This window comes from Cnephaeus nilssonii (genome assembly GCF_951640355.1).
Source record: "Cnephaeus nilssonii genome assembly, chromosome: 10".
Classification (NCBI taxonomy): domain Eukaryota; kingdom Metazoa; phylum Chordata; class Mammalia; order Chiroptera; family Vespertilionidae; genus Cnephaeus; species Cnephaeus nilssonii.
The window spans coordinates 69,653,834-69,794,819 of NC_137081.1; the positions used below are offsets into that span (position 1 = coordinate 69,653,834).

General features: G+C 37.6%; 1 pseudogene across 1 annotated transcript; it reads left to right on the forward strand.

Moving 5' to 3' along the window:
• The first annotated feature begins 30,725 nt into the window (after positions 1–30,725).
• On the forward strand, positions 30,726–120,629 carry LOC307106065 (nascent polypeptide-associated complex subunit alpha-like; annotated as a pseudogene). Its single transcript has 2 exons — positions 30,726–30,761; positions 119,878–120,629. The product of its transcript is annotated as a nascent polypeptide-associated complex subunit alpha-like (transcript).
• Positions 120,630–140,986: the final 20,357 nt, after the last annotated feature.

A 140,986-nucleotide genomic window follows, 5' to 3' on the forward strand; every position in this document is an offset into this window, starting at 1 on the left:
AATGGTTGACATAATGATTCAAAATATTCTGGGTCTAGAGTCAACTAGTAGTAATAAAAAGCTTTTCAGATAGATAAGAACAGAATGTAGAATAGCTAAACCTTCAGACAGTTTGACCAGCTCACGTTTTCTCAGGTTGGGGGAGTGCTGGTACACCTAAAAACAGCTGGTGTACCTTAATAGTTACCTAAAATTCCCGTTCTGCTAAAGTGTTTGAATCCCATGTAGAATACAAACAGATAGGCTGATTTTATATGAAAAGGGAAAAATAAACAATCTCTATGGAGACTTCCAATTCTGCCTTTCTATCAAATAGAATTTTTATAGCTTATACATAAACCCTTGAAAAGCTGGGATTTTAATAGAAATGCCGATGTAGTTTTAAATATAGCACCCCTGGGCTATACTTGTATTACAGAGAAATTCAATGTCCCTCATAGCAACCAGATATTGTAAATATCGATGGCAGTGTTCCATTCAATGTTCAGCTATTTGACAATCTTTCTTTTGATAAAAAATGTGTTTGTCCCAGTTTACTTTTGTCAAGTACCAAATAATTCTTAACATCATTATAATCCTTTTAGGCCTGTGTACTTACAACTACTACTTATGCAAATGTAGTTTTAAAGTGCATTAATATGGTGCAATAGTATATTTATTACCCATGAACTGTATTTATGCATATGATGTAGTACAAAAAGCACAGCACTCTGAAAAAGAAAACATGATTGTTAGAACTAAGTTCAACACTCACTATCTGTGCAATATTGATAAATCACTTTATCAGCTTAGGTCTCAGTATTCTTTTAGAAATGTGGGAACAATAAGGACATTCTTAGATGATTATTGTTAAAATGAGACATAAGTGAGAAGTGATTTTTAAGCATAGACAATGGCTTTACAATGTAAAGTATATATTTGACATATATATTTTATCTTAAAATATATACTAATCCTACATAATAAAATGGTAATATGTAAATTACCATCACTCCGCTACGCCCACGATTGGGCCAGCAGGAGGCGCAGGGGGCGGGACTCAGGGTGGCCGGGGTAGCTGGCGCCGCGAGCTCAGCGTCTGTGCCATGGCTGCGCTGGAGGCTTTCGAAAGGCCTGGTGCATCAGCGGATAGACAGCCAGCTCCCCCGCGATCAAAAGCCAAAGCCGGGGAGCTGTCTGTCTGCTCCGGCACAAGGCCTTTCGAAAGCCTTGCAGCGCCGGAGGCTTTCGGAAGGCCTGGTGCACCAGCGGACAGCCAGCCAGCTGGTGCACCAGGTGCATGATTAAATCATGCACTGGGCCTCTAGTTGTATATAAATATTACAATATATTGTAAAACATAGGACATATAAAATTATAGAAATCATTAATTATACATATAAACTTTATAAATATTGCTATTTTATTTTTTATATAACCACTCATTTTTTTATATATTTTAGTAACATCTGGATTTTTATTAGCATGAACAACCTGTAACAAGTATATATGTACTAGTATATATTTGTGTATATGTGTGTGTATGCATATATATGTGTGTGTATACACACACATACAATTATTTTTTTAAATCATCTTATAGTCAATTGTCCCATATAACTTCGTATCAACTTTTCATCCCATAAGTAGTGAGTCACCAGTGCTGGGTATTTCTTACTTTTTTAAAAAAATCTTTGAGCCCTGGGCAGGTGTCTCAGGTGGTTGAAGTGTCATCCAGTCCACCAAAAGGTTGCAGGTTTGATCCTTTAAAATCAATAAAAATATACCCTAAGGTGAGGATTAAAAAAAGTCTTTGATAAATTAATAGTTAAAATAATATTGAACTTTAAACAATATTGGTAAATAAGTTTGCTTACAAGGATAGTTTAATATTTAAAAAATTATTAGGCATTCCATTAATTTTCTTTCTTCATTTTTCTGTCTTGCATTAGTCTCTTTTTTATAAATTTGAACGAGTTCATTATTTGCTTATCCTCAGTTTTCTTATCAGAAACATGGGAAACGATACTTCATGGATTTTTTTAATTGTGATAATTAAAGAGATAATATAACCTAGAGTGTAGAGAAAATTATTGGTAGCATGTCAAAGGTATCCTATCTAATAAAAGAGTAATATGCAAATTGACTGTCACTCCAGCATACAAGATGGCTGCCCCATGTGGTCAAAGATGATTGCCCCCATGTGGACACAAGATGGCCGCCACAAGATGGCCTACAGGGAAGGGCAGTTATGGGCAACCAGGCCAGCAGGGAGGGCAGTTGGGAGGGACTAGGCCTGCAAGGGAGGGAATTTTTTGGGGGGACCAAACCTGCAGGGGAGGGCAGTTGGGGGGAACCAGGCCTACAGGGGAGGGCAGTTAGGGGCAAAGAGGCCAACAGGGGAGGGCAGTTGGGGATGAACAGGCCAGCAGGGGAGGACAGTTAGGGGTATCCAGGCTGGCAGGGGAAGGCATTTAGGGGTGATCAGGCCGGCAGGGGAGGGCAGTTAGGGGCAATTGGGCTGGCAGGGGAGCAGTTAGGTGTCGATCAGGCTGGCAGGGGAGTGGTTAGGGGGTGATCAGGCTGGCAGGCAGAAGCACTTAGGGGCAATCAGGCAGGCAGGCAGGCGAGCAGTTGGGAGCCAGCAGTCCTGGATTGTGAAAGGGATGTTTAATGGGCAGTTGGACATCCCTCAATGGGTTCCAGATTGGAGACTGTGCAGACTGGGCTGAGGGACACCCCCTGTGCATGAATTTCATGCACCATGCCTCTAGTTATCTATCTCTCTCTCTCTCTCTCTCTCTCTCTCTATCTATCTATCTATATCTATCTATCTATCTATCTATCTATCTATCTATCTATCTATCTATATATATCTATATCTATATCTATATCTATCTATCTATCTATCTATATATATATAGATAGATAGATAGATATAGATATAGATATAGATATATATATATATAAAGCCAGCGACAAGAACGCCATAACGACCAGAATGACCAGTTGCTCTGATGCCCACTGCGGCCAGCAAACCGGCCTGATCTGGAAGTGGGGCCAGCTTGCCAGCCTCCTGTGGCCCCTCTCCCTGGCCAGCCCCACCCCTGACCACCCCCCACCCCAATAGGAGGCAGGGATAGCTGGCCAACCTCCTGCAGCCTCTCCTCCTGGATGGTCCCACCCCAGATTGGCACCCACTACCCCTATTGGCCCACGGCCCCTCCCTCAGGCCACTGGCCCCTGATCAGCCTCCTCATTTGAGGGTGGGGCTAGATGGCCCACCACGCACAGCTTCCGCCCCAAGGCCGGCCCCACCCCCAATCAGCTCCCCTACCCCAATCAGGGGTGGGGGCTCACTGGCCAATTGCCCGAGGCCCCTCCCACCAGCTGGCCTGGCCCTGATCAGGCCCTGATAGGGGCAAGCTGGCCGGCCAACGTCCCGCTGTCTCTTCCTCCCAACAGGCCCAGCCCCAATCCACCTATTGCAAGAATTTGTGCACTGGGTCTCTAGTAGCAAATAAGAGGTAGAGTTGAAAGCTTAATATTTAGGTTTTACATTCCATGGCCTTTTCAAAACAGAGCTCTATAAAAATGAAATTATAACATCAGTCACTATATATTGCTTCACAAAATGAATTAATCTACTTTTCTCATTTTCTTTTTCTGGAAGTCAATTAAACTAATAAATACTTATTAACCTAGTAATCTTGCTAGGTGTTGAAGATTTAAGGAAACACATGTACTCTTATAATTTTAAAATAAATACACATATCTTACTTTAATATTATTAAATGTCAGTTATTATGTATTCTATAGATAAATGTGTGAACAAACTCTGATATATCTATAAAGAGAATGGTATTCAGCAATAAAAAAGAACAAACTATTGGGACATGTAACAATTTGGATGGATCTCAAGGGTATTGCACTGAATGAAAAAAAAAAATCCAGTTTGAAAAGATTACTTACTGTATGATTCCACTTCTATAGCATTCTAAAAATCATAAAATGATGAGGAACATATCAGTGATAGTCAAAGGTTAGGGTTTGGGGAAAACGTGACAATAAGAATGTAACAAGAGGAATTTTGTGTGGAATGAGGAAATATTAATGTGTACTGGTTGTGGTGGTGGTTACAAATCTATACATGTGACAAAATTGTATGTAACTATACACACACAAAGAATGACTATAAAACCTAGAGAAATCTAAGTAAGATCTGTAGTTTAGTTAATAGTATCATGTTAATGTCATTTTTCTGTTTTTAATTGAATTATTTTTATTTTTATTTTTTTTATTTATTTATTTTTTTTATATATTTTATTAATTTTTTACAGAGAGGAAGAGAGAGGGATAGAGAGTTAGAAACATCGATGAGAGAGAAACATCGATCAGCTGCCTCTTGCACACCCCCTACTGGGGGTGTGCCCGCAACCAAGGTACATGCCCTTGACCGGAATCGAACCTGGGACCCTTGAGTCCGCAGGCCGACGCTCTATCCACTGAGCCAAACCGGTTTCGGCTATTTTTATTTTGTTGATGATTTCCTTTACTTTAGAGAAACTATTTAAATTGTCATAGTCCCACTTAATGTTTGATTTTGTTACCTTTGCTCTTGGTGTCATATTCAAAAATCATCACCAGCACCAATGTCAAGGAGCTTTCCACCGTGGGAAGCTCCTTGACATAGTGTATTCTTTCCCCGTTTTGTATTCTTGGCTGCTTTATTATAAATTATTTTACCATATATGTGTGAGTTTATTTCTGGTTCTCTATTCTGTTCTATTGATCTGACTTTATATCAATACAATATTGTTTTGATTATTATAGCTTTGTAATATAAGTTTGAAATCATGGGCTGTATGTCTCCAGCTTTGTTCTTTTTTTTTTTTTTTTTCCACAATTGCTTTGGCTATTTGGATTTTTTTGTGTATGGTTTTATACAAATCTTAGAATTGTTTGTTTGAATTATGTGAAAAAAATACCATTGGAATTTTGATATGAATTCTATTGGATCTGTAGATTTTTTGGGTAGTATAAACACCTTATTGATGTTAATTCTGCTAATTCATGAACATTATTTGTATATTTTATTTGCATCTTCATGTTTTTCATTAATGTTTTACAGTTTCCAGTGCAAAAGTCTTTCACTTTCTTCATTTAATATATTCCTAGGTATTACATTCAATTTCCTGGCTTTGACAGTTGGAATTTGGTTATTTAAAATGTTCATCAGGTGAAAGATGCATGAGAATGCTCTGTATTATATTCGTAACTTACATGCAAATATTTTTAAACTCAATATTGAATAAATTATAACAATTGTTCCATGTATTTGTACAGCCTTCAAGATTATCATAATTGATGGTGAATGATATATAGTTACTTCCAACAAAACAGGAACCATGAATAATATTATACCACTTTACCTCCAACACTTAAGACATTTCCTGAAATAGTGAGGACAATAAGCTCTTGCTAAATAAATAAATCAATGTGAAAAATTTCATTAAGTAGCTGCATCTGAGATTAGTAAGCTAATTGCATATTGTTGGAATTTTTTTATTGTTTGTAACATCTGTCAATATAAATGTCACAACAAAGAGCATTTTCATTTTATACGGTTGATCTCCTATCACTTATAGTCTTTATATATTTTACTAGAGGCCCGGTGCATAAAAATTCATGCACTGGAGTGGGGGGTCCCTCAGCCAGGCCTGCCCCCTCTCACAGTCTGGAAACCCTCAGGGGCGGGAGGTGACCCAGCGATCAGGGGAAGGTGACGCCCCATCACACCTCTGCTGCTGCCACTGCTGACAGTGCAAGCCTCTGGTGGCCCTGGTTACCTGAGCCTCAGATGGCCCTGGGTGGCTGGACAGCCACCATCTGAGTCTTGCCTGTGCCTCGGGCCAGCTCTGGGTGGCTGGGGGGCTGAAGGGACTGGGCGCCACCATCTTGTGGCTATGGGCACCACCATATATGAGGGTGGAGCAGTCAATTAGCATATCCCCTCCTTATTGGCTGTGGGTGCTGCCATATTTGAGGGCAGGACAGTCAGTTAGCATATTTCCTCCTTATTGGCTGTAGGTGCCAACATCTTTGAGGGTGTGGCAGTCAATTAGCATATTCCCTCTGTATTAGATAGGATTAAGAATCATCAAAAACAAAATTACTGAGTTAAAATTATTTAGAACTTAAAGTTAGTGAATTGCTTTCTAAAATACTTGTATAAATGTTCTTTCCTTAAATATTATAATTTACTATAACCATTTTATTGAAACTGTCTCTTTCCCCTCTTCATCCTTGAAATCACAATCTATACCTGAGCCTTACCTTACAGACTCTACTCAACTACACTCTCAATTCCTACCCAAACCTGAATCTCATTTCAGCACTATACATCATGATTGAAGAGGTGATGAGGAACTCTATCATGAAGATTACATTACTGTGTGTGTGTGTGTGTGTGTGTGTGTGTGCATGCTCATGAATATCACATATGGAAAAGTAATTAGACAAATAAAGTTGATATTCCTTAATGAAACTAACTCTAGGAATGTTTCAATTGAACTATATTTAATGCTATTAACTGACAAGTTCAAATTTAAAATCCTGAGTAAGATTGGAGGATGGATGCTATTAATTGAAATGTATAGGCATTTAATTTGTAGATAATGTACTAGCTAAGTGTGTCCTCAAGATTAGGATAACACTGTTATTTTTCATAGTTGATTATTTTTCTAGATTGTCTAACTATTTTTATACCATTAATTGCATTGCCTTTGCAGAAAAAGCTGGCTTATTTCATTGCCTTAATATGTCTTAGCAATTTTAGAAAGGAGCTGGTGTATATTTGAAAAATTTAATTTTAAAACCAGGTTGTAAGGAGGCAAGACCATACATTGGAGTCAAGGGAGTCTCTTCAATAAATGGTTTTGGGAAAATTTGACAGATACATGCAAAAAAATGAAACTTGATCACCAACTTACACCATACACAAAAATAAACTCAAAATGGATAAAGGAATTAAACATAAGATGGGAAACCATACAAATCTTAGAGGAAGCCACAGGCAGCAAAATCTCAGACATATGCTGAAGAAATATCTTCACCGATATAGCTCCTAAGGCAATGGAAACTAAAGAGAAAATAAACAAATGAGATTACATCAAAATAAAAAGCTTCTGCACAGCAAAAGAAACCATCAACAAAACAACAAGAAGGCCCACTGTATGGGAGAACATATTTGCCAATGTTATCTCCAATAAAGGTTTAATCTCCAACATTCACAGGGAACTCATACGACTTAACAAAAGGAAGATAAAAAATCCAATAAAAAAAATGGGCAACAGACCTAAATAGATACTTTTTGAAAGAGGACATACAGAAGGCCAAGAGACATATGAAAACATGCTCAAAGTCACTAATCATCCCAGAGATGCAAATCAAAACAACAACAAGGTACCATCTCACACTTGTCAGAAAGGCTATCATCAACAAATCAACAAATACAAGTGCTGGTGAGAATGCGGAGAAAAAGGAACCCTTCTTTACTGCTGGTGGGAATGCAGACTGGTGCAGCCACTGTGGAGAACAGTGTGGAGTTTCCTCAAAAAACTAAAAATGGAACTCCCATTTGACCCAGTAATCCCACTTCTAGGAATATATCCCAAGTAACCAGAAACACTAATCAGAAAGGATATATGCACCCCTATGTTCATAGCAGCACAATTCACCATAGCTAAGATTTGGAAACAGCCTAAGTGCTCACCAGCAGATGAGTAGATTAGAAAATTGTGGTACATCTACACAATGGAATACTACACTGCTATAAAAAGGAAGGAACTCCTACCATTTGCAACAGCATGGGTGTATCTGGAAACACTATGCTAAGCAAAATAAGTCAGTCAGAGAAAGATGAATATCACATGATCTCACTCATTTATGGAATATAATGAACAACTTAAACTAATGAACAAAAACAGATCCATAGACAGAGGAGTATTGATCAAACCGACAAACCTCAGAGGGAAGGCAGGGCAGGGTGGGGTAAGGGGGAGAGATCAAACAAAGGACTTGTGTGCATGCATATAAACATAACCAATAGACACAGACACTAGGGGGATGAGGGCATGAGTGGGGAGTAGGGGGGAAATGGGGGAGATAAGGAAACATATGTAATACCTTAATCAATAAAGAAAATTAATTGGAAAAAAACAGATTGTAATATTTAAAAATCAAATATATCAATTTTTACTTTCTATGAAAACTATTTATAATTCAGTACTATTTTTTTCCTGAATCACAGAAACCACTGAGACTTTAATTTGGGGAGGCAATTTTACTGGAAATAGTATTTAACTTTTCTGAGTCATGACCTTGCAGTATCTAAGGTGCCTTTATGTGGCCAGGACATTTCAATTAGCAGCTTCAATTGATAGATGTGCACACCAAAATGAATTTCCTAGTAACTATATTCATCTACAAAGCATTTAGGAGTTAAAGTTGATTCATTTTTCAGAAACATTGTGTAAGAGTCTATCTTTATAAAAATTCATCATTTCTTCATTTTAATGGGATTTTATAAAAAGTAAATTAAAAGTGTGTTTGAATAGTCAATGGAAGATACACCATTTATCATTTGTATGACAAAGATATGTAAAGAACACTTGACATAAGACATTGAATAGTTAAAAGTTAAGGTCATTAACTTATAGCACTAGATATTGTGACAGTCTGTGAAGGCAGGATACACTCATTTAATAATGATAATTCTCCTAGCCTGAGTTTACTAATTATAAGTCCAATGCATGTGCAATGTTTAGTGTTGAGACTAAAATGAGACTAAAACTCACAGAAGATAACTGTGGAAAGTCATATTCATTATCTGCTCATTCTAGCAAAATAATGATTGTCAGTTTGTTAATGAATTGTCTCAACTGGATAAAGAAGATTTTTTCCCCCCCACAGACTGTGTTTCTAACTCTGACAATTGGTCTCTGAAAATGTGTATTATTAGTGAGAAGAAATACCGATGCTGAGATGGGTGGATAAGCTCAATCAATATTAATTTATCATTCACCATTATTAATATCAATATTAAAATAGTATCTCAAAAATTGCTTCTATTTGATGACTTTATACTAGTTGTTATTTTTCTACATATAAAATAACAATAATTAAGTCTTAACAGGATGACAAAATTGCATTTCAATAATTACAAATTGAGCATTGGATACTTACTTTCCTACCAGCTTTTTCCATTCAAAAACTATTTTAAAATGCTTAAAGACTTAATACACTTAGTTGCCTCAGGAATTGAACTGTAAAGAAACTCAGGACCAACATGTCTCACTGCCACATTTTATTTAGTCTGTTGTGGCGAGTAGTTCCATCTTTTAGATAAATGGGATTATGAGAATTTTAAATTGCTCCTGCCTTATGTAAAATATGAGCAAGACTACTTATAACCTCAGTACTTTAGAGAGGGTGATTGATAAGATGCTTTTAAGACATTCCAAGTTTCTTGAAACAATAACTTCATAAGTATACTTTTTTGGTAATATAAAAACAGGTAGGCATCAATGGTGGTGTTAAAGATGTGATATTATTAAAGTTCTATAATATTAAGCTCTGTATACTTCTGATCTGATTTGAGATTTTGTCTATCCTCTTTTCTCATAAGAATTCCAACATCACTTAACAAATATTTTCAGCCACTGCATTCTGATGAACCATAAACTTGCCTTCATTTTATAAGCACATTTATGGTGCTTTTTGTGTGTGGTTGTTGTTGGAAGTAACAATCAATAAACTTGGCAAAAATTGACTTAAATAGTAAGAGAAATTTTCTGATTTATATAAATAGAAAATCTGATGCAGCTTTGTCCTCAGATGGCATTTAATTTTGAGATTCAAGGATGTTCCCAAGGACAAGGCTTTTTTTTCTGACTTTCCACTTTGTGTTAGACTTTCTCCACTCATGATATAAAGAAGATTTCTAGCAGCACACAGCACTGCATGCTTCCTTCTTCAGTTTTCAGCCTCAGAAATCCTGAAACACTCCAGACATTCAATTAGATTGGATAATCTTGGGGCTGGCTCTTATCCCTACACCCATCACTGGAAGAATAGAATGTACTGATTGCTTTAGCATTGGTCACAAGTGATCCTGGAACCATGGGGATTGTCAGCTTGCTTGGATAACATAGAACCCCAAATAGATTTCAGGGCCTGTTTGAAGATTGAGTCCCCTTGTGACATGAAAAAAGGATATTATCAGCTTGAAAAGTTAATGTCTATTCAGAACAAGTTAGTTATTTTACTTTATTAAACGATGGAAGTGTAAATGCTATGACCTGGGCTTGCTTGCCTATGAGTATCAAATTAGTTAATCGTTTCCCTCAAAATTGCATTTCAATAATTACAAGTCTGATTTTTTTACTATTAAAAATATTCTTTTTCCAATGAATTCACCTTTTAGAGCAGTGATTTTCAACCTTTTTCATCTCATGGCATATATTAACTAATTACTAAAATGAATAATGTGGTACACCAAAAAATATATTATTTTTTACCAGTCTGACAAAAAATAGGTATTATTTTGATTCATTCACACTGGATAGCTATTGTTGTGTTGGCTGTTCTCATTTTTTAAATTTAACAATAAAAAGGAAAAGAGATCAGTGCCCCTGACTAAATAGTCAGGTATTGGATGTTTTAAACTTTCTTGGGGCACATTGGTTGAAAATCGCTATCCTGAAAATTTCCAGAGTGCACCTCCATATTCTAGAGAGCAATGTGTTTTTCATGTACTATTTTACCTCCATATCTGGTTCTGATCTGTTAATACTTGCTCTACCCACCGGTTCAACATTGCTGCTCTGCTTGTCCTCAAGGCCATGGAATCCTTTTATTCAGCTCCTCACAGGTCTCCTCCTCTTTTCAGGTCTCTGTTCAATAATCATTCCTAAGAGTGGCCATCCTTGACAAGCCTATCTAAATAATGTCTCCATCATGCAGTAACTTACTATATATTAACTAATTTTATTATTCTTTTTAAAAAAATTATTGGAGTGACATTGGTTAACAAAATCATACAGGTTTCAAGTGTACAATTCAACAAAACATCATTTGTACACCACATCATGAACCCATTGCCCAAAGTAAAGTCTCTTTCTGTCACCGTTTATCTTCCCTTTGACTTCCTCCACCTCCTCCATCGTTTCCCTGGGTCTATCACCATACTGTGGTCTGTGTCTATGTATTATATACTAGTCCTAATATATAAAAAGCCAGGGACCATCATGACCGAAACAACTGGATGGATGACCAAACACAGACTGCATGGGGCGACAAGGCTGGCAGGGGGGTTAGTAAGGGACAACCAACGACTGAACAGCAGGCTGCGTGGGGCAACCAGGCTGGCAGGTGGGGCAGTTGGGGTCAATCAGGCAGGCAGGCAGGTGAGCAGTTAGGAGCCAGAGGTCCCAGATTGTGAGAGGGATGTCCAACTGCCGGTTTAGGCCCAATCTCAGGGATTGGGCCTAAGCCTGCAGTCAGACATCCCCTGAGGGGTCTCAGATTGGAGAGGGTGCAGGCTGGGCTGAGGGGACCACCCCCATGCATGAATTTCATGTACCGGGCCTCTAGTATGTATATAATACCTTAACCTTTGTTTTCACCCAGCCCCTTAAATCCCTTTCCTTCTGACAGCTGTCAGTCTGTTGTATGTATTTATGCATATTTCTATTTTGTTTTTAAAATTATTTTGTTTATTAGATTTCGCATATAAGTGAGATGATATGGTTTTTGTCTACCTCTGACTAGCTTATTTCACTTAGCATATTCTCCAGGTCCATCCATGCTGCCGAAAAAGGTAAATTTCCTTCTTTTTTTACAGCCAAGTAGTATTCCATTGTGTAAATGTACCACAACTTTTTTGCCTACTCGTCTACTGATGGGCATTTGGGTTGTTTTCGGAATGGAGAAAATCTAACACAGATGACCAATAGACATATGAAAACATGTTCAAAGTCACTGATCACCAGAGAGATGCAAATTAAAACTACAATGAAATATCACAACTTACCTGTCTGAATGGCTATCATCAATAAATCAACAAACAACAAGTGCTGGTGAGGCTGTAGAGAAAAGGGAGCCCTTGTGCACTGTTGGTGAGAATGCAGATTGGTGCAGCCACTGTGGAAAACAATTTTTTCCCTCAAAAATTAAAAATGGAACCAAATTTTGACTCATTGATTTTACATCTGGGAATATATTTAAAAAACCAGAAACTAATTTGAAAGAATAGATGCACCCCCTATGTTAATTGCAATTTTATTATAACACTAACTAGAGGCCCAATGCATGAAATTTGTGCAAGGGGCTCAGCCCTCGCAGCCCTGACTTTGCCTGGAAGGCTATCTGGATGGTCTTTCTGCTGTTTGATCTAATTAGCATATTAGCTCTTTATTATATAGGATTGGTATCTGAAATTCTTTATATTATTTGTTTACTTTTAAATTTCTCATTCTCTGTTTTGTGGAACTTTTGGAATATTAGCTTTATGGGAGACATTGTCTCATTCATCAAGACTATTTTGTTCAGCAATCTGTCCATTTTATCTGTAATAGTGCCTGGTATATAGCAACTGTGACAAACATATACAGAATGAACAAATGAGTACGCTATCTCTGAATGTGTTTATTCCCTCTTGTTGTTTTATCACAAGCAAGGCCATAAACTTTCTCTTAACCTCCCATTGAGGTCATTGAAAATTAAGATATATTAGAAAAGAAGCAAAAATTGGGTGTAATGTATTTCTAATACTAGATGTCAGCTCAAAGTATCCTAAACTAGACTTACTGTTAGGACATTCCTAACAAGATGGCTCCTATTTAGCTTTAAGTCTGTATCTGTGTGCTAATGGCCAATGTTCCTCCCTCCTAATTCCTCTACTTCCCACACTCTTAAAGGAGTCTTTTTGAACATGACTATTCTTCTACCCTGTGTGGGACAGACAATGTCTTTCTTTTCTACTAATCTAATATTTACCAAGTTCATTGTGCCCAGTTTGACCTTTTCTTAAGATGGTTGTTATGAGTATTTCTAATTCCTTTAAAGAAGATTTTATCCCCAACTATAGAGATGCATTCTGGCCCAATGCCTTCAATAGAACAATTGTCTTAGAATATCATAGAGCTGCATCAGCCGCTTTTCTGACAAACAAATTATTTATCTTGAATAATAATAGTGTGGGACATCAGCAATTCAATGCAATAGTCCAATGTTTAGCCAAGCCCAATTTACTGCCAATGTACAGTTTATTTTCAAGCTCAAGTTAATTGGCTGTTCTCATCTTTCATAAGTCCTCTGAGGTCTCTTTTGCTGACATCTTGTGGCCATTATTTTTACAAAAATTTCCCCCAAGGGTTTGCTATAATTTTCAGAGACAGCACATTCTAAATCCACACTTGGAAAAAAATTCCTCAAAGGGAAGCACAATCTGCAGATATGCAACTCTACTTGCAACACAGCCAATCTCTTCGCATTATCTTACAGATAATCCCTTGAAGTCACCTCTTTGTTTTACATCTTCAAAATTAGCAAAAGCACATTCTGAGTGTATGGTCTTCCTGGAACAATAAAACCGACTCTAACAATTAGAAAGCAGAAAATATCCTGACTGCTCTAATGGAAAGGTTTATTTAGTTTTTATTTGTTTGTCCTACTCTTCTTTCAATTTTACTTATGCCAGCTTTAGATTTCAAAGATATTCTAGATAGCATGAAGTTTGCATCTAAAGCTGAATCAAAGTATCTGGTACAGCAGTCCTCCACAGACAAATAGCTGTAGTTCAGTCCTTAGTGTGCCTTCTCAGGGATCACACTGCATTTTCTATCTCCCTAACTATTCTTATATTGTAACTAGAGGCCTGATGCACGAATGGGCCTTCCTTCCCCTGGCTGCCGGCACTGCCTTTGCTCTGGCCTGAAGCTGCCTTTCTGACTTCCCACACTGCCCAGAGGCCCGGAGCTGTTGGGGTGGTGTGGAATGCCTGCGTCCCACCCCCGGCCACTCAGCACCTGAGTATGCAAATTAACCCCCAATCGTTGTTGGGCTAATTTGCATACTCACATGAAGTGGGCGTCATGAAGGTACAGTCAATTTGGATCTTTCTCTTTTATTAGTGTAGATCAGCTAATTATGCCACCTGTGGAGGGAGTATTCCTCGATAAATTTCAGTTTCTCCAGAAGAATTCAAATGTTTCTCCACAGGAAACTATGAGGACTGCTCTCCTCTGAGAATATAGAGTTGTTAATACTGAACCTGATATAATTCAGAAGTTAAACATGGAGGAAGTTTTAGAAATAGATTTTTCTTAGGCTTTTAATGATAAAGCCCAAATACTTGAACTTCAAGTTTGGTAGCCTTTAAGGCCAAAGGTCTTGAGAGAGAAGAGCCCATGTTAATGGCTTAATGGAGAATAGTAGAAATATTTGACAAAGAGAATTCATTTTAGTAGCACTTTAATGAAGTGAGAATTTGGCAAAAGAAACTGAAAGGCTGACGAGTTAAAGGTTGAGGTGATAATGGACTGGATGTCTCTTGAATTATTAGGACTTCAGTTTGTATGATTTAGTGAAAGATATACTTACGGCCATTATGGATAGAGTACTCAAAGATGTCATTATCTCAATCCTTTCAACTCTGCTATTTCGATATTTCTTGAAACTGTACTTCCTCTCACTTCTTACTGCCTTTGTCCTACTTGCATAGGCTATATTGTATTAGCTTCTGAATCAGCATCCTACATATCACTGTACCTTGTCATGTTCCAATTTCACACAGAAATATTTTTCTAAAACACAAATGCTTAAAATTATATATGGCTGACAGGAATATAAATTGCTTCTAGCTTAATGGACAGCTATGTTATAATATCAATCAAAATTAAAAATTCACATAACACTTAACCGAGCAAGTTCCCTTTTAAGAATTTATCTTATATCTATATTCATTCATGTAAAATGATGAATGCATGGAAATATACATTGTAGTGAGATAGAAAAGATTTAGGAAAATCTAAATAGCTATCAATAAAGAACTAGTTAAATCAATTATGGTACATTAATAGGATGGAATTCATGTAGTCATGAAAATGAATAAAACAGGCCTAAATGTATAAAAATGTACTATCTGTTCGATTTGGGGGGGAATTAATAAGGTATAGAGTAGTCTGTGGAGAAATGTGTATAGAAAGGGTGGAAGGATAAAAAAGTGTTCACAGCATTTACAGTCAAACCTTGATTCTTGAATGCCTCCCATTTCAAACAATTCAGTTCTCCACCAAGTTGTTCATGGAAGAAATGTCTGCATTGTTGAACAAAACTTTGGTTCTTGACCTGACAACCTGTTCATGCTAATACATCAACATGACAAAAATCACATCTCAGGCCTCAAACAAAGGAGAGAATGTGACTCAGTTTACCTCAAACCTTGTCAATATCTCAAAAAATTGTTCTGTGAATATTTTTTGTGTCTTTTTGGCTTTTGTTGCTGGTGAAATGGATAATTAGCACAATTTTAAAACATAAAGAGGCAGGCCATCATAGCAAAGTGCTACTGTTGCTAAGAGTGTGAAAGAAACAATTATCATAGGCAATTGAAGAGATAGAAAAACTGTTGTTGATTTGAATAAAGGAAAAGCAGTTAGCCAGTGACAGCATTCTGGAAGCAGTGGTATGTGAAAGGGTGAAGATGCTATATTTGACCCCCTGAAAAATACCCATGGAACAAATGTTGAAAGTTTCTTTAATGCTAGAAGGGAGTGGTTCAATAAATTTTTAAAAAGAAATGTTTATTTATAGATTAAACAGTACAGTAGACATGTTCTATCTAATAAAAGAGAAACATGCAAATTGACTGTACCTCCACTATGCCCACAAGCAATGCCCACCAGCCAATCAGGAGCAAGTATGCAAATCAACCCAACCAAGATGGCGGTTAATTTGCATATCCAGGCGCAGAGTGAAGACTGAAGACAGCGTTGAAGGAAGCCAAGTGATGCAGAAGGGAGCGAAGCTGTGGAGAAGCAAGCGGGGCAGCGGAGACTGGAGGGAAGCAGGTGGGGCGGTGGAGAAGAGAGGGAAGCAGGCAGGGTGGCAGAGACTGCCGCAGGAAGCCCTATCCTTGCAGGAATAGGCCCAAGGAAGCTCTATTATTGAAGGAATCTTCCTGCAAATGGGCCTCTAGAACTGTATATAAGAAAGATTAAAACAGGGAATCATTTGGAGGTCTGGAACAAATGAATTCAATTTACATTATTTTTAATGGAAAAAATGATTCGGTTTTGAACAAATCCCTTCTCAAACAGCCTTCTGGAATGAATTAAGTTCAAGAACCAAGGTTCCACTGTACATTCCAGGAGGGATAGAGAAGAGATTAACTTGTCACTTTTGTTTACTTAGAAATTGAGCTTTGTACTGTAATGCTCATTAAAACATAATTTATTTTAAAATCAGTGACTTTCAATAATCTCTTGGATAAACTTCAAAATATTAGTATTTATAATTATGTACTAGAGGCCTGGTACACGAAATTCATGCATGAGGGGGAGGGGTGGGAGGTGTCCCTCAGGCCAGCCTGCACCCTCTCCAATCTGGGACCCCTCGAGGGATATCCGACTGCCCGTTTAGGATTGGGCCTGAACCAGGATCGGGCCTAAACGGGCAGTTGGACATCCCTCTCACAATCCAGGACTGCTGGTTCCCAACTGCTCGCCTGCCTGCCTTCCTGATTGACCCTAACCGCTTCTGCCTGCCAGCCTGATCACCCCCTAACCACTCCCTGCCAGCCTGATTGATGCCTAACTGCTCCCCTGCCAGCATGTTTGCCCCTAACTGCCCTCCCCTTTAGGCCTGGTCACCCCTAACTGCCCTCCCCTGCAGGCCTGGTCCCCCCCAACTGCTCTCCCCTGCAGGCCTGGGTCCCAACCAACTGCCCTTCCCTGCAGGCCCGGTCACCCCCAACTTCCCTCTGCTGGCTTGGTCACCCCTAACTGCCCTCCCCTGCGTGCTTGATCGCCCCCAACTGCCCTCCCTTTCAGGCCTGGTCCCTCCCAACTGCCCTCACCTGATGGCCATCTTGTGGTGGCCATCTTGTGTCCACATGGGGGCAGGATCTTTGACCACATGGGGTAGCCATCTTGTGTGTTGGAGTGATGGTCAATCTGCATATTACTCTTTTATTAGATAGAATAGAGGCCTGGTGCACGGGTGGGGACCAGCTGTTTTGCCCTGAAGGGTGTCCTGGATCAGGGTGGGGGTTCCCTTTGGGTGTGGGGCGGCCTGGGTGAAGGGCCTGTGGTGGGTTGCAGGCGGGCCATGCCCTCTGGTTACCCAAGCAGAGGCCCTGGTATCTGGATTTTATTTACCTTCTACAATTGAAACTTTGTAGCCTGGATCAGAGCCAAGCCTCCTGCTCGCTCCATGGCCGGCAGCCATTTCTTTTGGGGTTTGGGTACCTTCTATAATTGAAACTTTGTAGCCTGGAGCAGAGGCCTAGGACAGCCAGGGCTGCCGAAGCTTTGCTGCCTCCATTGCCGGGGGAAACCCAAGCCTCCCGCTCTTTCCAGCTCAGTGGCTGCCGCCATTTCTGTTTGGATTTGTTTACCTTCTATAATTGAAACTTTGTAGCCTTGAGTGGAGGCTTAGGCCTGCAATAGCACGCGGAAAGCTTGGCTTCCTTTGTTACCGGGGAAACCCAAGCCTCCCTCCTGCTCTCTGTGGCTGTAGCCATCTTGGTTGGGTTTATTTGCATATTTGCTACTGATTGGCTGGTGGGCATGGCTTGTGGGCGTGGCTTGTGGGTGTAGCGGAGTTAGGGTCAATTTGCATATTGCTCTTTTTTTTCGGTAGGATATGTGCTATGCCTAATACAATAAAATAGTATTATTATATAAATGGCATATATCTACAATGTTACATATCACAGTGTCATCTATATGATATTATGTGGATATATATATTAACCATCTATCTAATCACAGTGGGATGTAGGAACATTTATATTTCCAGTTTTCATTGAAAATAATTAGAGGCCCAATGCACAAAGTTTCATGCAAGAATGGGCCTTCCATCCCCTGGCTGCCGGCACTGCCTTTGCTCCGGCCCAGAGCCACCTTTCTGCCTTCACACACTGCCCAGAGGCCCGGATCGGCTGGGGCTCTCGGCACCTGTGTATGAAAACTAACCCGCCATCTTTGTTGGGTTAATTTGCATACCCACTCCTGATTGGCTGGTGGGCATCACAAAGGTATGGTTCATTTGCATCTTTCTCTTTTATTTAGTGTCGATACTTCCAAATTTTCACCAACAGATCTTTCTGTTTCCTACAGGACATTTAGTTAAGGAGTTTGGTGGTCTTTGTTATAAATTAGTTCTGTGTGATTATGAAGATTTGATTCAAGCATAACTTCCTTACCAGAACATTTTCTACATGGATTAAGACCCAAATATAGCATATAACTTTAAAAACAAAGTGTTGTATTATAATATACTTACAGAAAATAGCCAAAGCCATAAATACTTAACTAAATCAATATCACAATGTTACCAATTTTATTTAACCACTCCAAAAAAACAAGTAAATAAGTAAATACACAAATAAAAATTAAACAGAAAAAAATGCCACCTTGTGCCACTTCCCAGTCATTATACTGTTGAAAGGTAACTAATTTCTCTGACCTCCAATGCCATACATTAATTTTCCATTTAAAAATTTATATAACTATAATTATACAGTATTTTTATTTGGCATATTCCATTCAACATATGTTGGTAATATTCATCCATTTAGTGATGTGTAACAGTGGTTCATTAATTTTCATTAATGCTTAAAATTCTATTATATGACTATAGTACAATTTATTAATTTTATTGCTAAGAGGCATTAAGGAGTTTCAGGTTTGAAGCTATTATGAATAGTGTTTCCATGTACATATCAGTATGTGTCCTTTGGTATACATATGCAAACATTTTTATTGGAGATTATATATATACTAGAGGTCTAGTGCACGAAATTCATGCACGGGAAGGGGGGGGGTGTCCCTCAGCCAAGCCTGCACCCTCTCACAATCCAGGACGGCTGGCTCCCAACTGCTCGCCAGCCTGCCTTCCTGATTGTCCTTAACCACTTCTGCATGCCAGCCTGATCACCCCCTAACCACTCCCCTGCCAGCCTGTTTGCCCCCAATTTCCTTCCTCTGCTGGCCTGGTCACCCCTAACTGCCTTCCCCTGAAGGCTTGATCACCCCCAACTGCCCTCCGTGCAGGCCTGGTCCCTCCCAACTGCCCTTCCCTGCTGGCCATCTTGCGGTGGCCATCTTGTGTCCACATGGGGACAGGATCTTTGACCACATGGGGGCAGCCATGTGTGTTGGAGTGATGGTCAATCTGCATATTACTCTTTTATTAGATAGGATAGAGGCCTGGTGCATGTGTGGGGGCTATTTGGTTTGCCCTGAAGGGTGTCCTGGATCAGGGTGGGGATTCCCTTGGGTCGTGGGGCAGCCTGGGCGAGGGACCTGTGGTGGTTTGCAGGCTGGCCATGCCCCCGGCAACTCAAGTGGAGGCCCTGGTATCTGGGATTTATTTATCTACTACAATTGAAACTTTGTAGCCTTAAGCGGGGGTCTGGGCCGGCCAGGGTGTGCTGAAAGCTTGGCTTCCTCCATCACCGGGGAAACCCAAGCCTCTCTCCTGCTCTCTCCATGGCTGCAGCCATCTTGGTTGGGTTAATTTCCATACTCGCTCCTGATGGGCTGGTGGGCGTGGCTGGTAGGCGTGGCTTATGGGTGTAGCGAGTGATGGTTAATTTGCATATTACTCTTTCATTAGATAGGACTAGAGGCCGGTTGCATGAAGATTCGTGCAAGAATAGGCCTCCCTTTGCCTGGCTTCTCTCCCGGCTGCCACCTGGGAGCCTTTGCAAGTCTTCGCTTCTGGCCAGAGTGCCGCTCCTGTACCTCCCTCCGGCCCCTGCTCTCCCCCTCATAGCAGGCATCCTGCTCCGCCAGGCTGCTACGTGCCTGTGTATGCAAATTAACCCGCCATCTTTGTTGGGTTAATTTGCATACTCACTCCTGATTGGCTGATGGGTGTCACAGAGGTACTGTCAATTTGCATATTTCTCTTTTATTAGTGTATGTGTATATATATATACACTGAGTGGCCAGATTATTATGATCTCTGAACGCATAATAATCTGGCCACTCAGTGTATATCCTATATAATAAATGGCTAATATGCAAATTGTCCCCTCAACCAGGAGTTCGACCAGCAGGAAGGCCGGCCAATCGTCCATGTCCCCTACCCCTGGCCAGGCTGGCCGGACCCCACCCATGCACAAATTCATGCATTGGGCCTCTAATATATATATATACACACACACACACACACACACACACACACACTGAGTGGTCAGATTATTATGCGTTCAGAGATCATAATAATTTGTCTACTCAGTGTATATATATATGCTGGTTTATAGAATTGACATATATTCTGCTTTATTAAACATAACCAGTTTTTGTAGTGGTTGGTGAATTCACCTTTTACTAATAGACTATAAGATATATAATTACTTTCAGTTGTAATTAACAATTGGTGTTGCCAATCTTTTGTAGTCATTCTAGTGTGTGTGTGTGTGTGTGTGTGTGTGTGTGTGTGTGAGAGAGAGAGAGAGAGAGAGACAGAGAGAGAGAGAGAGACAAAGAGAGGGAGAAGTATATCTAATTTTTAATTTTTCTGATGATTAATGATAGTGAATTTATTTTTATGTTGATTAGACATTTTCTGAAGTGTCCATTCAAGTTTCTTCTTTGTTTTTCTATTAGGTTGACTGTCTTTTTTCTTACTGGTTTATAACAATTCTTTGAAAACATGATCTTTAAGTAAATATATAATTGTCAGATACATATATTAACATATATTTTCATCTCTGGCTGGTGTGGCTCAGTGCTTTGAAAGGATCAGAACATCTAGAAAGGATTTCGTATATTGTGCCCTTACAAGGGCTCCTGGCTGAGTATTCAATGACAGTTAAAATCTAAGCCAATTCTTCTTCCCAGCCCTGTGCTTCCTTGGAGTCTATGTACAGTAAGAGGAAGACATGCCTGTCTTTCATTGTATAAGGTGTTATCAGCTGGCCAAGCCATGCGCCTGTCTATATCTTACTAGAAGTAGTGCCTTTTCCATAATTTATGAAAAAGACCAGGAGAGTGGTAGGATCGGCTGGTATCTCAGAGGATCCCCTGTCTTGTTCTGGATGGTCAAGGAAGCTTACCTCAAATAATGAGTAAGAATCTCATCTTTGTAGATAGTAAGACTTCTCTGGTCAAAGGATAGTTTTCCAGAATAGGATAAATATATACATGGAAAGTCAATTCAAAAAATTTGAATTCAGGAAACTGAGTGCAGTAAATAAAATGTTGAAAACGTTGCAAATATATATATGAAGAAATTTAGATCTTGAAGGCCTCATACCCCATGGTAGGAATGTTATGAGTGTATGCTTTATATTGAAAGTCTTTATCCATTAAAAGACAGACAAAAACACCGTAAGTAGGAGATTTACTCATAGCAGGATGACCTTATATATTTTAACTTATTGAATCAAAACATCACCTCAAGGACGAAGAAAACAACAGTGATGCAGAGAAGAAACACTCCTTGTTCTCAAGATGAAACTGGAATTTGTCATTTTGATGTTGTAAAATGAAATGGGCCATAGTTTGGGGAAAACTGCAGAACACAGAGAATCAATATTATTTTCAGATTTACAAGCATGGCACACATTCATCCATGGGTTAAATCTATTTAATGTGCAGTATAATCCTGTGGATTTTAAAGTAACAACATATAAAGTTTATTAATTTAATTTTAATTTTTACAATGCAATATGCCTTTAAGCAATGACCATTTGTTGGGTTTTGTATAGCATTCAAGAATATCCACAATTATCTGAAAAGGCTATTAAAATACTTTTATTTTTAATTATTCATCTGTGTGAGGCTGTATTTTCTTGTGATACATCAATCAACACAACATTTAGCAATAGGTTGAAGTGAAAGCATACGAAAATCCAATTTCCTTCTATTATCAGATGTAAAAGACACTTGCAAAAATGTAAAATAGTATCCCTATTTTACTAACACTTTTATGTTGAAAAATAACTGTTTTCATCAAAATGTTAGCACGTAATGAAATTATTGTCATTATTATTTTTTAAACCTCACCCAAGGATATTTATTTATTTATTTATTTATTTATTTATTTATTTAGTGAGTCAAGGGAGAGGGAGAGAAAAAGAAAAACATTGATGTGAGAGAGAAACATCAATCAGTTGCCTCATGCGCCAACTAAGGATAGAACCCGCAATCTGGGTATGTGCCCTGACTGGAAATTGAACCCATGACCCTTTGATGCATGAGATGATGTTCCAACCAACTGAGCAACACTGGCCAGTACTGACATTATTTTAAAACAAGTAACAAATGTTTTCAAACTTTCTCAGATTTAATTATCTCTTTAGTAATATTGATAGATGTTATTGACATGAATGAAGGTCTTTGGATTCCTCAATAATTTAATTTAACAGCTTTATGGGAATATTACTGGTTTACAATAATTTTCACATATTTATATGTGTACATATATAGGATACACAAGATAAATTGACATAAGAATGCACTTATGAATATATGGATATATTTATTATCTTGACTGTGGTGAAAAATTCATAAGTGCATTCTTATGTCAATTTATCATTTGTACCCTATATATGTACACATATAAATATGTGAAAATTATTGTAAACCAGTAATATTCCCATAAATCTGTTAAATTAAATTATTGAGGAATCCAAAGACCTTCATTTATGTCAATAACATCTATCAATATTACTAAAGAGGTAATATCTCTATAGCTCTTTGTAACCTTCATCCCTTCCCAGGTGTCATTTCTGTCCATCTAGATTAGTTCTTTTCTGAGTCTCAGGATGATGGCTATCATTTCAGCTGTCTGAACCAGAGATATTGTAAACACCAGATGATAACTGGTAACCAAATTCAGCTCACAAATTATAGTTATGAAATATCAAATACTGATTCATACATGAATGAAGTAGAGGATCAAGGAATCACCGAATATTTGTATAATGAAGATAAATTAACTCTGGAATATAGAGATTATCTTGTCCATTTTGTTTTATTTTAATTCTATAGATACAACTAAACAATTTCTAAGAACTAAGATTCGGTGATTTTAACATTTCAAGTCATTATCCATGAAAGAATCAAATCAATATTATGACATTTTAAAGAGACACAGACCTTTAACTCCTTTTACTAGTTAGGATAAAACAATCAATTGTGTAGATAAAGAAAGAAAAACTGATATAATAGCATCTTTGAATAGAAAATTATTGTGTTTGTTTTGGTTCTAACAAGTGTAGCAGGAGTCAACACTGAAAGTATTACAATGACACAGAATTAAATTGCTTAATCAAAGTTTCATGTCCAGATAAAGAAAGTTATTCATTTCACCTACAATGCAGTTTGCACTTGGAATGATTTATCTAATACTATACACCATAATGTAAAAGAGACTTGGACAAATTAGCATGTGTTTAGAACAGTGAAGTGTCTAAAAACTCTGACACATAAAGAAAAATAAAAGGAACTGGGGAATTTCAGTCTGGAGATAAAAAGACCTAGGAAAGACACAATAGATGCTTTCAAATATCTGAGTAGCTATTGCGATGGAGAAAGAACAGAGTCTACATATTCTATATATCTTTCAGCCATCTTTGGTGTGCTTTTTTGAAGTTTTAGTGAAACACTTGCTACTCTAAAAGAAGATCTTGGGAATAATGAATGATTTGCAATGGTAGAATAGGCAGCCAAATTACATTAATGAGATCCCTTTTCTTAGAAAAATTTGAGTAGCAGCTAATTCATTGTCCATAGTGAATGCTTGGTTAGCAGACAGGTTTAATAGTATTTACAATTTTGAGAGAAAATTTAGAAAAATATCACATTGAAATTGGTAAAATTAGTCATCTGCTAAAATTGCTTGAGCCACTGCCCATTAATATTATAGGAGAAATATGGGGATGTGCAGTCTTAAAGCAGGATTGGAATGCGATTCTTACTGAAGCTTCTATGCAAATCTGAGACTGCTGCTCAATATAGGCTCCCTATAGGATGCTGCCTAATTTACTTGATTACAACATTTTTAGGGAGCTTCTAATCTAAAGATGGATAAATAACTTTATACTGAGTTAGCAATGAATGAATCATCTGAGGAAAATGCACACATGGAAAGGAGGTAATAAGAAAAGCTGAGTCATAAGGATGGCTAAAGAAATAGAAGCGCAGGTCCGGATGCATGAGAATATAAAAAAGGCTAGGTCACCAGATGTCCTATCGGATCACCACAGTTGCTGCTGAACATCATGTCCTCCTAAAAACTACTTAAAATTTCATTTTACAGAAGTAGCTCTGCAGCTGTTAAAATAATTTTCTTTGTGCTTTGCTTTCCAGAGCAACTTGATACTAAATCCTGAGGCTGAGTAACTGTATCCCTATAGTTACACATGTTTACTATGACATTGGTGGAATGTGATCACATGGGGTCTTAAAAAAGGGGATGGACTGACTTATTTCAGAAGGTGGGGACAAGAAGAGATTAAACAAAGAACTTACATGCATATATGCAGAGCCCATGGGCAAACAATACTGGGAGGAAGACCTGGGCCAGGGGGCAGGAGCAGGATAGAGGGGTCAACAGGGGAGGAGGGAGGGGACCTTTGCAATACTTTGAACAATATAGTTTAAAAAAATAAAAAAGGGGCGGGGGGGGGGGCGCTGGTAGAGCCAGGCTTTAAACGGATGCATGAAGTTAATACATTCTGAACATTCTCTTATCTCATCACTCCCCACCAAACATGGGCTGATTTCTTTTTCAACATACAGTTTAGTTATAAATTGGCCTCCCATGGAAATTACTTCTTTTTTTTCCTTTTTAATTTTTTAAAATTTAAATTCTTTATTGTTTAAAGGCTTACATATGTCTCCTGCTTCCCCTATTGACCTCTCCCCAACCACTCCCATCCCCCAGGACATGCTCTCACCCTCCTAGTGTCTGTGTCCATTGGTTACGCTAATATGCATGCATACAAGTCCTTTGGTTGATCTCTTACCCCCCTCCCATCCCCTGCCTTCCCTCTGAGGTTTGACGGTCTGTTCGATGCTTCTTTGTCTCTGTATCTATTTTTGTTCATCAGTGTATGTTGTTCATTATATTCCACAAATGAGTGAGATCATGTGATACTTATCTTTCTCTGACAGGTTTATTTCACTTAGCATAAAGCTCTCCAGGTCCATCCAGGCTGTTGCAAATGGTAACAGTTCTTTCTTTTTTACAGCAGCATAGTATTCCATTGTGTAGATGTACCACAGCTTTTTTATCCACTCATCTGCTGATGGGCACTTAGGCTGTTTTCAAATCTTATCTATTGTAAATTGTGCTGCTATGAACATAGAGGTGCATATATCCTTTCTGATTGGTGTTTCTAGGGATATATTCCTAGAAGTGGGATCACTGGGTCAAATGGGAGTTCCATTTTTAATTTTTTGGGGGATACTCCATACTGTTTTCCACAGTGGCTGCACCAGTCTGCATTCCCACCAGCAGTGCATGAGGGTTCCTTTTTCCCCCACATCCTCGCCAGTACTTGTATTTGTTGATTTGTTGATTTGTTGATGATAGCCATTCTGACAGGTGTGAGATGCTACCTTCTTTGTCCTTTTGATTTGCATTTCTCAGGTGATTAGTGACTTCGGGCATATTTTCATATGTATTTTGGCCTTCTGTATATCCGCTTTTGAAAAGTGTCTATTTAGTTCTTTTGCCCATTTTTGATTGGATTGTTTATCTTCCTTTTGTTAAGCTGTAAATTTTGAAGTATAAATTTTGGAGATAAAACCTTTATCAGATATAACATTGGCAAATATGCAGTGAGCTTTCTTGTTTTGTTGATGGTTTCTTTTGCTGTGCAGAAGCTTTTTATTTTGATGTAATCCCATTTGTTTATTTTCTCCTTAGTTTCCATTGCCCTAGGAGCTGTATCTGTAAAGCTGTTGCTACAACATATGTCTGGTATTTTGCTGCCTATGGATTCTTCTAAGATTTTTATGGTTTCCTGTCTTACATTTAAGTCCTTTACCAATTTTGAGTTTATTTTTGTGTATGGTGTAAATTGGTGGTCTAGTTTCATTTTTTTGCATGTAACTGTCCCATTTTCCCAACAGCATTTATTGAAGAGACTGTCTTAACTTCATTGTATGCACTTGCCTCCTTTGTTAAATATTAATTGAGCATAATAGCTTGAGTTGATTTCTGGGTTCTCTGTACTGTTCCATTGGTCTATATGTCTGTTCTTGTGCCAGTACCAGGCAGTTTTGAGAATAGTGGTTTTGTAATATTGTTTGATATCTGGTATTGTGATTCCTCCAACTTTGCTCTTCTTTCTCAGGATTGCTGGAAATTACTTATTAACAGCATATATACAAATGCTGCTCATGAACCACTTATTTAATTTTATTTTTTAAAAGATAAATGGACCTTTATTTAATTTATTTATTTAGTGAGGAATGGATTTTTAAAAATTTATTTAATTTATTAGGGTGACATTGGTCAATAAAATTATATAGGTTTCAGGTGTACAATTCTATAAAAATCATTTATGTATTGCCTCATGTGTTCACTACTCCAAGATAAGTCTCCTTTCATCAATATTTATCCCCCGTTTACCTTCTTCCAACTCCCCTTAACCACCTTTCCCTCTGGTAATCACCATACTGTTGTCTGTGTCTATGAGTTGTTGTTGTTGTTTTTTTATTGTGTGTGTGTGTGTGTGTGTGTGCTGTTGTTTTACTTAATTCTTTCATCTTTTTCACCCAGCCCCTTAACCCCTCTTTCTGACAGCTTTCAGTCTGTTCTGTATATCTGAATCTATTTTTATTTTGTTTGTTAGTTTATTTTGATCATTAGATGCAGATATAAGTGAAATCATATGGTCATTGTCTCTCTGACTGGCTTATTTCACTTAGCATAATGCTCTGCAGGTCCATTCATGCAGTGACAAAGGGTAATATTTTCTTCTTTTTAACGGCCAAGTAATATTCCATTGTGTAAATGTATCACAGCATTTTTATCTACTCATTTACTGATAGACACTAGGGCTGCATCCAAATCTTGGCTATTGTAAATAATGCTGCAGTTAACATAGGAGTGTATATATTCTTACAAAGTAATATGTTTCTTTGGATAGATTCCAAGAAGTACAATTCCTGGGTTGTAAAGTAGTTCCATTTTTAATATTTTGAGGTAACCCCATATTGCTTTACACTGTGACTACACCAATCTGCATTCCCACCAACAGTGAACAAGGGTTCCCTTCCCTCCACATCCTCGCCAACACTTGTCATTTGTTGATTTATTGATCATAGCTATTTTGACAGGTGTAAGGTTATATCTCATTGTGATTTTAATTTGAATTTCTCTGATGATTAGTGACCTTGAGCATCTTTTCATGTCTATTAGCCATCTCTATGTCCTCTTTGGAGAAATATCAATTCAGGTCCTTGGCCAATGTCTTAATTGGATTGTTTTTGTTTGTTTTGTTTTGTTTTGTTTTTTTTTGTGTTGAGTTTCATAATTTCCTTATAAATTTTGGATATTAAGACCTTATCAGATGTATTGTTGCTGAATATGTTCTCCCATTCAGTGAATTGTCTTTTCATTTTATTGATGGTTTTCTTTGCTGTTCAAAAACATTTTAGTTTGATATAGCACCATTTGCTTATTTTTCCTTTTGTTTTTCTTGCCCAAGGAGATATATTAGAAAAAAATACTGCTACAAGAAACACCTGAGATTTTACTGCCTATATTCTTTTTTAGAACTTTTATGGTTTTGAGTCTAACATTTACATCTTTAATCTATTTTGAGTTTATTTTTGTGTATGGTATAAGAATGTGGTCTAGCTTCATTTTTTTGCACATATTTGTCTAATTTTTCCAACACCATTTATTGAATAAAGTGTATTTTCTCCATTGTATGTTCTAGTCTCTTTATCAAATATTAATTGACCATAAAGATATGAGTTTACTTCTGGGCTTTCTATTTTGTGCCATTGGTCTATATGTCTGTTTTTACATCAGTACCATGCTCTTTTTATTACTATGGCCTTGTAGCACAGAGAATATAAACCTTGTAAACATTTATGCACCAAACATAGGAGCACCTAACTATGTAAAGCAAATCTTAATGAGCATAAATTGAGAGATTGACACTAATGCAATCATGATAGGGGATTTTAACACCCCATTTACATCAATGAATAGATTTTCCAGGCAGAAAGTCAACAAAGAAAAAGCTACCTTATATGACATAGATAAGATAGATTTAGTTGATATCATCAGAGCATTTCACCGCAAAGCAGCAGAATATATATCCTTTTCAAGTGCATATGGAACATTTTCTAGAATAGACCACATGTTATGATATAAAACAAGTTTCACTAAGTTTAGGAAGATTAAAATCATATCAAGCATCTTCTCAGGCCATAATGGTATGAAACTAGAAATTAATAACAAGACAAAAAAAGAAAAACACACAAAGACATGGAGGCTAAATAACATGATACTAAAAAAATGAATGGGATAATAACAGAACAAGGAAGAAATCAAAAGATATATTTAAACAAGTGAAAATGAGAACACAACAACCTCAAATCTATGGGACACAGTGAAAGCAGTCCTTAGAGAAAAATTCATAGCATTACAGGCCTATGTTAAGAAATAAGAAAATGCTCAACTAAAATAACTTTGCACTTAAAGGAACTTGAAAAAGAATAACAACGAAGTCCAGAGTAAGTAGAAGGAAGGAAATAATAAATATCAGAGAAGAAGTAAATGAAATGGAGTCTAAACAAATATGAAAGATCAATGAAACCAAGAGCTGGTTCTATGAAAATGAAATGTGGGGTTTGGGGTGCAGACTTCTCATGAGTTCTTGCCCTATGAAGTTTGAAGAATAAACTGGCATATAAAAAGGTTTCTTTAATAAAAATGAAGTTTATTGGAATCAGATACAAACTCCATCTGGGCAGAGGGGTCCCCTTTGGGAAGGGGCCCCCAAATGGGAAAAGTCTGCTCTCTCTCGCTCTAATGGGAAAAAGTCTAAAAGAATGTGTGTGTCATGTCCCTTTGTCTCCAGGTTTATAAAGGCTGCAGTTCTTTGTCTGAGCCTGACCCTTCCTAATTGGATCCTTTCTTAATTTAGGACCCCCATGCTTTCCTCATTGGTCATTCTGCTACATGGCATTAGTTTCAAAGCTCAAAGCCCACGAGGTGCCCCCCTCATTTTCTCCCCTTATCTTGCAACATTTCTTTATCCTCTGTACAAGTAAGATAAGCATTTTGGCGTCTACAAGACCCCACCTATGCATTCCTCTCCCATGGACCCTCTCTCTTTACCTCTATGACTCCCTAAACCTGCCTGTTTTGTATCTAGAATTCCTTTAAAAAAAATAAACAAGATTGACAAACCTTTAACCAGAATTTATCAAGAAAAAAAGAGAGAGGAGTCAAATAAATAAAATCAGAAATAGAAGAGAAAAACTAACAACTGACACCAAAGAAATACAATGGATTGTAAGAAAATATTACAAACAACTGTATGCCAACAAATTGGACAATATGGGTGAAGTGGCTAAATTCCTAAACACATACAGTCTTCCAAAACTGAATCAGGTAGAATCAGATAATCTGAATAGATAGATTACAACAAATGAAATTGAGGCAGAAAAAAATAAAAAACCCAAAAACAAACTTCCAACAAACAAAAGTCCTAGACTGGATAGCTTCATAAGAGAATTTTACCAAACATTCAAAGAACTAATACCTATCCCTCTCAAACTATTCCAAAAAATTCAAGAGGAGGAAAGACTCCCAAGATCATTTTACACAGCCAGCATTATTCTAATTCAAAAACCAAATAAAGAAAATTATATGCCAATATACCTGATGAACACAGATGCTAAAATCCTAAACAAAATATTATCAAACCATATCCAGCAATACATTAAAGAGATCATGCACCATGATCAAGTAGGACTTATTCCAGGAATGCAAAATTGGTACATTATCTATAAATCAATAAATATGATATACCACATAATCAAAATGAAGGATCAAACCCACATGATCATATCAATAGATGCTGAAAAAGCATTTGATAAAATCCAACATATATATATATATATATGTGTGTGTGTGTGATTATATATATATATGTGTGTGTGTGTATATATATATATACACACACACACATATATATATAATCACACACACATTATATATATATATATATATATATATATATATATATATATATATATATATAATCCTAATATGCAAATAGACTGAATGGCAGAACAACCAAACAACTGAACAACCAGTCTCTATGATGTGTACTGACCACCAGGGGGCATGCATGGAACATGTCGGGCGTTGGCAGCAGGTAACAGAGCATGGAACATGGAGGGCGTTGGCAGCAGGTAACAGAGCATGGAACATGGCAGGCGTTGGGAGCAGGTAACAGAGCATGGACTATGGCGGGCATCGGCTGTGTCGGGATAGTGGAGCAGGTGAGCGGGGGCACCGACCAAGGTGGGGCACCGGTTGCTGTAATCGGGGCCAGCCAGTGGTTACTGGAAATTCTTTGCTCCCGTATTCTGCAGTCCCATTGGGCACTTGCACCTGCTGCCTGCGCTGGGCCCGCTTACACCCGCTGCCGGCGCTGGAGCCGCTGCTTGCACCCGCTGCCAGTGCCTGGCGCTGGTCCCAATTGCTTGGCGCCATCAATGGGTGTGAGGCACAGCTGCCGGCCCTGATTGCTCCTGAGGGGCGATCGGGGTTGACAGCTGCTGCTTGCACCCACTGCTGGCTCTGGCCCCAATCACTCTGAGCCATCAGCAGGTGTGAGCAGGGCCAGTGCCATCAGCGCATGGGGCTTCTGGCAGACAGGGGACCTGGGGCCACGGTGGGAGTGGCCAGATGGGGGCGCGGATGATGGGCCAAGACCCACCCCTGTGCCCACCACAGCCTCGCGGCCCACAGTTCCTTTCAAAGTGCACAAATTTATGCACTGGGACCCTAGTTTATAATAAAAACTCCTAAAAAATTAGACTACTTATTTTATTTTTTAAAAATTTACTGATTAATTTCAGATAGTAAGAAAAGGAGAGGGAGAGAGAGAAAGACATCGATTGTGTTGTTCCACTTATTTATGCATTCATTGGATGATTCTTCTTTGTGCCCTGACCAGGGATCAAACCCATAACCTTGGCCTATGGGGAACGACACTCTAACCAACTAAGCTACCTGGCCAGGGCCTCGACTTTAGAATTACCAAAGATATTTGTTTAAAAGACATAAATATATAATAGTAATCTTCTCCTTGGTTCAGCATCGGACCCTGTAACACAATTATGTAGGTTATCGTTAATGAAAATGGCTGTTTTTCCACTGAAAACAGAGAGAGGTACTTCACAAATTGAAGCATTTCAAAGTTGTGAATAACATTAAAGTAGAAGCTATCTTGACATTTTATAAATTCTACTGTATGTCAAAAAAACACTTAGTTTTCAACTTAGATATCTGAGTAGGTTGGGACAGTTACTTATTTACCATAAGTATTACCATGTTTAAAGACGTTACTGTTATTTCTTTTAACTCAGGAAGAAAAAATGTGATAAATTTATTATTGAATCAGTTTAGTTCATAGAGTTCAAGTGAACATCACAGAGAAATGTGAAACATTATTTCTTATAGGTCAGATTCCTGATTGTCTTGAAAAGGAGGAGTAGGAGCTATAGCAAAGGCTTCTGTAGGGCAATGGAATTGACCTTGTTGGCTGAGAGTACATTCATTCTTTAGGGGGAAAAAATAGTGTCTTTCATTTCCAGGCAATACATTCAATGGCAGAGTTACAAAAATGATCAAGACATATTTCCTTTTCTGGGCAACTGACTCATAATTGAGGTATTACTGGGGGTAGGAGGGGTAGAAGCAGGTGGAGGAGGGTATGAGGGGGTAAATGGTGATGGATGAAGATTTGACTTGGGGTGGTGTACACACAATGCAGTTACAGATGATGTGTTGTAGAATTGTGCACCTGAAACCTGTATAATTTTGTTAACCACTGTCACCACAATAAATTCCATAAGAGGGGAAAAAAGAAGACCAACAGTGATAATACAAATTAAAAAATAAAATGACCCTTTTGTTATGTTTTGTTTTTAGGTCTATGGAGAAAGCATGGAAAATGAACCAGAGGAGGGAGACAATTTTGAGTAAAAGGGAAATTTTGTTGAGTACTCAGACAGTTTAGATAACACTTTTTTTGTGTGTGTTTTAAGTTAATGTTGATATTATTGCAGATTTTCTCCATCCACCCCTGCCCTTTTGCCCACCTCTCCTTCCCTTGGCCTTCTCGCACTATTGTCCATCTCCATGGGATATGCATATACTAGTATGTTCTTTAGCTAATCCCTTCAACTTCTTTATCCAGTCACCCCCACCTCCTCCCCTCTGGCACCCATCCGTCTGTTCCATGTATCCATGCTTCTGGTTCCTTTTGGTAAGTTTATTTTGTTCGTTAGATTCCATATATTAGTGAGATCATATGGTATTTGTCTTTCTCTGACTGGCTTATTTTGTTTAGCATAACACTCTCCAGAATCATCCATTCTACTGCAAAGGATAAGAGTTCCTTCTTTTTACAGCCAAGTAGTATTCCATTGTGTAAATGTACCACAGTTTTTTTTTATCCACTCATCTGCTGATGAACACTTGGGCTGTTTGCAGATCTTGTTATTGTAAATAATTCTGCTATGAACATAGGGGTACATACAGTATATTCTTTCTGACTGGTGTTTGGGATTCTTAGGATAAATTTCCAGAATTGGAATTGCTGGATCATAAGGCAGTTCCATTTTTAATTTTTACTGTTTTCCACAATGGCTGCATCAGTCTGCATTCCCTTTTCTCCACATCCTCTCCAGCACTTGTGTTGATTTATTGATAGTAGCCATTCTGACAGGTGTGAGGTGATAGCTTATTGTAGTTTTAATTTGCATCTCTCTGATGATTAGTGATGTTGAGTATTTTGTCAGCTGTCTATTGGCCATCTGTACTTCCTCTTTGGAAAAGTGTCTATTCAGGTCCTTTGCCCAATTTTTAAATTGGATTGTTTGTCTTCCTGGTGTTGAATTCTATAAGTTCTTTATATATTTTCTTTTTTTTAATATATTTTATTGATTTTCTACAGAGAGGAAGAGAGAGGGATAGAGAGTTAGAAACATCGATGAGAGAGAAACATCGATCAGCTGCCTCCTGCACACCCCCTACTGGGGATGTGCCCGCAACCAAGGTACATGCCCTTGACCGGAATCGAACCTGGGACCCTTGAGTCCGCAGGCCGATGCTCTATCCACTGAGCCAAACTGGTATTGGCTTTATATATTTTCAAAATTTACCCTTTATCAGATGTATCATTGGCAAATGTGTTCTCCCATACAGAGGGTTCCCTTTTCATTTTGTTGATGATTTCTTTTGCTGTGCAGAAACTTTTTAGCTTGATGTAGTCTGATTTGTTTAACTTTTCCTGAGTTTCCCTTGTCCTTGGAGACATATAGGCAAAAATGTTGCTGCGAGAGAATCTGATATTCTACTGCCTTTGCTTTCTTATAGGATTTTCACATTTAAGTCTTTTATCAATTTTGAATTTATTCTTGTGTACAGTGTAAGTTTTTGGTCTAGTTTCATTTTTGTATATACCTGTCCAATTTTCCCAACATCATTTGTTGAAGAGACTGTCTTTACTCCATTGTATGCTCTTGCCTTCTTTATGAAATATTAATTGACCATAAAGGCATGAGTTGATTTCTGGGTTCTCTGTTCTGTTCCATTGGTCTATATGCCTGTTCTTATACCAGTACCAGGCCGTTTTAATTACAATGGACTTGTAGTATAGTTTGATATCCACCATGGTGATACCTTTAACTTTGTTCTTTCTCAAGATTGATTCAGGGCCTTTTTTGGTTCCATATACATTTTTGGATTTTTTTTTTTCTAGATCTTTGAAATATGCCATTGGTATTTTAAAAGGAATTGCATTGAATCTATAATTACTTTGGGTAGTATGGACATTTGTTGTTGTTTTTTAATCTTTATTGTTGAAAACATGACATATGTCCCCTTTTTTCTGGACATTTTAATTATGTTAATTTTTCAATCCATGAACATGGTATATGCTTCCACTTATTGGTATCTTTCTTAATTTCTTTCACTAGTTTTATCTTTCATTCCTCAGCAAATTTTAATATAGGTCATCATTATCATTACTTTACAGATGAGTGAATATGTTTGGAAAGATTAAGTTGCTTGCCAAAGTTAATTTTCAAGTTTCCATTGGAGGTTACATGTCATTTCTTTGATCTCTGAATACTGGAGTGTTCCAAGGTTGAGTCCTCACTCCTCTTTTTTCTCCATCTATACTTGTTATATTAGCTTTTCTTACTTCTCATGGCTTTAAATATCATGTCACCACTATGCCGACAACTCTCATTTAAATCTCCAGATCAGATGTCTTCTCTGCTCTCCATACTCACAGATCCAACAGCCAAATTGACATTTATTATTTGATATATAATGGGCATTTAAATTTAGTACATACAACATTGAATTTCTGTTATCTCTCATCTCTCAAACCACCTCTTCCTGTAGCAGTCTCTGTTTTATTTTTTAATCTTTACTATTGAAAATATTACATAGGTACTCCTTTTCCCTCCATTAATCTCTTCCAGCCTCATGCCCCTCCCTCAGGCCCTCACCACCCCATTGTCTGTGTCCATGGGTCATGCATATATGCATACAAGTTCATTGGTTGATCTCTTCCCACCCACCCTCCTCTGCCTTCCCTCTGAGGTTCAACAGTCTGTTCATGTTTCTATGTCTCTGGGTCTATTTTTGATTATCAGTTCATTTGGTTAATTATATTCTACATATGAGTTAGATCATATGATACCTTACTCTGACTGGCTTATTTCGCTCAACATAATACTCTCCAGGTCCATCCATTCTGTTGCAAATGGTAAGAGTTCTTTTTTTTAAAATTTATTTCTGTGTAGTATTTCATTGTGTAAACTTGCATGTCCCAATTGCAAAATATGGAGTGTGTAATTTCAGTGATTTCATGTATTTGGTAAGTGCTCTTATATTCATTGAAAACTGGCTTTGTGCAACACAGATATGAACAGTAATGGTATTCTTTTCTCTGCTTTTTGAACAAAAGGCCCCACATTTCCATTTTGCATAAACCCAATAAATTATGCAGTTGGCCATGATAAATGTATAGCATAGATATGTGTGTAAGTATTCATATATGTACATACATTATAATATATTAAGAATGTATTAGATTAAATTAATAATAAATTAAATTAATCATATTAATGTGACATTAATAATATATTTTATTAGATATATTTAATAGAAAATACATATCAACACACACATACATATATGTATATCTTTTTTGCCTCGTTCTAATACTGACCCTGCATTTTATGAATATACCACAATATGTTTATCCATTCCCTTGTTGATGGACACTAGAGTAAAGAACTCTAGTTTTTTATTTAATGCATAAGGCCTCTATAACATTTTTGTACAATTAGTTTTGGTAAGCAGATATATATATATATATATATATATATATATATATATATTCTTTAATAAAAATCTGGTAGTTGAATTGCTCAATCATAGGGTAGATATATTTTTAAATTTATAACAAACTGTCAAACAGGTCTTTAAAGTGGTTGTATTATTTTACACTCCCATGAGCAATGTATGGGACGTCTAGTTATTCTGTACAGTTACGACTATTTAGTAGTATCAGTCTTTTATATGCCAGCTATTTTAGTGGATAACAAATGTCATGTCATTGCGGCTGAATTTGCAATTACCTGATGTCTATTGAGCCTACTGGCATTTATTGATCTTTTTAAATACAGTATCTCTTTGTGACTTTTAGCATTTTTTATTGAATGTTTTCTTATTAATATAGATTTTTAAAATTTTTTCACATATTCTGCATTAAAGTTGTCATCCAGATATATGTACTCTGGATATTTTCTCCCAGTCTGCCTTATTTATTGAGGTGAAAGTCTTTAGGCATTGCAAGATGAATTTTGAAGTTTCTTCCCTCAAAAAGCATATAATCACTAATGCTAATGAGGAAGCCTGCTGCACATTTTTTAAGGATGTTAGCTAAGTTTCTCTAGTTATGTGTTGATACAACTCTTGTTATGTTTAATGTTTGCATTTCATGATCTTCTGACTTTCAATTTTTATATAGTTTCTATTTTGGGGTTCACACCAAAATTTCAAACATTTCCTTATTTTGTACCCATTACATATGATCTTTCTGCAGCGTTTGTTAATTTATTTACATAATCATAAACCTAAATAAATTGGCATCTTCTTGAGATCTACCCAAATCAAATGTATCCTGGTCTCTGTACTTATACGCTGTTAAACTACAATGAATGCAATTTTATATTAAAAGTTATTTACTTATTTCAGTGTGACATATTAGGTAAATATTGTAGTTACTGAAGTCTAGCCACTAAATGAAAAAATGCTTTGCAGTTTGCTGGGAATTTTATGATTTTAGCTGACAGTGTTAGGAAATGCTTCGTTTCCCAGAAACACTAATTCACACTCCACTATCAATGGAAGATGTGAGAATGAACAAGAGTGATGAATTAGCTTGACAAATATTGTGTAATGAAATGAAAGTTCTAATTTTGAAGTTTTAATTTTTTAAATGACATAGGCCCTTATAATAGAGTTGATATTTTGTAAATTATCTGAAATGGATAGAAGTTTTTCTACAATGAAAAATGTTTATATCATTTTAGAATATTTTATAAAAATAATATCATATTGTTGATAAATGACTACCAGAAACAAAGTGTTAGTTTTTGAATCAATGTGTTCCTTACAAAAATAAAATTACTACAATCACTCATAGTACCATCGATAACTTAAAGTTGTAAAGGATCTTTGTTTTTATATTTACATTTGATTAAAAAATAAAAATCCACTCCCAAGATGCCACTCATTTTTTTTAAAAAAAACAGAATGATATATTGATCCAAGTGCTAACTTTTTCAAACATTTTCTACTTGAAAAATTAGTCTTCTGTCAATTCCTCTCTCTACTGTACACTATTGGAATTCATAGCATTCTGCCTAAGGGGCTTAGCTGTCTTCTTTTACTCCATGTTTTTTAGCTGTGAGAGAAGCTGCAGCTTGTTTTTCTTTACAATCATTTTTCCACCAAAATATTATTTATCTTTCTAAAACTGAATAAGTATTATCTTTCTATAGTATTTTTTATTGTCTAAAGTTTTACATATATCTCCTTTTTCTCCTATTGACCCCCCCCCCAACTTTCTACAGTATTTTTAAAAATTATTTTATGTTTTGTTACATTTGTTTTCTTTAAAGGGCTTTTACCCATGTCCCAAATGACTACGAGTCTTTTACTGGTTATTTTTGTTCAGGGTTCAAGGTGTAGACAGAAGTGGAGGTAAATTTCTAATGGAAGATCATCACTATCTCTTTGTCAACATTATTCCCTATCAATGATTTTTAACAAAATTGTTTGCCTGGTATTCATTAAAAAGTAAATTGCTTTCCAAGAAATACTTTCCCAGGAAGACACTGAACTATTTGATATGTGTTATTGATTTAATCTCTAAGCACCCCAATAATTATCCCCAATTTACACATGAATATATTAAACCTTAGAGAGGTTCACATCACCCCACAGTTGCACAATTAAGAAGTATCAGATCTAGCCCTGGTGTGTGTGGCTCAGTTGGTTGAGCCTTATCCCATGCATCAAAAGGTTGCAGGTTTGATTCCCTGTCATGGTACATGCCCAGGTTGAGGGTGTTTCTCTGTCTCTCTCCCTCTACCTTCCTCTTTCTACAATCAATAACCACCACCCCCTTTTTTTTTAAAGAAAGAATAATCAGATCTAGATTTCTCCAGGTCACTTGCAGGTAACTTAGGGCTTATGTTTTTAAACACTGACTTCTAAGAAAAAGAAATATGAATTGTGGAAATACATCATGTTTTCTATAAAATTCATCATTTAATAAGTAATAAAGGCAAACAACACACCAATCTTTTAACAGAAAGTGATTTCAATTCCATTGCATAGTTCTTATTTTTTTTTTACCTTTGACGTTTACTTAATTTTCAAAAATCGTCTGTGATCTTAGTCAACCAAGGTCCTACTTTGTTTTCTTTTAAGAATTTGTCTGTTCTTATAATAAAAACACTAGTTAAGAAAATAGTTTTTAACCTTGAAGTGAATAAGTACACGGCTTATTATTGGAGAGAGGAGGTAGTTGAGAGATTGGTTACCAACCCAGATTCTTTGCTCAGTTCAACTGTAGAATATGCCTATAAGCAAAACATATAAAAGACAAGATGCATATCTTAATCTAGTCATATGTGGTTAAATTATTTTATCCATGTAATTAAATTTACTAAGTCTTTATTAAATCATTCATAAAATCGGGCTAGAATGCCTTGTCACTCAGGCTTAACAAGGCAACCTAAGAAAAGCTCCTCAATGGTATGAAACCCAATAATGGCTATTATGTGTTTCCTACACTGTACTTTCTGACTCTGCCACATCAAATGAGTCCAATGACTTTAGCTAATGCACCAAACAATTGTCAGCCCATAGCAGCAAATCATGAACCAGCCTTCCTTTCCCAACCTCTGTGCTTCCTCCAGCCCTCCTCTCAGATCTCATTGGGCTTGGCTTTGAACTTCTGCTGACCTTGGCATTTTAACTTTTTTTGACTGTGACTATTTTACACTTAGTGACTTTTTATAATTGATTTTACATTCACTCTGTATCACCCAGATGATCCCTGGCGGAGGCTCTCACTTCTTTCATTTTGAATTTGTCCCTGTGGATCCCAAATCTATCCCTAAGCCAATGTCAGCTGCCTAGTTAGGGCATTACAGCCCTGCATCCATTGCTTATGAGGGAAACACTCAAATATCTTTCCATTTATGCCACCTGAAACCATAATTAATAGCCTAGTAAATTAATAGCTTATAAATTTAAAACTAATCCAAGTTGACGTATTTTAATACTTAAAACATTTTTTAAAGGCTCATCTTGATTTATTTGTTTTCAGTATATAGCTGTGCATTACTTTCTTAGTGGTTGCTCAGATATTATAGTATTTTTATGTAACTTATTAAAGCCTACTGGTATTGGGATTTTATTATTTCAAGGGAATTGTGGAAATTTTACTTCCATTTATATTCTTTTACCCTCCCTACTTCTACCATATAATAGACTCTGGTATTTCTTCTACAAGCATTGAACACCACATCAGATGGTGTCATAATTTTTCTTCAATCATTAAGTGATTTAAGACTCTATTTGTATTGACTCCATTTTTATTCATTCCAAATTTCTTTTCTGAAGTTCCTAATCTTTTTCTATGATCATTTCCTTACTGTTTATAAAACTTCCTTTAGCCATTCTTTAATGATAGATTTGCTAGTGGCAAATTCTCTTTCTTATTCTTCATCTTAGAATGTCTTTATCTTGAAGGATAATTTCATCAGATGTTGAATTTGGGGTTATTTTTGTTCAGCACTTGAAAAATGTTGTGCCATTTTTTTTTTCTGGACTATATGGTTTCAGATGAGAAATCCTCTGTTATCCGAATTGGTGTTCTTAAGTAAGTAATGCATCATTTCTGCTGTTTTCAGTGTACTTTTCTCTTGACTTTCATTTTCAGAAGTTAGATTATGTGTCTTATCCTGGATTTCTTTGGGTTTATCCTATCTAGAGTTTGCTCAACACACCTATACACAGGGAAACAAAAACATACACATATGTATGTATACACACAGATGTCCTTTAAAAAGAAAGAACACAGATCAAGAATAGTGAATTTAAACACATTGTGAGTTTAACTTCCAATCTTTATTACTCATACAACTGAACAAAGCCTAGTAAATTAATAGCCTATAAATTTAAAACTAATCCAAGTAAATTAATAATTGCATCTTTACTACTCCTAAATTACAGATGACTCCTTAAACATATGATTAAACTCTACTATTGATTTTACAAATAAGTCTTAGAGAAGTTGAAAAAATTTAGATGTAAATGAGTATTTGATTTGAGACTAATGTTCAATTATGAGACTTTTAAAAATAATCTAGCGAATTCCTTTAAAAATGACGTCTTTTGGAAGGAGTCCAAATTTTTTTCTTGAAATTACTTTCAAAAGATAATTGAAAAGCAATGTCTTCATATGTAGTTGGTTGAATTTTAAAGGCCACAAATGCAAGTATACAAAATGAGAAGTTTCATGTCTCTAATAGAATTTTATTTACTTTTTATACAGCATGTTCTTTTTCAGTGAAAAATCATCTACTGGCTCAAAAACACACACAAAACAAAACATGGCTTCTAATGTTTTCTGAGTAAATATTTAATCAATTCAGTAATTTCTGTCTCCATCTTTTCCTTGGAGTTTTGCCAGAGGGTGGTCTTAATTAGAGATCAGGTAATAAATTTTACACTCAAAGAAGTAAAGGAGAGAGTTTGAAGATAGGATTATTTACAGAGGTATGGACAAAGTTAAGGTATATGAATAAGGGATGGCAAATCACTCAGGGATTCAAAAGAAGAGGAAGTTGATACTACCCAATACCTAAAGAGCCAACAGATGAGACAGTGTCTGGAACCCAGGGAAAATGAATAGTCATATATCATGGAGAAAAAGGCAGCCACTGCCAAAATTTGTCTTTGCAAGAAGAGATGGATTGGTGTGAGGTATGAAGTGGGTAAGTTGGATGTGTAAATAAGTACCCTGACCCATTTTTTTTCATCTGACTCATCTCTTGTTGTACTTCTTATTCTCCAAATCCAACCATAATCATAATTCAGATGGTAACAGGGCCTGCCCAAATGAGGCAGTTCATACAATCAACCTGTAGGTCCAAAGCAAGGCAGAAAAGAATAGATCTAGACTAGAGGAATACCAGTAAGTGGGGAAATCAGTCCAGGGCTCACATATTATTGTGACAGAGAGGAAAGATTTCTCATCCTTGCATTAATAAGCATCTTGTTAGTTTAGACCAGTAGTCGGCAAACTGCGGCTCGCGAGCCACATGCAGCTCGCAAGCCACGGTTTGCCACTCTGTTGACTAATGAGATTACCGACCACTGGGATAGGGGTTTAATCACAAGGAACAACAACAGCCTGTAATTATTGGAATCGAGAGTCTAGGTCAGTGGTTGGCAAACTCATTAGTCAACAGAGCCGCAGTTTGCCAACCACTGGAACTTTAGACGATGGTGTACAATTCCACTGATTTTTAAACATAACCTCTTATTTTCATTGTTCAAATTCTGAGTTCTGTGCCATCTATCACTGTGAAAATTAAGACGTTCTGCTCCCTCCTCAACTATATAGCCTTTAGTTATCTTTGTCTTCTTGGGGTAAAAATGAAGAAATATCAGAAGTCCTGTGATTCTCTGAATGGGTAGTAAGGATCTCTTCTGCCAATGCATATACCCTGACATTTACTCTTGGGACTTGCTCCTTACAGGCTCCAAATAAAAGAAAATAAATCACCAGACCTTCGCAATTAGGTTCCTCTTGAACTGTTGGTCTTTTGTCATCCACTCCCAACCTTGGGGAGTAAAGACCAGTGACACAGGATTCAGGTCATCCTTTGTGACCTTCAAGTTATTTAATTTTCTTTCAAAAAGCTTCTCTCATTGTATATTATATAGCTTTATCTTGTTTGGAACAAGGAGTTTCTCCTATATCATCAATTCTTTATTCACTTATATTTTATGGTATATATTATTTGTTTCGCAGAAAAAACAAAAAAAAAATAGAAAACTGATAAACCATCAAAACGCCTTTCAAATAGGTCAGATATTTAAATTCAAAAGTACCTTGGTTTAAAACTATAGTATGAGCTATTTGTTTTTAAAACAATCTCTTAAAAAACTTGGCTGATTACTTCACTTTCACTTATAATGCCCCTCCCCAACCACCAACAGCCCCAGCAATAGATACCACTAAAACAGGGCAGATCTTTAATATTCTCTTTCCTTGGGCCCCAAATCTAATCAGTTGCTATCATCTGTGGATTTTGCTTTATTGTTGGCTCTTCCACTTTGTAGTTTGTTTATTTTCAGTAATTTTATTTTCTACAATTCTGTGATTTCTGTTTACCTTATTTTTTTCCATGCATTCCAGTGTCCATATTTCCAATGTTCTTTGGGACTGACTGAGGGTTATTTGTATTTGCACTGTTTCCCCCAACACACGTATCTATACACTCATTTTGCTAGTCTGAAAACAGCACAATTTATATTTATTTCTAGTGGTTATCCTTAAAATGCAATATGAATATTTGGATTTAGGAAACTAAAACAATACGCAACCTAACAATGATTTATTTTCATTTGCCTATTTTCTCTTTGACATTATTGATGCATTGTTTTTGTTTGTTTGTTTATCATTTTACCTGATTTTTTATTATACTCCATATTTGTCAGCAAAGTATTAATATTGTTTTATACCGTAAACACTTATTTAGATTTGTTCATATTTGCAATTTTCCCGTTTACCATTTCTCTTATTTATTTATTTTTAAAATCTTTATTTTTGAAAATATTATAGATGTCCACCTTTTTACCCCTATTTCCCCCCCTCCATCCAGTTTCCACCCCACCCCAGGCCTTTATCACCCTATTGTTTGTGTCCATAGGTAATGCATATATGAATATAAGATCTTTGGTTAATCTTTTCCTTTCCTCCCTCCCCATTTCTGTCTGAGATTTGTTAGTCTGTTCCATGTTTCCATGCCTCTGGTTCTATTTTATTCATCAGTTTATTTTGTCCATTAGATTCCTTGTTCATTTATCTTGATTTTTAGATTTGATTGTTTATAGATATGTATTCATTACCATTTTATTGTTCAGTTTTTTTATTTTTTAAAAAATATTTTACTTATTAAATTGATCAGGGTGACATTTGTTAGCATGAGCATATAGGTTTCATGTGTGAGTTTCTATGTTACAAGATCTGTATATTGCACCATGTGTCCACCACCCAAAGTCACATCTTCTCCTGTCACCTTAACAGGCATGTCAAACTCGCGGCCCACAGGCCGCATACGGCCCACAATGAATATTTTTGCAGCCCAGCCAATATAACGGTATGTAAGAAACGTTTTAATAAAAATTTTGTAACTTAATTTTTAAAATACCCTGTTATACATAATCCTACATAATAAAGAGGTAATATGCAAATTGACCCTTATGCCCTTGCATAAGATGGCCTCCCCCATGTGGTCAAAGATGGCTGCCCCAGAACATGGCTGGTAGGGGAGGGCAGTTGGGGGCAATCAGGCCAACAGGGTATCAGTTAGACATTGATCAGGCTGGCAGGGAGTGGTTAGGGGGTGATCAGGCTGGCAGGTAGGCGAGCGGTTGGGAGCCAGCAGTCCCGGATTGTGAGAGGGATGTCCGACTGCTGCAGTCAGATATCCCCTGAGGGGTCCCAGATTGGAGAGGGTGCAGGCTGGGCTGAGGGACACCCCCCGCCAATGCATGAATTTAGTGCACCGGGCCTCTAGTTATTAATAACAAACTACAGTGTTCGCTAATGACTGATTACTATAATCGGGTTGCATTCATTTCCCTTACTCACCTTATGCACAGGCACACCAGTTCTCTCAAATATTTTAGCATCCAATTGCCACGTCATTAGTCTTGCACTGACTTGTTTGGTGTGCACACAGGAACTATTTCGCTTTCAGAGAGCAAAAAAAATAAGTTTATTTGCATTATGCTTATTAATTTGTGCAGTTATTCAGTGTCTGGTAAGTTAATGTTCAAGAAAAATTATTAATTTTTATTAAAATTTTATATTATTTTATGTTAATGATTACTCATTTATTTCAGCCCTTTTTATTCAGCATGTCTCTATTGAAATAAACCTACATTTCTATGAAAATTGAAGCTTTTGCTTTTTTGCAGCCTACATAAACTTAAACCTTATTTATTTGGCCCGTGTTAGCCTTTGAGTTTGACATGCTCGGTATATTAGGACCCCCTTTCCCCCCCACACTCTTCCATCTAGTAACCACCACACTGCTGTTTGTGTTCATAAGTTTCAGTTTTATATCCCACATATGAGTGAAATCATATAGTTCTTAGTTTTTTGTGTCTGACTTATTTCACTTAGCATAATGTTCTCAAGGTCCATCCATCTTGTTGCAAATAGGGCTATTTCATCTTTTCCAATGGCTGAATAGTATTCCATTGTGTATATGTACCATATATTCTTTATCTAATCCTCTACTGCAGGATACTTTGGTTGTTTCCATGTCTTGGCCACCATGATTAATGCTGCAATGAAATTGGGATGCATATATCTTTGCAAATACATGATTTCAAGTTTTTCGGGTATATACCCAGGAGTGGGATTGCTGGGTCATATGGTAGTTCTATTCTTAATTTTTTGAGGGATCGCCAGAATGCTTTCCATAGTGGTTACTGGTATACCAGTGTACATTCCCACCAGCATTGAATGAGAGTTCCCTTTTTTCCACAACCTCTCTAACACTTCTTATTGCTTGTCTTGTTGATAATGGCCGCTCTAACAAGTGTAATGTGGTACCTCCTTGTCGCTTTGATTTGCATTTCCCTACTTGCCAGTGAGGTTGAACATCTTTGCATATCTTTGGCTGTTTGTATGTCTTCTTGGGACAGGTGTATTTTCAGGTCCTCTGCTCAGTTTTTCATTGGGTTGTTTGTTTGTTCATTTGTTTGGTATGGAGTTTCACGAGTTCTTTATATATTTTGGAAATATATTAAACCTTTGTCAGAGCTACTGTTTGCAAATATCATCTCCCATCTGGTCGGCTGCCTGTTTGTTTTGTTGTCCATTTCCTTTGCAGAAGCTCTTCAGTTTGATATAGTCCCATTCATTTATTTTTGCCTATATCTCCTTGCCTTTGGGTTCAAGTCCATAAAATGGTCTCTATGACCCAGGTCCATAAGTTTGGTACCTATATTTTCTCCTATGTAACTTATTGTTTCAGGTCTTACGTTTAGGTCTTTGATTCATTTTGAATTGATTTTTGTACATGGGGACAAACTGTAATTCAGTTTCATTCATTTACATGTGGTTTTCCAATTTTTCCCAGCACCATTTTTTGAAGAGACTGTCTTTACTCCAATGTGTGTTTCTGGCTTCTTTGTCAAAAATTATCTGTTCAGATACATGTGATTTTATAGCTGGGCTCTCTATTCTGTTCCATTCATTTGTGTATCTGTTTCTCTGCCAATACCATGCTGTTTTGATTATTGTAACTCTGTAGTATAATTTGTGGTCAGGTAGTGTGATACCTTTGGCTTCATTCTTCTTCTTTTCTTTTTTTTTCAGGATTTCTTTGGCTATTCGGGTTTTTTTGTGGTTCCATACAAATCTGATGATTTCTCATTCTATTTCTTTTAAAAATGACATTGGAATTTTGATGGGGATTGCATGAAATCTGTATATTGGTTTGAATAATATGGCCATTATAACTATGTTGATTCTTCCAACCTATGAACATGGGATTTTTTTTTTCCATTTTGTTATGTCTTTTTCAATCTCTTTTAATACTGCTTGGTAATTTTCAGTATATAGGTCTTTCATATTCTTTGTTAAGTTTATTCCTAGGTATTCTATTCATTTGGTTGCTATTGCAAAAGGAATTGTTTTTTCTATTTCTTTTTCTGAAGTTTTGTTGTTAATGTACAGGAAGGCAATGGATTTTTGCACATTGATTTTGTATCCTGCAACTTGACTGTATTTATTGTTTCTAATAGTTTTTTTGTGGAGTCTTTAGGGTTTTTCTATATACAGCATTATGTCATCTGCAAAAAAGTGACAGTTTGACTTCTTCCTTCCCTATTTGGATGACTTTTATTTCTTTTTCTTGCCTTATTGCTCTGGCTAGGACTTCCAGCACTATGTTGAATAAGAGTGGTGAGAGTGGACAGTCTTATTCCTGATCTTAGGGGAAAAACGTTCAGTTTTTCACCATTGAATATGGTATTAGCTGAGGGTTTATCATATATGGCCTTTATGATGTTGAGGAATATCTATATTCGCTCCATTTTTATCTGCATATTTCCTAAACATCTGTTCTATTCATCTCAACTATTTACTTCTTTCAGTTTTGTAAAGAAAAGTCTTCCTTATTTAGGAGCTTGATTAAGAAAGAAAGATACCCTGCTTAAAAGTTCCTGAGACTCATAGTGACATAATTACTAATATATATTGTTTTACCACATATCACTGATCCTCACAAAGTGCACAGATGCTTTGAGGGTGTGGCACACAGCTTGCCTTCATGGTGCATCTCAAACAATAGCTAATAGTTGTTAAACTCTTGCCCCTGCTGTTGGATGTGGTCCACCTGGATAAATTCATTATTCTCACAAAGATTTTTTTTCTATCAGGACCACAGTTCATTACTTCATAAAACAGGTTACTATATGACATTCTTATCTATCAGACATGACTACCTTATTAGGGACCATGTTCAAGGTTGTTTTGTGTGTGTGTGTGTTTTCTCATAAAAGTTCAAAGTCCCAGCAGCTTAAAGTATATTGCTTGACTACTGTTTGTGTGTTTAGATGTTACTTGCCCAATATTTATTTAATACCAGTAATGGAGGTTCTATCTTTTTGAACACGCAAGGAACCAAAAGATTTAAATAAGGTAGAAAAATATAAAATATGTGCTTTAGACATATCATTGTGGTATCTGTGTACATATTAGAATAAATATATTGACAGGCTAGAAAAAGAGGAATAGGTTACTGCCATAATCTAGGTGAGAAATAATAGCCTGATTTAAAGCTAGGACAGTAGGAGATGTAGCAGAGAGCTAACTTCAGAGAAAGTTTTACTATAAAATTAAATATGTGTCATGAAAAAGAATGAGGAAAATCTAGAATGCTCCCAATTTCAGTCTGATTATCTAAATTTGTTATTTCCCTCTTGTCACTAAAGAATTGTGCTTTATTAAGAGATGGCATGAGTGTAAGGTACCATTTGGAGATGAAGTTGACCTCATTAACCCAATGTACACTGTGTAAGACCAAAAGAAATTATAGCTACACTAAGGGGATCAGCTTGGCGCCCTAAATACAATGATGCAATGGAACTAAATAAGTGCAATGCATTCTGCCTGGCCTTTCTACTCTGTTTGCTTCTTCAAGGGAATATTTATTTGGAGGGAATGCTAACATATATTATGCTGCAAGCATTTATGGCCAGCACATACTCATGTCCTCTTGACCTGTAATGTAATGGGAGAAGAAAAACAAGGCTGTTTCAGAATTTGTATGCAAGTCTCATGTGAATTTTTTAAACCAGAAAGATTTCCCAGAGATCTGAAGGTCTTCCCAAAGTACTTCAGAGTGGGATTTTGTGGGATTTCACAAATAAGTAGGTATAAGTTTGCACAAGTAAAATAAAAAGTATCATTCCTTTCCTACAGCCATGCACTGAAGTTAGCAATTGCATCAGTTAGAAAATACAAGGGACTTAGGAGTTTCAGGCTTTTCAGCTGCTCATGAAATTGCTTGGTATTTGCGGGTTCACCTCCAGATGCTTGTCTCAGTGGTGGGATAGCTAAGGTTCAGTCTCATTTCTTAAAGAAAAAAATCTACTAATCTAAGTGTTAACGGTGCCCGCTGTTTATAATTCCTCTAGCATAAGGTGATCTTTAACAAACAAATCCTTATGCTTTCTCACATCAGAATATGAGAAATATTTTTCCAGTAAATGGAAGTTAACAGCTGGTTGGATTTTGATAATTACTCTTTCACTCTCAACGTTTGCTGATGGTAGACCCTATACTGCGTTCAAAAGATTTTTAGTTTCAAAGAAGGCCATTCCACAGGCTATTCTCTCGTCTACCACAGGTTTACCCGTGAGCTTGTTATTTTTCTACATTGGGGCATGAGACTTGGGTTTAATCATTCTGAAAATTTCTTTGTCATAAGGTGCAGCTGAAAGCGGTTTTGTAATATGCCCTGATTTTGACCCTTTGGGACTGAGAGATTGTTTTGCCATTCTTGTGTTCAGAAATGAATCAGACTCTTTGAAAGCAACAATGTGCTCACTAATGTGCTCATTGTATTTGTGAGATTCATTAAAACCTTGGCACCGAATGCCTTTGAATTGTGATATTTCTAAACACACGTAGTGGGTACTGCTTTATATTCACTAAGTTCTGTAATTTTTACTTCACGTAATGTTATTTATGTGCATTTTTCTTTTTCAGAAATGTGCTATTCTTTTCTTTTTAGAGGACAGTCAGGAATCCGCTTGGACTCACTCTGGCAACAAGAAGGATACTTTCCTAAAGGGAGAGCCGCAGCTGTATTCTCCTTTGAGTAAATCCCTGTGGAGTGAGGAGTGGAGATTGGCAGTAGCTGACCTTGCATCCTTTCAGTCCCTGTTTTCTGAACACACGAACTCCTGAGCTGAATGAAAAGCACCGAATATTTCCTAAATGCCAAAAGTGCCTATTGTGATTGGAATTGGCATTTGAGAAATAAGCTGACCCCTAGAGAGTGCAAAGAAAACATACTATGTGTCTACCACTTGTGAAATGCACCTTTTGAAGCCTGTGTTGCTAGGTTTGTGCCTCTAGACTTTTTCCTGCTAGCTGCCCTATTGCCCTTTGGTATCACAAGTGAGAGAGAAAAGAAACTTTAACTTTCTCTTCCTGGTTAGTTCATTAGATACGTGCGGTGTTTTGCTGCTGCATTTTAGAGTTCCGTTTTGGGCAGCAATGATAACAGCCTCCTCCAGTGGTTAAAGCTTTTGAAAATAACCCCAGGGTGGATATCGGTATCCCCTCTTTCCTCTGCTCCTCTAGGTGCTCTGGGAAGTAGCTGGCAAAAATCAGGATCCCACAGGAAGATCCTGCTTTGGAACTATCAGAAAGAGTACTGTCATTTTCATCACTATTCAAATCCCCATTCAGACGCCAAGGTTGGACCAATAACTCTATCTTCATTCACCTTTGGTGGCGGTTCATAACTCCTCTGCACATGAATAAGTGTTGTGCTCTTGGTTCAAAGAATAACCAAATCTTTAAGGTAAAGTATAAATTAAGATGTGTCATGAAGTATTGGATTTTTTTCTGAAATCTAAATGAGATCATAAATAACAGATGAAATGCAATGGCTTAGAACTTAAAGATAAATGACTGCACAGAGATCTGAATTTGCAATTAGATTCAGGTAAGCATGTCAAAATTTGCTCCTTCAGTGTATTCAAAACTGTGGTCATTCTGGCTCTGGGTCATTTTTTTTTAATCATTTCATTATCTCTTCATGGTGTGTGTGTGTGTGTGTGTGTGTGTGTGTGTGTGTGTGTGTGTGTGTTTTATAGCTAAATTATTGACAGGATAATACCATTTTATTGATCATTCTGACAGGCCATGATCTAAAATACAACTCCCTCTATTAAGCTGATGGTACATGGGACAATTGTGGGTTTTCCCTCACGTACGTTCAATTAAAATATGGAAATAGAGACATAAGTGTCTCCTCTATGAGTTAACTGAAAAGCATTGTGTAAATAATAAAAAAAAACTGGTATGCAGAGCCCCCTCAAAATCAGAATAATGTCCACAACATAAAAAACTAATCAAAGAAACAGTTTAATTACAAAATGACCAATCAAAATATTTCATAGTAGCCTTGCCTGTTGGCGAAGACCTCCACTATAGAGCTACATTTGGTAATTAGAATAGTGACCTTCCCCCAAAAAGGTATCCAGGCCCTAATCCCTGGAACCTGTGAACATGTTGTTTTACATGGAAAACATGACTGTAAGATGTGATCATGAATACAGACCTTTGAGGTTATCCTGAGATAGTTTATTTTGCATTATCCAGTTGGCCTAATCTTCTCACATGAATCCATAAAAGTGGAAAACCTATTCTAGATGGATGAGAATGATGACGAGGAAAGATGGAAGATAGATTCAAGCATAAAAGGGACTGGACCATTGTGATGGCTCTGAAGGTGGAGAAAGGGGATGATGGGCCAAGAAATCCAGGTGGATTCTAAAAGCTGGAAATGGCTCTCAGCAGACAGCCAGCAAGAAAATTGGGATCTTAGTCCTACAACTGAAATAAATGGAATTGTACCAAGAACTGAAATGATCAATAAAAGGGATTAGAAAGCCCAGAGCCTCCAGAAAAAAATGGAGTCCTGCTGCCACCTTGATTTTAGCCCAGTAAATTCTGTGTTGGACTTCGAGCTTACAGAACTATAAAATAATAAATTTGTATTGTTTACATCACTGTTTGTTGCTATTTGTTATGGCAGCAAAAGGAAACCAATACAAATATATATATATTTACAAGAATGTATACAAATATAAATATATGTTTAAAATAAACAGGTGAGATAGCTTGCTCTATATCTATCTATCTATCTATCTATCTATCTATCTATCTATCTATCATCTGTCTGTCTATAATCTACTTATCTAATAACATATTAAAATGGTTGCCTTTTTTGGTGGGTAGAAAAATGGGAGTAGGGAATTGGGACAAAAGAGAATTAAAATAAAACAAAAGAGCAGTCTTGTCCAGATCGATGTGAGTCATAAACTGATTTGTATGGTTAATACAGCCTTCTGTATGTGAAGTCCAAAAAATAGAAAAATAGTAAGAAATGAAAGAAAATAAGTTTCTAATTTTAAAAAGGTAACCTTTAACACAGTTCATTTTGGTGTGTTATATAGCACAATTAATGAAAGGTAGTGACAACTAAAACAGAGAAATACACCTCAGCCCTTTTTATATTTTCCCCATATATACAATTGTGCTCAATATTTTGAGGAGTTAGAAGATCCAAATTTATCAAAAATGCCCTAGAATAGATAAAAGAATTCTTTTAAAAAAAAGATCCTCACCTGATGATATGTTTTTAGAGAGAGGAAGAGAGAAAGAATGAGAGAGAAAGAGAGAGAGAGAGAAACATTGATGTGAGAGAGAACCATCAATCTGTTGCCTTTTGTACGCGCCCTGACTGGGGATGGAACCCACAACTTAGGCATGTGCCCTGACCAGGAATTGAACCCATAACCTTTTGGTGCATGAGGCCATGATCCAAACAACCAAGCCACGCAGACAGGGCGATCAAGGAGGTCTTCGAACACATCCCACATTAAATTCTTTCAATTCTTCCTTTAAAGTCTGTCTATCTGTGAGTTCTGTCCTGCCTCCAGAAGACTGCCATTGACACGCAGTCCAGATTTATTGCTTGACTTCCACACCATGGTTCCAAACAGTTCAGCCTCCAGGAATGAGGCATTCAGCCTCCAGGCATGAGGCAGTGTGGCATGGTAGCCACACTGCCTCCATTCAAACCCCAGGTCTGCTACTTATTAGCTGTTTGTAAAAAGAAGGCAGTAATTTTATTTATCTTAAATGGTTATTTTGAGATTTGAATACTTTTTGTACAGAAAACAGTTAGTGTCTGACATAGTAAGCCTTCAAAATATGTTAGTTATCATAATTCATATTTTAAGTATAAACCTATGTATCACTTAACAAGTCAAAAGCTTTGCAGTTAATAAGACTGAATCTCTTTAAGAGACAATATAATGTAGATCAATTGTAGTGTTACTCAAGTTGTGTTCCATAATTTGTCAGTCTTCAAATATGTTGTTATCAGTCTGTGATTAGTTCAGAAAATGAAAGTGTTTAGAAACTTGTATAATAATATGAAATAATAATATTTTTTCTATTGAATAAAAAATCAACACTTAACATTTAGTATGCCATTTTATTTCATTTTTCTATTGATTCATTTTATCATAGTTTTTTTTGTAATAATTGGTCTACACTAAGTTGGGATTAAAAAGAGAAACAACAATAACACATGTAGTTTAAGAAGCACTGGTGTATAATTTTCTTTTTTTTTAAAGTGGTTTATCAAATACTTCCAAACACTTAACAAATTCTCTCAGATTGTACAAAACATACATATTTCTCTATGTTATTGCACATGAACATACTGGTACATGTCTATAAAAATGAATTCTGGGACTTTTATGAATTGTAATGAATAAATAGTATTTCATTATGTGAAAACCTGACTACCTAGTAATTATTTTCATTGAATATTAATTTTTTTCAATTCATTTTCTATTATAAATTACTAGAGGCCCAGTGCATGATTAAATCATGCACGTGTAGGGTCCCGTACACGCTTTCGCTTTCAATCGCAGGGGAGCTGGGTGCCTGTCCGCTGGTGCACCAGGCCTGGTGCCAGAGTGGACAGGCACCCAGCTCCCCCGCTTTGATGGTCCGCAGCGAGATGTGAGCTCACTGCCCAGAGGCCCCTTCTGTGCCGCAACACAGCCATGGTGCAGACGCTGAGCTCGAGCCGCCGCTGGCAATGCGAGCTCAGCGTCCTGCTGGCCCAATCGGCCACCCCGGCCACCCCGAGTCCCGCCCCCCCGCGCCTCCTGGCCAATCGTGGGCATAGTGAAGGTAGGTCAATTTGCATATTTGTCTATTATTAGGTAGGATATACAAATAAGCATTCCTGATTATAAACCTTTTCACAGGTCCATAATTATTTCTTGAAGATATATTTGTAAAAGTGAAATTAGGTCATTAGACATCCAGATTTTTGACAAATTTTGTAAAACACTTGTGCTAATTTTTATTTCCTCAAGAAGTGCCCATAAGTGGGTCATTTTTTTCTTGTCTGCTTTTCCTGATTCCTCATATTTTATTAGTAATAATAGATAAAATATTTTAAAATTTGATATCTCATTTATTTTACAGACTAAGTTTTCTATTGCAATTTTAAGTATCTTCATATGTTCATTAGTTGTTGTGTTATTAATCCTTACCCGAGGATATTTTTCCCATTGCTTTTCAGAGAGAGTGAAAGGGAGGGGGACAAAGAGAAAGAAACATTGATGTGAGACACATCGATTAGTTGCCTCCCATATGCACCCTGACTGGGGCTGGAGATTGAACCTGTAACCAATGTACATGCCCTTGATGGGGAATCAAACCTGGAACACTTCAGTCCATGGGCCAACACTCTATCCACTGAGCCAAACCTGCTAGGGCTCATTAGTCTTTTTAATTTCTTCTTTTGTTAATTGCGTGAATCACACATCAGTGAATGTATCTGCCCTGCTAAGATATCCTGAAAATAGCAACCAAGAAATTGCAAAATTATCTCCTGATATGGAACATGTCCTGAGATCAGCCAAATAATAGGTAATTGACTGGATTTTTTATTGAGTATTTGGACATATGTATCTCAGAAGACAGTCAAACGTAGTAGCCCCTTAACCAAAAAAGTGATGAGATTTTAGTTGATGTAGCATTTTATGTCCAAGCAGAAGATGCATAAACAGAGCTAAATTGTCTTGAAAGCAGACAGACAGTGAGAGAATCCATGAGAAGGAAAAAAAAAAAAAAGACTTCATTCCTGAATTTCTATCTCTAAAGTCCAATCTCCATAAAGACTAATTGAAATTCTTTATTTTTACTTATTTCCTTTTAATTTATGCAAGCCTCGGTGCATTTTAGTTCCTTGCAATCAAAATCTTTTTTTTCCTCCTAGAGCTTATTTTCTTCAATGATATCCCATTTTACCTTTGGAATATTTGTCAGTTTTTTGTTTATTTGAATCATTTATCTTAATCATTAAGCCTTCTATAGCATACATGTTATAAATACATTAGTTTGTTGCATTTTAATTTTAATTCTCACTTTTAAAGAAGCTATTAATATTGTTAAAATGAATACATTTCTGCCTTCATTATAATTCAAAAAGCTTTTTCATACATAACATTTACTTGTGTTTTACCAATAGTGTATCCTATCTGTCTGACTTACTTATTTGCATACTTACAATTTTTAATTCAAGTAGTCCTTTCTTTGCAAACTGGTGTGGGGCTATCCAAATGATCATGAATGAGGTAACCATATTAAACAATTTTGATAATCATTAGGAAATTTAGGATTTTTCTGTGACCCTTAAAATTTGTTGCCAGGCCAGTCAATTGTTAACTTGAAAGTTTTTATTTAATTTCCAGAATGTAACTTTTTTTTCTGTTTGTTTTTTAATCCTCACTTGAGGATATTTTTTCAGACAGAGTGGAAGAGCGGAAGGAGGCAGGGGGTGGGGACAAGAGAGAGAGAAACATTGATATGAAAGAGACACATCAATTGGATGCCTCCTGCACTCACCCTGACTGGGGACCGGGGTTGGGAATCTTACCTGCAACCAAGGTATGTGTCCTTGACCAGGAATTGAACCTGGAACCATTCAGTGGGTGCACACTGTAACCACTGAGCTAACAAGCCAGGGCCAGAAGGTAGCTTTTAACTTTAAAGAATGTAATGACCATAATGCTTATGAACATGTTTGTTAAAGGAAAACAAAAAGCAAAAATGCTTTTCTTTCTCAAAAAGTTTGTCAAAACATTAAAAACAATTTAATCTGAATAAATGCATAGACAAATGAAAATTTAGCAAAATTAACGTTTACTTAGTACACTATAATATAAAACATTGGAGACATTGAAAGTTAGTGTGTTATTATTATTACTTTTTTAGAGAAACTTACCAAGAGTAATTTGCATAGCACTTTTCTTTTCTTTTCCTTGTGTGACTTACAGCACGAAGTGAGCATCTTTGGTATGCTCTGGAGGGTTACCTTACTCCTTTTAAAGTCTGGATCAGGTTCCAACATTTTATCCTTTGTGCTTTGAATGTTATGAAATACCTCTGAGAGTTTCTTTAATGTGGAGTTTTTGTTGGCAACACTTCCTCTGAGACATCTTCATCCTTTCATCACAAGCACTTTACTCAAATACATCAAGTTCACCTTCACTAATTTACTATGCCTACATGCTTAGAATCTCTTGAATGGTGCGTCAACATACCCCCACGCAGCTCTTTCTTCTGTAACTCCATATACATCTGATTCGAATTTCATTTCCAGTGTTATCCAGTGTTCTTCCCCCCGCCCCCGCTTTTCCTCTCCTCCTTGTCCTCCTCTTTCTCATCCTCCTTTTCTTTTTCCCTGCATTTTCATCTTTTTTTGACTATTTCTCTTCTTCATTTGCCCATTTTTTTGTAAAATGTCACATGGATTTTCTACTGAGAGACAAGAAGGAAACACAATTACATACCTTGCTGTCTGTGTGGATTTGTTGACATTTGCTCAGAAATCAATTACCAACAGACTCTGAAACAAGTAACCCAGTTGGTCATGGATCATAACTTACATCTATTATTTGCTTAGTGATTTGTGACTTGAAGAGGTAGTAGTGGAGTTTATACTTTTATGTTATTACTTACAACTCATATATCATGATAATTGAAACTTAAACTGTGTTGTTGGGGGCCTGGTGTTATTTAATTAAGTAAATCATTGTTAATAGAATGTGTACATTTTTCTAATACCAAAGTAAGGACTGCTTTTACTCAATTCATTAATACATCTTAACCTGATCAATGCTAATTTCTAGAGACCCTTTATGTGCATTAAACAGAGTTGTCCCCAAACCTCCATGGATGCAATCCTTTAGGCAACATACTAGCAAGAAGAGCATTACACAGCACCACCTGCATAGCTACAAGTTGCAGCGCCTGTTGGGACTATATCCACAAGTCATCTCAGGAGACACTGTAGCTCGTGTATTCCTTCATTTCTGGGCACAGGTGAGAGTGCCTTTCTCCTTAAGCAGATCCTTGCTAGTGTGCTATGTCTCCAGAAGTGCGTGTCACACATAATACTTTCTCAACTGATATTGTCTGTAGCTTTTTGCTTAATTTGAAACATAAAATTACTACTGGCCAAGGATTAAAATCTTGGAATCACTACTATTTAATATGAATACTGCTTAATATGAGAACCTTTAATTATAGAAAAGAATCTTGAAGGAATATTGAATTAAACTAGACCAGAAGAGAACTATATACTTGGCCTCATCCCAAGTCCCCTAATTGTTTTTCTGAATTGAATGACAGTCTATTTCCATTCATCCAGAATTAATGTGTTACATAGAAAACAGCACTACTGACCAAGTTGTTTTGTTTTCTATAAAAAATATTATTTAGATAATTAAGCACCCTTTTGTAAGAATTCACAGAAGTAATTTTTCTCTGGTCTTACTATCAGGCCGAATGATAATTCTTTTAAACAATCTTTTTTCTTACTAAATTATGTTGCTTATTATGTTTATTATGTCATATTAATTGTTAGAATTATCTTTATATTGTTAATTAATTTAGGGTCAAATTTGTATTCTGTAGCCAACAGATATATAGAACCCCCTTGGTGAGCTTTTCATGTATTGATGTCATGTTTGTTTTACTTTACCTTTCTTTTTGTCATTTTCCTTATGTCTTATTTTTTTTTAATTTTTATTTTATTGTTTAAAGTATTACAAATAGTAGCACATATGTCTCCTTTTTTCCCCATTGACCCTCCCCTAGCCTCCCCTATCCCCTGGCACGTGCCCTAACTTCACACCCCCACCCCAGTGTCTTGTGTCCATTGGTTGTGCTTATATGCATGCATACAAATCCTTCAGTTGATCTCTTACCACCCCCCTCCCTAACACTCCCCAGCCTTCCCGCTGTAATTTGACAGTCTGTTCGATGCTTCTCTGCCTCTGTAGCTATCTTTTTGTTCATCAGGTTATAATGTTCTTTATTATCCATAAATGAGTGAGATCATGTGGCTGAAACTTGCTCTCCAACATCCCGAGGGGTCCCGGATTGAGAGAGAGTGCAGGCAAGGCTGAGGGACCCCACCAGTGCATGATCGGGTGGGGAGGGATCGCAGGAAGTCTCCAGGGCATGTCTGGCCCATCTCATTCAGTCCTGATCAGCTGGACCCCAGCAGCAAGCTAAGCTACTGATCAGAGCATCTGCCCCCTGGTGGTCAGTGCACATCATAATGAGCAGTTGAGCAGCCTTAGCATATCATTAGCCTATTATGCTTTGATTGGTTGTTCGGTTATTCTGCTGTTCTGTCTATTTGCATATTACCCTTTTATTATATAGGACTAGAGGCCCAGTGCATGATATTCGTACATGGGGAGGGGGTCCCCTCAGCCCAGCCTGCACCTGCTCCAATCTGGGACCTCTCAGGGGATGTCTGACTGCCAGTTTAGGCCAGATCACAGGGATCAGGCCTAAACTGGCAGTTGGACATCCCTCACACAATCCGGGACCGCTGGCTCCTAACTGCTCACCTGCCTGCTTGCCTTATTGCCCCTAACCACCTCTGCCTGCCAGCCAGATCACCCCTAACTGGCCCCCCTTGGTGGCCTGGTTGCCACCAACTGCCCCCCTCTGCCAGCCTGGTGCCCCTAACTGCCACCCTCCCCCTGTTGGCCTGGCTGCTCCCAACTGCCTCCCTGCTGGCCTGACCATCCCCAACTGCCCCCTTGCTGGCCTGGTCACCTCCAACTGCCTCCCCTGCCGGCCTGGTCGCCCCACACAGCCTGCTGTTCAGTCTTTTGGCCATCCCTCACTAACCCCCACCTGCCAGCCTGGACACCCCATGCAGCCTGCTGTTGAGTCGTTTGGCTGTCTCCACTAAACCCCTTGCTGGTCTGGTTGACCCATGCAGCCTGTGTTCGGTCGTCGGTCAGGTTGTTTCGGTCGTGAGGGCCCCTGGCTTTTTATATATTAGGATAGTGTCCCAAAAATGTATGTATGTATACACATTTAACAGCTGATAGCTCAGTAAATGTTTCTTTCTTTTCAGATTTAACCCATTGGAATTAATAATTATTCAAAGTATGTATTCATTTTTGGGACTATATGAAAAGCTTTCTTGTCTGAAAAGCTTTCTTGGGTTGCAAATATGTGAATGGATTTAAATAAAGACTGATTTTATAAATTACCCTAAGTCATAAAAAGGTTTTTGTATTTAAAACTTCCATATTCAACTTTGGCGTTGAACCATCTGGTCAACCAATTTTGTAAGGAAAACAAGATTAAAAATCTTGACAAATTTAGAATATAAAAACATTTACAGATTTGTTTATCCAAATATAAGGAATGACCAAATATATGTTTGAAAGTCATTGATTTGTAAAAATTATATTTTAGAGGATTAATTTTCAAAGAGCAATGTTCTGTTTTCCATAAAAGTTAAACCACATTAATATCCTAATTATAAGCTCAATTAGCAATTCTTTCCTTACACTGTGGTCACAATTAGCCTACTGAACAGGCAAGGAATAAATTCAAGGGCATAATGCTTTTTTGTTTTATTTGTTTTATTTCAGAAATTAAAGACAATTTTAGTAACGAAAGACTATTAACAAAGTAATACCTATAAGTTCATAAATACAATGGAAGCAGCTTCTGCAGCATCAGAAACAGAATTGTTGCCAAGAGTGATTAAAAAACAACACCTGCCCTAGCCAGTTTGGCTCAGTATATAGAGTGTCAGCCTGTGGACTGAAGAGTCCCGGGCTTAATTCCGGTGAAGGGCACATGCCCAGGTTGCAGGCTCATCCCCAGTGTGGGATGTGCAGGAGGCAGCTGATCAATGATTCTCATCATTGATGTTTCTATCTTTCCCTCTCCTTTCCTCTCTGAAATCAATAAAAATATATTAAAAAGAAAAAAAACAACACATTAACACTAGTTAGCCCTATGTTCATTGAAGCAATATTTATGGTGACCAAGACATGGAGATAACCAAAGTGGCCTTCAATAGAAGATTGTATAAAGAAGATGTGGTACAAATATACTATGGGATACTACAGTTATAAGGAAAGATGAAATACTGCCATTTGCGACAACATGGATGGACCTTGAGAATATCATACTAAGCAAAATAAGTCAGTCGGTAAAAGCTAAGATCCATATTATTTCACTCATATGTGAAACTCACAGACATAGACAACAATATGGTGGTTACCAGAGGGAAGGGGGTAGGAGTAGTAAAGGGGAAAGGAAGCCAAATATATGGTGATGGAAGATGAATGACTTTGGGTGGTGGGCACACAATGCAATACACAAATCATGTATCAGAGAACGGTACACTTGAAACCTATATGATTTTATTAACCAATGTCATCCCAAAATATTTAATTAAAAAAAAGAGAGAAAACAAACACTCGAATGAATAGAAGGTGATTGATTAGGGTATTCGATTTAGGTACCAAAACAATAGTAGGCATAATCTTTTTTTTCTCCCTCACAATTTACAATGAGACAAAGTACTTAAGGATCCTTTTCAAGAAGCAGTTTAATTCTTGAAGAGAAAAGAACAAATTACATGGAACAGAAGACTGTATGTACTTCTAGGCAAGCAATTTATATTACTCTTCAAATGTATGGTATTTATTACACAAAAGGTTTGCTCTAAAAAGTTAACTATGTTTTTTATAGCAAATGGTATTTTACTTCTATATAAAGACTTTAAAGACTGCTTTCCCTTGTTTAGCTATATTTCTACTTTGAGAAAATTATTAAAACTAATGCCATAATAAATGCTCCTTTATATTTAGTCTTATTTAAACTGCTTATTTAAACAGTGTAAGTGAATTATTTTACAGTCAAATTTTTTAAAAAGAAAAAAAAAAAACTTGAAAAACTTTCTTCCAGTTTATGTTGATTGCTTTGTGAATTATTATTGCAAACACTAACACTAATGTTTCCCTATAATTAGGTAGCCTAATTATAGGGAAACATTTTTCATTGCTAAATACTCATTCATTGTATGGATAAACAACAGTTTACACATTTCCCCCTTTTCTTTAATACATGATTTGTTTCAAATTTTCTTACAGCTTAAAAATCATAATTAATATAGTTTTGTACAAAGCGTTCCCATAGTTGTTCGTTTGTCTCTTTCCTTAAAATAAACTGCCAGAGTATAATTGTTAGGGCAAAAGTTAACATTTTTAAGTTCTCAAATACATGTTTTTAAATTGTTAACTTCTTCCAGATATAATTTGTCTATTAAAAAGTCTATGTCATTCAGCATAATAATCTCCAGTCCCTCCATGCTGCCTCAAAAAGTAAGAAATCCTTTTTTTTTTACAGCTGCAGAGTATGTAAATATATCACCTTTTTTTTTTAGCCGCTGGTCTACTGATGGGCACTTGTGCGGTTTCCAGATCTTAGCTATTGTAAGTAGCACTGCTATGAACATAAGGGTGCATATATTCTTTCTGATTGGTGATTCTTAAGATATATTTTTAGAAATGGAATCACTGGGTCAAACAGTTCCATTTTTTACTTTTTGAGGAAACTTGACACTATTTTCCATTGTGGCTGCACCAGGCTGCATTCCCACCAGCAGTGTACAAGTGTTCCCTTTTCTCCACATCATCTCCAGCACTTGTTGTTTATTGATTTACTAGAGGCCTGGCGCACTAACTTGTGCACAGGTAGAGCTAGGCCAGCCAGGGGGAGATGACAGCGGGAAGTTGGCTGGCAGGCCCCAACCCCCACAGTTTGTGTCATAGCGACCAGTCATTCTGGTTGCTTAAGGTTTTATATATATATAGACTAGAGGCCCAGTGCATGAAATTTGTGCACAGGGGTGGGTGTGTCCCTGAGCCCAGCCTGCACACTCTCCAATCTGGGACCCCTTGAGGGATGTCTGACTGCCCGTTTAGGCCCGATCCCACTGGGACTGCTGGCTCCCAACTGCTCGCCTGCCTGCCTTCCTGATTGCCCCTAACTGCTTCTGCCTGCCAGCCTCATCACCTCATAACCACTCTCCTGCCAGCCTGATTGATGCCTAACTGCTCCCCTGCCAGCCTGTTTGCCCCTAACTTCCCTCCCCTGCAGGCCTGGTCCCCCACAACTTCCCTCCTCTGCTGACCTGGTCACCCCTAACTGCCCTCCCCTACAGACTTGATTGCCCCCAACTGCCCTTCCTTGCAGGCCTGGTCCCTCCCAACTGCCCTTCTCTGCAGGCCTGATCACCCACAACTGCCCTCCCTTGCAGGCCTGATCCCTCCCAACTGCCCTCCTCTGCTGGCCATCTCGTGGTGGCCATCTTGTGTCCACATGGGGGAAGCCATCTTGTGTGTTGGAGTGATGGTCAATTTGCATATTACTCTTTTATTAGATAGGATAGAGGCCAGGTGCACGGGTGGGGGCCGGCTGGTTTCCCCTGCAGGGTGTCCTGGATCAGGGTGGAGGTTCCCTTGGAGCATGGGGTGGCCTAGGCGAGGGAGCTGTGGTGGTTTGCAGGCCGGCCACGCCCCCGGTGACCCAAGCGGAGGCCCTGGTATCTGGGATTTATTTATCTTCTATAATTGAAACATTGTAGCCTTGAGCGGAGGCCAGGGCAGGCCAGGGCGGGCAGGAAGCTTGGCTTCCTGCATTGTTGGGGGCAACCCAAGCCTCCTGCTTGCTCCAGCTCCATGGCCGCTGCCATATTTGTTGGATTAATTTGCATACTCTCTCCTGATTGGCTGGTGGGCGTGGCTTGTGGGCCTAGTGGAGGTATTGCATGTTTCTCTTTTATTAGATAGGATTGATGGTAACCATTCTGGCAGGTATGAGAAGTGAAATAAGCCAGGCAGAGAAAGACAAGTATCACATGAATACACTTATATGTGGAATCTAATGAACAAAATAAACTGATGAACAAAATAGATTCAGAAGGGGGTGAGGGGAAGGAAAGAGATTAACCAAATAATTTATATGCATTGGCCAGGGACACAGACAATAGTGTGGTGATGGTCTGGGGTGAGGTGGAAGCCAGGTGGAGGGGGGCAATGAGGGAAAAAGGGGGGGCATCTGTAATATTCCCAACAACAAAGATAAAAAGTGACTTGGATCTGCAATTTTCTAAAAATTGTATGTATGAATACACATATATTGTGTATATGCATACATATATAGTTGTATTTTATTCTAAATCTATATACTTTATCAACTTATGTATTTGTACTAATTGATAGTATCATTTTGTAATATTTGCCTTAGAATATTAACATATTTATTCTATTGGTAACAAGAAATAAAAAACAGCAAGTATGATTAACACTGTGCTGAAACTGGTCATTAGAGCTTCCTCCTATACCATACAGATTATTTAACTATTATATAAATAACTGTCAATAGAAATAAATATGCAATTATTATTTCTCATTTTTAAGAGTCTATGAAAAACTAACACTTGGAGAAAATCCAATTCTAGCAACTGGTGACCTAGTAATTCACAACAGCTTTTGTGAAAGGCACCAAAATAGCTGAACCTAAACACATCCTAATACACTGATGAGTTTCTCACATAATAATGAGGGAGAGAACAAACCACTTCTTCCTTAGCGATATTTTCAATCATCCCAGGCAGCCAAGAGGCAGCAGACAGCAGGGTTCACAGTCCTGGACCGCCAGGATCAGGGACTTTTCCTAAGAGCCAGGACCTCACTGCCACCATTGTACTGGAAACTTCTGCGAATCCTCAGGACACATCTGAGAGAAAAATCTATCATCCAGTTTGGCTCACCCAATTGGAAACATGTGAGGTAATATTAGGTATATGCTAAAGGCAGAAGCACTGGTGTGACATTCCTGGCTCTAGGCAGGAACCTAGATAAACCCCCTTCTGAAAGTGAGGTGTGGACTAATTTCTCTCAGGCCATAAACAGTTTTCAAGTGTTGGTCTTTTTGACTAGAACGAGCTTCTGACTGGCAGAAGAAACCAAAAGTTGTGTTAAAAAAAAAAAGTATATATATATATATATATATATATATATATATATATATATATATCCTATCTAATAAAAAGGTAATATGCAAATTGACTGTACCATCGACACACCCACAGGCCACGCCCACAAACAATGCCCACCAGCCAATCAGAGCAAGTATGCAAATTAACCCAACCAAGATGGCTACAGCCACAGAGAGCAAGGTTTCCCAGGTAACAGAGCAAGCCAAGCTTTCCGCGAGCTGTTGCAGGCCTAAGCCTCCACTCAAGCTACAAAGTTTCAATTATAGAAGGTAAACAAATTCAAATAGAAATGGCGGCAGAACGGAGCTTGAGAGAGCAAGCCAGGGTTGCCTGCGGCAACAGGGGAAGCAAAGCTTTCCACACACCCTGTCCGGGCCCAGCCTCCACTTAAGGCTACAAAGTTTCAATTATAGAAGGTGAATTAACTGCCACAGAAATGGCTGCCAGCCTCGGAGGGACCCCCAGGCTTGGCTCCGCTCCAGGCTACAAAGTTTCAATTGTAGAAGGAAAATAAATTCCAGATACCAGGGCCTCCGCTTGGGTTGCCAGGGGGCGTGGCTGGCCTGCAAACCACCACAGGCCCCTCGCTCAGGCCGCCCCACGCTCCAAGGGAACCCCCACCCTGATCAGGGACACCCTTCAGGGCAAACCAGCTGGCCCCCACTCCTGCAGGCCTCTATCCTATCTAATAAAAAAGTAATATGCAGATTGACCATCACTCCAACACACAATATGTCTGCCCCCATGTAGTCAAAGATCCTGCCCCCATGTGGACACAAGATGGCCACTACAAGATGGCTAGCAGGGGAGGGCAGTTGGGAGGCACCCGGCCTGCAAGGGACGTTAGTTGAGAGGGACCAGGCCTGCAAGGGAGGGCAGTTGAGAGGGACCAGGCTTGCAAGGGAGGGCAGTTGGATGTGATTAACCCTGCAGGAGAGGGCAGTTAGGGGTGACCAGGCCGGCAGAGGAGGGAAGTTGGGGGAAAACAGGCTGGCAGGGGAGCAGTTAAGCATCAACCAGGCTGGCAGCAGAGTGGTTAGGGGGTGATCAGGCTGGCAGGCAGAAGTGGTTAGGGGCAACCAGGAAGGCAGGCAGGCAAGCAGTTGGAAGCCAGCAGTCCTGGATTGTGAGAGGGATGTCCGACTTCCCGTTTAGGCCCGACCCCACCAGGATTGGGCCTAAACGGGCAGTCGGACATCCTTCCAGGGGTCTCAGATTAGAGAGGGTACAGGCTGGGCTGAGGGATAACCCCCCTCCGTGCACGAATGCTCGAAATGCAGGAATTTTGTGCACCGGGTTTCTAATATATATATATATATATATAAACATCTCAGGATTCAAATTGTTCCCACAGGTAGCGGGCCTAAGCTGGCAGTCAGACATCTTAGAGCTGCCACAGAGGCAGGAGAGGCTCCAGCCACCACCGTTGCACTCGCCAGCCGTGAGCCTGGCTTCTGGCTGAGTGGCACTCCCCCTGTGGGAGTGCACTGACCACCAGGGGGCAGCTCCTGTGTTGAGCATCTGCCCCCTGGTGGCCAGTGTGCATCATAGTGGCCAGTCATTCTGCCGTTTGGTTGATTTGCATATTAGCCTTTTATTATATAGGATAGATATTAAAAAGCCTCACTTTTATTGTACCAGCATAAGGTAAAATACCAACTAGGTAGATTACAAAAAAAGAAATGAAATCACAATTTGCTCACATCTCCATCATGTTGTGTGGAATTGAGAATTGTAGAAAGGAGAAAAAATGAATCTGAAACCAACAGCCATTATCTCATAAGGTCTTCAGACAGACCTTTGACCTGATTAGCAATACATCAGGAAAACTGATGAAATTTGAGAACTTTACACTAGAGTCATATTGTCTTATGTCAGAAGACTGATATTCTGTAAATGGAGGAACTTAAACCCTCACACATTAAGTACATAAAAGGGCTCACACTTCTAAAACATATATAACAGTCTAAAGAAGGTCTGTGAGTAGTGAAATGGGATAAGAGCAATTTCAAATTAGTTTATTTTATGTATTTTTGTTATTAATTTGCAAGAAGAAAACTTACATTTACAGTAAGATAAGGTTGGAGATCACAACTCTAAAGTGCTATTTTATTTTTGTAAATGTGTAAAAACACTTAAAATATCAGAACCAAATGCTGCATGTTTTAACAAGTAAAAGGAAAGCTATCAATAATATGTGATGTCACACCACATAAAAAATATGTTTTCATGATATTTAAATACATTTTCATAAACATGAAATAGAGTGGTTCTTATATTTATGCTTATAAACTTTGAATTTATTGGAACATTTGAATTTTATTTTTAGTGAAGTAATATTAAACAAGATGATGAAAATACTTATAAGACTACTAGAGGCTCGGTGCATAAATTCATGCACCGGTGGGGTCCCTCGATGCTAGGGAGTACAAGAGACTTGGTTGGAAAGTTGTAAGGAGAACATTCTGGTAAAAGGGAAGTGTGTGGAAAGCTGCCTGCCCTGTTTATTGGAATTCTAACTAAAGGGAGTGTCAAAGGTGGTGCCCCTAATTATTCCTTGACCTTTCCAAACAAGTCTGTGTATGTGCAGACCCCCGGGTGTTTACTGGAATCCTTATGCTTAATCCCTGGATGCCCTTGCTTAGAGTACAATGTAAGCATGTGTCCTCCCAAGATTACTTACCCTACTGATTGTCTCTAAAGACAAAATTCCAATAAAGGCCTAACAAGGCAGGCAATCGAGGCTGCTCTGGCTACTAAAGCTGGGCAAGCCCCTCAGCCCTTTCTTTCACAGTCAAACTGTGTCTGAGTAATCTGTTCATTCATCGTTCAGGGGCTGCTGGTCAGCTCCGGCACCTTGGCCTGGCCTGTGGGGATCAGGCCATAACTGGCTCTCTGACATCCCCTGAGGGGTCCCAGATTATGAGAGGCCAGGTTGAGGGACCCCACTGGTGCATGATTGGGGCTAGGGAGGGACCGTGGGAGGGCTCCAGGGCATGCCTGGCCCATCTTTCCCAGTCCCAATTGGCCAGACCCCAGCAGCAAGCTAACCTACTGGTCAGAGCATCTGCTCCCTGGTGGTCAGTGTGAGTCATAACGACTGGTTGAATGGTTGGACGAACGGTCAGACACTTAGCATATTAAGCTTTCATTATATAGGACTAGAGGCCTGGTGCACAAAATTCGTGCACGGGGGGGGGTGTCCCTCATCCCAGCCTACACCCTCTCCAATGTGGGACCCCTTGAGGGATGTCTGACCACCCGTTTAGGCCCGATCCTACCGGGCCTAAACGGGCGATCAGACACCCCTCTCACAATCCAGGACTGTTGGCTCCCAACCACTTGCCTGCCTGCCTTCCTGATTGCCCCTAACTGCTTCTGCCTGCCAGCCTGATCACCCCCTAACCACTCCCCTGCCAGCCTGATTGATGCCTAACTGCTCCTCGGCCAGCCCAATTGCCCCTAAATTCCCTCCCCTGCTGGCCCGGTCACCCCTAACTGCCCTTCCCTGCAGGCCTGGCCCCCCAATTTCCATCCCCTGCAGGCCTGGTTCCCCCACAACTGCCCTCCCCTGCAGGCCTGCCCCCCCCCCCAACTGCCTGCCCCTGCAAGTCTGGTCCCCCCAACTGCCCTCCCCTGCAAACCTGGTCCCCCACAACTGCCTGCCCCTGCAGGTATGGTCCCCCCAACTGCCCTCCCCTGCTAGCCTGGTCCCCCCCAACTGCCCTCCCCTGCTGACCTGGTCTCCCCCAACTGCCCTCCCTTGCTGGCCTGGTCTCCACCAACTGCCCTCATCTGCCAGCCTGGTCACCCCCAACTGCCCTCCCCTGCAGGCCTGGTCCCCCCAATTGCCCTCCCTTGCTGGCCTGGTCTCCCCCAACTGCCATCATCTGCTGCTCTGGTCACCCCCAACTGTCCTCCTCAGCTGGCCTGGTCACCCCTAACTGCCCACAACTGCCCTCCCCTGCAGGCCATCTTGTAGTGGCCATCTTGTGTCCACATGGGGGCAGCCATCTTTGACCACATGAGGGTGGCCATCTTGTGTGTCGGAGTGATGGTCAATTTGCATGTTACTCTTTTATTAGATAGGATTATTATATAGGATTTGATCCAAAACTAGATACTTTTTTGCAGTTATGTTATTTTAACTAAAGGGACATGACTAGTTTGCATCTATTTGTTGTTTATCCCAAGGGCCTACCTGGAGCACATAGCATACACCCAGTATATACTCTAAGCATGTATGTGTTTGCTGAATAAATGAATAATTATTGAGTATGAATTTAAAAACCCCACATGATTTAAAAAATATATACCATTTACCAATAGTTCTTCACTTTAGTTTTTAAAATTTGATGCAACCTATGAAAAAAATATAGGCTAGGCCCGTGGTCAGCAAACTGCGGCTTGCAAGCCACATGCGGCTCTTTGGCCCCTTGAGTGTGGCTCTTCCACAAAATACCATGGCCTGGGCGAGTCTATTTTGAAGAAGTGGCGTTAGAAGAAGTTTAAGTTTAAAAAATTTGGCTCTCAAAAGAAATTTCAATCGTTGTACTGTTGATATTTGGCTCTGTTGAATAATGAGTTTGCCGACCACTGGGCTAGGCCATAGTGAGATACATCTGGGCTTCATGGAATGTATCTAATGCCAAAAAAATTTGTGAAATTTCAAAAAATACCTAAAATTCCAAAATACTGAGCTAGATTTTAATGTACTTTCAAAATTTAAATCACATGCTAATCTTTCTTTTGAGATATTTCTAATTTATTAGACTTTAGTACTTACTTGTTGATTTTTGTTTATACTTCACAGATATGCTGGCATGATTGTGTATATGCAGATGCCTATTATATGTTGTGCTATATTTACATTATGTGAGCAAAAGCACAAATTTTGTACATACACATTTGTCCAAATTATGGTGCCCCATCGTAAATTTTAAAGACAGGAATAAAATATACAACCACATATGATCAAACAAACCAACCTTGAATGTCTAGGACTTTGGCTCTTGGGAGTTCAAAGTCAAGCGATGAATTATTCAGCACAGGCTTATTCAACACTTACCTCATGCCAGATACTGTTGAAGATGCTGGAAATATAAAATGGCGAAAATCTCTTACATCACAAAGCTTAGGTTTTATTGAGTAAGACAGGCAATAAACATGATAAATACATTTTTTATGTTTTACACAATGATATGATAAAGAGGAAAAACAAATAACCTTTAAAATTATTATTTTTAATTTTATTAAATTTATTGGGGTGATAATAGTTTATAAAATCACATAGGTTTCAAGTGTAGAATTCTACAATACACCATCTGTATATTGCATTGTATGATCACCACTCAAATTCAAGTCTCCTCTGTCACCCTATATATTTGAGCCCCATTTACCCTTTTCTACCTCCCCTTCATCCCTCTTTCATTCTGATAACCACCATACTGTTATCTGTGTCTATGAGTTTTGGTTTGTTTGTTTGTCTTTTTTTTAAAAATAAATCTTTATTGTTCAGATTATTACAATTGTTTCTCCTTTTTTCCCCCCATATCTCTCCACCACCCGGTTCCCACCCCCACCTCTGCCCTTACCTCCCCCCCGTTGTCCTTATCCATAGGTGTATGATTTTTTTCCAGTCTCTTTCCGTACCCCCCACACAGACACCCCTTTATCCCTGAGAATTATCAATCCACTCCCATTCTATGCCTCTGATTCTATTATGTTCACCAGCTTATTCTGTTCCTCAGATTTTTAATTCACTTCATTTTTAGGATCACTTGTTGATAGATATGTATTTGTTGTTCATAATTTTTATCTATACCTTTTTATTCTTTTTCCTCTTTTTAAAGAATACCTTTCAGCATTTCATATAATACTGGTTTGGTGGTGATGAACTCCTTTAGCTTTTTCTTATCCGTGAAGCTCTTTATCTGCCCTTCAATTCTGAATGATAACTTTGCTGGGTAGAGTAGTCTTGGTTGTAGGTTCTTGCTATTCATCACTTTGAATATTTCTTGCCATTCCCATCTGGCCTGCATAGTTTCTGTTGAGAAATCAGCTGACAGTCGTATGGGTACTCCCTTGTAGGTAACTAACTGTTTTTCTCTTGCTGCTTGTAAGATTCTCTCTTTGTCTTTTGCCCTTGGCATTTTAATTATGATGTGTCTTGGTGTGGTCCTCTTTGGATTCCTCTTGTTTGGGGTTGTGTGCGCTTCCTGAACTTGTAAGTCTATTTCTTTCACCAGGTGGGGGAAGTTTTCTGTCATTATTTCTTCAAATAGGTTTTCAGTATCTTGCTCTCTCTCTTGTTCTGGCACCCCCAAAATTCAGATATTGGTACGCTTAAAGCCATCCCAGAGGCTCCTTACACTATCCTCACACTTTTGGATTCTTCTTTCTTTCTGCCTCTCTGGTTGGGTGTTTTTTTCTTCCTCATATTTCAGATCTTTGGTTTGACTCTTCGGGTGCGGTGGTCTACTCTTTATATTCTTTATTTCAGACAGTGTATGCATAATTTCTGACTGGTTCTTTTCCATTTTTTTGGTATTCTCATTAAGGTTCTTGAAGGTCTCTTCAACTTTCTCAGCGGTTTTTAGAAGATTCTTGAATAACCTTATAAATGTGGTTCTGAACACTGTGTCGTCCATTAGTTTGCTTTCCTCCATCTCTCCTATTCGTGACATACTTCGGTGTCTCCGCATTTTGGCTGCCTCCCTGTGTTGATGGAGTGGCTTTGTGTGGTCAGTGACCTATAGGGGCTGGTAGCTCAGGTTCCCCAATCACTCTAGGTGGTCGCTCTTAGTACACCCCTTTGTGGGCCGAGTGGAAAGTCTTGGTGTAGTTAAAAGCCTTGATTGCTATTGGTACACTGGGAAGAATTGACCTCCAGGCCAATTGGCTGTGAGGACCTGCTGTGTATAACGGAAGAATTGCTGTGCTGGAGACACAGTAGGGCTTTGGTGCTCACTGAGTCTGCCTCTTGAATGTGTCCCTTATGAGAGTGGTTGAAATCTGGTGTCGTCCACACCGACCACTAGATACCCTAGTGTCTGGATCTCCAATGGGGTGCAGGTCTGAGGCCTCCCAGTAGGAGCTACAGCAAGAGCTACAGTTTTCTCCTCTTTGCTTATGCGGTTTTGGAGCAGTCTGACTGGAGCTGCAGTTTATTTGGTTGAGCTGCCACAGAACAGGCCATTTATATGTAAAAGCCACTGTGTGGAGCCTGGGCGGATTTGTAGAATATGTAGGGTGGAGTCTCAGGGCGGGGTAGGGTCTCAGGGCATCACTAGGCTGGGGCATGGCCAACGGCCATGGCTGCCTTCAGCCGTCTCTGCCTTTCCGCGTTTCCAAGTCCCCGTGTCCCGCGCTCCAGCGCAGCAAACCCTGATTGCTGGGTGCACCTCTGCAGAAAAGTCACTCTCACTCTCCGACCGATGGCCAAGAGTCCAGCTTCTCCCCGTAGGCATCTGGGTCCCCCGTGTGTCCCCAGAAACTGGAGTTCAGAGTGATCGGGAGTCTGTCTCCCTTCGGTTTGAAGAAAAGCCACGTGCCCAGTCGCCCGCCGCCAGCCTGCTTTGCGCACGCCTCTGTACCTCAGCTCTCCAGCGTTTGCGCTCCCTTCTCTTCTTAGTTGTAAATCTACCACTCAGCCAGCTTTCCCGTGGTTCTGGGTGGTAGACGTTTTGTTTTTTAGTTGTATTTTTGAAATTGTTGTGCGAGGCGGTCGTTTAGTTGTTTAACTTTGCTGCCATCTTGGTTCCTCTCTCTCTGTTTGTTTGTCTTGTTTGATTGTTTGTTGCTTTCAATATATGAGTGAAATCATGGTTGTTGACTTTTTCTGTCTGACTTATTTTGCTTAGCATGATATTTTTGAGATCTATCCATGTTGTCACAAATGGCAGTATTTCATCTTTTCTGGTGGCTGAGTAATATTCCATTGTATATATGTATCACGTCTTCTTTGATTATTATTGCTTTGCAGCTTTTGCTATAACACAGGAAAAGGCAACTGGGTAAATAAAGGAAAATGTTTCTTTCCTTCCTCCTCTCTGCCTAGCTCCTATTGTTAAATCTAGGTTCTTTACAAATTCTAGAATTATATATTGTTAGATATAAAGACCTTATACATTCTATATTTTGGCAAAACTGAAACTACCCTGAAAACCCCTATTAAATGGATATATCCAATCTGCAAAAGGTTGTGAAGCACAGACTAAAATAAGCAATATATTTTGAAACTAGCATGAAGGAAAAGTCCCTTGGCTTAGTGAATCTTAGCTGATCATATATGCACATCTCCATGTAGATTTATTTTATTGTCTCTAATGATTTGTTTTTTGGATTTTATTCACTACTTCCTCTTGGTACCAATTCATAGAGGTCTTTTCATCTTCCACTTTAAAGATCTTCCATTCCTTGAGGTCCATACGACTGTAAGGTTCTTAATTCTGCATTATCAATTAATAATCTGATGTCTGATTTTTCATTTCTCTGAATAACAAAGCATCTTTTCCAAATGCTCCATATTCTTTCTGTTTTCCCTGTAACCTGTTTCCAGGCATTCTCATGACTTCAATCCCCACTTTGCTGCCAGTAAGAATTATATCTGAATCTTCAATGATCCTTTCTCTCAATTTTCAGCTCCATAATTTCACTATCTCCTGGTGAACTCCATGTTTATGTGTTATGTGTACTTTAAATCCAAAATATTAAATGATGAACATGGCAGTTTTATTCCCATAGTGGCCACTTTTCCTATGCCCCTGTATTCTATTAAAATTAAAAGTCTTTCAGAATTAAAGTTTTAAAACCATCCTTAATGTCTCCTTCTCTCTAGTTCTCTATACTTAATCATTAATTACTGTTGTTTGATATCTCTTTCTTTTTTTTAAATCAACATCAGCCATCAAGTGTGGTCACTTCTGTTGTACACTGTACAATCCCAGGGCTCCTATTCACATAATCTATGATGGAAATAGCACCTGTTAGAAGTGTAGAGTCATTTTCCTAGAGCATTTATCTGACTTGTTTTTAATCAAATAACAGCAATATGATAGTGTAAAAATTATATCTGATAATCCATGAAATCTATGGTAAGTTATTTAACACCTCTGGGACCACAATTTTATTTTCTGTAAGAATAATTGTAAATTAGGCAATTAAACACACACACACACACACACACACACACACACACACACACACACACAAATAACAACAACAACAAAAAGCAGAGCTTTACCTTGAGAGGAAATGCCACTTGGATGTCATGATGGGGAATTCTGGGTACCAGTAAATAGAATGAAAGTCTCAGGCACTTGATAAAAGAATGAACCATAGAAAATAAAGGTGGCATAAAAATGTGAAAGGGCATCAAGCCAATCTTTCCTACATCAAACTTGCCCAGTATTGGACTGCATAATCCACTAAAACTGCTAAATAAATGTAAATATGGAAGATTAAAAGTATACCATCATTATTCATCCTTGCTTACCTTGTAGTGAAAACTCAAATTGAAAAAAGACACTGGATAGAATAAATAATTAATCTAGACCTTCAGGTTGTTTTTAGCTCTATTCCCACCCCACATACTGAATGGAATTTCTGTTAAGATAAGTGGTATAGTAGAATTAATAGTAATGAGAAAATTTGGGGCTAAAAAAATGGTGCTTGCAAGCTATCCATTTATCTAATCCTGTCACTGAAAGTAGGTAGTTAATTTGCATGGCAAACAACTAATACCTTCTAAGTTTATAAATGTTACAATAAAAAGATTGTCTTAAGATTATGATCTTTTTTCAATTAACTGAGATAGCACTAAACATTTTCTTGTTATCATTAAAATGTTTGCTTTTATAGATAAACATGGCCTTTAAAATCTTCCAAATATTCTCCTTCAAACTTATAACCAGCTAAAATGGTTTTATAGGTAAGCAAATCAAGACAAGATATTTAACATCTCATTGAAAGAAAATGGAATAGAAGGTAAACATCTTATTTTAAAGATTGCATCAGCTTCATTAAAGATTTTGTTTTGATTATAATGAATTTTTATTTGGAAAAATAATGTCTTAAGTGATTCAAAAGACATCTAATTATTTTTTAAAGAATTAAACATAATGAATTATTCAAATATACATACTCTTGGAGAAAAATAAAAGGTTTAAAATATAGGTTTGCATTCAAAATAAAAGCCAAATTGAATTTAGCATTTAACTTAAAATTTAGCTTACTAGTCTACTTTCCCTGTCAATAATGAAATATATTTTAGCTAAATGTTGCTTTTGGTTTGGGGAGAACATTGAAGAATGCTTTAATTTCTCATTAACTACAACATTAATCAGTGGTTAATTGCAATTATTTAGCCTGTAGATAAAGTGAAAGCAGAATTAGAATCTGACTACAAGTCAAATAAACTTTGTCTTTCTTATTGATTTAAGCATTTTTAAGACAGATATTCAATAAGGTTTGCTTAGCAAAATTTTGGTAGTGTTTGGTCAATGTGCTGAATAATAATTGAAGTCAGTTGCTAAGTCAAACTCTATATCTCTGTGTTAACTTGTGAGCATTGATCTTTAATGATACAGAACAAGTTTAGTATTATATTTCCCATATCAGTGCCTAGTTGCAGTTAAGTTTTTTAGTAATTATAGGACATATTACCTTGCTTTGTGGATTTCAAATTTGATATTTAATTCAATTATTTCTCTATTTTTGAGTATATTCCCTTGTATTTTAATTACAAGCAATTTAAAATGTTATAAATTCTGCCGATTTCCCCAGTACTATTGATATCTCTAGCTAGTTAAGATGTTAAAGATACAAATTCTGCATCTTAACAGTTTCAACTTCTCTGTTGCATTTAAGAGCACGCTTTTGTTTGTAATACAGAGGAGAAAAATTGAAGACCTAACCTTGTCTCAACAGAATGTCAGGAAATAAATAAAAATCCCATTTCAAAATGTGAAAATGTTAATAACATGCCACATCTAGCTTCTCAGTTTGGAAAAATGTGGTGGTCCTTTCCGAATAACTATACTTAGAGCCTCCTTACACTATTGTCTTAACAGAAATGGCTCATTGAAGAAGCAACACCCAAGTATGGCTCTCTTTAGCTTCCCTTTCATCAGTGTCTAAATTACTCATACGTTTTCTGAATCCTATGCTAACAGACCTCTGCAGTCAAATGCTAAATGTTATTAACCTCCCACAAATTGGAGTCCTGATGAGCCCACGTTCTTTTTTGAAATGGCTTCTCTGGTGGCTCTGCGAAAGGGCCCAGGCTACGTGGTCTTCCGATGTGATGGTTTTGATGCCATCTTTTGGTGGATGACGACATTATTACCAACATTAAAATGCAATTTTGTTTCTATTCAATAAATATTTCTTTGGTATGTGTTATGAGTGGTGTGCTGGTGCCGTGCTTGGGCCTGTTGGTGTCCACAGTATTGCTTCATTTATTCAAGCACTTTTGGGTAGGAGTCATTTTACAGAAGCAAATTTCACATTTCTGTGAACTCCCTAAAACTGGGGGCACTGGACATAATTTATCTATTTTATAACTTGAGTTAATAGTGAGACATGGAATTGTAATATAATCTACTAGAGGCCTGGTGCACGAAATTCATGCACAGGGTGGGGGGTGTCCCTCAGCCCAGCCTGCACCCTCTCCAATCTGGGACCCCTTGAGGGATGTTCAACTGCCCGTTTACAGGGATCAGGCCATGGCGGTGTGGCCAACCTGGGTGAGGGACTGATGGCTGTTTGCAGGCTGGCCACACCCCCCAGTGACCCAAGCTCCCAGGCACTCCTTTTTTTTTTTTTTTTTTTTTCAGCGCCTCCTTGAGTAGAGAGCAGGGCTGGCTGGAAGCAGGTATCTGGGATTTATTTATCTTCTATAATTGAAACTTTGTAGCCTTGAATGGAAGCCAGGGCCCGCCAGGGCGGGTGGGAAGCTTGGCTTCCTCCATCACCAGAGGCAATCCAAGCCTCCTGCTTCCATGGCCGCCGCCATCTTTGTTGGGTTAATTTGCATACTCACTCCTGATTGGTTGGTGGGTGTAGCAGAGTGATGGTCAATTTGCATGTTTCTCTTTTATTATATAGGATTCATTTGTATTTTATTTTCAGATGATTTGCCTACCTTCATACATAAATGTATACAGGGTATCTCCCCAAAAATATATATATACACATTATAAAGGCAGTGCTTATTAAAATACATTTCATTTTCAACATGTAATAGAATGTACAGATATCAGTTGCTAAAGTGTGTGTACATTTTTGGGGACACCCTGCATATTTCTTCTAGAGGGCCAAAAATAGCTTTCAGGGTGCATGGTTAAAATGCTGACATTTCCAAGCACAGAGAAAAGAGCTCCATCCAGCCTACTCAGCCTTTTGCTTCCAAACCTTGGTGTATATTGGAAGTAAACTTCCTGAGAAAGGTGACAGCTCAAAGCTTTGGACTAATAATAAAAACTTACATCTGCTATTCCTTAAAAAGTGCCGAATGTAGCCTAAGCAGCCCCCAATGCTGGGTTCTCTTCTGTGACTTTGACCTCTCTTGATCTTCAGATCTCTAATTCTTCATTGCCTTATAGCTCTTTAATGATAGTCTGATGATCTTTATATTTTGTCCTGTCTTTTTAGTGTTTCTAAGCAGGAGGGTTGGTTTTGATTCACCATTAGCAGAGTTGAATCTGCTCCTGCCATTAGTGAGCCCTCCTCTAACTGCCTCCTCCCACTCATGGGCTCTCTCTTAATTTTAATATCTGAAGAGCAGCAAGACCCTCAGTACTTGTCATTTGTATTTGTCATAACAGTGTTGATAATAAAGAGGACAGTCCTCTTCAAAATTGTGATTTTTTTTTGGCAACGTTTTTATCAAAACTTCCAGTTTCCAGTCATTTCACCTTTTTCTTTCTCATTTATTATTCTTTGTTTCTTTCATTGCTGGTACTCCAGCCTTTTAAGTGTGGAACAGCAATATGTTGCTGGTTAAAGGTAATAGGATTGTTTTAACCACAAAGTCAGCTGCAGGAGGAAGGAAAGAGAATATGATACCTTGGAAAGAAGGATGAGTTTGAATAGTGGGCTCTCCCAGAGATGAATTTCAGAGCATGTCCATTTTTAAAAGACTTTCCAAATGGGAACACCTGGGGAATCTATGGTGAGACATATAAGGAATTTCTACACTAGTCATTGAGAATGGATAAAATTGTCCCTGACTGGTTTGGCTCAGTGGATAGAGCATCAGCCTGCAGATTGAAGGGTATCAGGTTCTTTCCTGTCAAGGGCACATGTCAGGGTTGCAGGCTCAATCCCGAGTAGGGGGCGTGCAGGAGGCAGCCGATCAATGATTCTCATCATTGATGTTTCTATCTCTCTTTCTTCCTCTCCTTTCTTCTCTGAAATCAATAAAAAGATACATTAAAAAAAAAAAGAATGAATGAGATTGGGCATTTGATTCAGTAACTGTAGCTGTTAGGGAGAAGTTCTGAAATGTCTGGCTTGTAAGGAATTTGTATGCCATATTTCAAATGAGTGTTGAGGAATAAACTGTACATATCCCCAAGAAAATAATTCCAAATGTCATTTATACAGGGCATGATCAAAATTGTGAAAAAAATATTAGTTTAATAATGAAAATCAATTCAGGTTCAACCTATTTAACATACTTATTAGATTTTATATTAGGTTTACTAGAAATGCCATACAAATTACAACAAACTATGTACCTTAAAAAATCAGAAATTCGTTCTCTTATACTTCTGGAGGCTGTGAGTCCAAAATCAAAGTGTGAGCAAGTACATGCTCACTCTGAAAGTCCTAGGGAAGAATCCTCAATTTCCTTTTCCTGGTCTCTCTGGTGGTCCCCCACAGTGCTCGGCACTAGGTGGCTTATTGCTGAAGTATTTCAGTCTCTGACCCTGCCAATGGCCTTCTTCCCTCTGTGTCTCTATGTCCCCTGTCCTATTATAAGGACAGTGAACATTGACTTTAGGGCCCATCCTAATCCAGTATGACCTCATTTTAATTAATTGCACCTGCAAATACCCCATTTCCAAATATTCTGAGGTTCCAAGTGGGCATAGTTTTTTTTGGGAGAGGTCCATTCAACCTAGTGCAGGTCTAATTATCACCATGTATAACAATAGCTAAGTGTTCGTATTATTCCATGTGCAATACTGCCCTTGTAATTATATTTTATTATAACCCTCTGTCCTAGATTCATATATCTGGTCTTAGTTTATTTCATTTTTTCAGTTATGGATTGTATTCAATTATCCATTCAACCAGCATTCATTTTGTCTAGTAGATATGTAGTTTGCTAGACACTTAGAATATAACAATGAATAATACATAATAGATGAAAAAGCAGAACATAATGGGAGTATTAAGCCTCTAAATATCCAACAATAGTAAGTTGAGATTTTGAATAGCTATATTAGAAGTGATACATTCCAAGTAGAAGAAACAGCATGATAGACAGTGACAGCTTTTAAATAGCACGGTGAGGTTTGAGAAGTGCAAGCAGCTCTATATGGCAAAAAGAATATAAGGAAAGCTTTGCTGAAAAGTGAAACTAGGGAATAATTCAACAGCCATATTATTCATATCTTTATAATTTCCTAGACAAGCTGGCCCATAATTCTCTTGCTATTGAATAGTCACTAAAGGGTTTTAAGCTGGATGATGAAGATATGATAAAATGATTCAACTGATGTTTCAAATTTTTTCACTTGCTTCAAATCTCTATAAATTAAAGTTATTGTTGTCTATTAACCTCTAGGTTTGCACATTCTAATAGTATGTGGTATTTCAGGTTGCTTATAAATGTTGGCAGACTATTTCTAAAAGAGATGATGAGTTTGCCCTCCACCACCTTCACCCCAAAACTATCCACCATAATAAATTTTAAAGATTTGATTATTATATGGGACTTTACAATTTGAATTATTTAATTAAAATTGTGTTTGTAGTATTTAGTGTTCTATGTATATTCTTAGACAATGGGAGACATCATGAGATTCTTTGAATTCTTTATTTAAAGGTATGGGAAATGTCACCATCCTGCTTCCCACCCCCATCATTATTACCGTTGGATAGATTTTAAAGTGGAAATAGAAGAAAATAGTTTTGTGTTTTCTTTTTTCTGATCCTCTAATATGATACCACTAGAGGCTCAGTTGCACAAAATTTGTGCACAGGGGAGGGGGGTTCCTCAGCCTGGCCTGCACCCTCTCACAATCCAGGACCCCTAGGGGAATGTCCAACTGCCGGTTTAGGGGGGGTCAGGCCTAAACCGGCAGTTGGACATCCCTCTCACAATCTGGGACCTTTGGCTCTTAACCACTCACCTGCCTGCCTGCCTGATCACCCTTAACCACTCACCTGCCTGCCTGATCATCCCTAACTGCTCACCTGCCTGATTGCCCCTAACTGCTCATCTGCCTTCCTGATTGCCCCTAACTGCTCGCCTGCCTTCCTGATTGCCTCTAACTGCTCACCTGCCTGCCTGATCACCCCTAACTGTTTCTGCCTCGGCCCCTGCCACTGGGGCTTTGTCTGGAAAGACATCCGGAAGGTTGTTTGGCTGTCTGGTCCAATTAGCACTTTATGCTTTTATTATTATAGATCTTGTTCATAGTATCAATTATACATAAGACATACAATCTATTCTTTGCTCACTGTCTTTTAACTGCCTTGCTCTGGTAAATCTCTTTAAAGGAGCTGGTTATAAGAAGCAGAAAGATCTTTTCTATTGGCTATAGATGATAAGAGCACTTAAGGTGAGTTGTCCAGGTGACATTGTCAATAGATATGAAAGCAAAGGAGTGAACATCAACCTGGAATTTACGTGAAGATACTCAGAGAGAGAAACATACAAAAGAGGAAAGGTACAGAATATGAATTTTGTAATGTGACAATAATCCCACAGATTATTAATGCAGGAAAACATGACCTTGAAGAGTCATGCAGTTAGAGTAGTATATACACAAAGCTTAGCAATCTTCTAAGACCATACAGATTTCTAGGAAAATAATCCCAGGAATTCAGAGGTACTCTTTCTCTTTCAACTGGTTTCAAAGTAATAAATAATGTTAAGACCTTTCTAAAACCAGTAGGAAATTATAAAAAACAACAATGATATATATGTATATATAATTTCAGAAAGAGAGAAGTTATCCATACATTCATTGGTTGATTTTTAAAAATATATATATTTATTGATTTTTAAAGAGAGATAGGAAGGGAGGGATGGAGAGAGAGAGACTTGGCATATCAGGGCCATGCTATAAACCAAATAGCTACCTGGCCAAGGCCAACAATAACAATTTTTACACAGAAGAAATACATTTGAATAGCACTAAGCTGAAAAGCATTTTGTTTGCAGATTATAGAAGTTTTCTAAGAAATAATAAATCGTCTTTGGCTAAGAGACTGTAAATATATGCTCCTGAGAGAAAGTGACTTTATATTGAGGAGTTGCAGGAAGGATAAATAGCCATATTAGAGTTTGAATCATTTGTAGGAATCATAACATCATTGGAAGAAGCAACTCAATGGTAGACTGGGTTCTAGAGAAAAATTAACACTACGTTGATATTCTTCATAGAAATAATCCTGCCACAGTAAGTTCCTCTTTTTCTGCCTAATACTTGCTCTGTTACACACTAGAATCCAGAACTGAAAGTAATTTATTATGATTGATGCAGTAAAATGGAAGGTTACTATTTAACTGTCATAACCCCAAATTTTGGGAATTGTTATGGAGTAAAGTATTTTCTAAAATGAACACATTGAATTATATAAAATTTAAAAATAAATAAGGAAGATATTTTTGTCTACTGGTTTAGATAATTGTGTTTCTATTTAACATTGTCTATGTGGATATGTGAACTTAAAAAAAATTCAATCAATGTGGACCTTAGCATTTGAGTTGGAATGTTACTTTCAATGATTATGTAAAAAAAATTATCCTTGGCTAGTTTTGCTCAGTGGATAGAGCGTCGGCCTGCAGACTGGAGGGTCCTGGGTTAGATTCCAGTCAAGGGCACATGCTTGGGTTGTGAGCTCGATCCCCAGTAGGGGACGTGCAGGAGGCAGCCAATCAATGATTCTCTCTCATCATTGATGTTTCTATCTCTCTCTCCCTCTCCCTTCCTCTCTGAAATAAAAAATATATATATATTTTAAGAAAATTATTAAGTAAACTGTTTTTGTGTAGCAGTCAATGGCATATATAAGTTCAAAATATCAGACTTTTCTGGTAGCAAAATTAAAACAAAACCTTAAACACCATAAAACATAATTTACGCTCAGTTCACAAGAAGTCTGTTGGTTTAATTTTACTACATATAAATGGTGTGACACATGTAGTTGGCCTCAGTTGTTTTTATTTATATGCATTCACCTTTCTTTGATCATTGCTCTGAGATTGTCCTTAAAAATCCACTTCTAGGGTATATTGTAGAGTCATAAAATATGACAGTACTCAAAAGAAAATCCCACAATTATGGAGTTATGTTAAAAGGACACAGGAGCCAACTGAAAGAACTTTCAATGGCCACCCCAGAACAACTTCAGCAAATAAATAAATAATGTACCTTTGGATTATAACCTAAAGTATAAACTAAATATTCATGACTTACACTGATATGAATAAGTGACAGAATAAATAAATAAGATAGAACAGACAAATATTCGAAGCTAAAGAATACCAGATAATTTATGTAGCTACTCTGCCCTCAAAAAGAGTATAACTCCTTAATTCTTAAATATAGACTGAACATAGTGACTTCAATTCTTCAATTCAAAGAGCACAGTATGGAAATGGTAGGGTAAGGGGGAGGAGAGTAACTTTACAATGGAGAAACCTGACAAACACTACCTCAGCCAGGTGATTAGGGTCAACATAGTGATATTATGTTGGTAGGATATATGCTTGTATAATGTATTGAAATGCAATTATCTTTGTGGTCTTCCTCCCAATAACTCATACCCCCATTCTAATCATGAGAAAAGGTCAGATCAATCACAATTGCCAAATATTATACAAAATAGCTTACCAGTACTCTGTCAGGGTGATTAAAAACAAGGGAAGTGTGAAAAAACTGCCTTGGTCAAGAGTAACCTAAGGAGACATGGTGACTAAATGTCATGCAGCATCTTGGATAAAATCCTGGAAAGGACTAAGGACATTAAATAAAACAGAAGAAGAATGAATAAAACCTAAACTCTAGTTATAACATTATATTAATATTGATTCATTAATTATATGTACCATACTAAAATAAGATGTTAATAATAGGGGAAACTAGAGTATATGGGAACTCCCTTGCTATCTTTGCAATTTTGCTGTAAATGTAAACCTGTTCTGGCCATGGAAATGTATATCCTAAGAAATTAAAATACGAATGTTTCTAAATTAGCCAGTTTCTCACAATTGAATATTAGTGTTATGCTTCCAAAATTTTGATTCTTTGAGGTTGACATCAAAAGTGCTAATATTTTTTAAACTCAAATGAATTGTGATATGTAGATTTTTTAAAAAGAAACTCCTCTGCAATATTAACCATACCCACACCCATAACAGCTGGGTAATTTTAATCTTTCTACATTTCTATATATTTTCATGAATTCCAGCTCAAATTCCTAATAATTGTACTTTGTCTTTTTTAATTTTTAATTTTAGCTACAAAGCTAATGACATTTTATTAGGTTGAAAAAAGAAGAATCCTTTATTGTGTCTAATGCACGAGGTCTCACTTCTGTCATTTGATTTCAAAGCTCCCTTCCTATTCCAGAGGAGGTTGAACAGCAAAAACAATGTTTTTGATATGATTAGCAGACAGATCTAGGCTGTCATATAAGGTGAGATTCAAGAGCAAGGAAATAGCTTTTAAGAAGCATGCTTCTACTTATACATTCAAATTAATGTTTTCTTCTAAGTGGTCACCTTTGGAGGGGTCATTTACTTATGCTATGACACTGCTATCATGCGAAGTATTTCAAAGCTTTTCATTTGTTTTGTTTTAATTTGGCTTCAGAACCCATTTATGAGACACCTAAGAAAAGTGTTTGTTTCTGTGCATGTTATTTATTTTAGAAACACTTATATATGCTAAATATGATGCAGACCTTGTCCTAATACAATATCCTTTCAAAATGTTTACTTACTTAATTCTTATAACAACCTCATGAGGCGGGTAATATGATAATCCCAATTTTATTGGTAAAGAAACAGAATCACTGTCCAATTTTACACACCTAAGAACTTAAGAAATTAGACTGAACTCAAAACATCTGGCCTACATAGTACCTGCTTAATGGCTACATCTTGTTACCGCTTACATCTAACTTTTATTTAAAAACTTCTATCCATATTTTTATGAGTGATAAGATACCTGTTAATATTATGTTTGTATTTGATATAAAGAGTCTTCTTCAACAGCTCTTCATAGTTAAATTTAAAAACTTGAAGCAAAACAAGAACTTGGATCACGAGTCAACTATCTATGTACTTACTAGAGAAGAAAAATGGAAACATTCCTGCTAGAAAAGTTATTTGCTTAGCCTTATGTTACTCAGAAAAAATGATATGGACATAGCCTTCTTTCCAGTAACTTCTGGTGAATTGAGGTTTTACTGAGACAAATGTAGCATCAATTCTCTTAGCCATCAATTCAAAGCTATCATCATTCTTGAGTTGAAGATGTGCTATGTCAGCACTATGTTGACTTGCACCAACTTGATCGAACCATTAGTGAGCTGATCTTGATGAATCTATACTACTTGAATGAGTTTGATGAGCTCTAAATCAGCCTATCAGCATCAATGTTTGTTTGTTTGTTTCCACTTAACTCTGTATTGGTAGACTATAGAAATAAGTAGCTAAAAAAATATAAAATTTGAATTGTAGATTCAAACAATGCAAAGAAAAAGAATTAATTGTTGATATATATTCTTTTGTGCATTGTGATTTATTCTATTTCTTTATTTTTCTACATACTAAGAATCAAAGGTTTAATACAAGGAAAAGAATTGAATGACGTCAAATTAAATGTTTTTATAAATTGTTCATAGGTCTAAATTTAAAAAGTAATTGCTTCTCATAGGAAAAATTATTTGTAAAATGGTTTGTTTCACCATAAAATGTAACCTTTATCAGGATAATGATTGTGTCTATTTCATTTACCATTGTACACAGCAAGTAATATAATGACTGGTACATAATTCTAGGTATTCAATAAATATTTATCAAATGAATAAAGATTGGATTCTTACTATTATAATTATTATCTTTTTATAAGCTGTCAGGGGCAATTCATATAATCAGAATGCTCTCATAATATTTTAGGAATAGACTCAAGTGACCTCAGTATTAGAGAAGCAAGTGAATTTGAATGCCAGGATTAATCTCAATACCTTGTATTTTTGTAAAATTTTAACCTACCCTAGCTGTATAATGCACACTCTAGTTATTTGCCGAAACAGCCATAAAAGTAGTAAAATGGGTTCTGCTGCTTCCGCTTGTGCGGATGATAAAACAGACTCAGGCAGTTTAAGACACTGGCTCAAGGGTCATTTACTGAAATCAAAAACCTAAGCAAGGAATTAAGCTTCTTCCCACAGAATTTAAAAGGGTGTAAATCTCCAATAGCATAAATTATTTAATGACCTAGATTCATCTTTTTGCATCTCAAATGAGGCTACTATATTTGCATCCTGTGACTGCAGAGGAGAGAGAAAACTCGTGGCAACAGGCAAGTAGGGCAAGCAAATTAATCAGCTTATAAAATGTTTATAAACTTGCAAACATTTCAGGAGCCCCCTGAAATTTCAGAAGTCCCCTGTCTTTGGTTCTGCTCTTACAAATTCTACATATAGTTTCTTGCAGATTTCAGATCTGATGGCCAGTTCAAATTTATTCAGTGTATTTATGTTTTAAGTAGTTTGAATTAAGAAACTAAAACACACACACACACACACACACACACACACACACACACACACACACACAAACCACTGGTTGTCAAAAGCAATGGTATTTGTGAAATGTGTTGTGAAAAGGCCAATTATAATTTATTATGAAGTTTCCCTACACCTATTGTGCATAAAATAATGTGCTCTTCACAGCAGGCCGTACTTTCATTAACCTTTTCATAGAAGCAGTGATCTCATTCAGAAATCTTATTTCTGAATTATGTGCTTAAAGCACACACTAATTCCTTCTTACCTAGAGGGAAAAGGACAGCATGCAGTTGGGGATGACTTTTCAGGTTTAAACTGTTAAAGGAGATAGGGAAAGATGAAGAATGACAAGAGGAGTAATTTCACCTATAAAGCTATTGATGCTCCTTTGCAAAGCATTAATTTCTACTTTCTGTTTCTTATTGTTTCCTCCATACCAAAGAAAATGTCATTTTTTAAAAATTAAATTTATTGGGATGACATTGTTTAATGATATGATATGTGATCTGTATATGATGTCATTTTTAAAAAATATATATTTTTATTGATTTCAGAGAGGAAGGAAGAAGGAGAGAGAGAAACATCAATGATGAGAGAGAATCATTGACTGGCTGCCTCCTGCATGCCCCACACTGGGGATGGAGCCCACAACCCAGGCATATGCCCTGACTGGGAATCTAACTGTGACCTCCTGGTTCAACCACCGAGCCACACCAGCCAGGCTATATGATGCCATTTTAAAAGAAAAAAAAAGTTGCAGTAAATGAAAAAGTGACACAGAGTGATGCAGTAATAATCAAGATAAATAATGAATGACATTTAATTGAAACATTTTTTTTTTTTGAGCGAGAGAGAGACATCAATTTGTTGTTCCACTTATTTGCGCATTCACTGCTTGATTCTTGTATGTGCCCTGACTGGGATTGAACCCGAAACCTTGGCTTATCATCAGGATGATGCTCTAACTAACTGAGCTACCCAGGCAGGAAATGACACGTATTTAAAGGGAAAGGAGACAAATCACCACGGTCTCTCTCTCTGTGTCTCTCCCTCTCTCCTTCAGTTCCTTTTTCAGGTAGTGAGTTAATTCCCTTAGTAACTTATAGATAGTGAAAATGCCAAATTATCCATCATTACTCTACCTCAGGTATAAATCTTTTCTCTATTCAATATTCTATCTTGTAGGAAAACACAGGAAATTCTTGATTCCTTTATATTTTTCCTAAAAACAACAACAACAAACACATTGGGAAACTAAAGGTATATTCCCTTTGCACACTTTTACACAAACTATTCCAACCCGTCATTTAAGGGTTATAATCTTTCCCTCTGTTTTAAATGCCCTTCGGTTTCTATAACCTTTGTGGAAACAGTAAGTAGATGAATTCAAAGTTTGCCAGGCTTTCAGTTCCTGCAGCCTTTTGACTCTTAAATGCTGCTGAAGCCACTTAAGTTTCTTATGTAAATTTATCTCTTCTGAAGAATCTGAAACCCTTGATTAGGTTAAAAAAATAAAAATCTCTGGGCTATTATTTATTTTCTTTAGGATCAAGTCAGCCAGGCTTCTGGTCTTACTTTGACCTTAGAAACCAGGCCTAGGAGCAGGGCTTTTCAGTGACTATGGCTAGCAGCTTGGCTTTATACTACATGTCTACTTATTGCAAACCTGTTGTATCAGCATATAATTGGGTTGTTCCTTAGTTACTTTAATAATATTTAAGTTCCACTGCATCAAAATGCTCCATTCTCCTGTCCTACATTCTTCCAGGGTTATATTTCCTTTCTTGTTCCTTTTCTCCATGGTAGAGTCTTCACTACTGACTTTCAGATCCTTCTGAGGCCAATTGCCTAGCAAACTTTTCAAAAGATTTTTTTTTTTTTGAGCATGAGTGCCTATCTTCTACAGTCATTCCCAAATATTTTAACCAACTTGGTTCCCATGTCTTGGTCTTATGGACAAGAATATTTTCTTTCCAACCAAATCCTAGTTAAAATAACACTCATTATATAAGCAATGTATTTGCATAAATGTCTTAAACATACTCTAATGTCAAATAATTCTATATTTGATGCAAGCATCAGCTATGAGCAGTTTTGCAATGGTTTGAAAACAAGTCATATTTGTTTGAATAAGTATACACTTAATTTAGGCAATATACATCTTCATATTCTTTCATAAAGCTTTTTACATACCATCATAAAATGTATTACAGTGAAAGCTGAATTCTGTTGCTTAATCACAAAAGTGCCCTAACTTAATAAATCATGAAGAGAATCAATGAGGCCTGAATTGAATGCCTGAAAGAAAGCTGCAATCATTCATAAGGAGTAACTTTGGATGATTACTAAATTCTCTAAAGTAGTTGAGACTACAGAAAACCATAAATGCTTTGTCCAACAATTATCACTATCCCATATACCAATGGAGCCATTTTGGAAGTATTTCCCATAAATCCACAAATGCCTTGACTGGAACTGGTGTGGACTATTTTTTCAGAACCCTATTCTAACTCTCAGTTACAAAGATTGCTCTCTGAATGGAATAATAATGTTCTTTTGTCAGCATGATAAATATTTGCTTGCAGATCTCTTGATCAAATGCTTTTACTCAAGAGGAGAAACAACAAAAGGAATGCTGCTACTGTGTACAATATAGGAATAGTCACACAGAAATATTACAGAATAACATAACTGATTTAGTATAGCCTATGGATGATTAAGGAGCAGAGACTTAATTGATTAATTTCTCCCCTTCATATTCAGGAAAATACATCTCTTAAATATTGTATTCTATGTAATAGGCACTGTGGTAAATAAAGATGAATACAATTGTTCTCTATCCTCAAAATACCTCAAATATGAAGAAAGCTCATGATAGAAGGAAGAACACAATAACATGAATATGGCTGAAAAGAAAGTATTTCCAGATACAGCCATTCATGTAGTCAATTTGCGCTTTTCACTGTCAGTGTACTAGTAGAGATTGTGCCTGAGTTTCTAAGCAAACTATTGAGACATTGAATAAACAATTACAATGATTGTTGAAGAGGGCTTTCCAGTTCATTTGAAGAGAAAACTATACAGACTCAAAATATACAATCTTCATATGAGGAGATTGAAATTGCTTCCAGAGCCAAAGGATTTTAGAGATCTTAATTAACTAGCTGGTGACTGAATGAACTTAAAATAATTATAAATATCATATGAGAAGTTATTACTCATGTCATATGGCCTGTGTTCATTACTTTGAATATATACAAATTAGTGACATGTTTATTGAAGAAAATGTTATAAAGAGTTAGCAGAAAGGAACTATTAGGTATAAATGAAGGAGAATGTGTTGGTTGTATTTAATTCATGGCTGTATAGGCCAATAATCATTTTAATGATTGATAGATTTTCAAGGCAAACTTAGTTTTAAGTGCTTACTGTCATATCAAATGAATGATATGTAAAAACATATTTACTGGAGTACATTATTGAGAGTCAGTTAATTCCAATCTGTTCCATAAAATGAATTATTTTGCAATGTGTTTTAATACGTGAGAATGCCTGGCCTTAGTTCACTGGAATCCGGAGTGTAGAAGAGTGAAAGCATCTGTATCTGCTCCCAATGGCAACACTACTTCATTTACATAGTTCTCTGAGTCCTCTTCACATCTTTCTTCACACACCCCGGGTAACAAAACAAGTGCTGAGTATTCTCTGAAGTCAATGAGAATCTGTTATTAGATTAGCTTGATATGGGTATTGCAGAAATTATGATATTTTTTGCTTATGACCAAGAAAAACAGATGGTTGGGTGAGGAATGTGGGGGTTGTCAGAGAGAGAGCTCTTGCCAAAAAGATTTGGTGCTAACAGAATATATTCAGTCAATTGTAACATCTTGATGACACCAAATATAGAAAAGAAAGATGCTTTGGGTTTTTATAACTTATGTGATGATTGAAAGAAAATTGACTTAACTTGAGCTGAGTGATATTTACCAATTCTGGAATAGAGGTCCACATTTTTAAATTTTAAAAAAAGTGTCTTTGCTCATGTATCTGACTTTTACAAATAACTAATGTGTTTCATGTTTAAACTAAAAGAAATTGTTAATAATTAAGAGTCTTTTGATTATGTGATCAAATTAAATTTACTTATTTTAGAGATAGACAGATACATAGCTCATATGCCAAAAACCCCACCAATTTGATTCATTATATGACAAAAATAATAAACAATTTTAAGTTCAGAAAAAAATTCTTATCAGATGAGAATATAATTCAACATCCAACAAAGCAATCCTTGTGTATAATCTTCACTGCATTACAGTACAGAGTGGGCAGTCCATGGTGCAGTGTGACACTAGAACAAATTTTAATGGCACTGGCCTGCTATATGCTCCTCTTTAGTTTCTCGCCTCCCTCTTTTTTTTTTCCCTTTTGGCCTATATTCCAAGATTATCATTCTCTTGACTTAGGCAAACTGTTTATATATATATTTTATATCCCTGTTCTTCTTATGATTGTGTTCTATGATTATTTTCCCTTTCTTTATTCTTAAATTTTGTTTTCTTTGACAAGACATACCACGGAGATTTTTAGTGAGTAATACCCTATCTGTGGTACTAAAGCCCTAGAAGAACAATTAGTCATTCTATTATACTTTGTGATGAGCAATTCAAAAAAAAAGTGGAAAACAAGCAACTTTGTCCAGGACCAAATATGATTGAGGATGTCTCCAGGAATAGGAAGACATGCACTATAAGGTAGCAGAGAAGCAAATCATATCTAGTCATGACAGAGGATCCATATAATGGATATGGAGACACCATAGCATCTTTTAAAAAACACAAAAAAAACTTGCAGTAGGATAAACCTAGATTTTAAAATAACACAGGCCTGAAATGAAGCTAATTTATTTTCCTTACCAACTATATTATCTTAGGCAAGTCCCAGCTACTGTGAACCTGTTTCCTCCTCTCCAAAGTAAACATAGTGATACCATTCTTTAAGGTTGTTGAGGAGCTGGAAATAATGCATACAAAGACTCACTATAGGATTGAAGATTTTCTTCTATTTCTTTTTATAATTTCCTATTCATAGTTGCTGATCAGAGTAGGTGAGATAAATGACAGCATCCCTGATGAAAGCCAGATGCTTATTTTATGCTTATGCTTATTTTTGCATTTTCTCAACATATAATTGATGCACTAAAATAACATTAGAAAAGTTAATGCTAGGTTTTGAATTTAACTTCGACAAGTATAACTTTTTTCATTTTAAACTAATCTTACATATTAACCCTCTGTTTTATTAGACTGCTTAGTTATGAATTTTTCTTGAAGCTATAGACCTATTCTTGTATAAATGTAATGTCTGAAAACTGACATGCATCGATATACATTTTTACTGTAGCAATTCTAGAAGCTATTTATATTTTCTTCGTGACCTAGGAATGCTTATACTTTGCATACATTGTGGAAAAAACCCACAATATTTGTTTGATTTTAGATATCATCTGTCAAGTTCTCAGTGGGGGGTCCTGGCAGCTGTGATTGTTCTCCACAACTTCACTTTCTTGGACGCAGGTTTTGCAATTGGTTTAGACACCTGGATAGAGCAGGAATTTTTAATTGAGAATTCAGAGACACTAGTCAATTTTGGTTGTTTTCTGAACTGAAACTTGCAAACTACAAAGCAGTTGGGCAAACATCTTCTGCATATAAAATAGGAACATAGAAAGATGTCAAGCAGGAAGAGTGGAATTTAACATACTCTGGTGAGTCAGATTTGAAAGGCTCAGTGGCCCAAAAATTAGAGAGGAGGGAAAAAGTCGAGGGGATAAAATAAATGAGAATGACCAGGGGAAGTGCCTTAATTCAGGATGCTATTTTAGTTCTGCACTTCCTCTCTCCCAAAGGCTGTCCTCACTACCTTCCCCGGAGGTCCATGAGCTATAGCTTTAATTTCATCCTATATTTCCTGTTTTTCAACACTAACCTGAATAGATTCCTGTTACTTTGTTAACCAAGGAACCTTAACTCAGACACATAGCTATGGATATAAAATGGGGGGAAAAGTAAATTGCAAAGTTAAAAGAGGATAATTTAATGTGTTACACATATTAATATGGTCAAAACTTCATTTTGATTTGGAAAAACTTTTAAGCCTGAATCACAAAGCAAGGGTCTATAGAAGTGTTTCTCCTCCGCAGGTAGAATGGAACATGGAAGTATTTCAGCACCTACCCACAGAGAAATGGTTGGAGGGATACACCCGAGGACAGCAGCAGTGCACAAGGAGACAATTCCTAAGTTGAAAAGGTGTTAACATTCTGTAGAATGAACAGAAATCAAGCAACTTTATTACATACTAGTAGCCCGTTTGCACGAAGATTCGTGCAATAGACCTTCATTCACCTGGCTGCCTGCACCAGTTTTCTGCTGGCACCAGGGACCCAGGCATTGGCTGTGGCCACTGCCTTCTGCCTTTTTCAGGGTCGGGGCTTGGCCCCGGGCGGTGGCCTTGGGCTCCGCGGCACCCAACATCCTTGCTAAGGATCGCAGGAGCCGACCCCCAGTGGTTTCCTGCAATCCGTGCAGGCTGCCCACTGGTGCCCAAGGCCGGGAAAGCCTCCGCCCCAGGCTTTCCTGGCCTTGGGCTCGCCGCACCCAGCGTCCCTGCTACCGATCACAGGAGCCGACCCCCAGTGGTTTCCTGCGATCAGTGCAGGCTCCCCGCTGGTGCCCAAGGCCCGGAAAGCCTGTCCCCTGGGACCCCCGGGAGCGGCGGGAGGGGCGGGATGGGCACGGCCACGCCCCCCCAGGTGGCCGATCGCCCCCCCCGGGACCCCTGGGAGGGGCGGGAGGGGCCGGCCACGCCCCCCCGGGGTGCCGATCGCCCCAGGCACCCCTGGGGAGTGGCGGCATGAGCCCGGCCACGCCCCCCCGGGGTGCCGATGGCCCCAGGCACCCCGGGGAGCGGCGGCATGGGCCCGGCCATGCCCCCCCGGGGTGCCGCCATCTTGATCTTCTCAACGGTGGATATGCCACCCGGAGTCCCGCCCCCAGCCTCCTGCCGGCCCAATCGTGGGCATAGCGGAGGTGCGGTCAATTTGCATGTTTCTCTATTATAAGGTAAGATTACTGGAGTTGTAATAGCTTGTAGAATCTGAATTCTGAGCAACTGCAAACCAAAAACTTAGAAGCTATTTTAGTTAGTATAATGTATTGATATAATGCACACCTACAATTCCAACAGAAAATTCGCGACCCACAGGTTGAGAACCACTAGCAGGGTCGCCTAAGACCATCGGAAAACACAGATATTTACATTATGATTCATAATAGTAGCAAAATTACAGTTATGAAGTAGCAACGAAAATAATTTTATGGTTGGGGGTCACCACAACATGAAAAACTGTATTAAAGGGTTGCGGCATTAGAAAGTTTGAGAACCACTGCTCTAGAGGATGAGATGTTGAGCTAATCAAAGAGACAATCTGGACTGAGCCATTAGAGATTAGCCTGGCTAAGAATTCCCCTTATTTCTAACACTAGAGGCCCGGTGCACGAAATTTATGCATGGAGGGGGGTTGTCCCTCAGCCCAGCCTGTTACCCTCTCCAATATGGGACCCCTTGAGGGATGTCCGACTGCCCGTTTAGGTCCGATCCCGGTGGGATCGGACCTAAACGGGCAGTCGGACATCCCTCTCACAATCCAGGACTGCTGGCTCCCAACTGCTTGCCTGCCTGCCTTCCTAACCGCTTCTGCCTGCCAGCCTGATCACCCCCTAACCACTCTGCTGCCAGCCTGTTTGTCCCCAATTTCCCTCCTCTGCCAGCCTGGTCACCCCTAACTGCCCTCTCCTGCAGGGTTGATCACCTCCAACTGCCCTCCCTTGCAGGCTTGGTCCCTCTCAACTGCCCTCCCTTGCAGGCAGGGTGCCTCCCAACTGCCCTCTCCTGCTGGCCATCTTGTGGTGGCCATCTTGTGTCCACATGGGGGCAGGATCTTTGACCACATGAGGGCAGCTATATTGTGTGTTGCAGTGATGATCAATTTGCATATTACTCTTTTATTAGATAGGATAGAGGCCTGGTACAGGGGTGGGGGCCAGCTGGTTTGCCCTGAAGGGCGTCCTGGATCAGGTGGGGGTTTCCTTGGGGTGTGGGGCGGCCTGAGCAAGGGGCCTGTGGTGGTTTGCAGGCGGGCCACGCCCCCTGGCAATGCAAGCGGAGGCCCTGGTATCTGGAATTTATTTTCCTTCTACAATTGAAACTTTGTAGCCTGGAGCAGAGCCAAGCCTGGGGCTCCCTCCGAGGCCGGCAGCCATTTGTGTTGGGGTTATAATTGAAACTTTGTTGTCTTAAGCAGGTGGGTCCGGCCAGGGTGTGCGGAAAGCTTTGCTTCCCCTGTTGCCAGCGGCAACCCTGGCCTGCTCTCTCAAGCTCCATTCTGCCACCATTTGTTTGAATTTATTTACCTTCTATAATTGAAACTTTGTACCTTGAGTGGAGGCTTAGGCCTGGCAAGGGCAGGCAGAAAGCTTGGCTTCCTCTGTTACCTAGGAAACCTTGCTCTCTGTGGCTGTAGCCATCTTGGTTGGGTTAATTTGCATACTCGCTCTGATTGGGTGGTGGGCGTGGCTTGTGGGCATGGCTTGTGGGTGTGTCAGAGGTATGGTCAATTTGCATATTTGTCTATTATTAGATAGGATGTTGACAAGTTCTTTCCTGTATCACACTGCACAGAATTAATGGATTTTTATGTATTTGACTCAAGTTAATTACATGGTTGATATTCTATAGTAAGAATATAGTCTTTCTCATATCATTATTTTGTGTTTTTATATATGAGGTTGTTTTTGTTTTGTTTTATTTGTTTATTTTTCAAATACATTTAAGACAAATGAGAGCTGTCTGGGGAGATTCAACACATAATTCTTCTTCAGACTGTTTACCCTAGAAAGGCAGACATAATAAGGACTCTTACAGAGTAGCCTTTATTGGAGCTTATTCCTATGTGTTGCCTCATATTACATATGTAACTTTTTCCTACCTGCAATTAAAATCAAATAGGTCAAATTGCTGCCTTGATAGCCTTAGAGAAGTATTTTGTCCATAAACACAATTTGTTGTTTCTTAATCAGAAACATATAATATACAAAACTAGAATGTAAAGCCATATTCTTGCAAATGATGAAAAAAAATGTTGTATTAAAATACAGTCATCTTTACAGTATTCTTCACCCATAATCTGTTGGCAACATTTGCTTCTCATTAGTCAGCATCACTGCTACAATGCTTGAGGCTATTCATAGCCCTTATGGTATTTGTTCAGTCTGTCTGCACACAGAAATATCATTGCAGCTCACAATTGATGGCAGGAATTAGGCTGTTTTCCATTTTATACACCTACCTAGTTCATCCAAATTGATTAAAGCCTCTAACTGTTGCTAACAGATTTTTTCAAAACTTTCTGCTGACTTCATAACAGTCAATATTACCTCAAAGCATCAATCTTGTTTAGAGGGTTGGTGAAGGCAGGAATGAGTCAATAGTAAGATGCATTTTTTTCTAACTTACTAACAAAATACAGGGTGGGGTTAAAGTAGATTTACAGTTGTTTATATAAAAATAATGCAATAATAAATAATGCAATGCAAGAATAAATGCTGCATTTTGCATACTCATAACTGTACACCGACTTTTGCTCCTGTAGGTATACCAGCACATGTAATAAATGACAGAATGCTATTTCAACAATAGAGTTGGGAGATTTCCTAATTGAAAAATGGATTACCTGTGGACACAGACAATAGAGTGGTGAGAGTTGGGGTGGGAACAGGCTAGAAGGGGCAATGGGGAAAAAGGAGGACATATATAATACTTTGAACAATAGAGATTTAAAAAATGGATTAAATGAAAAGAAGAGGATACGGAAACTCTTAGTGGAGATCAAGGCAATGAGGTGTACGAGGGAGAATAAGAATGCCTTTGGGACACTTCTCAATTTAAAAGAACAAAAATGCATAGTTAGCTCTATCTAAGCTGAGGACCTACAACATAATTTGAACTAAATAAATATTAGATGAATGAATTAATAAATGAGGAATAATAAGAAGAATTAATTAATTACTTTCCCTGTCCATTCTGCTAAATGAAGTGTCTAAATGTTGAATTTCTTCTTTGTCAAATGACAAAAGTTTGCATGGAAATCGAATACAATAATAACAATGAAATCTAAAATAATACCCTTTGTCTATAATTTATCATTTTCTGCTTATCTGCATGTTTCAGTAAAATGTTTTAACCCTGTGAGATCTAGGTAATTGAATGAAATAATCTTTTCCCTGGAACACTTCCCCTGGAAGAAGTGCAATTATATAATTTTATACAAATGAGAGAGGGAAGTGATCAAAAAGAGAAAAGGGTGGATGTTCAGACAGTGAGTTGAGAAATATGGAAACATTACAGTAGCTAAATTTGTACTATAAACTTTTAAATTAACTTTTAAGTGTGGTTTTACTATAATAAAATGTACATTTATTATATAAATTTTTCATAGACAATGAAGCAAAGCAAAAGAACTCCCATTACCTCACTCAATTCATAGATATTAACACATATGTATATTGACTTCTAGAATATGTACAACTAGAAAGGTCACTGCAGCAATATTTAAAATAGCAAACCACATATTAGTCAAAAGGTTTACTAAATGGCAGTTAAATTGGTGGTAGTCAAACAACAACATATAAGGCAACCATAAAAGAGATAGTTTTAAAGCACATTCAATACTATGGAAAGACCCAGATAATAAATGCATGCTATACTTTCACTTTCATATATATATACATATATATATATATATATATATATATATATATATATATATATATATATCCTTATATGTCTACTTATATCTATATATTATTTATCATTTATCTATCTATATGTCTGTCATCTATCATTGGAGAGTCAACAGAGCAAAAAATAATAACTTACTGGAAGAAACCAAATAGTTCCAAGAATGAATTAAAAGGGAGAATTATCACTGTTGAGATTTGAATAGTGGTCTGGGAAATCAAGTAAAATAATATCTCAAAACACTGAGCAAAAATAGAAAGAGATGAAAATCACAAAATGGAAGAAAAGAAGCAAGGAAATCAGATACAGAAAACACAATATGTAAATAATAGACATTTCAGAAAGAGAAAAAAGAACATATAGAGGGGAGAGAATAATTAAACAAATAAAAATGATAATTTCCTTCATGTGAAGAAACACTTGAGTCTGCAAATTAAAATTGTTCACTGAATTCCAAGCAGGATTGGTGGAACACAGACATAAGTGTATCCTGTCAATATTCCTGAACTTAAAGAAAAATCTTGTAGTCTGCAATACGTAAAGCTGAAGCTATACACAAATGGAATGAGACATTTCTCATCAGTGAACGTAGGTATTGCAAGATAATTTAATATAGGTTCTTGAGAGAAAGAGACTTCCATCCAACAATCTTCTATCCAGGTAAGAGAGCTTTCCATGGAAATAAAATGTTAGAGAATATGTAAGCCTTCACAAGGTATATTATCCTCATACATATTCAAGCAATCAAATTAATCAGTGATCTCAGTAGGGGGAAGAGAGGAAACAATACTCTGGTGAGTAGCTAGTAAGGTCATGGTAACTAACAATATATAACCAGTCCTAGTTATGGTTTCTTAAAGTAGAAGATACAAACTACTGTAAGGAACTGAAATTATTAAACAGTCACAACAAAAACTGCTAAATGAGTATGAAGTAGAGAATAATTAAAATACTTCCCAAAGCCTCATCTCTTCTTGGGAATATTAGAAGTAAATGTATCCCATGTCATATTATTTTCTTCATGGGAGGGAAATAGTATAAGAAAAAAAAAGAGTTGGTGTAGATAAATAGTTGGTAGTTTGTGTACAGTGGCTGAGGCTGGATGTTTGGTCAGGAGCATCACTAAAAGAAATACAATCAGAATGGAAATCAATCAGGCCAAGCGAGTTAGTTATTACAGCTAGGGTGAATGGGTACAATCTGTGGAGTCTTACATGGCTTCCTGTGTTATCTGTATTTCTATTTTAAAACAGGAGAAGGAAATAAAATCTGAATTCAAGTTCCCCCAGAGAAATCTTGTGGAATTATTATTTTTTTGGTCCTAAAATAAAGAATATTTAAGATATTTAATAAAGCTTTATGTTCTTGACTTCTCTTTAAAATCCCACTAAAAATAAATTATTCTTTTACCTTCCCATATATACTATCTCAATAAAATTCAGAAAAGTTAAGAACAAAATGTCTAACTTTCCTTTCAAAAATGATGTCCTAAGCAAGGATCCCAATCTTCATATAGGCAAGGATCACCAATCTCCCTTCCTGAGGAAAAAAAAATGCTCATGTTTCATCATTTTCACAATAAAGACAATGAACAAAAATTTTTTGAAAAGAAACTTAAATCTAATTTGTTTGCCAAAGTATAAATCTTTCTGTAGATTTTATTTAATTAAAATTATATTGATTCAACAAAGTTTTATTGGGTGTCAGTTATGTGCATAGCACTGTGATTGTTATGGGAGAAATACGGATGAATATTCTTCCCCATTAAAGAATTTACACACACACACACACACACACACACACACACACACACACCATCTATTTATATAAAACCCTAATATGCAAATATATTGAAAGGTGGAACAACTGAACAACCGGTCGCTATGACATGCGCTGATCACCAGGGGGTGCGGCGCAGAACATGGCGGTGTCAGCAGCAGGCAGCAGAGCGTGGAACATGGTGGGCATTGGCCAAGGCGGGATGGTGGAGCAGGTGAGTGGGGGTCCCAGACCAAGGCGGGGCGGCACCAGTCACTGTCATCAGGGTAAACCTCTGGTGGTTACTGAAAATTCTTTGCTCTCATGTGCTGTGGTCCCACTGAGTGCTCGCACCCCGTGCCGGAACCGGATCCACCCCCAATCACTCGGTGCCATCAGTGGGTGCACGTGGTGGCTGCTGGCCCCGATTGCCCCTCAGGGCTTTTCCACCTTCCCCTGCTCCTGAGAGTTGATCGGGGCAGCAGCCACCTCTCGCACCCACTGACATCTGCTCCTGGCACCAGCCTCAATCACTCTGCACTGTCAGCAGGTGCGAGTGGGCCTGGTGCCGTCAGTGCATGGGAGCAGTGGCGACAGGAGCAGGGCTGCCTGCAGACAGGGGACTGGAGGCTGCGGCAGGAGGGGCCAGGCGGGGGCACGGAGGAAGGGCTGAGACCCACCCCTGTGCCCACCGCAGCCTCGTGGCCCACAGTTCCTTTCAAGGTACACAAATTCGTGCACTTGGCCCCTAGTAATCTTATAAAATGGCTGCTAGAAACGGTGGTGGCTAAATGCAAACGTTTTCATAAGTAAGTTAGAAAAGTCTTCAGAGAAGAAGAACCACCTGGAGAGGTGCTTTAAGGATACTGAGGAATATTCCTTGGAGTCTACAATGGGAAGAGCATCTGTCAAGCCACCAAAGTATGAAATAGTTTGAAAATACTGGCCAGTATTGCATCGTGTATGGCGGTGATAATATGGTGCAAAACAGAAGCTGAGATGAGATGCTATAGGGGAGTAGAAGCTTGGCTCCAGTCTGCCTGTAGTTCATGCTGAGGTTTTGCACTTGGCTCTGTAGGCCATGGAGGGCCATTGTTTAACATTAATCAAGACCTTCCTTATTTAGACCAGTGACTTGGTCTCTTATTCCAAATTGTTGATAAGCTACTGTGAAGTTTTAATGCTTGGACAATAAGATAACTCTTTTTAACAAAACATTTTAGTAGCTAGTATTGGTTTTAACATAGTATAATGAATTAAGCTAAGTTAAAAATCAGAGTTGTAGAGTTTAATATTTGTTCTAATAAAAAGTTTTCCAAAGGACATAATATACTTTCTAGTAATAGTGGAGTCAATTTGTATAAGTCTCTCTCACTTTTGGAAATAATGCCAAGAGGAAGGGGGATGTATATGATGTGGTTTATATCATCAGTCTCAGGCTCACTAATTTACACATTTTAATATCTCTAAAATCAGAATGTGTCTTACAATCAATGTCAGTTCACAACTTTCATTCCAGATTGTTGGTTTTTAATTTTTTTCAGCAGGATATAAAATAATAATACACTCTCTCAGATTTAGTGAAGCTACTTTATCTGGTGATAATTTCAATTGAAGTTTATTCTCTACAATAAGGAGCAAAGTTTTCATTCAAGTACAGTCTCTGAAGATTGGTTGGGAAGGGTAGAGCTCCCTGTGAATAACTCTATAATTTTGATTTTTTACATTTTTTTCAAACAGAATAACTGCATATTCTTCAAATGTGTAGATAAAATCAGAAAGACTTAAACCTTTTTAAATTAAATAATTTAAAAGAGAAACAAAATTGAATTATGTAATTCTTAAAATTGAGCATGAGAATGAAACTATATTAGGGAGAAATGTACAAGTAAATATATTTTAACCCCAAATCCAGAAATGTTGGTTTTAGTCTTAAGTTTTATAATGTGTGATGAATACAAAATGTTGAAAGCATTTTTACCTGCTGGATATAAGAAATATAATAAACAATTTCAAAATTGCAAGTTATTAATATCCTTTAGTTGAAAATTTCACTGCATATTTATACCTCATGAATTGATAATGATTCATCAGCTTGCAAATGTCTCAGTTTTTGTATAAAGACTATATGTCAGAAGGTTTGGAAAATAAGCAATATGATAAAACTAGTTTAAATATTTCAATAGAATTAAAATAAGCCCAGAGTGAACATTTATATTTGCATTTATGGAAATTGTTGTTTGAGGATTTGCAGCACATATTGGCTGTCATATCAAGATATATACATATATATATATATATATGTATATATATATATATATATATATATATATATATATATATATATATATATACAGTATATGTAATAAAATATCCAATTATTCTGTTTGATGTCCTGATAGCTTTAAAGTTTGCCTTTTTTATTTAACTTATATCTCTTTGAAAGAAAATAACTGTGATCCTCTGTCTCTGTAGGGAAAGGTGACTCCCTCCTGGGAGATTATAAAAGATAATAGAAATCACTGAAAGGATTATAGATTAGTAAAATACTATTTTTTATCTGTACATGTGCTCAATATTAAATAATTTTATATCAAGACTATCAATATTGTTTCATTCCATAAGAAATCATTGATAAGAATTCAGATAGTAGACACCTGAATATTCATACATACTAGTTGATGACTGTTGTCCATTCTAATTAGTAATGTTCTGTTCTAACTGAAAGAGAAGCATGCTATACTTACTAGCTGTTAAGTAGTAAGATGAATTCCCCCTGGTGGTCAGTCCATGTCATAGTGACCAGTCATTCTGCCGTTTGGTCAATTTGCCTATTAGCCTTTAATTATATAGGATTTACTGCTAATGAAATAAATTGAAGAACATGATTTGGGGGTCAATGGGAAAAGTTGGCCAACACACCTAAATTCAGTATATTTATCTACCCAGCTGGACAACCACATCCTGCCCAAAGGAACAATTAATATGCAATGTCTTCTCAGGAAGGCAAATGTGGAAAGACAGTGCAGAGACACTAAGTTTCTTCTGCCATGATCATTCATCAGATAACACATTCCTCCCGCAGAGAAGTGAGTGGGCACAATACAGATGGAATTCTTTCTTCCATGCAAGAGCAGTGATGAGTAACTTTTTCCCTCATCCCCATACTCAATATGGACTTTTTAGTTTCCTGTCTCTAATCCAGCTTAACAATTAGGCTCATAGTCAATAAAGAATGTGGAAAGAGATTAAAAATTCAACCAGCTTTACCACAATACCTAGTATTGTACTGCTTCTTCTTTTTTGGTAATTTAATGTTCTAAAATAAGTAATAAAATAGTATGACTATAACAACTCTAGTACTGAAATCTTATATTTTAACTTTAATCTCTAATTGTATCCAGGTACCTTGTCCAACAGAACTTGTCAGGGTTATGCAACACAAATGTCAACATAGAGATGCCCATAATTTAAATTAAAATCTGAAGAAATTAAAAATGCAAAATGCAATCTTTTCTCTTTGTAAGTGAAAGTAAAATGTAATCAAAGTCAAAAGTAATTATACAAATTAAAAAAAAATTGAAGTCTGAAAAAAATGTTCTCAATTGCTTATTCTTCTCTGTTTCAGCCAAAGCAGTCTTCTCTCTCTCTCTCTCTCTCTCTCTCTCTCTCTCTCTCTCTCTCTCCCTCTTTCTTTCTTTAATCCTGGGTAGATTTGGTGTTCTTTTATCAGCAACTGGCTGGACTGTCTTTAAGTAAATTACATATGGCTTCCTCAGCACATTCAAAATTTGAATTAATCTAATGCAAATTCATTAACATTTAAATTTTTGTGTATTGTTAGTATTAACTTGTAATTGAATACATATATGTACAGTACACTCTCCCATCATAAATTTTAGAAATGACTATCCAGTTGCTAGAGTCTTGTCCTGGGCAAAAATGATATTTCCAGACCTCAATACTTTATGCCAACCAGACAATTGATGTTCATCCTGATGAAAACCACAGGAGAGCCCGTGGGAGGGATAAAGCAGCTTTCTAGGGTTCAGTCTCACTGGTCTATATATCACAATGGTCCACAGATCATGAGTTATAAACTGAAACTCAGTGGGGAATAAATATCTCATCAAGAGACTATTTATGACATAACATCTGCCTTATTTAATATTTCCTTGTGGTGGGGGTTAGGGGGTGAGGGGTAGGAGAAATTTACCTTTGTATATTGTGTCTTCTCTCTGAGTGTGCCCCCTGAGACACTCTAACTTTCTTACAAAGTGGAAACATTTGTAATTTGGCAACTACTGGTACCTGGATTTACTTCATACCCCTTCCTTCCTATCCAACATATTCAAAATCTCTTAATGTTTATTTGCCCATTAGATCTGTTTTTCTGTTTCCCTGGAATTTACTTACTCATTTCAGTCTTCTTTTTGAGATCTTGCCTTTCTTTTTCTGTTTTATAGCACCAATCTCCATTCATTTTTTCATACATAATAATAACTAAAATACCCTCCCCCCCCTTTTCTTATCACACCTTTACCAGCAGTTAGATCCAAGCACATCTTTCATATTCCTTACCTCACTCCTGGCTTGTTCTTTAAGATTATAACTATTTTCAATAGAAAATATCTATCTTAACCCTTGTTATCCTGATATTTTTATCATTTTCATTGGTCCTATTTTGAGAGTTGTACTGAACTATATTTTCAGTACAAATGGTAACTAATTAAGTTACCATTTGAATTCCTAAAGAAATTTGTTTGATAGAGATCAGAATTTCCAAATACCGGTACATATAATTGCTTTATTCATGTTTGGGCATGCAATGTCATTAAACTACTTCCTTTCTCAATCGAAGAAGATTTGTTATATTCCATATCAATAATCTTTACTATATACAGTCGTAAGCTAAATAAGTATAATGGTTGGGTCAAAGATAGACCATATTATATGAGGCTGGTCCTATAAAATTATGATTAAAATTCCTATTGTCTAGTAATCTTGTAGCCATTATATCATCCTATCTAATAAAAGAGTAATATGCAAATTGATTGTACCTCTGCTACACCCACAAGCCACACCCACCAGCCAATCAGGAGCGAGTATGCAAATTAACCCAACCAAGATGGCTACGGCCACGGAGCTGCAGCAAGCAGGAGGCTTGGGTTTCCCCGGCAATGGAGGAAGCCAAGCTTCCCTGCTGTGCTGGCCTGCCCAGGCCTACACTAAAGGCTGCAAAGTTTCAATTATAGAAGATAAATAAATCCCAACAAAAATGGTGGCAGCCACAGAGCTGGAGAGAGCAGGAGGCTTGAGTTGCCCCTGGCAATGGAGGAAGCCAAGCTCCCACAGCCCTGGCCTGCCTTGGCCTCTGCTACAAAGTTTCAATTATAGAAGATAAATAAATCCCAACAGAAGTGGCTGTGGCCACAGAATGAGCAGGAGGCTTGGCTCCACTCAAGGCTACCAAGTTTCAATTATAGAAGATAAATAAACCTCAGATACCAGGGCTTCCACTTGGGTCGCCGGGGGGCGTGGCTGGCCTGCAAACCACCACAGGCCCCTCGCCCAGGCCGCCCCATGCCCCAAGGGAACCCCCACCCTGATCCGGGATACCCTACAGGGCAAACCAGCTGGCCCCCTCCTGTGCACCAGGCCTCTAGCCTATCTAATAATAGAGTGATATGCAAATTGACCATCACTCCAACACACAAGTTGGCTGCCCCCATGTGGTCAAAGATGGTTGCCCCCATGTGGACACAAGATGGCCACCACAAGATGGCCAGCAGGGGAGGGCAGTTGGGAGGGACCATGCCTGCAAGGGAGGGCAGTTAGGGGTGACCAAGCCTGCAGAGGAGGGAAGTTGGGGGCGACTGGGCCTGCAGGGGAGAGCAGTTAGGGGCAATCAGGCTGGCAGGGGAGCAGTTAGGCATCAATCAGGCTGGCAGGGGAGTGGTTAGGGGGTGATCAGGCTGGCAGGCAGAAGCAGTTAGGGGCAATCAGGAAGGCAAGCAGGCAAGCTGTTGGGAGCCAGCAGTCCTGGATTGTGAGAGGGATGTCCGAATGCCCGTTTAGGCCTGATCCTACCTGGATCGTGCCTAAACGCTCATTCGGACATCCCTTGAGGGGTCCCAGATTGGAGAGGGTGAAGTCTGGGCTGAGGGACACCCCCTCCCTCCTGCACAAATTTCATGCACCAGGCCTCTAGTCATAGTATAATAGTATAAAAGAATCAGTCTTTCTGACTTCATCTTGTTTAAGACTGGCCAGTTCCCATAACATGTTGGTTAGCAAATTCTGCTTACTTAAGAACATAGATATATTAATCATTAAAAGAATCTGACTTGTATCCTAGGAATTACTCTGCTCTAAACTACCTGTCCAAGGAGGTAAAGAAAGCATGTGCAAAAATAGTTATTATTTATCAAATGATTTATAGGAATAGCATTATGGGGACCATAACAAGCGGAATTTGTTGACCAAAAGCAAAGCAGTTCCATCCTCCTCCTTAGGCCCTTTCTAATGTCCAGATGTCTCTAGTCATCAATCACTTCCTGACCTTAAACCCCTCCCACTTCTCCCTTCCCCTGACATAAAATAAGCCTGAATTTTGTACTTTCTCAAGATGGTTCTTTAGGACACAAGTCCCCTGTTTTCACAGCTTGTTTGCTTTCTAAATACATTTGCTTTTCATTGCCCTAACACCTTATCACTTGACTTAGTGCTAGTCTTATGGCTAGTGGTATGAATTTTCACTTGGTTTCATGCATTGTACAAATACTTACCATTGTGTTACAATTGTCTACAGTATTCATTACAGTAATAAACTAAAGAGCTTTGTACCCTACGTACTGTGGGGAACAGTATTTGTCACCCCAAAATATGGCTCTTTGGCAGAAGGGTTATTTTAAGAAACAGCAGACAAGAGAAACTCTGAAAACCATGTAGAAGTTACTTTTTGTAAAAGAAATGTACATCTGTAAGGGAAATCTCTATTTGTGATGGTTTCAACCTCCTCGTACCAAGAAGAGGGAAATGACTTATCTTTAGAAACTCTTATTAATTCAGAAGGCAATGACTTAAATCTGCATAACAACCTTTCACTTATTTACTGTGCCTTTCCTGGTAAATTCCATGATGCTATGATGTTTTAATTAAATTGTTTTGGAGTTGATCCTTATTTCTTTTAACATGGTTCTTATTTAGCTACTTATTAAAGTTGAATGCTGGAAGTAAACACAGTTGTGCACCAATATTTACCCAACAAACACAGTGACAATTAACAAACGCTTCGCTTCAGAATGTTGACAAAAGAAATCCAAATAAAACTGAGGGTGCTAGTTTAATATTTAATTTTGATTTAACATGTAGCCCAAAAAATTCAAATCAGTTTCTTTACAGAATGCTCCAAAAACCACAACCCTTCCCCTTACATCCCTGAGGCAGTATGAAAGGATGGCCAGTCCATAACTTTCACAATAATTCTTAATAAGATTCAAAGAGTAACTGCCAAATTTTATAATATATTTCTATTGCTTTTAGTGATTGAAATTAAGAATAATTATAGTTATAATTTAATATAACATTTTTAACTTAGAGCCCTATGATAAATAAAAATTTAAATATTTTCCAATTTTAAATCACATGTATATCTTTTGTGGCTGGGATATGTAATGAGCAATCCACAAAAGTCTTTCAAGCATGAAAATATATTATAATAAAAAATTATATAAGGAATGTAGAATGGAAATAGAAGATCAAGGGAAAAATAAATGATATAAAATATTTATTGTTAAAAATAAGCTTATTTATTTTACTTTTTAAAGACAACAGGTATTAAGTTACTATGATACTTAGAGCAGTTATTTTATTTTATTTGTTCTATTAAGCAGTTATTTTATTTTAAAATAACACCTACACTAGAAATGATAGTCTTCATAGTTATTTTAACCCATGAATAAAATAATAATTATTAACTAATAATTTTAAGAAATACATAGTTTTTTAAATTATTTTTTACATATATGAGCCAAAGACAAAAAATTGAAGACACGGCTTTATGTAATAATATCCCCACTTCCTTTAATATGTTCGCTAGTAAATTTATTCTCTGATCTCTGCATGAAACCATAGGATAGGTCCCTGGAGTCTAAAGTCATTGTTAATGCTCGTGTACTTTATACAGATGGAGTCAACAGGGTGACTTCTCAGCCTGTGGATGAGACACATCATTCAAAGACGTTAGCTTCTCCACAATTCTCTCTATTGATCCTAGCTGCAGCTGCAAACGACATTAGATGAGCAGAATTCAGACAGCTGATCCAGTGCCGATTGAGCACGCAGCCACCTTGATCTGTAATTTCACAGCTCCTGCAAATTAAAGGCCAGGCCTAGAGGCCTGACTGAGAAATACAATAAAATTAGCCAAAAATGAATCCATCCACAAATGCTTAGGATAGGAACACTGTTTTACTAGGACTTCAAGGCTTTCTATTCTGTGCAGCCTAACATTGGCCTCCTGGTTGCCTATTTTGATCTGTACAAGAGTCAAGTGAAGGTCAGTTGAAGACATCCACCTCTTATACCCTTATTAAGACCTAGTCATACTCAGGCCAATTCTTATTACATAACAAATGGCCCTGGGTCTTTAATGATAGTCACTCACTAGTAGACAAAGTATCCATAAACTGTAATGCTCCACGGAGGACAATCCCATTTAGGCTTTTACCTAAATTAGTTACACTGATTAAGGTGGAAACATTAAAGCAATCCCCATGACTTCCCATAAACTTTGATGTCCACTTGTTATTTTGGTCACTAAGTACCATTCTCTTTATTTCTCAATTTCCTGGATAAAGATCAACCTGCTATGGCTTTAGAACACTAATAAGTACACCATTTCCCTTCTATTCTGAATTTAGAACCATTTAAATAGCAATTTCTAGGAGGTAAATAAAATTCAAAATGTCAGCCAATTGGATACACCAATTGGAAAGCATGTCTTTATACCTGCAGTGAAAAGAACATGTTACTACCATACATCTCTCCTCAGTCTAAATCCTAGATGAGCCTGCCCCATAACACTAGCCAAGAATTGTCTCATATCTGAGATGCCAAAAGAGAGAGAGAATGAGTCTGTAGTATTTTTTCAGATTTTCTGTGGGTTAATTCTATTAGTGACAAGAATGGACACACCTCTGCCATTGGGAATCAGATTCTTACTTGTTTTCTGTGAGGTGTAAATATTAGAGAGAGACAACAGATCTGCTACTCTAGCGGAAATCCGTCCACATGAAAAGATTAGCTCTAATGTGATAAACACTGATAGTAAATCTAAGCTACTGCAATGGTTAATTTTGTGTCAACCTGACTGGGTCATGATTCCCAATGTTTGGTCAAATATCAACACAGAAGTTTCTGGAACAGCAATTTTTAGGTGTGATTAATATTTAAATCAGTAGAGTTTAAGTAAAGCCTATTACTCTCCATAATGTAGGTGAGCCTCACTCAATTAGTTGAAGGTCTTAAAAGAATGAAGTCTCCTGAACCATGTCCAGCACGGCCAGTGGTGAACCTGAGGAAGGACGGTGAAGGATTAAAGAAAACAGACAAGAGAATATAGCTGGGGCCAGGTGGATCACTGTGCCTGGATGAGGACACAGTGATCCCGCCTGTAAGACGAATCTTTATTTTATAGTAAGATCACATAAAGCAAAACAAGGGAGTGGTCAAAATATTTATAATGTTCTGGCGAGTTTCAAATGTGCTTCTTTCCGGTTATTGCAATTCTCTGAACTCTATCAAGCTTTGTTTTGGCAGCATTTGCTTTACTTCCCGCAGCCCACATCTCTCAGCTACCTAGGACTACAAGGTTGGATAATAGTTCAAGCTTACATACAACCATAGCCTTTGGCTATAATTGTGCTGGGAGGGCCTTGCCACAATTGTGTGTGGCTTTGCCACAAGAGGACTGTGCCCTCTCATCAGTCCTAGGCTTGATCCTGTCCAAACACTGTAGCCAATCTCCACAGTCTCCCTAGGAAGAGACAACTGCTTCCGATCTGCCTTTGGACTGAGAAGGCTAAAAGGCTAATTCCAATGTAACCCTGATATTTGGGGGAGGGGGGCGGGGGGGGTCCTAGCAATCTGAATCTGTGCCAGCAAGCTCAGTGTACATTCTTGATAACTTATAATTAAGTCACTGCCTTTTTCACAGAATCTGGTCTTGCAAGACTTGTTACCTAAGTACAGAGGTCATAAACTTTGAACAGTGCACAGCCCCAGACGGGGGGGGGGGGGGGGGGGGGGAGTTATTTGTGCTGGCGCCAGGCCAGACCATTTAGATATGGTCTCAAGACCCCCAGCACCTGGGACCTTTTTTGCAAAGCCTGCAAAAGGACCAGAAGCATAATCCATATTTGAGGGACAAAGACACCAGAAAGAGAAGAGAAGCTCCCTGCATGTTACTTTGCTCAGACTTGGGAAGTTATTCTGCTGAGTCCACTCGTGTAATAAACTGTGTAACTCCTATTCCTCTAAAGCATTGCTTTGTTTTTCTCTGGTCTTCTGCAATAGGACTAGAACTGCAATCTTAACTTTTTCCTGCCAAGACCCTACAATCAAATGAGCCAATTCCTTAAAATTATCTATCCTCTATTTATCTATCATACACATCTTATTGGTTCTCTTTCTTTTTTAAAAATGTATCTTTATTGTTTAAAGTATTATAGATGTCCCCCTTTTTTCCCATTAGCCCCCCTCCTCTCCACTCTTGTCCCCTCCCCAATTCTTCACCCCACTATTGTCTATGTCCATGGGTTATGCATATATGCATATAAGTTATTTGGTTGATTTCTTCCCTCCCCCCTTCCCCTATTGGTTCTGTTTCTGTGAAAAATTTAGGCTAGTTCACTTAGTACAACAATCCTTTAAATATGACACTGGACTTCAGAGGAATTTCTCTCTCTTGTTGGAAAACAGAACTTTTTAAACTAAAAAGTTCTCAGTCTTTAATAGTTACCTTGATCTTAAGACAGTAGATCCATATTGAAAAATGTCATATTAATGACCACACTTGAAATACATTGGGGGGAAAACTCTCTGGGTCCTCGAAAATAACCTGTAATTTTTCAGGTTTAATATCTATCAACTTGAATTACTCTATTTCTATATTTGTTTCCCCCTGCCCTTGATTTCAATCTCCTTAAACTCAGAATTTGTTCCTTCTTTCTATATACCTAAAGTGAATGATACTCAGGAGGATAAAAAGCACTCGACAGTTTTTCATATAAACTAGTTAAATGACAACAGTCTAGAATACTGAAATTAATTTTAAAAATGTAATTTACTTCTTTAACCTGTGTAAAATTCAAAACTCTTGCCTGCCTATGATAGTGTTGCAGCATTACTTTTCAAATAATGGTTGTTTTTCATCAGGGATGAAAGCTTTTGAAGTATGTGAAGGATGGGAACATTTATGATGAACAAAAAATGCATTGAAAATACTTATTAAAAGTAGAAGTTAACTAGTGATACTATAAAAATTTAGGTTATGCCAAAGCAAATATATTTTAGATGACATATATATTGCTTTAATTGCCATTTGAAAAGGTATATATGAATTAGGTTTTTCAACTCCCTCTCTTCCCTCTTTTTATTGTTCATTCATATTTTTTAATATTTCTTTCACCTGTAATGTAAAATTGCTGATGTCAAAATTATCTTTAGTTGCAACATCTTCCTCTACAGACAGATCTTCATTAATTGATCTGACTGTGTAATTCCATGGCTTTACCTATATTACTGAAAACATGATCACAAATTAAAATCTTAATAGACATTATAGTCATACTAGAGGTCCAATGCATGAAATTCATGCAAGAGTAGCCTTTCCTTCCCCCAGCTGCCAGCACCAGCTTCCCTCTGGCACCCAGGACCCGGGCTTCCCTCCAACCTCGGCTTCATCGGGAAGGATGTCCGCAGTGACATCCGCAATGACTTCCGGTCTAATTAGCATATTACCCTTTTATTATCCTACTAGAGGCCCAGTGCATGATTTAATCATGCAACTGGTGCACCAGCGGGCTGTCCGCCGGTGCCCCAGGCCTTCCGAAAGCCTCCGGCGCTGCGGAGGCTTTCGAAAGGCCTTGCGCCGGAGCAGACAGGCGGCCAGGTCCCCCGCTTTGGCCTTTGATCGCGGGGGACCTGTCCAGCTGGCTGTCCGCCGGCGCCCCAGGCCTTCCGAAAGCCTCCGGCACTGCGGAGGCTTTCGAAAGGCCTTGCGCCGGAGCAGACAGGCGGCCAGGTCCCCCGCTTTGGCCTTTGATCGCGGGGGACCTGTCCGGCTGGCTGTCCGCCGGTGCCCCAGGCCTTCCGAAAGCCTCCGGCGCTGCGGAGGCTTTCGAAAGGCCTTGCGCCGGAGCAGACAGGCGGCCAGGTCCCCCGCTTTGGCCTTTGATCGCGGGGGACCTGTCCGGCTGGCTGTCCGCCGGCGCCCCAGGCCTTCCGAAAGCCTCCGGCAGCCATGGTACAGACGCTGAGCTCGCGGCGCCAGAGGCGCCGCGAGCTCAGCGTCCTTCTGGCCCAATCAGCTACCCCGGCCACCCTGAGTCCCGCCCCCTGCGCCTCCTGCTGGCCCAATCGTGGGCGTAGCGGAGTGATGGTAATTTACATATTACCATTTTATTATGTAGGATATAATAAAACCCTAATATGCAAATTGACTGAACGGTGAAATAACCGGTCACTCTGATGTGCACTGACCATCAGGGGGCAGACACTTAATGCAGGAGCTGCCCTCTGGTGGTCAGTGCACTACCACAAGGGGAGCACTGCTCAGCCAGAAGCCGGGCTCACGGCTGGTGAGTGCAGCAGTGGTGGCGGGATCCTCTCCTGACTCTGTTACAGGAAGGTGGTAAGGAGAGAGGGGTTCCATACTGCGAGAGCCCCGGACTGTGAGAGGGATGTCTGACTGCCAGCTTAGGCCCAATCCCTGGGGGAATGAGGCCTAAGCTGGCAGGTGGACATCCCCCGAGGGGTCCCAGACTGTGAGAGGGCACAGGACAGGCTGAGGGACACCCCCCTTCAGTGCACAAATTTCATGCACTGGGCCTCTAGTTATAGATAAATTGTAGTATTATTTTTGTGCTGATTGGGCTATTTGAAGGTTACTATGCATACATAAATATATTCCCAGGCTAATGATAGTACATTATTTGGTTGAAAACAGTGTTCTACCACTTTGAGACGTTACCTGAACTTCTGTCATCATTATTCGGTGGTTATGGTTGTCCCCACAATGACCTTTCGATGTCATTGCTTTGGGAACATGCATTTTCACTGGAACAGCATCTTTGAATACGAGACCTTAAAAGTCAATACTGTTCTTCCTGTGACCTACTTTCCGGATGACAATGTGACACATGGGAAACACACATTGATGAATGAGGGTCTTTGTTGAACATTAGAACAAAAAGAACTAAATTGGGTCTCCAGATATTAATTATTCTCAAAGGCACAGTACATCCAGTGATCTTCAAATTGAGAGACAATTTTACACTTTAACATGATTGAGCGTGGAAGCATTTTAGACCTGGAGTGCAGTAAGCAATATTACAAATGGGTTAGGAAGAAGGAAAAAAAACCCAAAATGTACGACCACATTTATAAATTAAATTGAGAATGGTAATGTTCCCAGCCCCGAGACAGTTTGGCTAAGCAAAACTATCTAATTCAAAATCTGAAAAGAAAGGATAATTTACCCTCTTCTGTCAGTCTCTTAATGACCCACGGGCAGCTTGCTTTGTAACAGATCAAAGCACTTTAAAAACAGATGGATCTTGATCAAAGTCAACATAAATGATTTGGATGAATGCTTGATATAGGTAAAATAACAAGCAAATGTGTCTTTTGCCTTTTTATTTTTGCATAATGATAAGTTATTGTAATCTTATGTGTAAAAGTATATATAGTCAATTTATTTTGCCAAATGTATACTCTTTATGTTGATTATGCAGATCCACTCCTGTTATGAGATCAGATTAAATAATGTATATGAAAATGGTTTTGGAAAATATAAAACATTATACAAATGAAAGTGATTATTATCTCAAATTGTGAGAGTAATTGCTGTGAACATCTTAAAATATGCTTGCAGCTAGGATAATCAGTCTGTTAGCTGTATTTATTTTATGAGGAAACACACAGAATTCTGTATTATGCCAACTGATAATCGTAAATGAATATATGAAAGGTACATGCAAACAGTGAGCTGGATTATGGGAGAGAAACAGTGAGTTTGGGGAGTCCACTGCTTTCAGAGCAAGCAGTAAGGGAGCTGGGTTTTGTTTGCTTTTGTGTTTTAGACTGAGGGTTTTTGTTTTTCAGGTTGGGGCTTGATCCCAGTGGGGGGATGTGGAGGAGGCAGGAAGACGTGAGTTAACTGTGATAACATTCACAAACCCAAATGTGCAATGAAATAATTTCCAAGTTAGTAAACAACACTGAGGAATGTCCTGTCCCAGTCCACTAGAGAGCAGTCACACCCAGCAAGACCTGTAGTAGGAATAAAATAAACCCAAGGATAAATGTCTCTCCCCAACATGTACCATGTTCATAAATGGTATATGTAAATATGATAAGTATAAAGGTGCACATAGATAAATCATATAACTATGCTAACTCTCTCCAAATTAATTCATCAGTTTATTGAAAGTTCTGTCAAATTTCCAATAGGTTCATTTGAGGTTATAAAAATATAGAGATGGCTCGAAGTAGTGTATATTGACATATTTTTTTATGGATGTTTATTTGGTGATATCTAGAAAAATAGTAATAGTCGTGTGTGATTAGAATCTCTTGTGAAGTGTTGACCTTAGTGGGACTCTTTTATATGTTTACTAGTATACGGGTGCTCATAGTGTAATGTTCCTACAATATTGTTTATCTTGAAAAAAATTCTAAATGCTTGCTAATATGGGAATGGAGAGATAAATTATTAAATATTGATTAAAATAAATTAGCTAGATGTGGGTAAACTGTGATAATACTAAAACACCAAATGTGCAATTAAATAAGTTACAAAATTATACATGCCATTTACACAAGTAAAAATGCAGAACAATATTATTTATTATTTATGAACTTAAAATACTACAAAATGACACTATACATAAGAAGAGTATGCAACCATTTGAGAATAGTTATTACCTTTTGATAAAAAGGAAAAGGGGAAATAGAATCCCATGGGAAGCTTTCACTGTTTGTGAACTGTTTTATTTCTTTAAAATAAAGAGTGAAGCAACTATGGCAAAATGTTGAGTTGTTAAATCTGGATGGTGGGAATATAAATATCTATCATAATTTTTGTTTCTGTCTGTATGCTGAAAATATTTTAATATTAAATTAAAGAAAAAGACAAAATATAAACACTTTGCCTGCCTGTCTAAATAAATGAATGCACATAAAAGCATTAAGAATGTTCCTCAATAGCTACACCTGCTGTGTGATTAGTTTTGAGCATGAGCTATACTCTTATGTTCACGTTTACAATTTAAACATAATTACTGGGAAACAATAGAAGAATATATGTTAGTTGAAAGATAACATTTTCCTAGGGCAAATGAATGAGGATAAGCAAGATAAGTTCTACCTGGAAGGCTCTTTGAAATAGGAATTAAGTATTTTGACCCAAAACAACGTCAGTCTTAATATTAAAAGCTCTGCAATGAGGAGCAAAATAATCTCTGGGATCTGTTTATCTGTGCTATTATGTTTTAATGTCAGATTGTATTAGAGGTATTCATCTTTCTACAGTTTCTGATTCATTCTACTAATGTATTTCAACAATGCAGTCAAATATTGATAAATTGGCATAATCCATTTGAAGCCCTTGTACATTTTGAGGTTTCAAAATAGTTTTCTCTGTTTGTCTAATGCTATGTATTTATGCCTGTTTTATTTTATTTTATAAACTTTATTTTATGATTTGAAAAATAATGCAATGTTTATTGCATAAAAAAAATAAACAAAGAAACAGCCACCATCATACTTTTTAACATACACACGGGCACAAAGACTCTTAAAAACATTTGGCTCCTTTTAGTACTTTCATATGCAATGTATGCCATTGCTTTTAACATAGTTGCAATCATAATATACAATATAAACTATTATTATTGCTTCTGAAGTTTATTTTGAGATACAGTCTATCATTTAAAAGTTTTCCTGTTACTTTAAGAAGGTGGGGAGGTGGGTGGGTGGGAAGAGATTATTAACTGAAGAACTTTTATGCACACAGACAATAGTGTAGTGAAGGGTGCTTAGGCAAAAAAGATGGAAGAAACTGTCAGAGAAATTACACTTTAAGACTAATTTAAGATTTGAGTTTGGAGGAAAGTTGTGTATCATCTGAAAGACCAGGCATTTTTTCCTTACCAAATACTACTAGGTAAGTGATCAAAATCTCTACTTTACACAAGCTGCCAAAAGGAGAATGAAATTTTGTATCTATGTGAGTAATTGCTGGATACTTTGACAAACGCACAATCCCCTGTCTTGGTTTGATCTATATTGTCTCTTAGTTTGATCTATTAGTAGTTTTAGTTTCTGCATTCAAAATTTTGTAGAATAGGGTTGAGAGAATCAATAAATGCAGTTAGCCTCAATATATTGATAAAAACAACAAAACACTCAATTCCCCACTATGATAAATCTCTGAGGTATTTTAAGCGACATGTTGTGTTACAGAATATTTGATAAAAAATTTTATATGGGCTAGGATTGCATGGTAGATAAATTAGTCTGCTTGCATCTGTACTTTCTCTTGCAAGAAAAGAAAAATTAATCTCGCTTTAAAACTATAAAATATTTTTGCTAAATTACACCTATATATGTGTGTATGGAAACAAAGCAACCCAAACATTAGTCAATCAAAAAATTCAACTGGAATTTTTCATTCCTCACTCATTTTGATTATTGAAGTTTTACTTAAATAGCCCTGAATTTGTGTGCGTGTCTAATGTTTGACATAATATTCTGTTAAAGGTCTGCACGTGCACTATTATCAAATGCAGTACCCACTAGACACATGTGGATAATGAACGTTTAAGATGTGGCTAGTTCAAATTGAGATAAATGTAAAATATATACCAGACTTTAGGATATTTTATATAAAAATGAATAAAAAGTAGCTCATCGATGTTTTATGTTGATTACATGATAAATGATAATATTTTGATATATTCAGTTAAAGACATTATTAAATTATATTTCACCCTTCTAAATTTTTAAAAGTGGCTACTAGAAAATTTAAAATATATGGATTTGAACTTTATACATTTATGACAAACACTATTTCTATTGGTCTGAAACACAATAATGACAAGGATACAGATAACATGCTACACAATTTTCTTAATTTTTGAATATAGGACTCATAAGATATTTACATCTATGTGCAAATTAAAATATTATTTTAACCCTGAATTAATTATGTAAGATTCCTGCCAGGATATGTAGAACACGTGTTGAACTTATCAGTAGTCTCTAGGAGATGCTGTACCAAATTCCAGCAAACTGATTTTTATACATTTTGTGACTTTTATTTTGAATTGCCCTCTGATTTGGTGGTATATATATGTTTAATATTCATGTTGAGAGTTTCTACCTGGGTCTGAAGAAGATGATATTTTGTATTTTAAATTATACTTATGGATGCCAATTGTCACATCGAATTTGTAGGTGAGCATAGCATGTGAGCCAAATAAGTTTCCTGAATAAATCCCAGAAACATGCAGTCTCCCATGCAGCCACAGCAGTGCGGGAACGAGGCAGGACTTCCTCTGCATGGCAGCCTTCTGAAACCTCTTTTAAACATACATTGGACACATATTAGTTGAGAATAGTGCTTGGGCTGATTTCTGGGTTCTCTGGCCTGTTCCATTGATCTATATGCCTGTTTTTGTGCCCATACCAGGCTGTTTTGAGCACAGTGGCTTTTTAGTATAATTTGATATCTGGTATTGTGATTCCTCCAACTTTGTTCTTCTTAGTCAAGATTGCTGTGGCTATTCAAGGTCTTGTTGGTCCCATATAAAGTTTTGGAGTGTTTGTTCTAGATCTGTGAAATATGCGGTTGGTATTTTAATAGGGATTGCATTGAATCTGTAGATTGCTTAGGGTAATATTGGAGCAGAGACAATCTCTTCAATAAATGGTGTTGGGAAAATTGGACAGGTACATGCAAAAAAAAAATGAAACTAGACCACCTACTTACACCATACACAAGAATAAACTCAAAATAGATACAAGACTTAAATGTAATGCATGAAACCATAAAAATCCTGGAAGAAACCATAGTCACCAAAATCTCAGACATCTCTCAAAGCAATGTTTACTGATACATCTTCTAGGACAATGGAAACTAAGAGGGAAATAAACAAATGGGACTACATTAAAATAAAAAGCTTCTGCACTGCAAACAAAACCATCAACAAAACAACAAAAGAGTCCACTATATGGGAGACCATATTTGCCAATGATACATCCAATAAGGGGTTAATTTTAAAAATATATAGGGAACTCATACAACTTAATAAAAGGAAAATAAACAATCCAATTAAAAAAAATGGACAAAGGACCTAAATAGACACTTCTCCAAAGTGGACATACAGATGGCCAAGAGACATATGAAAAAATGCTCAACGTCACTAATCATCTGAGAGATGCAAATCAAAACAACAATGAGATATCACCTCACACCTGTCAGAATGACTATCATCAACAAATCAACAAAGGACAAATGTTGGGGAGGATGCGGAGAAAAAGGAACCCTCATGCACTGCTGGTGGGAATGCAGAATAGTTCAGCCACTGTGGAAAACAGTATGGAGTTTCCTCAAAATATTAAAAATGGAACTCCCATTTGACCCAGTGATCCCACTTCTAGGAATATACCCTAAAAAATCAGAAACACTCATCAGAAAGAATGTATGCACTTTTATGTTCATAATATCACAATTTATAATAGCTAAGATTTGGAAACAGCCTAAGTGCCCATCAGTAGATGAGTGGATAAAAAAGCTGTGGCACATTTATACCATGGAATACTATGCAGCTGTAAAAAAAGAAAGAAAAAATAACTCTTACCATTTGCAACAGCATGGATGAGCCTAGAGAGTATTATACTAAGCAAAATAATACAGTCAGAGAAAGCTAAGTATCACATGATCTCATTCATATGTGGACTCTAATGAACCAAATAAACTGTTTATAGAAAATAGACCCAGAGACATAGAAGCATGAACAGACAGTTGAGCCTCAGAGGGAAGACAGGGGAGGGTGGGTGGGAAGAGATCAACCAATGAACTTGTATGCATATATGCATAATCTGTGGACACAGACAATGGGGTGGTGAGGGCCTGGGGGAATAAGGGTAAACAGGAGTGGGCTGGAAGGGGCTAATGGGGGGAAAAGGAGGACCTATGTAATACTTTCAACAATAAAGATTTAAAAAATAAATAATAAATAAAAATAGAGCTTATTTCTAAAAGAAAATTAAAATAAAATAAACACATTTGAATATAATTTTAAACTTTTAAAAGATGAAAAATTATACTAGGGTAAACATACAGATCAGGCATGTGACCTGACCAGGAATTGAACCATGAACTCTTGGTTCATAGGTTGACACTCCACCACTGATCCACACCGGCCGGGCACAGTAGTATTATTTTAATATATGGCCTTATAAGTTTAAAAATGGTGTATATAATTTGCCCAATCTGTTGAAACTTATGTCCTATTTGTTAGGTAAATCCTTTATTAGTGGAATTTTTGCTTAATTAAGAACTATTAAAACAGCCGAAACCGGTTTGGCTCAATGGATAGAGCGTCGGCCTGCGGACTCAAGGGTCCCAGGTTCGATTCCGGTCAAGGGCATGTACCTTGGTTGCGGGCACATCCCCAGTAGGGGGTGTGCAGGAGGCAGCTGATAGATGATGTTTCTCTCTCATCGATGTTTCTGACTCTCTGTCCCTCTCTCTTCCTCTCTGTAAAAAATCAATAAAATATATTTTAAAAAAAAGAACTATTAAAACATTCCTGTTATAATATCACTATACAATTAGGTCATAGATTAGTAAGATTTTTTTTTTTTTACATGAGTCTGAGGACTTACATTTCCAACATTTTTGTTATAACAGAGAACCTATTTGGCACTTGTTTCTTTTTATTTCATACCATTATTGATGTATAATTTAATGATGGACAATTTCTAATGCATTTGTTGATAAATAGATCAGCTTTGCTGTCTATAGGATGACTGTGTTTTATCTTTTCTTCATTAAATTGTCAAGGCTGCTATCCTCAATCACAAGTACATCCTGTCCAACAATGATTGGTAATATAAAAGTGCACTGAAGAGCATTTCAATTTTTGAACTTCCTGGTTTTAGGTTTTAGTTAATTATTCTACAATTGATTTGAATGTGGGGATGTCATTGAGCTCCATCTCCCAAATGACTCACTTATTGTCTGATATTAAACATGGCATTCAGGGTGGTATGTTAACTCTCTCAGGCAAAAGGAACACTACTGAGTGAATTATAATAGAGTTGTTATTATATTTAGGCTTCTTTATTCAGGTCATTTATGGCAAGCTTCTGAGATGATGCCAAGACCCTATATTCTTGGCCAATTATTCTATCAATATATGCCCCCCATCTGACTCATGATATCATAGAGTTACAAAGCAAATGAGCTTCTATTCAGTCTCATTTTAGGAAGGCCAGAATGATTAACAATTTTATAACATCATAAAAGTAATGTTGTATCTGGGGAGAAGGGAAAAGTGACCTAACCCTTAATACACAGTTTTAGAAGAATACAAAATTATTTTATGTACTAGCTGTGTGATATTTGGCAAGTTGTATAACCTATCTAGTCTTTTTTTTTTTTCATTTAGTCTAAACCGATAATGACTATCCTATAGGTTTGTGCGAAAAATAAAAGCAGATATACAGTAATTGTTGAATTTCCTTCTTTTATTGTTATTGTTTCAGAGAAACCCACTACCAGAAATTAAAAAAGATTTCTTGGTTATTGTTTCTTGGAAATATTACCCTTTATTATTTTTTAGATTAGCAAATTTTATTTAAAATCATTCTTAATGAAAGAATTAAAATATTCTAAAACATTGCATTGTCTTTGGTGGTTGAGCAGAGGGAGGAAAGGAAAGATATCAAGACAGTTTGAGCTCCAGTCTCACCGCATTAAAAGTGAACTGAAGCTAGAAATATCTCAGCTTTTATATTTCCCAGAGTAGGGGGGTTTTTACAAATTTTTCCTTTATTCCATTGCAATTCCATGAACAAGAGTGAACATGAGGGCTGATTCACTTGGCATCTGTGTAGCTCCCTTTGCCTCTTCTCTCGTCTTACAAACATAGGCTCCTGGGATCCTATTATTGCAGTTATTTCTTTTTTCCACTGAGAAAAAACTTAGTTCTGTATGTGATATTGGTGAGATATTTCAAAGATGTCAAAATTCAGTTGTTTGATTGTTGACTTGTATTGCTGTTAAAGTTTAGGAAGTAGAATATAATGGTGGAAAATCATGTATTTGAAATTGTACTTTACATCCTATAGCTATCCCAACGTTAAAATATGACATGTGTCAAACCATCTTTATTTCCATCATCTAATTCTGGAGGAGAAATTTCAGAAGTGAATCTATTTTTTTTTTTTTAATTCAGACAAAATTGGTTGACTTCACTCCAGACTTGTGGGTTGTTGAGACAAACATCTGGCTCGAGGCACCACAGGATAGGAAGAGCACTGCCTAAGTGTGATAAACGTGCCAGAAGAACTCCTCCAGATAAGAAGCTAAGGGGTGATGCCATATTTTTAAAATTAGGTTATACCTTTTTAAAAATTTCATGTTTGACATTAAAAAGTGTATTTATGTATATAAAAGCCTAAGTGAATGAACGACCAAGCGACGCAACTACCGGACGACTGGCCACTATGATGCACACTGACCATCAGGAGGCATATGCTTTGACCAGTAGGTTACCTTGCTGCTGGGGTCTGGCCGATCGGGACTGAGCGAGATGGGCTGGACATGCCCTGGAGCCCTCCTGAAGTCCCTCCCGGCCCTAATCATACATCGGTGGGGTCCCTCAGCCTGGCCTGCACCCTCTTGTAATCCGGGACCCCTTGGGGGATATCTGAGAGACGGGATTGGCCTGATCCCACAGGCCAGGCCGAGGGACTCCACTGGTGAACAAATTTTATTATAATTATTGACTAGTCAATAAAATGCACCCTTTAGTTTTATAAAATAATTATGGGCAAACTTTATTTGGAACAGAAATTCATTGATGATAAGTTAGATTTGAAATATGGGTAACAAAAACCCGACATATTAGGATAGGATTATAAAACATTTTCCATTTCCAATGAGTTATTTGTACAATCCTATCTAATAATAGAGTAACATGTAAATTACCATCACTCCGCTACGCCCACGATTGGGCGGTGGGAGGCTGGGGGGCGGGACTCGGGGTGTCCTATCCGGCCATTGAGAGGCACGGATCCGCTGCCACTGAGGGGGGCTACCCTGCTGTTGAGAGGCGCAGGGGGCGGGACTCCCGCCCCCTGTGCCTCTCAATGGCCAGATCCGCGGCTGCTGAGGGGGCCTGCCGCGGACACCCAGCTGCGCCTCTCAACGGCAGGGTAGCCAGGTGTCCACGACAGCCCCCCTCAGTGGCCGTTGAGAGGCGCAGGGGGTGGGAGTCCCGCCCCCTGCGCCTCTCAACAGCAGGGTAGCCCCCCTCAGTGGCCGCGGACCATCAAAAGTGGGGGAGCTGGGTGCCTGTCTGCTCCGGCCAGGCCTTTCAGAAGCCTCCGGCTCAGGCTTCTGAAATGCCTGGTGCCAGAGCAGACAGGCACCCAGCTCCACCGCGAAAAGCGAAAGCGTGTAGGGGACCCTACACGTGCATGATTCAATCATGCACTGGGCCTCTAGTAACAACATAATTGCTTAATGGTATTTTCTATTTTTATACATTTTATGAGGTGTTTATATATTAATCAATGGCTAGCCAAACATCATATTGTTTTAAACCTTCCTTGTGAAATTGTCTTCATTTGATAGATGAGATAACTGAGGTTCAGAAAGATTAAATAAATTTCCCCATGTTACTCACACCAGAATTTGAACCCACAAGGTCTTCTAATTCAAAAATCCTTTGATTTCTCATTACACCCCAACACAATAAAAGATACAGGAATATTTCTGCAACAGGCTGGGTCATGCTCCCTTCCCGCTGCCATTTTTGGTTCCTCGTTCTGCACAAAATGCACAAAGCAGGTGTTGCCACAGCCCCAGGCTAATCAGGGTCTGGAGCAGAATCTGACAGTGATGGAACAGTATCAGAGCTTCAGGAACAAGATTTCACACAGGCAGCCACATGAGCTTAGCTGGCAGCCGCAGCTGAAATCAATGAAAACACCCTCAGTAAGGAAAAACAGAGTGGAGTGAAAAGAAGACACGAGAGGCTATGTCCAAACTGGGTCTTCAACAGGGCACAAGGGTTACTAAAATCACTAATCTAGAAATCTAAAAATATCCTCTTTATCATCACAAAACCAGATGTCCACAAGAGCTCAGCTTCAGACACCTACATAGTTTTTGGCGAAGTCAAGATTGAAAATTTATCCCAGCAAGCACAGCTAGCAGCTACTGACAAATTCAAAGTTCAAGGTGACACTGTCTCAAACATTAAACAGAACACTCTGACTCCCACTGTACAAAAGGAGAGTGAAGAGAAAGAGGTTGATGAAACAGGTGTGGAAGTTAAGGACACAGGATTGATTGTGTCACAGGCAAATGTGTTGAGGGCGAAGGCAGTCCCAGCCCAGAAGAACAACAGTAATGACAATGTAACGCTGTTATACAATTAACACTGTGGCCATCTAAATGTGAGAACCTTTTTTGTGTGTTTTAAAATACTAACTGCAGCTTGGCTTGAAATTTGTACTGTTTCTATTATTAATAAAGTTATGGCTTCTTGTGAAGCCAGTGATAATATGGAGAGAGAAGTGAATTGACTTAATGTTAACTCAGTTGAATTAGGGAGAGGACTTCTGAATTTACAGGGAGAAAACTGAAGCCCAAAGAACTTTACTTGCCCAGTCCACGGCTTGGGCTTCTCATTACTTGTACTTGCACAGCGAGATTAAGAGGAAATGGTAACTACAAATTAAAGAAAATAAAAAGGTTAAGAAAGATTGCTCAGTAGTGCTTAAAAATCAATATATATTGAAGCTCAAATAAATAACCATTCTTTCCTTATAGTCATGTGACCAAAGCAATTATCTTCTCAGTCTAATTTTTCTACTCTTTTCTCCAGAAAATGCAATAGTTATATTTTTTTGGTTCACATTTCCTCATTTGATCTTCCTTCTTAATATTTTCTAGCCTTTATCTCTTCTTAGGACCTGTTTTGTTTTTTAGATATTCAGCTAGTCTGCTAACAAAGAGAAACTTTGTAGCTGAAATACCAATGGCCAGGTTATTAATTATAGAATCAAGGTTCAGTTTGTATGGTTAGTTAACAACTTTTATTGGCAAATACTGCCATAACAGAGCATGGATTAAATGCTCTTTCTTGCGCTGCTGAGTTCCTGGGTCACATATTTGCTTGGGCATAGGTATTAAAGTATTTTCTCTAAATTTATACTTCACTGGGTTAACCATGGATTTCTGGGTGTCTTCTCATTACTTGCTACTCAGTATGTGGCCCACTAACAAGCAACCCTGGCATATTCTTATCTAATACTTATTAAAATGGGGACTTTTAAGACCCCAGGACATACTGAGTGAGAACAGTATCCCCAGATGGTTCTCCTTCACATTAAAGTTTGAAAACTACTGATTTTTGCTACTCATTATCTCAAAGATAGATATTTCTTTACACATCTCCTTGGGCCTGTTCTTCTAAGACTTTCATGTCATGATTATATGGATATTATCTTTGATGATATTTATTTAGTACTCATGCATAGTTGATGCTCTGATGAGTACTGCAGAATGTAAAGTGGATTGGATAAATATATTATTCCTCTTGGATGTTACAAGTAATATCTGCAGAGACAGATAGAAAGACCATGAAAGAATTAATTGCATCTCAGAGTGAAGGCTGTACTGCCAATAGAACCTCACACTTAATCATTCCTTGTGTTTCTCTGAACACTATGAAATTTTACCCAATGTATTTTTATTGGATGCTGAATGCTATTAAGCTAAAACCCACACATTTAAAAATAATTATCAATTTCTTTAGTATAAATTGTAAATTCTAAATTAGATCATGAGCAATTAAAAAAGCCTTTTCCTTTTTAGGCAATTTTGTCATAATACTACAGATGAACACTTTAAGATTTGGCATCAAATTATAGAAAGTAAACCCTCTCCAATTTTATAAAATATTTTTATTGATTTCAGAGAGGATGGGAGAGGGAAATAGAAATAAAAACATCAATGATGAGAGAAAATCATTGATCAGCTGCCTCCAGCATGCCCCCTACTGGGGATCGAACCCACAACTCGAGCATGTGCCCTTGCTTGACTGGAATCAAACCTGGGACCCTCCAGTCCGCAGGCCGATGCTCTATCCACTGAGCCAAATCAGCTAGACCCCCTCTCCAATTTTTGAATGAGACCTTCATTAGCTCTTCCTGGCAAAATGCAGTGTTTAATCTAGATAGCTTCTGTACTAGTACCGTGGTCAGCAAACTGCGGCTCGCGAGCCACATGCGCTCTTTGGTCCCTTGAGTGTGGCTCTTCCACAAAATACCACGGCCTGGGCGAGTCTATTTTGAAGAAGTGGCGTTAGAAGAAGTTTAAGTTTAAAAAATTTGGCTCTCAAACTAAATTTCAATCGTTGTACTGTTGATATTTGGCTCTGTTGACTAATGAGTTTGCCGACCACTGCCCTAGTGGATTGAAAACAATATCCTCTGTGGTTTTGTAGCTACTTCTGTATTATACAAAGTTAAAACACTATGTTCAACACAAAATTACATTTTGGACCTAACCGGTTTGGCTCAGTGGATAGAGCGTCGGCCTGTGGACTCAAGAGTCCCAGGTTCGATTCCAGTCAAGAGCATGTACCTTGGTTGTGGGCACATCCCCAGTAGGGGGTGTGCAGGAGGCAGCTGATTGAAGTTTCTCTCTCATCGATGTTTCTAACTCTCTATCCCTCTCCCTTCCTGTCTGTAAAAAAATCAATAAAATATATTTTAAAAACAACAACAACAAAAACAACACAAAATTACATTTTGCGGTACTCATATAACCTCTCCTTTCCATATGCTTGAAAGCAAAGAATTTTCCTGGTTAATTTCTGAACTTTGCACATTATCCAACATATTTCATAGCAATCATGTTTTCCATAAATAGTTGTTATACTGAATTCACATTATAATATGTATGGCTATTCAAATGTTGTATGCCATTATTCTTCTCTGACCTTGCTGTTCTGTGATCTTCTCATTACAAGAATTTTAACCTTATATTTTGAAAGAAATATAAAAAATTATCATTGCATTTTCCAGTGAAGAATATGTTATTTTTATTTAATGTCCTTTTTAACAAATGCTGAACAGAGGGGAATTTTTGAGAGTTTAAAAAGAAAATGAAGGCTGAATACAACACATATTTTGCCAAATTCAGTGATATCAACATGGGTATTCTTTTTTGCATCTAATTTATTTTACCATATTTAGAAAATTTTTGGTCCAAGCATAAATGACTCTTTCTTCATAGGGTTATTCTCTTATAACTTAAAAAAAAAAAAAAAAAATCTTAAAAACTTCTGTGAAAACAAATAGCTCTGTTTTATACTCTAAATAATCAATATGTAAATATATTATATGACTTTACTAGCAATAATGAAGTCTAGTGGGGTCTTCTGTTTATATTTTACTAGAGGCCTGGTGCACAAAATTCATGCACTTGTGGGGGTGGGGTGTCCCTCAGCCCAGCCTGCACCCTTTCCAATCTGGGATCCCTCTCACAATCTGGGACTGCTGGCTCCCAACCCCTCTCCTGCCTGCCAGCCTGAGCACCCCCTAACCACTCCCCTGCCAGTCTGATAGACGCCTAACCACTCCCCTGCCAGCCCAATCGCCCCCAACTGCCCTCCCCTGCTGGCCCGGTCACCCCCAACTGCCCTCTCCTGCTGGCCCAGTAACCCCCAACTTCCCTCCCCTGCTGGCCCGGTAACCCCCAACTGTCCTCCCCTGCCAGCCTGGTTGCCTCTAACTGCCCTCCCCTGCCGACCTGGTCGCCCCCAACTGTCCTCCCCTGCTGGCCTGGTCACCTCCAAATGCCCTCATTTGCCAGCCATCTTGTGGTGGCCATCTTTAACCACATGGGGGCAGCTATCTTTAACCACATGGGGTGGCCATCTTGTGTGAGGGCATGAGGATCAATTTACATATTACCTCTTTATTATATAGGATTGCCAAAGATATTCTCTTACTGCAATTCTTCTCTTTGTTAAGAAAAGTGTGTCTTTTAGATTTACTTTAAAACTTTTTAATTAATATTTTAAAATTATTTTTTGCTTTACATATTTATCCTTTTTTGTTTTTCATATTTAAAGTGGTTTCTTCTGTATTTGGATTTTTGGTCTAAAAATGTTATTACTTGGTGTGTATTGCAATTAAGAATTTTGCTTCTAATATATTGCCTTCTGTTCTTGTCCTTAAATCTGTTTCTTATTTTTTAAAAAATATATATTTTTATTGATTTCAGAGAGAGATAGAAAACATCAATGGTGAGAATCATTAACCAGCTGTGTCCTGCATGCCCCTTACAGGGGATTGAATGCACAACCTAGTTCATAGGTCGATGCTTAACCATGGAGCCACACAGGCGGGCTGTTTCTTACCTTTAATTTGACTTTTTTGTCTGACCTTGAATAACTATTTTTCTTTATTAAATCTGATAACTCACAAGTTCACACATTTTAATGCTTAAGGACCTCAACATTAGATAGAACATTGGCCAGCCGGCATGGCTCAGTGATTGAGCATCAACCTATGAACCAGGAGGTCATGGTTAGATTCCAAGTCAGGGCACATGCCTGGGTTGTGTGCTGGATCCCAGTGTGGGGCATGCAGGAGGCAGCTGATTAATGATTCTTCCTCATCATTGATGTTTCTTTTTCTTTTTTTTAAATATATTTTATTGATTTTTTACAGAGAGGAAGAGAGAGGGATAGAGAGTTAGAAACATCGATGAGAGAGAAACATCGATCAGCTGCCTCCTGCACCCCCCCACTGGGGACGTGCCCGCAACCAAGGCACACGCCCCTGACCGGAATCGAACCCGGGACCCTTGAGTCCACAGGCCGACGCTCTATCCACCGAGCCAAACCGGTTTCAGCTCATCATTGATGTTTCTATCTCTCTCTTCCTCTCCCATTCTCTCTGAAATAAATAAAAAATATATATTTTAAAACTTTAAATAGAACATCAAGTTGTACATTTCTAAAACCTCATAGAAAAGTGAATATAAATATGAAGTGAGAAAATAAAACTAACACACAAATAATTTTTACACGGCCTTCATTTTCACAAAAAATTACAACTAAATAAAGAAATATGCTTTTCCTCATGAACTTTTCTAAATTTCAGTCTATATATCATTCCCTTTCAATTCTTATTTCTATGTATATATTTTCTTATATTGGCTTCTACTTGTTTTATAACTATAAATGTTAACTTGGACAAAATTATACAGTCCTTAAAGAAATGGCTAAGGCTGTTTTGTGTATTTCCAATATTTAAACATTTATATCACTTGTGATTATGTATTTTAGGTATTCAGCACATTGATATACCTAAAATACACATTGATGAAAAATAAGGTAATTTCTGTAAAATATGCTATTAATTTCACTTCTATGGACCATGTTTCAGACATTGTGCTATTATCACAATTAATCATCCTACATGCTATAACCCCCCACTTTGGTTTGATTATTCCATTTTAGGGAACACAACTTAAAATACTTTAGTTTAGGTCGCTCTAGTAACAAGGTCTATAATGAGAATTTAAACTTAAATTTGTTTTTCTTTAAACCCACATTCTTGAATAAATCAAATATAAAATGTAAACTAATTATAGTTCTTAACATTGGTTCTTTTGAATCAATTTATATTTTACATATAAGATTGATAACAAAGCTATGTGCATTATTTAGCTTTAACAACATCTTAGCTATGTCTAAAGAGCCAAATAGCAAATTTTAGTCATCCAATGATTAAAACATTAGACAGCTTTCTGCATCAGTACAAAAGGGACCTTCTACCCCCGCCCCCTATGGCTTTCTAATCAAAGACACTTTCCTTCTGTTCAAGTACGCACTCCAGAGGTTACAATTCACAGGATGTACAGAAATTTCCCTGACATCTGCTTCTTACTCAGTATAACACTTCTGCAGGGACAAAACCATGAATCACAAGATTTTATTGAAGCAAAGTAAGGAGTTGTGACTCATCGAATCCTGCTAACATAAGAAAAGGGTTGTGTTTAATTACACTAGGCAACAATCTCAGGCATAAAATCTCTGCAATCAGGCCCTGAAGTATAGTTATCTCTAGGTACCTATTATTGTAAAAGCTTTAAGTCACCTATTTTCAAAATAATAAAAAACATTCTTGAAGCCTTTGCTAGGTTTCAGACATCGTGTTATTATCACAATTAATCATGCTACATGATATAACCCCCCACCTTGGTTTTATTATTCCATTTTAGGGAACACAACTTAAAATACTTTAGTTTAAGTCACGCTATTAAGTTCTATAATGAGAATTTAAACATGAATATGTCTTTCTTTAAAGCCACATTCTTGAATAAATCAAATATGAAGTGTAAACTAATGACAGATTTTTTTAAACTTACATTTACTCTTTACATTTATCCTACTGTGAGAATTGGAAAAATTAGGTACCTTCTGTTTTAGGATATTAATTTTGGAATCTAAAGGAAGTTGTCAAGGGATTCAGATATATCTTTGTGAGTGTGATTGTTTTGATTTAGTTTTCTAAATCAATGGTTGACATCAATTTTACCAGTATAGATATCTCTTAATCTCTGGAGATAAACATAAATAACTTTATGACCCGTTTTTAAGCATTCACTGCCATTTTAATTTGAAGAATACCATTCTAATCTGATATTTTGATTATGTCATTAAACGGCTACAATATACATCATATTCAGTCAACAGAGATAACATAATCAGATAAATTGAGTAATGATCTTGCCATCAAATTTTATTAATGCTGATAATCAATTCAAAAAGCTTTTATGAAGTTATTCTCTTAACCCAATAGAAATGTTGTGGCTGTTTTTTTTTACCATGTGCTTTTAAACAACAGCTAAATATTTTGATTGGTTGATTAATTGATTCATTCATCCATCCATTCATTAGTTGCTTATGTTGCCTTTAGGACAATGATTCCCAAAACTGTTGACTGCACAAATCATCTTGAGAGTTTATAAGCTGTTGCATCACAATGATTCGGATTCAGTAATTGACAAACAATATTTGGTAATTCTGAAGCAGATTAAGTGCATTGGGAATAAAACTTATTAACATCAGTCACCAAATATATTTAGTGAAAAACACTGTAATTAGTTTCAATAGCATATATTCATGTCTGTATTTTTTAAATTTAAAAATAAAACCTGCCGAAACCGGTTTGGCTCGGTGGATAGAGCGTCGGCCTGTGGACTGAAGGATCCTGGGTTCGATTCTGGTCAAGGGCATGTGCCTTGGTTGTGGGCACATCCCCAGTGGGGGTTGTGCAAGAGGCAGCTGATCGATGTTTCTCTATCATCGATGTTTCTAGCTCTCTATCCCTCTCTCTTCCTCTCTGTAAAAAATCAATAAAATATATTTAAAAAATAAAAATAAATAAAACCTATTATTATATTTCATTTTTAACTACTTATTAAATTTATTGGGGTTACATTATTTATTATTTTATTTTTCAACTAGAGGCCTGGTGCACGAAATTCGTGCACGGGGCGGGGGGTGTCCCTCAGCCCAGCCTGCACCCTCTCCAATATGGGACCCCTCGAAGGATGTCCGACTGCCCGTTTAGGCCTGAACCCCTATCATTTACAAAAGATAGGCTATGTTTATTTAGAGTCACAAGCAGCTGACTCACTCAGTGGGACTCAAACCACAAGAAGCCATTTCCACTTCACTCCATTCTGAGTCCTAGGGCTGGGGCCAGAGTGGAAGGAGTGCTGCTCGAGCCCATTCACAGGTTGACCAGTTTCTCGTTGAGGGCAATCTGTGACTGCGTGAGATTGGCCAGGTAGGTCACCATCAGTAGGTCATCGATGTTGCTGTTGAGCATGGTCTCGAAGTCCTCGGGAACAATCTTGGGTACTTGGTTAATCAGACTCATCAAGAAGCGGCCCACAGTGTTGTCAGCGGACACCTTTCCAGACAGCAAGTCCTCTGCATACTGCAACACTGTGCTGAGTGCATCCTGGATGCGAGCCTACAACCCTGCTACCTGCTGCAAGTCACTTGAGAGTCCAATCACCTGGTTGGTGCTGAAACAGGTCTTCATGATCAGGTCAACTCCAATGTGCTCAGTGTCATAGTACGCATATTTCACTGTCAGCGGGCAGTCAGACATCCTTCTCACAATCCAGGACTGCTGGCTCCCAACGGACAGTCGGACATCCCTCTCACAATCCAGGACTGCTGGCTCCCAACTGCTCGCCTGACTGCCTTCCTGATTGCCCCTAACCACTTCTGCCTGCCAGCCTGATTGATGCCTATCTGCTCCCCTGCTAGCCTCTTTGCCCCTAACTCCCCTCCCCTGCAGGCCTGGACACACCTAACTGCCCTTCCCTGCAGGCCTGGGTCCCCCCCCAACTGCCCTTCACTGCAGGCCTGGTCGCCCCCAACTTCCCTCCTCTGCCGGCCTGGTCACCCCTAACAGCCCTCCCCTGCAGGCTTGATTGCCCCCAACTGCCCTCCCTTGCAGGCCTGGTCCCTCCCAATTGCCCTCCCCTGCAGGCCTGATCACCCACAACTGCCCTCCCTTGCAGGTTTGGTCCCTCCTAAATGCCCTCCCCTGCTGGCCATCTTGTGGAAGCCATCTTGTGTCCACATGGGGGCAGCCAAATTTGACCACATGGGGGCAGGCATCTTGTGTGTTGGAGTGACAGTCAATTTGCATATTATTCTTTCCTCCATTGTCGGAGAAACCCAAGCTCCTGCTCACTCTGTGGCCACAGCCATCTTGGTTGGGTTAATTTGCATACTCGCTCCTGATTGGCTGGTGGGTGTGGCTTGTGGGTGTATCAGAGTGATGGTTAATTTGCATATTACTCTTTTATTAGATAGGATTGCAGATGACGTTAACCTTTTGCACTCGGATGTCAAGTGTGACTCGACACGGTTAGCATTGGTAGCAGCTCGTATGTCGAGCCACACTCGACACATAGTTTCACCGCGGGGGGAAGGAGGATTTTTGTCTATTTTTCCAGTATCTTTTCTTGTTTTCATTAGCATGAAAGGACAAGTAAAATGTAAATGCCGTCTCAACTGATGCCAAAAAAGAAAAAATGAAAAACCGATAATGCATGTGAAATTTATTAGGAAACTAGTACATGATCTTGTTGGAGAATTCAGAGATGGTACACTAACTTCCAGGGGTAGATTATTATCCACTAACTTAGAGCAACGTTTAGATGGAAAGCTCCATATAATCACACCTCACCCTAACAAAAAACACAAAGATTGTGTTGTTTGTTCTAACAGAAAAATCAAAGGAGGAAGAAGAGAGATGATTTATATTTGCGAAACATGTGAATGTAAACCAGGTCTTCATGTGAGTGAATGTTTCAAAAAATATCACACCATGAAAAATTATAGAGATTAAAATTACTCTTTGAATGTATCAATAATTTGAAATATAAAAAAATCCAAATAAATAAGTTTGTATGAAAAGTAACTTCAGTTTTTTATTCTACTGCCGTGCTTTGTAAAATCTGGGGTATTCAAAAAATTAAATCCCGAGTAGAATAAAGGAATTGAGAAAAAAGTAAGCGAGTGCAAAGGGTTAAACCAGAAACTAAAGAGAAAATAAACAAATGGGACTACATCAAAATAAAAAAAGCTTTGGCATAGCAAAAGAAACCATCAACAAAACAACAAGAAAGCCCACTGCATGGGAGAACATATTTGACAATGTTACCAACGATAAGGGTTTAATCTCCAACAAGACTTGTTTTGAGACTTCATTGAGACTAAACTTTATCTTTTGTCAGGTATCTTTCATTACTAACAAAATGAACACAAATATCAAGGAAAGAACTCACTATGGGAAAAATAAACACAGAGATAGTTAATTGTGGGAGAAATAAGCAGGATTAACAGCTATAGACTTGTAGAAGATATTATTGTATTAATTATCACCAGGTTTTGATGTGTCTTATTAAATTTCAGGCAAGTTTTACTCAGAGAAGCTAATTTAAATAGGCTTTGTGTTGAGCTTTGTCATAATGTTTAAAATCAGAGTGATGCACTTGAATCAAAGAATGGTGGTAAACAATGTCATGTTCTGTGGGTGCCATAGGGATGAATGTCAGTCTGGTCTTAGTGAAGCCTCATTAATGATCTCAAAGACAGAGTAAATAGTGTACTAATGAAATTCTGAAATGAGCTCAGATTAGCAGGTAGTGAAAACTCTGCTAAAAAAAAAAGTCACTATTTGAAACTACCTAAAACAGGTAGGATCTTGGCCAAAAAGTTAAAACATTTAATTTTTAAAATAAAATATAGCTGAAGAAATTAATGGGAACTGTAGATAGTGTGAGCTCAATTGTTAAAAGGCAGTTTGGAAATGGGTAAGAGTAAGTAACAAATTTGAATATTTTATTCTAGCTTCACAGTAAAATAGCTTCATAGATATTACAGCATAACATTCAAAAGTTTAACAAATTAATAGTTCATGTTATCTATATCGATATCCACATATTTATTTGAAAGCCTACATGCACTTTTCTATATTTATTACTTTAGATATATCTACGTTATTGCCCCCTCAGAGACTGAACTTTAAATCTTGTTGTAGATGTTGGATAACTCATCCCAAGGAATTAGAATGAGAAACTTTTACTATTAAAAAATGAAGTGGCAGGAGAGAAAGAAAAAAAAATGCCATCAAAAGCAATTAAGATGTAAACCAGGAATAAGAATTAAGAAAGAATAGCACTGTTATGACACCTTTGGGAAAAGAGAGAGTGCTTTACTGGAATCACTTATACAGAACAGGAGAAGGGAAGATAAACAGGAAAATCAAATTTAGTATTAATATGAAGAGTGGTAAACTAATGGAAACAGTAGTATTTACAATTCAAATCAGTTTGAAAATAACTTTTCCTTCAAAGATTACCTTTTTAGAGCAAACAAATTTTAGTCTCTAAGTTATAAGATCAGTTGGCCTGTTTATTACTGTCCAGGTATCCTTTTTGCTCAACTGATTTAAACATTTCTGTAGCAATAAAACTGAGATAATTCCAAAACATTAAACATTCATTAATTTAAAACAAATTGATTTAGAACCTATCAACTTATCTGTAGTTTCTGAGCCTGTTTTGCCTTAGGCGACTTCAAAAATTTATTTGGTATTCTAGAGTTTGGTTGAGTTTTTAAAAGACCATGTACTAAAAATGCATTTGTTTAGGGCATAGAGAAGAGCTCTGATTTTGGTGTTTTAGCAAATATATTTTAGAGAGTTCTGAATTACAACTCTGGGAAGATGGATTTCATTATTTAAGTCACTAACCAGAATGACCATGTATAAAGTCCTTAAACTTTTGTTTAATTATAAAATTGCAGGGGTGGGATTAGATGGTCCTACAACTCTAAGATTCTATGAGTGGGAGAGAAGTTCTTTGTCCCTCTCATCCTTTAAGGTACAGCAAATATCTGTATTAGAACAATATTTCTAAGAAGACTGCTGAAAAGAGAGACATGATATACCTAACCAAAACAGATCCTACTGTACAGATTTAACAGAAATAAAATACTATCAGCCACCTAAACACTATATCAAGAGAGTATTATTAACATGTTAAAAACAATATAGAATTTTGGGGATAAATAGGGCTTAATTGTCGCTATTGAATGACACTTTTAGATTTTGTATTTAAATTTTTCATATAAAATTTTGATAAATGCCACTTGGAGGCACTCTTATACTATTGTACTATACAATGTAATGCTATCAGGATGTCATATAATGAAACTTTCAGTTTTTATTTTCTTTTTTAATTCTAATAATCACTTGGGGATGGGTAATTAACAGTGGTTATGCTATTTAAACTTTGACATCATTCATATTTATTACCTTGTAAATGTTTACTATTGTAAATAAACTCCTGTTCATCTAATCAAACATATTTTATTCATTCCTGTAAGGAATGAAAGATGGTTTGGTGACCATACCTAATAATTAATTTGAGGATAAATTTTGGTTTACAGTTAATGGTTATTTTTTGAATTAGAAATTTTTACTATTTAAAAAATAGTGTTAATTTAAATTTGCTATTATTCAAAGTAGACAACCAATAAGTACATAGAGACATCCTTGAAGAGAACCAATCTGATCAATACTTTTTTTAAGTTTCCATAGAAAATATAGTTAACTGATAGGATTATGTTAAAATATATAATGGGATACAACATTTATTAGGTTAATCATTAAAACTGACCTGTACTGGAAAACTAAAGTTTATAGCTACCAACTTCTGGTAAGAAATTTATAAAGTATTGGAGTCATTATCTGAGATTTTTTCATTTCTATAATGTTAATTTAGTTTAAAAATATATAAGCATTCTTACTATACATATAAAGTTGGATTATTAGTCCACACTTTTCTTAGTTTTAAATATAGTTAAAAGATGCTGAATATTACATGAGTAAGTATATGTTTTACTTCATTTCTACTTTATTCTAAACCTGAAATCTGCAAAACAATCCATTAAAGTACATAATCATTTTTACTATTGCCTCATAGGCTATTTTATTGTGTTTTTGATTATTAGGGATGTCATTATAATATTCAAACTACAACATAAAAATGTTTATTTTGCTCAATAGTATATTAATTTATAATATATACAATATATACTAATTAAAATAATTTATTTCACTATGAACAAAATGAGTAAACACTAACAATTTCATGTATATGTTAACCATCTACATGTTTGAAAAGGTCAATAAAATTTTAATTCTTTAAACTCTTGCTAGTCCTGTGACATATTAAAAAGGAAAAGTCATTTGGATATCTTCAGGTGGGAAAGAGGTTCTTCATTAATCTGAACTGTCAATTATGTCCCCACTCACAGTTCTGGGCACTAGCTTATTATTCTTTTTTTTTTTCCCCCTACATTCATTTCTTGTGGAGATAGTTACTCATCTCCAGGCTCTTAACAGCTAAGTCATTTATATTTCTCAGCACTACAGAGGTGCTAATAATTTATCCTAATGGAACATTCTCTTCCATTTAGGAATTTGATTAATGTTTGAACACTTATATATACATTCATGTATATCTCCTTTTTATTGATTGGAGTTATGTCATAGGTTACAAACAAACAATAACAGGAAAGCTCTGTTCATTTAAATTCATACCAAACCATAGTTCCACAAAGTAACCAAAATTGTACTTCCTCCAGTAAGTTAAAGGGAAATTTTATTTACATCTGAGAAAGCCAAAAATGCTGATCAATAGACTGAATTTTTCTCTTTTCAAGTCAATGGTTAAGCATTGCATAAGGAAATCATGATAGTAAAAATGTGTGTGTGTAGCAAACCATCTCAAAACAGTGGCTTATATCAATAGAAATCATTTATTTTACTCACAGATCTGGGAGTTGATGGGACTCAGCTAAGCCAGTTTTTCTCGGGGTACCTCATGGGTAACAGTCAGCTGCTGGCTGGGCTGGAGCATCGTGAAGGCTTTTACCCTCAAGCATCTGGTACTGTGCCCTGTGGGCGTCCCTGTCTCTCCCTACATGGTATGTTCGTATAGCAGCTCAGGGTAGTTGAACTTTACACATGATGACTTCATGCTCCCATACAAGTTTTCCCAGAGAAACAACTGAATGTACATGTTTTTTTTTTTTTTTTTTTTTTCTGAAGTGTGAGCATATCCTGGTCCTCTTAGACCTTTGGAGTATCTAAGACTGGGTTCCTGGTCAGATCACCTGCATGAAATAAGGAATCCTACAATCTAAACCAGGCATATATCAAAAGGCCACTTCCCAGTCAGCAGAAAGATTCACCTAAACAGCCCCACCCCTAACCCTAAAAATCAGGAACAGGTTATACTGGCTGGAAAACATGCTGCTTAGATAGAATAACAAACGTAAGAGACTGACTGACGTACAAACTAGACACCCATAATGTGGGTAGTGAATAGAATGTTGGGCTCATTCTTTTGGTGCAGAGGAAGATCCTAGGCTTAGAAAGCTGACGGAGAGTCTCTGTTACATTAAAGGCCTTTGAATGCTCTCTTTGTCCCAATGTCCTTAAATTAAAAATCGATTGGAACATTGAAATCTGTTCATTTTGTTACCTTTGAAATGAAGGAGAGGAGGCAACTGCTCTTTCTTCTGCCCCCCTGCTATTGCCTTCTACCTTCTTTTTCTGACTATGAATTGAAAGAGAACAGTAAATATGCTTTCAATTTACACAATGCCTACAGTATCTTGCATTCAAAAATTCAATAAATATTTATTCAACAAATACATATTTACTGAATGAATAAATTAATATATTTTGGATGTTTCTTTACTACCAGAAATTATTTTCTGACCTGCAGTGAATAAACAGAAAAGACATTGCCACAGAGTCTTTTCTGGAATAGAAAGGGGACTGGAAAAGCACAGACAAGAGCTTTTTAATCCCAGAATAGTCTTCATTTTAGAAAATGTTGGTACACATCTAGGAGAGAAAACCATTCTCACAACTTCATGATTTCTCTGAGTGAAAGGAGTTTAGAGACAGGAGAGGCAGTTAGGAAAAGGGGGTCCATGGGAGAGGGATGCATACCTGAGGGGCAGAGATAGCTCCAAGTCCCCAGATTATTTATCTTACATACGCAGAGGACAGAGGAATGTTACAAGATAAAGGGAAGAAGTAGAGGGGGGGCATCAGGTGAGCTTTGAAACAGGTACCATGCAGGGAAAAGGGGGAAAGTGACCAATTAGGAAAAGCACAGGGTACATAAAATGAGGAAGGATTCCATTAGAAGGTAGGATATACAGACAAAGAAGCTACCAGCATTTATAAACCCATAGACTCAGGGGACAAGGATTTTTCCCATTTTTGGGGACCCCTCCCTAGGGGGGTTCCCCTTTAAGGACCCCTCCCCAGGGGGAGTTTGTATACGCTTGCAATAAACTTCCACACTTTTGCTTAAAATCTTTTAGTCCACAAATTTTAGTCTTCAAACTTCGTAGGACAAGCACCTGCAGTGAGAGTCCCAGCTTGCCATGTGGGGTATCATGCAGACATCTATGCCCTCTGACTTTTTTTAACCAAAGAATACAAATGGAGAGGTCAGTACTAGAGAAATAGTTAAACAGTATCGTCATGCAATATAGTCTTTCTTATGTAACAAAGAAAGGCTGGTCTTATTGCTGGTATAGGTGAATGAGATTCCTGCCCAATATGAAAGTAAACAGTATATTAAGGAAAGAGGAACAAAAGAGAAAAAGGACCATGGTGATTTTTCATGGTGATGTCTTTATTTGCTATATATTCTCATTGTGGGAGAGTCATTGTGGAACTGAGGAAATGCACAGCATTTGGAATCAGGTAGACATGAGGTCAAATCTCAGTTTTAGCACTGACTTTGAAAGCTACAGAATCTCTCTGAGGCAGTTAATCCATTTGTCAATATGGTTTTTGTGACTATTATATAATATAATGTAAGCATCATTCCTAGAACGATGCCTCTCTCTCACTCTCCTGTTCCTCTCTTTTTTGTCATTCGTGGCTTTTCTTGGATAGTTATCATATCTAGAGATTTATAATACTGATGTGGATGTTAACAAATATCAGATATGATATCTACCAAAAATATTTAACTAGGACCTGGTGACAACAGCATACTCACGTGACACCTCTTTGTGCCTCCTTAGACCTTTGAAGTGTATGAAACAGTGAGTTCCTGGTCAGAACACCTGCATCAAATAAGTAATCTATACAACGTAGATCAAGCATATACCCAAGAACCATATGACTCAACTTTAAGGAGTTCCCTGTCGAGTGGGTGAGAAAAACATAACATAGAGATATATTCAAAATCTATAGCAAAAGGAGCAAGCTAAGAACACAGGGCTTGGATTCAGACGACATGGACTGGTTGTGTGCTTAAGTTCCAGGGCGATGGTAGTCATTGAAACACTGCGTGTTGCCTTGATTTTCTTACCTCTAGACAGTAGGGATGGGTCATATAATCATAAGCTGTATTGGGGGTCTAAATCCATGACTTGCTAAACCAATATAAAATTTTATGCTTTTTAATATAAAGGCAAATTTTATTCTTTAATTTTTTTTGTGGTTTTTCTACCAATGCAGTGCCAATGAAAAGAGAAAGAAAGGGAAGTCTATAAAGACAAATGGAGGATTAGCATGGGTTTAATATCTGGCCTGTTAACATTTCTTAATTCTCCAATCTAAAACTCAATTTATTTTCTAGTGTGGAAAATTATAAAATCAACACATCAAAGGGGTTCCAATTAGCCAACTAATAACTGGTTACATTTGAGTTACAATATCCTGCTGTCCATTTTCACTCCTTTCTGAAATGTGAGCAGAATTTGTTTTTGTCTCTGTGAAGCATGAATATTTTCAGACTCCCACTACAGCAGCAACTGTTGCATTTGCTTAATATTCACCTACACCACCACATTTCTGGTCCCTTAGCCATGTGATGAGTTCTGACCTGTGGACTGTGGGCAGAGTGGTGCGTCATTCCCAGGCAATGCTAGAAGGGTTGCATACAGCTCTCTAGCCCTTTCTTTTCCTGAGGCAACAGTAGATAAGACCTTATGCTGCTGTGGTACAGGCAAATACAGTACACTCTCAATTGCTGGGGCCCTAACTATCCTGAACAAGGAAGAAAGAAACCATTGTTTTGTTAAAACAGAGGCCTTGGGTTATTTGTTACTACAGCATAACCTACTCTGTACTGACTAATTCTTCTATAAGGTATCAGCTTGATGGCCTCCTTACTACATCATCTGACACTTAGTTTGCCTATGCAGCCATTCAGTAAATATATCAAAATTCACTAGGGGAACTAAAATAAATTACACATTTAGGAAAATATATATGCACATGAACAAATTACTAAGAGGAAACTGGGATTTTGGAGGACCACTAGGCTTCAATAAGCATATTATCGTTTCTAATTACAGAGGAAGAAATCAGTAAGGGTATGATAAAGCTGGGAAGTTGTATAAAGCATATACCCTTATATTTTGACTCCAACAGATCCACTAGCAGACTGAGGTAACCAGCAACATTCTTACAGGAGTCTAAACCTGTTTACTAACTAACTGGTAACTTTTTACTGAGCCCATTGGACAGGGTTGAAAGTTGAAGAGCTTCTTTTTTTTCTCTTTTTTTTTTCTTTTTTCTAGCAAAATTATGTTATATGCTAAAACTGTGGAAGCAGAAGTTGTGGCAAGTTTCACCTAAAAGGCTTTCTTTTTATGAAAGTGCCTTTAAAATGAACTACATTGAAATTGAATGGATAAATTACAGGAGCTTTCACATTTTTCTAAGAGAAGATAAGTGGATTCATAACTACATTTCAGATTTGAAGTTTTTTACTAGAATTGTTTGAATGGAAAAGTTTTGGGCTGCTGATGGAAGGGGGTGTATAGGTAATATCAGCAATGTTCTACATATGTTTGCACACTCTTAAACCTAATGAACTATGAATATGTGAGTGGAAAATGACATTTCTTCAGTCAGCACAATCGATTTAAATCTGGTATTGAGGCAGTTCATATCTTACTTCAGAACATTGTGAAGACTAAACTCCAAAGGACTTAGATTACTTCAGGTATTTGTGATTTTTTAAAAAAATATTTGGGTGACTAGTTTCAAGTAGACCTGTATCATATAATAACTATCACTAACCAGAAATTAAACAAATGGGAGATTTTTTTTTCATGCGGCTGTCTGAATTCTTAATTCATGATCCTCTCTACCAGAAAGACTCTTTTTCAGATATGGTTTTACTTGTTCATGAGTCACTAGATGGATTTATACTTGTGGTTTACGCCTTAAGTTGGTGCCTGATGTTAATTTGGCCAGCCAACAGATGAAATACTTAAATAATTTCTTGTTAAAGCGACTCAAGAGAAGTAAAATTATTTACTAGAGTGTTAATCAAAAGACCATCTGCTCTAACAAGAAATTTTATAGTTTCCTAGTTGTTCTCTGAAAGTTTAGTGAGACCTCTAGATTAGAAATCTCACCATGTGCATAATATTAACACAGATAACAGAATAATCTAAAGTTTTTTTAAGAAGGAATATATAATAACATGTATATATAAAGATAATTTTAGCTCTTCTAAAAATATCCAAGTTTAAAGTCTAATTAATTCAACATTGTTTACTCTTCTACACTTTAAAATATGGTGCCTAACTATATAGTTACCAACGTTTAGTGAAAAGTCCTGATTTCAGATTTAAATACCTAAAAAGAACAGCACATATCCTTCCAAAATGTCACCCTTTAGCAGCATCACTGATATTATTGGGGAAAATGTTTGATCTCTGAGAGCAGGGATTCAACATATCCTTTTTAAAAAATCCAAGATCTTGAAACTAACTAAAATCAGGTAGTAAATATACATGGGTCCTAAATGTAAGATATTTCAGTCTTTCCAGCTGCAGATAACACCACGCCCACCTTAAAATTGTTTAGACAATAAGAACATATGACCTCATGTAATAAGAGTCCTAAGGGAGGAGGTTCCAGAATTTGTTAAATTAGTAGCTCAATTAAATCATCAAATTACCCAATTCTGTTAATTTTTCTGTGCAGGCATCCTCCCCCTGTCAGCTAAAATCCTCAGATATGAGCTCTTTTAGTATCATGATAACTGAGTAGCTCTCAACATCCCGCCCTCTTACAACCATCTAAATGTGAAAAGGGACAAAGAGAATTTGAACCTCTCTAAGAAGGACACAATCCTATAAGGCCAAGAAAGATTTCCTCAACACTGTCCTTGTCTGGATTGCATGAAAAAATCATTTGTAAAGCAATCAGTGTTGAGAGGAGTAGAATTACCGTGACATTTAATAAGCAAGATTCACCCTCAAGCTAGGTCTGAGGAGGAGACCATCTTTCTAAAGCAGGTGACCACCTTATGTGTGAGTAAATCTGTGGATAGATTACCAAAGGAAAATTGGGGAAATATTGCTATTGTGTAATGACCAATAGTTTCCACCATAGAAACTAATAGCATTATTTCAAAGAAGCCATAAATAAATACCGAGTGGAATGCAATGAGAAGCAAAATGAGATATTTTGGTACTGGTTTCTATTTGTAGAAATATCCTGTTCCTTAGTTGATAATTCTTTCACTGATTAGTATTATTGTTAAACTAGAGGCCTGATACATGAAATTCATGCCAGAGGCTCGGCCCATCGCAGCCCTGGCTTTGTCCGGAAGGTCATCTGGAAGGATGTCCAGAAGGTCGTTCTGCTGTCTGGTCTACTTAGCATATTATGCTTTTATTATTATAGATTAATAACATGGATAGTAAGACTGAGCATTTGAAAGTGAAAGGAATTTAAGGACAAAATAGGCAGGTTTAGGGAATAAAGAGGGTCTGTGGGAGAGGAATGCACATGTGAAGGACTGAGGTGTCTCTGGCCTGAGCAATTAAAACAATTATAAGGTAGATCAAAAGCAGCCCTGACCTGATCAGCTTGAAGATGCCAAAATGCTTATCTTACTTGTACAAAGGATAAGAAAAGGCCCTAGGATAAGGGGGGAGGAAGACATACATTCACAGAGAATAAAGAAAAGTCACAGGATAGTGGAAAGAAGGAAACATATTTTCACAGAGATTAGAGGAATGTGATAAGATAAGGGGAGAGAAAGAGGGGGCACCACATGGGCTTTGGCCTTTGAAACTGATACTATGTAACAAAATAGCCAATTAGGAAAGCACGGGGGTCCTAAATTAATGGAAGGTCCAATTAGAAAGAGTCAGGTTCAAACTAAGAACTGCAGCATATATAAATCAGAGACAAAGGGACACGAGGCAGGATTTTTTTTTTTCCATAAAAGACAGAGCAGGCTTTTCCCATTTGGGGGCCCCTCCCAGGGAATCCCCTTTGAGGATAGCTCTGCCCAGATGGAGTTTGTATATGCTTCCAATAAACTTCTGCATTTATATTGAAGGAATCTGTTAGTCCATGAATTTATTCTTCATCTTCGTTGGACAAGAACCCATGAGAAGAAGTCTGTACCCTAAACCCCACATTTCAAAAGGAAACATTTCCGTCATTAAAGACTGAAGAATATATATGAAGAAACAAAAATAATGCTTTCTACTAATAGAATCTTTCAGAGTTAAAGGATATACTGTTTCCTTGACTCAGGTAAAGAGAATAATAAAGTTGTAGAATATTGGGACAATAAACAGTTTCTGTTACATTATAAAAGAAACTTCATTTTAGGACACACCCAAATGCTATTCTTAAATTCTATTAATATATATTTAATTTCCTGGTTCAAAATTAACTACCATTAAGAAATTTAAACCTAGAATAGTATTCTAAATTGTTATTATATAAAACTTAATTACATCAATTTGAAGAGCAACTTTTAGGTCCAGAAGTTTTTGCACACGGTATCATGAACAGCCTTCAAATAAATAAATAAATAAATAAATAAATAAATAAATAAATAAATAAATAAATAGATAGATAGATAAAGCCCTAGCCAGTTTGACTCAGTGGATAGAGCATCAGCCTGCAGACTAAAAGGTTCCAGATTTGATTCCGGCCAAGGGCACATACCCGGGTTGCGGGCTCGATCCCAGTGTGGGGCGTGCAGGAGACAGCCAATCAATGATTCTCTCTCATCATTGATGTATCTATCTCTCTCTCACTCTCCCTTCCTCTCTGAAATCAATAAAAATATATTTAAAAAGATAAAG